The sequence below is a fragment of the Oculina patagonica genome, chromosome 3, assembly GCF_052425735.1.
Source record: "Oculina patagonica isolate OP01 chromosome 3, crgOcupat, whole genome shotgun sequence".
NCBI classification, from domain to species: domain Eukaryota; kingdom Metazoa; phylum Cnidaria; class Anthozoa; order Scleractinia; family Oculinidae; genus Oculina; species Oculina patagonica.
In genome coordinates this window covers 10,087,804-10,231,982 of record NC_135760.1, presented here as the reverse complement: position 1 = coordinate 10,231,982, position 144,179 = coordinate 10,087,804, and the positions used below count along the sequence as shown (strand labels likewise).

The 144,179-nt window shown below is 38.2% G+C and overlaps 7 protein-coding genes and 2 long non-coding RNA genes across 15 annotated transcripts; 4 read left to right on the top strand and 5 right to left on the bottom strand.

Annotated features, from left to right (window-relative positions):
• Positions 1 to 6,665: 6,665 nt before the first annotated feature.
• LOC144645902 (uncharacterized) lies at positions 6,666 to 8,694 on the bottom strand. Its single transcript, XR_013569344.1, has 3 exons — positions 8,640 to 8,694; positions 8,299 to 8,459; positions 6,666 to 6,843 (listed from the first exon to the last, which is right to left on the bottom strand). It is a non-coding gene; the product is annotated as an uncharacterized LOC144645902 (long non-coding RNA).
• A 1,856-nt stretch (positions 8,695 to 10,550) lies between these two features.
• On the top strand, positions 10,551 to 13,939 carry LOC144645632 (uncharacterized). The gene is made up of 2 exons (XR_013569315.1): positions 10,551 to 10,691; positions 13,611 to 13,939. It is a non-coding gene; the product is annotated as an uncharacterized LOC144645632 (long non-coding RNA).
• Positions 13,940 to 42,454: 28,515 nt separating this feature from the next.
• On the bottom strand, positions 42,455 to 47,229 carry LOC144645830 (uncharacterized). The gene is made up of 2 exons (XM_078505369.1): positions 46,765 to 47,229; positions 42,455 to 43,133 (listed from the first exon to the last, which is right to left on the bottom strand). Exons 1-2 carry the CDS (start codon positions 47,058 to 47,060, stop codon positions 42,464 to 42,466), a joined length of 966 nt encoding a protein of 321 aa, XP_078361495.1. The 5' UTR covers positions 47,061 to 47,229; the 3' UTR covers positions 42,455 to 42,463.
• Positions 47,230 to 49,217: 1,988 nt separating this feature from the next.
• LOC144646428 (acid-sensing ion channel 1-like) lies at positions 49,218 to 88,863 on the top strand. Of its 2 annotated transcripts, none has more exons than XM_078506017.1 (8): positions 49,218 to 49,353; positions 50,705 to 51,304; positions 59,158 to 59,412; positions 84,189 to 84,342; positions 85,415 to 85,480; positions 86,024 to 86,210; positions 87,081 to 87,172; positions 88,251 to 88,863. In XM_078506017.1, exons 2-8 carry the CDS (start codon positions 50,741 to 50,743, stop codon positions 88,394 to 88,396), a joined length of 1,464 nt encoding a protein of 487 aa, XP_078362143.1. In that variant the 5' UTR covers positions 49,218 to 49,353; positions 50,705 to 50,740; the 3' UTR covers positions 88,397 to 88,863. The 2 variants fall into 2 exon arrangements, with proteins under 2 accessions (XP_078362143.1, XP_078362142.1); XM_078506016.1 differs by lacking the exons at positions 49,218 to 49,353; positions 50,705 to 51,304; positions 59,158 to 59,412 and adding exons at positions 78,089 to 78,191; positions 79,569 to 80,168; positions 82,996 to 83,250.
• Positions 55,714 to 56,650, bottom strand: LOC144645829 (uncharacterized). The gene has a single exon (XM_078505368.1). It carries the CDS (start codon positions 56,590 to 56,592, stop codon positions 55,714 to 55,716), a length of 879 nt encoding a protein of 292 aa, XP_078361494.1. The 5' UTR covers positions 56,593 to 56,650.
• On the top strand, positions 61,895 to 68,319 carry LOC144646464 (acid-sensing ion channel 3-like). Its single transcript, XM_078506063.1, has 5 exons — positions 61,895 to 61,924; positions 64,728 to 64,793; positions 65,599 to 65,785; positions 66,677 to 66,768; positions 67,351 to 68,319. The coding sequence occupies exons 1-5, from the start codon at positions 61,912 to 61,914 to the stop codon at positions 67,479 to 67,481; spliced, it is 489 nt and encodes a 162-aa protein (XP_078362189.1). The 5' UTR covers positions 61,895 to 61,911; the 3' UTR covers positions 67,482 to 68,319.
• On the bottom strand, positions 69,326 to 107,705 carry LOC144646446 (melanopsin-like). 5 transcript variants are annotated; one of them, XM_078506039.1, is made up of 5 exons: positions 99,447 to 99,569; positions 94,577 to 95,039; positions 73,870 to 73,915; positions 73,185 to 73,340; positions 69,326 to 71,496 (listed from the first exon to the last, which is right to left on the bottom strand). In XM_078506039.1, exons 2-5 carry the CDS (start codon positions 94,986 to 94,988, stop codon positions 71,088 to 71,090), a joined length of 1,023 nt encoding a protein of 340 aa, XP_078362165.1. In that variant the 5' UTR covers positions 94,989 to 95,039; positions 99,447 to 99,569; the 3' UTR covers positions 69,326 to 71,087. The 5 variants fall into 5 exon arrangements, with proteins under 5 accessions (XP_078362165.1, XP_078362167.1, XP_078362168.1 ...); XM_078506041.1 differs by lacking the exons at positions 69,326 to 71,496; positions 73,185 to 73,340; positions 73,870 to 73,915; positions 99,447 to 99,569 and adding exons at positions 91,638 to 92,046; positions 93,451 to 93,652; positions 107,605 to 107,705 and having other exon boundaries at positions 94,577 to 95,042; XM_078506042.1 differs by lacking the exons at positions 69,326 to 71,496; positions 73,185 to 73,340; positions 73,870 to 73,915; positions 99,447 to 99,569 and adding exons at positions 91,638 to 92,046; positions 93,451 to 93,652; positions 100,727 to 100,907.
• A 2,088-nt stretch (positions 107,706 to 109,793) lies between these two features.
• On the top strand, positions 109,794 to 123,552 carry LOC144646434 (uncharacterized). Of its 2 annotated transcripts, XM_078506024.1 has the most exons (4): positions 109,794 to 109,836; positions 115,180 to 115,387; positions 120,630 to 121,294; positions 122,433 to 123,552. In XM_078506024.1, exons 3-4 carry the CDS (start codon positions 120,660 to 120,662, stop codon positions 123,043 to 123,045), a joined length of 1,248 nt encoding a protein of 415 aa, XP_078362150.1. In that variant the 5' UTR covers positions 109,794 to 109,836; positions 115,180 to 115,387; positions 120,630 to 120,659; the 3' UTR covers positions 123,046 to 123,552. The 2 variants fall into 2 exon arrangements, with proteins under 2 accessions (XP_078362150.1, XP_078362149.1); XM_078506023.1 differs by lacking the exon at positions 109,794 to 109,836 and having other exon boundaries at positions 114,749 to 115,387.
• Positions 123,553 to 124,360: 808 nt separating this feature from the next.
• Positions 124,361 to 133,632, bottom strand: LOC144646450 (eukaryotic translation initiation factor 3 subunit I-like). Its single transcript, XM_078506045.1, has 8 exons — positions 133,520 to 133,632; positions 131,575 to 131,755; positions 130,804 to 131,007; positions 128,881 to 129,008; positions 127,076 to 127,186; positions 126,275 to 126,364; positions 125,092 to 125,258; positions 124,361 to 124,472 (listed from the first exon to the last, which is right to left on the bottom strand). Exons 1-8 carry the CDS (start codon positions 133,520 to 133,522, stop codon positions 124,391 to 124,393), a joined length of 966 nt encoding a protein of 321 aa, XP_078362171.1. The 5' UTR covers positions 133,523 to 133,632; the 3' UTR covers positions 124,361 to 124,390.
• Positions 133,633 to 144,179: the final 10,547 nt, after the last annotated feature.

Below are 144,179 nucleotides of genomic sequence, written 5' to 3'. Positions count from 1 at the left end.
TGAAGAGGCAGAGTTTTTTTTTCTGGTGAGATCCTTGTGGTAATTTCAGCAATCAATAAAACCCATGTCTATTCAGTAAAGAAAAAGCCCAAAATAATATGCTTTGTGTACGTTAATTTGCAATTTATTTTAAATTAGGATTGTAAGCAAAATAATCCGTGCGAAAATTCATGCCTTGAACACTTTGATAGTTTATAAGAACGTTTTCCTATTTTTGCCCACTCGGAAGCCACGGTTCTGGTGTTGTTATTTGCGAGGTGTTTCCTTAAGGCAAGGGTTTCAGGTGAATTTAAGTGAAATTTTAGGGGGTTTAAAGAAAAGGAAGGAGAAAGAAAATTGTATTTGAAACACCACCAAACAGTTAACCCCACACAAGAGCACTTCAGGTTGTTAGGGGACTGTTTTGGTGTCTATTTACTAATTTTAAATATAAACTTCAAATTCTAATTTTTAAATCACACTTGATCTTCAATATTTCTTATTTCTCCAAATTTTAATCCTCAAAATTCACCAAAAAATTCTCAAAACACCGCAAAACATAGATTTGTGAAATGAGCAAAGAGTTTTTAGATTTAATAAAAAACAAACGTTCACTGGCTAAAAAGATTAAAAACAATGAGCTTTCGGCTGTCGCTCTACAGCCTTCGACGGATAAAAAATTGAATACAAAATGGATAAAATATATACAAGCAAGGTGTGATAAAAAGAAAATAATGAAAAACAAAAGCGAAGTAAAAATGTGCTAATTAAGATGCTATTTTTTAAAAAGAATACAATATTGGCTTGGAATGGGCTTCGAGTTATTGTCAGCATGCTTAGAAGCAGAGGTGTGCCAAGCTTCCAAAGTTTTTCTAATACGAAAAGAGCCTTTGTCAATTACACTAGAGTTTTCAAAGTCTATGCGACGGTCGAATGACCACGCATGGAGGGGTGCACGCATGTTTCGCAATGTTTGAGCCATTCGCACAGGTTTTTACATTCCTGATATGTTTTTTTTTTTGCGGGTTTCAAAACAACGGCCGGTTTCAATTAGATTGCTTGAAACGCTAACTATTCGCACTAAACCCACATTAAACGGTGGAATAACGGTTTTCACGTGAACCCCCGCCTTAATGGAGCAATGGAGTTGCTGTTGCTGAGATCAGATGTTCAGTATAAAAAAATAATCTGCCCAAACAATATGAACTGGAGCATGATTTGGACACGAGAGAATTAAAATCATAAGGTATTTAAACGTCATGTTGCTTGAGAATAGTTATGTAGTATCTTTGTTTCTTTTGTTTTTTCTACCGGCATAGCTACGTTCGTTCCTTTTGCTTTAAATATTTTTGTAAATTTAGGCTTTGGTTTCGTTTCAAGTATTTCAAGTAGATTACATTAGTTTTTCGGTTTTCAACATTGGACGAAACAAGTTAGTTGGACACTTTTCGAAGTTTTCGTGGACATTATAATTTGACATGTAGTCGAAGTTTAATTTTTTGTTAAGAGTTGGTCGTGATTACACGGTTTATAATAGTAACTGGACTGGTGTAGTACATCAGGGGTATCGGGCGAGTATTCTCGGCCGGCGCGCAGCGCGGACCGGACGGCGGGGCGCGGGTCAATACTAATTAATCGTGTCAATAACAAAATTCGAGGTTAGGAAGTCTTTAGGAACCTTTTCTGTAAGAAAAAGTCAAAGGTAAATTCAATTGGTTGCACGCAAAGGTAGAAAACAGCAAGAAAAAAAACATTCAAATGCGCGTAATTGACGCGTGGATGGCGTAGGTGTCCAATTACAGGTATCCAATTTGAAGTTGCTCAAATCGGGATACCTGTAATTGGACACCCACGTGATCGCGCGCCGATTACGCGACAAATAGGCGCGCGCAGAACCAATCAAAATCGAGAATTTTGTTATAGACACGATTACTCTCTGAATTGTACGGCACGAGGTCCAATTACTAATTAATCGTGTCAATAACAAAATTCGAAGTTAGGAAGTCTTTAGGAACCTTTTCTGTAAGAAAAAGTCAAAGGCTTCCTAAATTCAATTGGTTGCACACAAAGGTAGAAAACAGCAAGAAAAAAAAACATTCAAATGCGCGTAATTGACGCGCGGATGGCGTAGGTGTCCAATTACAGGTATCCAATTTGAAGTTGCTCAAATTGGATACCTGTAATTGGACACCCACGTGATCGCGCGCCGATTACGCGACAAATAGGCGCGCGCAGAACCAATCAAAATCGAGAATTTTGTTATAGACACGATTAATCGAGTGTATCAATCAGACGACGTGTGGCCAATAAATGTTTCTAGTGAACATGATTCAGTATAAAGTCATAATCCATCAGAACAGGGTCTCCTGTTTTTAATCGAATTATTATTCAAATTCGATTTTCTGTTTAGTCTTGAAATATCTTCTAATAATAACGTATTCCCTATTGATCAGTCATTTGTTTTGCACTAAGTGGGTGGATATTTCGCCCGCCTTTTGTCCGGTGAGGAAATCTACAGAAACTCGTTACATACACTGTGAAACCTTCCGGTCTTCTTCAGCTCTTAAATACTTCCCTTGGAGATCATTTGTGATGTCACTTCGTTCCAATGCCGGAACAAACGAAGAAAATTACAGGAAGCTAGCAATTGACATTGATGTGTGGAAAGCATGTAAACAAATTAAAGTGCGAAGGTCAATGGCCCTGAATTTGAACATTAAACATTTGGCTTTATAGCTGGCATGTGAAAGTTATTTTTAGAAAAACTTTCAATATTCCTGAAAACATCTTAAAGATCGCTGGACCTGAATTGAAAATTATCAAAAGACTTTTAGAGACAGAGAGTGTCACTTATCGCGCGGTGTAAAAAAATGTAAAATGGATATATTATTAAAATATATTTTCAAGGAAATTTTATGAATGAACTAACAACAAAGGATATAGAAATCATTAAGCCAGTTGCATTTTTGCTACGTTGATATCACCGTCTTCAAAAGGAAATCTTGCCGTCTAACAGTGATATCTAACCGTAATTAGTAGAAACTCAGCTGTGTTCTATTGGAAATCCGCGTCTGATTGGTTCTCCCACTTTTTCTATTCGCCGATAGAAAACAGTCGCGCGCGCGTAGCTCTTTAAGCGGTAAATTTTCTTGATTTTTGTCTTCAAGTGCAAAATATTAAAGGTTTTGGACTGCAATCCTTTAGAGTTTCTACTAAAATTAGACTATCGCCCTCGTTTTCTATGAGCGATAGTCAACTCGGCTGCGCCTCGTTGACTATTTGCTCATAGAAAACTCGGCCGGCTCGTTGTCTAATTGTTAAATAGTGTAAAGCTATTAAGATACTCCAGGAACAACAACCTCGTTCCCAGGGAAAAAGTCCTGGGAACGAGGTTGCATGGTTGCACGAGCCTGAAGCCGCCGGCTTCACTGCGGTCGAAACGTCTCAGACAGCTTTTTTTTCTAATTCGGCGAATTTCATTGATATTTAAGTGTTAATATGAGCAAGGATAGATAAAATAGTTGCTGTATGTAACGTTTTTTGTTCAAATTGAAGTGTTATTACGAGCAAGGATAGATAAAAATAGTTGCTGAGTGAAAGCATAATCCCATTCCCTCAGGTAAACCAGTGTTATTACTTTTTAATTGTTTCGCATCCGAACCAAAGGTGCTTTGACAAATGGCGCCGACAAGTCCGCATATCGCTATTTTCAAACACGTAGAACTTTTTTAGTAAAGCTCCAAAAAACTTAGTAAACCCTTAGGATACCGGTTATGTATCGAACTTTGAACTGTGAAAATTAAAACCTTTTATTATATGTCTACAATAGTACGCGCGCTCTGATTGGCTGCTGAGCGGGCATTATTTTCTTGTAATGACCGGGCATTATGAAACTTTTTCTCGGCTCGACGGTTTTTTGAGTTGTGAGTAAAAGCTACTAGCCAGGGGGCAAAAACAACAAAAAATGCCGACAAAATATAACTATCTTTTCAATAACTGAAAGAAAAATATAAGCATACCGATTCTTCTTTAGTATGAGCGACGAAGAGAGCCACAGAGAGCGAGAGCGAGTTTTACTTCCAGTGTTTTTTCCCTTGATTATACTCTTTTTTGAATAGTGCTTAAAGGCCATATAATAAATAACTTATTAACCTCGTCCGTTCGGCCATTATAGGGGAATCTCAGACCTTGACCTTGATACATCACGGCCTCGGTCTGAGATTCCCCTGTAATGACCTCACTCTCGGTTAATAAGTAGTATATCTTTGAAGTACTTTTCTTATTTTTTGCACATTTCTGTCGTTTGACCGCGGTGGACCCTTTACCATGTCAACTTCACTCTAAGAGATCATTTGACCGTTTATTTGCCGAAACTTTAAGCTAGTGTGTTAACAACGAATTAATGTTTTTTTTTTAATAAACTTTCAATATTACTGATAAATCTGAAGTCATGTTCAGTTCGTTGTATTGGAAAAACAAGATAATGATTGATGGATCTGTTCATTTAACCGAAAACCGAAACAGTTAGAGAAACGACCGTGAGCGATAATTTGCGTCGCAGTTTCACTTTCGTAGCTGGGTACCTTATCAAAATATCATCTCAAGGAAGATTTATGAGCGAACTAGCCATCACAGATAGATAAATCATTTCTAACTAGCTTACAAATGCATGGCAGGGTCTTTGGCGCGTTAATAGGAAAACATTTGCAGCGAAAACAAAATTAAACAAATCTTCCTTTCGCGCGCAAGCCGGGCTATAGGGCTTCTTTCCGATTTGTACGGAGAAACCAGTTGTTCAGAAAATAATCAAATGAAACGGCGCTTCCGGCTAAAAATTTTTCTTAAAAAAAATACTCTAAGGGATTGCCGTTTGTGTGAAAATAACGGAGAAAAGTTTTGGACAAGTAGAACAGTATACAGTAGAACCCCGGTAACTCGAACTCGGATAACTCGAACAATCCCGCTAACTCGAACGAACTTCCATTTCCCTTGGATTTGACCCCCTCTTTTTAGTCATTTTTACTCGGTTAACTCGAACTCGGATAACTCGAAAACCCCGGTAACTCGAACTAAATTTCGTTTCCCTTGGACAAAATTTGGGTCAAATTTACCCCGATAACTCGAATTCCGGTTTCTGCAACTTGTTACGGTTGCCCATTGATTAGAGTAGCGAACAGATCACGTATTTGACAGCCATTTTAAACTCTTATCATAAGAGTGTATGGTTTTGTTAGAGTTTCTGACAAAACAGGTTAAATTTACACTGTACCGTATACTGAAGTGCTGAAAAATCAGTTAACTATCAATTATTAACTTGGCAAATTAAATATGCAATCGACCCCGATAACTCGAAACCCCGCTAACTCGAACTGTTTTTCGTTTCCCTTTAGAGTTCGAGTTACCGGGGTTCTACTGTATTTTGTAACAAACACAATGGTACGGGAAGAGTGTGTACCACTTGAAAATGTTCTAGCGACAAGGGCCATTCAATTTTTTTTCCCACCGGAACAGCCGCGTATTTCATCGAGGAGTAATTGTGCGAAAAAACAAAATGGTTCAGTGATATTCTGAGCATTTCGATAAAAGCGATAAATCGTATTGGAACAGAAACCTGCCATAATGGGGCCCCCATCGTCCTTCTTATTACGAACACATTTTCCCAGTCCCTTGCCACTTCGTTATATCGAGGCTTTAATGTCTACTGTTTGTACACCTAATTGAATAAACGTTAATCCTGTGAAAAGCGTAAACTATGAACGATAAGACCGAATCTGAGTCTGGGTAGACAGCATTGGTAAGCTTAGTAATAGTCCATTGATTTATATTGAAGATATTTTCTTTTCTTTAAGAGCTTTAAGAGCATGATAAATGTAACCTGTCTTAGGGCCTGTTTATATGGAAGAGAGTTGTCCCTGGTAGGAGGGTTACCCTCCATACCGAGCCACCCCGGGCGAGAGAGCTTTCCATACGTTTCTTTATAAATAGCTGCGAACTGTTTATATGAGAAATTGCAAAGTTGGCTCGGGGGGCAGGGTGACCCTGGGTGGAGGGTCACTCGCTTTGATGGTAGGGTGACCCTGGGGAGCGAGCCAACTTTTTTCCATATAAACAGTTTGGTTATTTTTGCCTCGCCTACCAGGGACAAGTTGACACATACGGAGCATGCGCAAATGCTAGAATCGGCCAAAACAACATCGAAGTCGGCGGAAAATTTGTCTAAAATGGTCTTCGTCGATGTTTCAGCGTTCCTGATTTTAAAAAAGGCAGCCTTAATAGATATTTCAAAATAACTCTCGCCAGTCTTTTGAACCGAGAGGGCCAAGTTTGGCTCGGTCAACAGGGACAACTTTCTCATATAAACGCTCGGTAAAAGATAGCTCGGAGGAAAGGATTACCCTCCTACCAGGGACAACTCTCCTCCATATAAACAGGCCCTTATTATAATGTAACCTGCGATCAGGCGTTAAAAAAGAACGCCTGATTGCAGGTTAATTATAATGTTCATTTTGTCACAGACGACGATGACTTTTTCCGATTTCCCAGTAAACATTTGGGTCGCATCGTTTATGGTTTATGCTTTTCATGAGCAACGTTTCTTCAATCAGGTGTATATATATATATCAATAAAATTATGTGTCATGTAGCATCGTTTTATTTCTCTTTTGGATACAAGTAGTTTGGGCGTTGTTTTGAAAAAAAAGTGTCTGTGTCCTTTTACTGTTATTCCCAAGGTTGTAGAAGTTCTCTGACAGGCTTCAATCTTCTACGAGTCGCTTGATTTTTCACCTCTTGTCGATTCATCGTGACGGCATGTTGATGATTCATCCTGGGATATTCACTTGAAACCATTTTTCTTGCGTACCTCTTAAAGACAAAAAATCCTGTGTGATGAGAGCTATCGAGCAGTACTTATATGCGGTACCCTTTAGCTTAATTGTTGTGCTCTACAAGATATATAACTTTAACTTTTATGTACGCGGAACAAGCCTAAAGTGAGACTATTCAAGTGAAAGCTATTGAGCAGTACTTTCAAGCGGTACTGTTTGTTGTGCTCTACAAGATATTAATATAACTTTAACTTTAATGAACGCAGGCGCGGTGGCCTAATGGTTAGCGCGCTCGACTCCGAGTCGAACGGCCCGGGTTTAAGGCCTGGCCGGTGCGCTGCGTTGTGTTCTTTGGCAAAACGCTTTACTCTCACAGTGCCTCTCTCCACCTCTCTCCACGCAGGTGTACCGGCGAATTTATTCCTGGGGATAACCCTGCGATGGACTAGCATCCCATCCAGGGGGGAGTAGCAATACTCCTAGTCGCTTAATGCTACGGCAACCGGGATAAGCTCCGGCTGTATGGGCCACTTGGCTCGGACACAGACTTTACTTTACTTTTTTGTACGCAGAAAAACCCTGAAGTGTGACCATTCAAATGAAAGCTAGCTACTTTCATGCGGTACCCTCTGTTGTGCTCTACAATATATTACCGTAATGATTCGATTTAGCGCCCGGGGCGCTTATTTACTTTTGGCACCTCAAGGGAGGGCGCTTATTCGGGACAGGGCGCTTATTTAATTTTTCGAAAAACAACCAAATGTTCAAAACAAAACTTTAATAAATATTAGCAAATTGTTAAAAGTTCAGCTACTTTTAAAAGAATTGTTCATTTAAGCAGTAAATATATACATGCACAGTACGGTAAATGTTCATGCGTTTATCTATTCGACGTCGATGACTTCAGGGGCATTTATCCGCAATAGGGGGCGCGTATTGGAATAGGGGCGCTTATTTACAAAAACACATTCGAAGGGGGGCGCTTAGCTGGAAGGGGGCGCTTATTGGAAGGAGGGCGCTAAATCGAATCATTACGGTAATATAACTTTAACTTTTATGGACGCAGATAACGCTAAAATGTGACCATTCGAATGAAAGCTATCGAGCAGTACTTTCATGCAGTACTCTTTGTTGTGCTCTACAAGATAGTATAACTTTAACTTTTATATAGTAAATGGTTTCAACCCAGGAGTATCAGTAGGTCGTATAGTGTGATCGTCCGGGCGAGAGTAGTTCTGAGAAGAACTAACTTTTATGTATGCAAAAAACCCCTTATGTGTGACCATTCAAATGAAAGCTATCGAGCAGTACTTTCATGCGGTACTGTTTGTTGTGTTCTACAATATAACTCTAGGGTATTGAGCCGTACTGTCACGTGATGTTGTGTTTTAAATGTATTTTTACTTTCTCAAACATCAACATTTCCAACCGATTTAAATTACATATCACTTAGAATTCTGTAATTTAATTACTTAAAATCTATTCAACTTACATTGTATAAAGAGCGTCCAATGCCTGTGTTAAAAGATAGTTGTCCTTCAGTCTTGCGGACATTAACCAAGATGCATACCAGCGTTGCTAGAAGAATGAGCGGGAAGATTCTTCTCATGCTGTGTTTTTGGGGTCCTTGTCGAAGAACTGTACAGATATGAACTGTGAGACTTATCATGCATGCTTTATAAGGATATCTTGAAGACGTATCCTTAATTAACACCTATCCAAGTTATATCCCGAGCATGCAACATGTAGGCGGGTGATAAATCATAATGGAAGTAGATAAACACAATATTTGACGCCCAAACTAACAGAAACAATCAGTAAACTACGGCCTACCTCTTTAGATTTGACTCGCCAAGTTAAGAGGGTAGCTAAAACTTTAAAGATAGACTACACAACCTTAGCAACAATATATTTTCTTTAGGCAAAAAGGAAACACTTTCACAAGTAAACAATAAATATTTCATATTTAACACTATTCATAAGGTTTGCCATCCACTTTTCTTGAAACAATGTCCTCAATGACGAAAATACAAAAATAAGATTCTCGGATCTAACTGGTTCTTGGAACGCCAACGCTTATTGGAGAATGAATAAAGACGTTTTTCCACGCCCTTTTAGACACGGTGTAAATTTGGTGTTAAAAGAGTGTTTGTATTAAACCAGAGGTTGAATAGCTGAATACACCTTTAAAAACTAAATGTATTTGAAAACAACAACAACAACAACAAAACAAAACATTTTACTGAGCAAATTTGAGTTTTCAGTGTTAGTATTTTCATGTACTGGTTTGTTTTTAGTACGGTTTATGGGCAGTGCAGTCTAGCATTGGCTTCGAAATTGCTTTAACTTTATTTTTTAATTTATTTATATTATAACTGAAGTTTACATATGTAGCCTGAAACAGCCCTTTATGAAAACGTTTCCAACAGCGTGTATTTGAAGTATCCATAATTTTAAATGACATTTAGAAAAATAAACGACCCGAAGAAGGAATGCAAAAACTTCCTTTTTTTCTGAAATGCAGAGCAATAATGTATATGTTTCCTATACTCTAATGTTCACATAGAAAACATTCCTCGTTATGCATTTTTTTGCACATATACAGCTTTCGAAAACATTCTCAGAGCACCTTTTGCAGTTTTCTAAATCCCACTGTTAAACTGCACTTACGAAGTACAGCGATGTAAAGTATATAATTTAACGGAGTTATTTCCGTTTTCTATAATTAATGTATTAAAGTTCGATATAGCTCTCGTAAATTCATATTAATCGCGTCTCAATAAAACACATACGGACTTAGTACCCTCCCCTACGTCCACAATCTAGTTATATACTGTCTGTTGTAGATCATAAAACTGACTTGCAAAATTTGCTTTTTTAATTTTGTTAAGGATTTTCTTTCTTTTGTAAAAAAAAAACTGTAATTTTTTGTTGTGTGGGCTGGACAAAGAGGTTAAAAAAAGTAAAAAAAGGAAATTAATTACTTAAGTATTCTAAAAATACTGATTACGAAGAAAAAACATAACACATCATTAGCACTCATTTATAAAGGTCGAGAGCTTTCCAAGCACATCAATAAATAAATATCTTCACACTAGCTTTGTTTCTGTTCTTTCAAATGCTTCTATTTACAGTATCGCTTAATTGCTCTTATTAATTTTTTAGGCGATTTAAAGTAGCTTTTATATTCACAAAGTAATTATTCGAGGCTCAAATTAGTTTTTCGCTTGTTCAGATTCGAATATACGTCCACTACAGAACAATTTTCGGCCTTATGATTTAAATAAGTTTGTAATCTTTTCTAGCCTTTTCGTTAGGATTTCGTGTTTTAGTTAAGTATGCGATTTCTTTGCTACATTTAAACTCCATCTGGCCATTAAGAAACTACAAAAAGAAAAACATAACAATTACCTAAAACCGCAAAAGTTGAAGTGTTGTTTGAATAATTACGGAGGGCTAAAAACGACAACAAGTTAAAACAATGGCAAAGAATATGAAATCGAAATACAAAAAACGAGAGGTAAAATAGTTTTCTTTCAATCCATTTGAAAACTATTTCTTTGATCAGTTTTTCCAATTTACAGCATAAACCTCACAGGTGACGGCCCCTTTCGTTCAACATGTGCAAAGCTTTCACTATGGTGTCGATAAGAGGCCAATAAACTTACTTCACGTCCTCGTTGACAAAAGTACCCCCTGAGTATTAAAAGACCACAATATAAGGCCCAACCTCACAACCTTGCTAGAGAGGAAGTCCTGACAATGAAAACGATGAAGAGTCTGTTTGTAGCAGTGTGCGTTCTTGTACTTCTGTATCTTGGCAAAAGTCAGGGCCAGTTATCATATTCGTACCGGGCCGGACGCAATCAAATATCGGACGCCGCGGTAAGGAAATACGTAAAGTTAAAACCCGCATATAAGAACCTAGTGATTTAAGAACCTACAGGCTGAAATTTGGCATTTAAATACCCAAAAATATAAAAACCTGTTCAAAGAAAAAAAAGGTTCTCTTACAAACAAATCACTCCAATTTTGATAGTCAAAATTCAGGATTTTAATTGTGTGAGAAACTTCTGACAAATAGTTATTGTGGATTATGTTTTCTTGGATAATTTACATTTTTTTGGATTTTCACTATAAATATTTTTCCATAAAGCTAAAGTGCAATAACGACGATTTAACATCTAAATATCTTATAAAATAAAATATAGAAATGTATTGATGTCACTGTTTAGCAAACAAGGCAAACATTTTTTGTTGTTGTAAATACAAGTGCTAAACCATTATGTTTTAGTAGTGCAATATTTCTACCAATCGTTACACACTACGACATTCTCTAAAAAAAAAATAAGAACCGATAAAGAACCTTATAGGCCTGAATTGTGAAAAAACTACCCTAAAATATAAGAAGCTGTTCAGCTTGACCTCGAAAATTCTAGGTTCTTATATGCGGGTTTTTACTGTAAATGCGCTTGTTAACCTTACTAAAAAAACTTAGCAATTAATGATAAGTGAATGGTTTCGATGATTTTTCGCAACTTGATAAAACTCTAGAAAACCGCCACGAATTGCTAGTAAATACATGGGTAAAATATTTATCTTTATTCAATGGCATATTATATACTTCATATTTTTGCAAAACAAAATTTGTTATTTTAACTTTTAACCTATTAAAACTACCTTTGGTTGAAAAAGAAATGTCCATGTAATTTTTCTGTTTTTGCTAAAAATAAGAGTGAACAGTTATTTGGTCATTCAACAGATTAAGTTTCATTTTGGGCACTTGACCTTTTATTCTTTAGATACAATATGCATAGATTCAATAGATACACGTATCTAAGTATATGTATTACGGTATACACCTATTTCTTCAAACTACACGCAAACATACATGTATGAAATAAGCTTTGGAACAAACTTAAATGCCCGTATCATATTTTGTGTATTTATATATGCGTGTTACCCGTTCGTTTGGCGTATGAAGTTTTTCGAAACATACTCGCAAGCAGGTCGCAAGTCAACTTTCTCTGTCTTGCTGTGTTTATTGTCCATGATTAAAATGAACCCCATAGACATCTTACATAAATTGTTTTCTCATTTAGAAAGATAACTGTTTGATTGACCTTGGACTCAGAGAGAAATTGCAATCGCAAGTAACTGTCTTTGAAACATTTTTACTACTAATTTGCAGTCTTCGAGAATTTTAAAAAGTACATAAATGACGCTATATATCTGCAGGGCAAATTATAGAATGCTCACAGCCCTCCATTTTCTGTTTTTTTTTTTTTGAACACATTGGATTAAATGTAAAGTTTAACGCTGGAAAGTTCAATGTAAAATACTAAACGTTTCGGCAGTGCTGCCTTCATCAGTAGTTGTAGTAAAAAAATGTCGTTGCTGACGCTCACGTATGCGAAAATAAACGATGGAAATTCAAATTAACACAATTCGGGAACACGCGCGTGCGATGGAAGCGCGCGCGGGCAAAGCTCGCATACGAGTTACTTATATTGTTAACTAGTAATACGTGACTCGCAGGGCCTCGCGAAGCTCTGGGTTGGGGAGGGAGGGGGGGGGGTGTTATAAATAAGGAGTGATAACCGGTTTTAACCGATGATTTGTTATTGTTGCCTAGTAACGGACATGGCCACGACACCCTCGTTCCCAGGGTCTACTCCGCTTTGAAAATGGCGGCTCTTTCTGGTTCGTAAAGAGGTATAAAGCGTTTGGAAGCGCAGGCTATTTTCAAAATCATCGACAAATTATTGGATATTCGCATTTTGGACATTTATTTCAGGGCATTAAAAAAAAAGAGGAACGAACGGCAGGAGGATAAATTCAGTTTCGTACATGTTACTGAACAAACAACACGCCCGCGCGCCCCTGATGGCCATGAAAGGTTTATAGCCTGAACAGGCGTTGAGGGACTATTATGTCGAAAAACGATAAAAATGAAAGGCTCAGGATTCGAACCCACAAAAAAAAAAGAAAAAAAAAAGAAAAAAAAAACCTTAGCCGGATTCGAACCCACGCCCTCAGTCCCGAAGATCTGATTTGAAGTTCGACGCTCACACCATTAGGCCACCAGCGCGCGGCCGTGTGACGTCATTTCCGCCAGACACCAAGCTCACAAATATATATGACCGTAAACTCCACACGAGATTTCATCCCGCCTGAGCCCTTTGAGGGACAAAATTATACACCCCGCTACGCTCGGCCTTCAGCCTCGCTTCGCGAGGAATTATATTGTATTGCTTCGAGGTAGATGAATTATGTAATTGTGCTGCAAAATAAATAAAAAACGTGTCTAATATATGTTGCATTAAATTGGTTTCCAGGGGTAAATACGTTTCCAGCCCAGTTTAATCTGTTTCAACCTGAAGATAACAACCTATTGGACTTCCTTTAAATGAATTCAAGTTTTTTTTATGTCATTGTAAAAGTGTTATATTCAGGTTGAACCAGATTAATATAGGTCGGAAATGGATTTAACCTGAAAACCAATTCACTCCTGCAACATATATGCATTAAAAATATGTCCTTTTTTCAAAAAATATAATAATCAACGAAGGTTCGCCGGTATTGCCTTCCAAGCCAGATTAGATCGTATATTTTGTAAACAGCTAATTGTATTAATATGATCCATGTTTATGAAATTTTAAAGGCAAAGGGGAATATAATCATTAGCGAAGAAAACACCAGAAAAAAGAAAAGAAAAAGAAAATCCCCTGCGCAGGTGACAAGACAGGCTGAAAAGCTCCTTTACAGTACACTTTGTTAACGTTTTTCTTATTCATCTTTCAGGAGACCCTCTCGTCGCCTTTAAAGGTAATACTGCACAATAAGAGGTTCATTAAAGCTTCCAGGAGTAAGCTACGACCAGCAGATTACAACGTGGTTGATAAAGACGCATGGCAAGATGACCCGAACTCCCATCAATACTCTAAAGAACGTCACATGTACTGAAATCAAAACTGACGCATGCGCACATGGAGACAGTCACACCTTAAATAACGAAATGGAATCGGACACGGAACATGCACGCTTATGATAAATGGAAACTTTTGTCTTGTTCCTTAACGTAGCATTTATGACATGCATTGATATTCAGATGGAATGTTATTTCTTTTTATTGCACGAGTCATGCATAGAGTTTAAATAAAGATTAATGACTCAATCATTGAAAGGTTCCACTAATGATTATCAGCTAAACCGTAATATTATTGCTCCACGGTATAATAATATGCGCTTAATTTTTGGTCCCAAGGGAAACAGTTTATTTTCTTTCCTGGGAATCTCAATAGTTTCCAAGGTGGAGCCGAGGGAAACATTGAGTTTCGAGGGAAACCAAATTAACTGCTTTTCCGAGTAGGGATCAGTCATTAAGTGATTTGTTATAGAGCGGTTTTCACTTGAGTGTCGAAAGTAAATTGCGTTTGCTTTGGTTTTGCATTACTACGCTTAGTGATTGGTTTAAAACTTTCGCGCCACTTTCTCAGCCAATCAGGAATAAAACCAAAACCAATCGTGACTCGCTCGCGCACGTTTTCCGGCGCTTCGTGCCGGCTACATGTATTTGCTTCGAGTTTTGATTGGTTCACTGGATTGTCTGTATCCTTTGTGATTGGCCAGAGTAATTAATTTGGTTTTGGTTTTACGACACTCAAGTGAAAACCGCTCTATACAGTACAACGATGACTTTGAGAAAAATGGCGGTCGTCGGTCTCCATTCGCGGGTAACAGTGCAATAATAAAAAAAAATAAAATAAAAAAAATAAATGGTGTTTAAAGTGGTCATGCACTTAGCTTCATATCTCTACGAGATAGCTAGTTTACAGGCATGCCACTGAAACAGAGGAAGCAAATATTTGTAAATGAACATAACAAGGTTAAAAATCCCAACTGGCAGGAGGCAGACCAGTTGGCTATATACAAAGCGTGGTCGAAGATTTGAATTTGGGACAACCGAGAAACAAATCCAGCTAGTGGCCAGGGCAGGTCTTGAACCGGAGACCTCCGGATTACAACACCAGCGCCCCAAACCACTCGACCACGCTTGCCTCCGATTACAACACCAGCGCCCCAAACCACTCGGCCACGCTTACCCTCTGACTTCATAGATTTTGCAATGTTTCCTGCTCAGAGAATTTTGGCGGGAAACAGTTTTATTTTTAGATGTCATGTGACATCGAATTAGCAAATAAGAGCGCGCGCAGTTTGGATGGTCATGACTGAAGAAGAAACAATTTTTTAAAGACGCCCCTAGCTCTGTGACGTTACCCCTTTAAACTGAAGAAAAATTCAAAAAATAGTTTTTTAAGCTACAAATAAGTCAGAGAAATAATAAAACCGTTAATAAGTTTGGAGGGGGACTTATTATGAACAGAAAGAAGATTCACTAGCCGTTATATACTTTCTTTAACGCCAGAAGAAAAAATAGACGGATTAGTGAAAAGCCATCAAAGTTGTCGAGAATAATTGGGCTACGCAAAAAAATACTAAATATGGTGAAATTATCAACACGATCTTTCAAAAACTACCCTCAGAATCTTAAGAACCGGCAAGGGATATGTATCGTATTTCGAGGTGACAAATGAGATCACCTGCGGGAAATGTTTTTTAATTAGAAGAATTAAAAAAAATTGATAGCCTGCCAGCAGGCAAACGTTTGGGAAACACACGCGCGAGTGGCATGCCGCGAGAACGACGCGCGGGGAGCCTGGTAGCTCCTGGTCATAATTGTTCACCTTAAAGAGAATTTTTATGCTATCGAAGCACGCCAGACAAATGACCTACCGGAAGAGATGTTCTGTCAACAACGATAAGTTCCCGGGTTATCGCTTGAGGACATGCCTTAATTGACTCTCAATTATCGTGGAGTCTATTCTAAAGTTGAACGCCTCATCGTTAACCGGCAGCAAAAAGGTGGCTGTTCTCGCGCGGAAATAACAGTAGAAAGAAAAATTTTGAGTGCCCTTTCGATTCCCACAGACTGTACTGATCATGACCCATCTGTACACCTCGACCGCGGTCAAACGACAGAAATATGCAAAAAATAAGAAAAGTACTGCAAAGATAAGGTTTTAGTTTTCACAGTTCAAAGTTCGATACATAACCGGTATCCTAATAGCTTACTAAGTTTTTCGGAGCTTTACTAAAAAAGTTCTACGTGTTTGAAAATAGCGTTATGCGGATTTGTCGGCGCCATTTTGTCAAAGCACTTTGGTTCGGATGCGAAACATTTACAAAGTAAAAACACTCGTTTACCTGAGGAAATGGGAATATGCTTACACTCATCAACTATTTTTATCTATCCTTGCTCGTACTAACACTTCAATATGAACAAAAAACTTCGAAATAGAAAGAAAAGCTGCCTGAGACGTTTGACCGCGGTGAACTGTACACCACATGTGCCATGATCAGCCGATCCCAGTCTCTATCGGTCACAGACTTTGCAGGAGAAGCCCACATGCATAACGAAAAAGACCGACATGGTCGATGTGTTGTATTCACTGACTAAACAGCTCTTGGAGCGTTAACTTTAATTTGGAAAACATTCTTGTCTTTACAAATGGAATGGGCTTTTGTGATGTTTTTGAACAGCATGTATCACTAAAGTATGACTCCGTTGAACTCTGAGCACTGTGCACCGATGTTTTATGGCATAGCCTTTCAAATAACAACATATCCGTCGACACTTTGTTATAATCAGTATTATTCTGTCTCGCCAGGAATCATAAAAGACCCATATGTCCATTTAAAGATTATAATAATTATTACGCCTGGTTCAGTTCCCCACTCTTAAAAAAGTTGTAAATAGGACATGTAGAAATTCGTTCGTAGTTTTATATAGTTAAATTATACATTTATTTATTTATTTCTTCGATGCTATTTGTACTGCTATCTAATATACCATTTCCTCTGTTTTAAAACGAGTCTACGTGTAAAACCACATATGAAAATGAGTTTCACATACACTTCAATTTTCATGCAAATCAAACTCATTTTCATTTTAATGGTTTCGCACGTGAACTTGTTTTGAAACAGAGGCAAAGGGTAACTCAGAAATGGCCTATTTGACTCAATTTTTATCAACTTTATGTTTAACATCTAGGCGTCGGTACATGCTGTACATGTAGACAGTCATCATCCATATTTAGTGGACTAATAATTATCACAAATGACGCTCTGTCTTGGGTATCTCGTGTCGTTTGTCTCTATTTCAAAATTGCTTGTGTCGCTGTTGGAGGTTCATTTTTTCACGAGTTAATTTTTCCCATTTTTTGGAGTCTATCCTGGCAGAGCCTCACAAACATCGTCACACTTCGCTTCGCCTTGTAACTAATGGACTCGAATTATTGCTTAAGGCAGCCTTCCACATCCTTCCGATCTGCTGAAAATTCCAAGCAAAAATAAACGGATCTAACGCAAACTTGATAAATAAAATAGCATCAGTAACCTTTTGAGCAATAGCTAAATTCGTTTGATATTCAAGAGAGGCGTTTGTTGTTTTCAACGCAATGTGCATAACGACAATTGAAGGAAGTGTGCAAACGAAAAGGACGACTGTAAGTGACAAGTTCATTCTTATGAACTGACGCTCAACACATTCCACAGAATAAGGAATTGGTAGAAAGTTAATCGAACCCTCCGAATCACCTTTGACAACCTTATTTCGGCGGAAAAGGACAGCTTTCCTTTTGCGCATGTGTTTACGAAGGCAAACCAGCATTGAAATGTACGATAACATTAGAAGAAATGGAACGAAGGTCGCGTGCAAGTAAATGTCAATTTCTAGAAGGACACGCTTGGATATCCGCGAAAATTGAAGGATCGAGAAACTTGTGGTGTAAAGAAATATTCCTGTTATCAACACAGTCACGCGAAGTTTGGTCATGAATTGTTTGTACAAGTGTGGACGCACAACTGCCAGAAATTGACTCCATGATAGGAACAGAATGATAAGGAAAGAAGCGTTCATAACAAGTCTTGGTAAAAACTGGATCAGTTCCATCACTTCTTCGCGGCATGTGTTCAAGTCGTTATTTAGGTAACAGATGGAGAATGCTGGCTCGACAACTAGGCCGGTCATGAAGTCCGCAACACCAAGACCAATAATAAAGTACATTGTTGGAGATTTTAGTGGTCGTTTTCGTTTGTTCCAAAGCGTCGTTAAAAGGGCGATGTTCGCAAAAACTGTTACCACTGCCAATACTGCAAGGAATACGCCAGAGGCAAGTCGTACAATAAGAAACGCGGACCAAGCATTACCTGTTCTGTTTGCGTAATCCGTCATATTCACTCAAAAAAAGAATTCTTCTTTTTGACAAATCTCGCGACAAATTCTTATTGGATTCGTGCACTTTGCGCTTTAAGCCACAGATCTCTACCGGGATAGACGCAGTTTTACTACGCATAAACAATAAAATACTAAATGAAATTTAATATTCAAAACACTAAAGCACTTAGGAAGTAATCAATACTCTGACCACAGAAAAATTCATTTTACAGGAGTTATTACAAATGACGCCGAGGTTGCCTTAGTAAACACTGCTGATTCGTTGCCATGACAACGGTGGAAAGTCCAAAGACAAGATATTGATGGATGACCCTGGAGTAACCACAAAAATTGATTGGTACACCGTGCTTCAATATTTCTAATAACCATTTTTATTGCGTTATGTGGCTTGTTTTGCATTATACGTTTTGTACTGAGGAACAAAATAGCAAATTAAAAGAAGATAATTGTTATACACGTTATCTGCTTATGTCATTGACTCGTCTTAAAAGTCAAGTTTAAAAGCTTATCCTATAATAATGCCTTAATAAAATGGTGACGTTAACATGCCCCCATTTTCTTCTTTTTTACAGAATGAGGGCTATTTGGACAATCTAAGTTTTCTCAAATGGGAGCCTGCGGGAAAAAAAAAAAGTTGTTAAAGTCAGAATGGTTTTTACCTAGACTGCAAATATCCGTGGTTTTGCAGTGCGGGACTGGGAAGCAACCTACCTCACAAGTACACTTGAGGATTATTATAAAAATCAAAAAACAATGCAAAAAGCAAACAAAACAAAGACAAACAGACACACTAATGTCTGAGTAAGCGACAGTACTACTGAATAGATTAGTTATTTTTCTTTTTTTTCCACAGGGTCAAATTTTTTTTTGCCCCGTGGGAACCCTCCCAAATTTCCTTTAAAAGGGTGAATATCCTAGGGGATTTGGTGTATCGGCAGTATTGCCTACTACCGGCACTCAAATACATGACAAACCCGAGTAAAGGCGGTAATTATCATTCCACATTTGTTTCACTTCTAAATCCATGACACAAGCCTGTCTTTTTTAATTTCTGCCTGGTTTGGGATCTAGAATTGACGGAACGCACAATTTCTCAAAACTGAGTGACCCGACTGCGCCAAATAAAACTAACCAAGGTCGCGGAGATATATTGACTACATCCCATTTTTAGGAAAAAGATGAGAAATAAAAGACTACTGTTGAAAAAAGTTTCAACTAGAATATTTTTAAATATGAACAATGACTGAGACATTAGTGTAAAAACAAAAAAAGATTTAGTGTCTCAATGTCAGTTTTATTACCTCCAACTTGTCATAGTATAAAGCAAAAATTAATCTCTTCGATCCTTTTAGCTAAAAAACGGACATAGGCATTGTTTTTCTGTGAATAAGTAAGCCATTATTTTGAAAGCAATTATGAATCTGACATCCTGAATGAATAGTTGCTATTGGTCGTTAATGGCTAAGCGTCGACAACTGCATATAAACAAAACAAAAATAAATATAATTTCTACATCAGAACTGAGCAAGCTTGCTCAATAATAGTTTTATTATTCTTGCAACAGAGAAACGGCTGCTTTAATTTATATAGCCACGAACATTCCTGGAAAAAAGGTGAGCGGAATAGATGAGAACCTCTGGACTGCTCGTTTGACCAATTAAACTGCGCGATTTCATTTATCTGGACTTTACGCGTGGCATATTTGAACAGGTAATATCAGCATTTTACATTCATTACAATTTATCTAATGTTTTTCATGTGAAAATCGACGGGGCGCCTTTTCCTAACATTTATTCAGCTAAAGATTACTTTAGTTACAGATGAAGCCCTGTCATGGGCTATTTGTACATGTTGGCCTTTTTTTTCTGCATCCTAGTACGAACACAACAGCAAACTGCGATAGAGAAGAAACAGCAGGACACTTAAAAAATGTGAGGTAATATGAAGTTTGTGTGGTATTTGGTCGCCATTATTTGATTGCTTGAACTGGTCGTCGGTTGCGACTGCTTATTTAATGTGCTTTTCTTTCACTAAAAGAGTTTTTGCTTCGTAGCTCTCAAAATAACTATTAATAAGTGTTCAATATTTTTCTTGGAGTGCATTGAAGGCTGTACAAAAAAAAAAAAAACGTTTTGGGAAACCCCTTCATCAGTGTGAATTTGATGTCTAAGGAACGTTTCCCAGAAACGTTTGTTTTTATACGGCCTTCAATGCACTCCAAGAACACTATTGAACACTTATTGATAAATATTTCTTTCACTGAAGCCTATAATTTATTTCTCAATTTGTTTTTGCTTAAGAACATATTTATCTCGAACAAAGTGTTTTCTTCGCGAAGTGAGGGCAAGGGGAGAGGAGGGAGAAGAACTTCCGAAAAAATGATCATTAAATGAAATGAAGCGAAATGGAACACGCTTGTGTAATGAATCGGCGAATACCTACAGCTTCGACGAGTATCTCTATCAATTTGTCGAACAGATAGTACTCGATCCCTAGAATTATTGAAATTATAAGGAGACCTATAAAATGGTCTTTTTGAATTAATCGCCTTAATGAATTTAGATCGCCTTCTTTCTTCTCATTAAATATATATTAAAAATTTGCTTATTGTTGACGGCTTGTTCTGAAAAACCCAGCAGGTAGATAAATATTACTATCAGTAGTTTTTGCTGAGGTGAATAACAAATAAGTGGCTCCGGGTGAACTTTGAATGATAATAAAAAAAGCACGCATTGCTAGCTTTTATTTGCTTTGTAAATTTAAATCAACACAGCTGTACAGGCAGAAAAATAATTAATAACGGGCATTGTATTAAATATGCGATACTCCAATGTGAGAAAAAGAAGTTAAATCATTTTTTGGAGCTGCTAAGGTAGTCGATATGTTGCCAATTTGTATTGAAATGTTAGTTGAACTACGGGTTGTTGGCTTAGGGTGCTTTTTCCTTTCAAAAATACAATTCTAAACGCAACCGCGAGTAAAAATACAAGAGTCCTTCCGATCTTGGTCCGACACATTGGCGTGATCACTGACACGAACTCATTGATTTTGTCTTTTCAATTTACTTTGTTTTGCAGATTAGTAGACCTTTAGTTATATACGTGCACTTGATGCATTATTGAAATTTGAAGTTACTGCGAAATTAGAATATTTTATTTGCTGTAATTATTCACCAAGTTGGAGTGTTTTGTCACCTAGTCAGTACAATTGGTCGGAAAACAGCAGTCATTTCGCGCAGCTGGTATCGATGGTCCAGCAACTAATAATGAATTTACCGTTTTTCCTCTCATAGTTCCTACACAAATGACAATATTTTAAACAGGAGATAATGACAATCGAAGATTTCAAAGTTGAAACAAGTGGAGAAGAAATACAAACAGCAAATGCAAACGAAAGGCGAATTGTTCCTTCGTCAGAGGTCCTTGATGAGTTTGCTTCTTACACAACCCTACATGGATTTCATTTTCTTCTCGGGTCATTTAATCTGTTTCGGCGTATAATATGGGCCATATTGTTAATGATAGGGCTGGGAATCCTGATTCTGTAATGTCTGAATGGAATCGGACACGGAACATGCACGCTTATGATAAATGGAAACTTTTGTCTTGTTCCTTAACGTAGCATTTATGACATGCATTGATATTCAGATGGAATGTTATTTCTTTTTATTGCACGAATCATGCATAGAGTTTAAATAAAGATTAATGACTCAATCATTGAAAGGTTTCACTAATGATTATCAGCTAAACCGTAATTATTACTCCACGGTATAATAATATGCGCTTAATTTTTGGTCCCAAGGGAAACAGTTTATTTTCTTTCCCGGGAATCTCAATAGTTTCCAAGGTGGAGCCGAGGGAAACATCGAGTTTCGAGGGAAACCAAATTAACTGCTTTCCCGAGTAGGGATCAGTCATTAAGTGATTTGTTATAGAGCGGTTTTCACTTGAGTGTCGAAAGTAAATTGCGATTGCTTTGGTTTTGCATTACAACGCTTAGTGATTGGTTTAAAACTTCCGCGCTACTTTCTCAGCCAATCAGGAATAAAACCAAAACCAATCGTGACTCGCTCGCGCACGTTTTCCCGCGCTTCGTGCCGGCTACATGTATTTGCTTCGAGTTTTGATTGGTTCACTGGATTGTCTGTGTCCTTTGTGATTGGCCAGAGTAATTACTTTGGTTTTGCTTTCACGACACTCAAGTGAAAACCGCTCTATATAGTACAACGATGACTTTGAGAAAAACGGCGGTCGTCGGTCACCATTCGCGGGTAACAGTGCAATGTTACCCTCTGACTTCATAGATTTTGCAATGTTTCCTGCTCAGAGACATTTGGCGGGAAACAGTTTTATTTTTAGATGTCATGTGACATCGAATTAGCAAATAAGAGCGCGCGCAGTTTGGATGGTCATGACTGAAAAAGAAACAATTTTTTAAAGACGCCCCTCTTAGCAACAAAATCGAACAAAAGCTTAAAGTACAAGAGAAAAAACCACCTATTGTAAACCAGCAGTGTGTTGTATATTGATTTCAATGCGACTTGTGTGATGCAAGTTATGTAGGATATACACTGAGGCATTTACATCAGCGCGTGGACGAGCACAAGAACAAAACATCATCTATTGGCAAGCATTATAGAGACAAACACTGTATTGTCCCAAAAGACCTTGACAAACAGTTTCATGTCATCAAGAAGTGCAAGAATAAGTTTGATTGTTTAGTGCATGAAATGCTAGTAATCAGAGAATTGTCACCATCTCTAAATGTCCAATCAGACTCAATCCGAGCCAAACTATTTGCGTGACATTGCATATTTTATTATGTAAATCTTAAGCGAACTTTTTTCTGACAGTTTATTCTTTTCATTTTTGAACTTGAAAATGGTGTCATGACGACTCCGAAACGTCGTTCGTTATTATCGTTTATTTTTACTTGCCTCTGTGACGTTGCCCCTTTAAACTGAAGAAAAATTCAAAAAATAGTTTTCTAAGCTACAAAAACGTCAGAGAAGTAATAAAACCGTTAATAAGGGTGGAGGAGGACTTATTATGAACAGAAAGAAGAATCGCTAGCCGTTATATACTTTCTTTAACGCCAGAAGAAAAAAAAAAGGCGGATTAGTGATGAGCCATCAAAGTTGTCGAGAATAATTGGGCTACGCAAAAAATACTAAATATGGTGAAATAGGCCATTTTCGATATATTAATATTCTAACTTGGCTCCGAGGCTTGGGGGAATAAAACAAAAGAAATGATTTATTCATCCCTGAACCTCGATGTGATATCTTTTGTTTTATTCCCCCAAGCCTCGGAGCCAAGTTAGAATTTTAATATATCGGAAATGGCCTATTATCAACACGATCTTTCAAAAACTGTCCTCAGAATCTTAAGAACCGGCAAGGGATATGTATCGTATTTCGAGGTGGCAAATGAGATCACCTGCGGGAAATGTTTTTTTAATAAGAAGAATTTAAAAAATTGATAGCCTGCCAGCAGGCAAACGTTTGGGAAACACACGCGCGAGTAGCGCGCGAGTGACATGCCGCGAGAACGACGCGCGGGGAGCCTGGTAGCTCCTGGTCATAATTTTTCACTTCAAAGAGAATTTTTATGCTATCGAAGCACGCCAGACAAATGACCTACCGGAAGAGATGTTCTGTCAACAACGATAAGTTCCCGGGTTATCGCTTGAGGACATGCCTTAAGGAGGCTCGATGTAGTATTTTTAGCCGAAGGGTGGTTGTTTTGAAAATTAAAATTATCTAGGAAGCCAATGTTCGATTTTTGCCAAAATACACCATAATGATCAAATATGACCAAATTTTAATTTTTTACTCGTCACTTTGTCACAAAGGTTACCATAGCAACTATTGACGTTTTCTTTTGTTCTCAAACAAGCTTGGTTTTCTCGAAATCTAGATTTACTACCTGTGCTCAAAATTTTAGGAAAATCTGTAAGAGCGTTTTAGAGTAAATCAAGAATGAAGTTTTTGGTATTTTCTTATAATTTCTTACAATCGGCAGTCGATATATTTTAACAAATTAAAGCAAAAAGTCTTTCGCTTTTAGTTAATGGTCTTTCATGGTGTAAGTATTTATATTTCAGTGAGAGAAACTGTGCTCAAATAATACGAAACAATTTAAAGGCGCCTATTTTATATTAAAACGGTGTTTTTCTGAAAATTTCATTCTTGATTTACTTGAAAACGCTCTTGCAGATTTTTCTAAAATTTCGTCAACAGTTAGTCAATCTACTAAACTTTAACATATCAAAAAATAAACACCAAGTGTCAGTCTAGATTTCGAGAAAATCAAGCTTGTTTGAGAACAAAAGAAAACGTCAATCGTTGCTATGGTAACCGTTGTGACTAAGTGACGGGTAAAAAATTAAAATTTGGTCACATTTGATCATTATGGTGTATTTTGGCAAAAATCGAACATTGGCCTCCTAGGTAATTTTAATTTTCAAAACAACCACCCTTAGTCTAAAAAACCTACATCGAGCCTCCTTAATTGACTCTCAATTATCGTGGAGTCTATTCTAAAGTTGAACGTCTCATCGCTAACCGACAGCGATGAAAGGTGGCTGTTCTCGCGCGGAAATAACAGTAGAAAGAAAAATTTTGAGTGCACTTTCGATTCCCACAGACTGTACTGATCATGACCCATCTGTACACCTCGACCGCGGTCAAACGACAGAAATATGAAAAAAAATAAGAAAAGTACTGCAAAGATAAGGTTTTAGTTTTCACTGTTCAAATTTCGATACATAACCGGTATCCTAATAGCTTACTAAGTTTTTTGGAGCTTTACTAAAAAAGTTCTACGTGTTTGAAAATAGCGTTATGCGGATTTGTCGGCGCCATTTTGTCAAAGCACTTTGGTTCGGATGCGAAACATTTACAAAGTAAAAACACTCGTTTACCTGAGGAAATGGGAATATGCTTACACTCATCAACTATTTTTATCTATCCTTGCTCGTACTAACACTTCAATATGAACAAAAAATTTCGAAATAGAAAGAAAAGCTGCCTGAGACGTTTGACCGCGGTAAACTGTACATTACATGTGCCATGATCAGCCGATCCCAGTCTCTATCGGTCACAGACTTTGCAGGAGAAGCCCACATGCATAACGAAAAAGACAACATGGTCGATGTGTTGTATTCACTGACTAAACAGCTCTTGGAGCGTTAACTTTGGAAAACATTCTTGTCTTTACAAATGGAATGGGCTTTTGTGATGTTTTTGAACAGCATATATAACTAAAGTATGACTCCGTTGAACTCTGAGCACTGTGCACCGCTGTTTTATGGCATAGCCTTTCAAATAACAACATATCCGTCGACACTTTGTTATAATCAGTATTATTCTGTCTCGCCAGGAATCATAAAAGACCCATATGTCCATTTAAAGATTATAATAATTATTACGCCTGGTTCAGTTCCCCACTCTTAAAAAAGTTGTAAATAGGACATGTAGAAATTCGTTCGTAGTTTTATATAGTTAAATTATACATTTATTTATTTATTTCTTCGATGCTATTTGTACTGCTATCTAATATACCATTTCCGAGTTACCCTTTGCCTCTGTTTTAAAACGAGTCTACGTGTAAAACCACATATGAAAATGAGTTTCACATACACTTCAATTTTCATGCAAATCAAACTCATTTTCATTTTAATGGTTTCGCACGTGAACTTGTTTTGAAACAGAGGCAAAGGGTAACTCAGAAATGGCCTATTTGACTCAATTTTTATCAACTTTATGTTTAACATCTAGGCGTCGGTACATTCTGTACATGTAGACAGTCATCATCCATATTTAGTGGACTAATAATTATCACAAATGACGCTCTGTCTTGGGTATCTCGTGTCGCTTGTCTCTATTTCAAAATTGCTTGTGTCGCTGTTGGAGGTTCATTTTTTCACGAGTTAATTATTCCCATTTTTTGGAGTCTATCCTGGCAGAGCCTCACAAACATCGTCACACTTCGCTTCGCCTTGTAACTAATGGACTCGAATTATTGCTTAAGGCAGCCCTCCATATCCTTCCGATCTGCTGAAAATTCCAAGCAAAAATAAACGGATCTAACGCAAACTTGATAAATAAAATATCATCAGTAACCTTTTGTGCAATAGCTAAATTCGTTTGATATTCATGAGAGGCGTTTGTTGTTTTTAACGCAATGTGCATAACGACAATTGAAGGAAGTGTGCAAACGAAAAGGACGACTGTAAGTGACAAGTTCATTCTTATGAACTGACGCTCAACACATTCTACAGAATAAGGAATTGGTAGAAAGTTAATCGAACCCTCCGAATCACCTATGACAACCTTATTTCGGCAGAAGAAGACAGCTTTCCTTTTGTGCATGTGTCTACGAAGGCAAACCAGCATTGAAATGTACGATAACATTAGAAGAAATGGAACGAAGGTCGCGTGCAGGTAAATGTCAATTTCTAGAAGGACACGCTTGGATATCCGCGAAAATTGAAGAATCGAGAAACTTGTGGTGTAAAGAAATATTCCTGTTATCAACACAGTCACGCGAAGTTTGGTCATGAATTGTTTGTACAAGTGTGGACGCACAACTGCCAGAAATTGACTCCATGATAGAAACAGAATGATAAGGAAAGAAGCATTCATAACAAGTCTTGGTAAAAACTGGATCAGTTCCATCACTTCTGCACGACATGTGTTCAAGTCGTTATTCAGGTAACAGATGGAGAATGCTGGCTCGACAACTAGGCCGGTCATGAAGTCTGCAACACGAAGACCAATAATAAAGTACATTGTTGGAGATTTTAGTGGCCGTTTTCGTTTGTTCCATAGCGTCGTTAAAAGGGCGATGCTTGCAAAAACTGTGACCACTGCCAATAGTGCAAGAAATACGCCAGAGGCAAGACGTACAATGAGAAACTCTGACCAAGAATTGCCTGTTCTGTTTGTGTAATCCGCCATGCCCACTCAAACAGTGAAGTCTTCTTTTTGACAAATCGCGCGACAAATTCGGATTCGTGCACTTTGTGCTTAAAGCCACAGATCTCTGCCGGGATAATCGCAGTTTTACTATGCGTAAACAGTTAAATTCTAGATGAAATTTAATATTCACAACACTAAAGCACTTGGGAAGTAATCAATACCCTGACCACAGTAAAATTCATTTTACAGGAGTTATTTGAAATGACGCCGAGGTTGCCTTAGTAAACACTGCTGATTTGTGGCCATGACAACGGCGGAAAGAACAAAGACAAGATATTGATGGATGACCCTGGAGTAACCGCAAAAATATAGGTGCATTGATTGGTATACCGTGCTTCAATATTTCTAATAACCATTTTTATTGCTTTGCGTGGTTTGTTTTGCATTACGCGTTTTGTTAGAACAAAATAGCAAATTAAGAGGAGATAATTGTTAGATTAGTTATCTGCTTATGTCATTGACCTGTCTTAAAAGTCAAGTTTAAAAGCTTATCCTATTATAATGCCTTAACAAAAAAGTGACGTTAACATATCCCATCTTTCTTCTTTTTTTTTCAGAATGAGGGCTATTTGGTCAAACTAAGGTTCTCAAAAGGGAGCCTGTGGGAAAAAAAAGTCAACTGTCAACTGTTTAAGTCGGAATGGTTTTTACCTAGACTGCAAAAATTCGTGGTTTTGCAGTGAGGGACTGGGAAGCAAACTACCCCTCACACTTGAGGATTATTAAAAAAAATCAAAAAACATAAAGCAAACAAAAAAAAAAAAAGACAAACAGACACACTAATTTTTTTGTTCCATTTTTATTATTCCGAGTCTTTTTTTAATTTGAACTTTATTAGTATTTCACATGAATTGTTAACAGGTCTGACCAGTCTGACAAACCTGACAAACCCGAGGAAAGCTGGCAATTATCCTTCGACATTTGTGTCATGAACCTGTCTTTCAGTTTTCAGTTATTGGGTTGGGATGAAGAATTAACAGGACGCACGATTTTTTCAAAAAATGATCCGACTGCGCCAAATAAAACTAGCCAAGGTCGCGACTATATATTGACCACATCCCATTTTTAGGGAAAAGATGTCATATATCAAACACGAGAAACAATGTTTTATCGGGATATGCAAACACCGAGAAGAGAATTGAAAATGCGACGCGTAGCGGAGTATTTTGACGAATTTCGAGGTGTTTGGATAGCAAATGAAACACTGTCTCGAGTGTTTGATATATCTTCTCAATCGAAACAAAAATTAAGGAGTAAACGGAGAAATAAAATCGTAAAAATCTATGCTAATTAAGACCGGGTATTCAAACCTCCCTCACGGTTGTGATTTTCTTTGTTTTAGCTTGATAAATTATTAATGAGTTTGAGAAAAGACTTCAGATACGTTTCAACTAGAATGCTTTTAATTATGAACAGTGACTGAGACATTAGTGCTGAAAGAAAAAAAAAGTGTTTCAATGTCAGTTTTATTGCCTCCAACTTGTCATAGTATAACGCAAATAGTAATCACTTCAATCCTTTTAGCTAAAAAACGGACAGAGCCATTGTTTTCCTGTAAATCAGTAAGCCATCATTTTGAAAGCAATTATGAACCTGACATCCTGAATGTGTAGTTGCTATTGGTCGGTAATGGCTAAGCGTCGATAACTACATATAAAAAAAACAGAAATAAATATAATTTCTACATCAGGACCGGGCAAGCTTGGTCAATAATAGTTTTATTATTCTTCCAACAAAGAAAACTGCTGCTTTATATAGCCACGAAAGCTATATGAACCTGACATCCTGAATGAATAGTTGCTATTGGTTGGTAATGGCTAAGCGTCGATAACTACATACAAACAAAACAGAAATAAATATAATTTCTACATCAGGACCGAGCAAGCTTGGTCAATAATAGATTTATTATTCTTCCAACAAAGAAAACTGCTGCTTTATATAGCCACGAACAGTCCTGGCAAAAAGCTGAGCGGAATAGATGAGAACCTCTGGACTGCTCTTTTGACCAATTAAACTGCGCAATTTCATTTATCTGGACTTTACGCATGGCATATTTGAACAGGTAATATCAGCATTTACATTCATTACCATTTATCTGTTGTTTCCCTTGTGAAAAGCGACGGGAGGCCTGTTCAGCCAAAGATTACTTTAGCTACAGATGAAGCCCTGCCATGGGCTATTTGTACATGTTGGCTTTTTTTCTGCATCTTAGTACGAACGCAACAGCAAACTGCGATAGAGAAGAAACAGCAGAACGCTTTAAAAACGTGAGGTAATATAAAGTCTGTGTCGTACTTGGTCGCCATGATTTGATTGCTTGAACTGGTCGTCGGTTGCGACTGCTTATTTAATGTGCTTTTTTCACTAATTAAAAATAGTTTTTGCTGCGTAGCTCTCAAAATAACTATTAATAAGTGTTCAATATTTTTCTCGGAGTGCATTGAAGGCTGTACAAAAAACAAAAAAACAAAAAACGTTTCGGGGAAACCGCTTCATCAGTGTGTCGAAGTGTGAATTTGATGTCTAAGGGAAACGTTTGTTTTTATACGGCCTTCAATGCACTCCAAGAACACTACTGAACACTTATTGATAAATATTTCTTTCACTGAAGCCTATAATTTCATTCTCAATTTGTTTTTGCTTAAGAAATATTTCTCTCCAACATAGTGTTTTCTTCGCGAAGTGGGGGGAGGGGGAAGAACTCCTGGAAAAATGATCATGAAATGAAATGAAGCAAAAAGGAACTCGCTTGTATAATGAATCGGCGAATACCTACAGCTTCGACGAGTATCTCTATCAGTTTGTCGAATAGATAGTCCTCGATCCCTAGAATTATTGAAATTATAAGGAGACCTATAAAATGGTCTTTTTGAATTAATCGATTAATGAATTTAGATCGCCTACTTTCTTCTCATTAAATATATATTAAAAATTTGCTTTTTGTTGACAGCTTGTTCTGAAAAACCCAGCAGGTAGATAAATATTACTATCAGTAGTTTTTGCTGAGGTGAATAACAAATTAGTGGCTCCCAGTGAACTTTGAATGATAATAAAAAAGCACGCATTGCTAGCTTTTATTTGCTGTGTAAATTTAAAAACACACAGCTGTACAGACATAAAAATAATTAATAAGGGACCGGTCATTATTTATGTAGAGGGGGGGAGGGAAAAATATGTTGGAAAGGTCAAAATTTCTGTAAGGCCCCCCCCTCCAGGCCATGTAAGTAGCAAGTGACCCCCCCTTCTTTATTCAATATTTACGTTATGACCCCCCCCCCTCACCTCATATCTTCTTTATATGCCTTAAGTAATTATTAAATGCATGTTACATACAATCTTAATTGCACACTTGTTCTGATGCACAAAGGCTGGATCAACACTTAGTCAGCCAAGGCTTCTTTGCTATGGATACTCTTCCAGCAATAGGGCAAATTTTGGACGAGTTATGTGTATAGTAAACATACCTCAATTATTAACTCCTCAACTTTGGAAAAGTGATAGTTTTTACAAATTATGCTCTCATGGTGAACACAAATGTAATAACCATGCAAAATATAATCTTTTCCAATGATTTTCCTAAAGTGTAAAAGAACTACTTTCTTGTTGTTATATCATGTTTTATTACTTCTTGGGCTATTGCAGTGATAATCCTTTTGTAAAAAGAAATAATTTCAGTCAAACCAGATATTAAAGCAGATAGGTCTGGATTCTTTTAATATTTAACTAAAATTTGAGATAACAATGGAGTTTAGAGTGCAAACAGTATTTCTGTAAAATACAAATCACTATAAAAGTTGTACATAATTAGTGGAGTTTAAACAAAAGAAAACAATAGAAATAGCATAAAATTGTACAATTTAGCGTCACTGTTTCACTTATAGTGTTTGCACTCTTCTATTTAACTGTTTTACCCACCTCAAACTGCTGATCCCCCCCTAAACTTCTTTATAAAAAAATTTAGCCCCCCCCCTCTTGCCGCTCTGAAATAGCCTTGACCCCCCCCCCCTTCTTTTTTCCCTCCCCCCCCTCTACATAAATAATGACTGGTCCCTAACGGGCATTGTATTAAATATGCGATACTCCAATGTGAGAAAAAGTAGTTAAATCAATTTTTGGAGCTGCTAACGTAGTCGATATGTTGCCAATTTGTATTGAAATGTTAATTGAACTACGGGTTGTTGGCTGAGGGTGCTTTTCCCTATCAAAAATACAATTCTAAACGCAACGTGTAAAAATACAAGAGTCCTTCCGATCTAGGTCAGACACATTGGCGTTTTCACTGACACGAACTCATTGATTTTGTCTTTTCAATTTACTTTGTTTTGCGGATTAGTAGACCTTTAGTTATATACGTGCACTTGATGCATTATTGAAATTTGAAGTTACTACGAAATTAGAATATTTTATTTGCTGTAATTATTCACCAAGTTGGAGTGTTGTGTCACCTAGTCCGTACAATTGGTTAAAAAACAGCAGTCGTTTCGAGGCAGTTGGAATCGATAGACCAGCAACTAATAATGAATTTACCGTTTTTCCTCTCATAGCTCCTACACAACTGACAATATTTTAAACAGGAGATAATGACAATCGAAGATTTCAAAGTGGAAACAAGTGGAGAAGAAATACAAACAGCAAATGCAAACGAAAGGCGAATTGTTCCTTCGTCAGAGGTCCTTGATGAGTTTGCTTCTTACACGACCCTACATGGATTTCATTTTCTTCTCGGGTCATTTAACCTCTTTCGTCGTATAATATGGGCCCTATTGTTAATGATAGGGCTGGGAGTTTTGATCCTGCAATGTCTGAATGGTTTCACGAAGCTCGCCAACAAAGACTCAATAACAGTAAAGGAGCAACAACGAAACCAAATTAACTGCTTTTCCGAGTAGGGATCAGTCATTAAGTGATTTGTTATAGAGCGGTTTCCACTTGAGTGTCGAAAGTAAATTGCGTTTGCTTTGGTTTTGCATTACTACGCTTAGTGATTGGTTTAAAACTTTCGCGTCACTTTCTCAGCCAATCAGGAATAAAACCAAAACCAATCGTGACTCGCTCGCGCACGTTTTCCCGCGCTTCGTGCCGGCTACATGTATTTGCTTCGAGTTTTGATTGGTTCACTGGATTGTCTGTGTCCTTTGTGATTGGCCAGAGTAATTACTTTGGTTTTGGTTTTACGACACTCAAGTGAAAACCGCTCTATAGTACAATGATGACTTAGAGAAAAACGGCGGTCGTCGGTCACCATTCGCGGGTAACAGTGCAATGTTACCCTCTGACGTCAGAGATTTTGCAATGTTTCCTGCTCAGAGACTTTTGGCGGGAAACAGTTTTATTTTTAGATGTCATGTGACATCGAATTAGCAAATAAGAGCGCGCGCAGTTTGGATGGTCATGACTGAAGAAGAAACAATTTTTTATAGACGCCCCTCTTAGCAACAAAATCGAACAAAAGCTTAAAGTACAAGAGAAAAAACCACTCCCTATTGTAAACCAGCAGTGTGTTGTATATAGATTTCAATGCGACTTGTGTGATGCAAGTTATGTAGGATATACACTGAGGCATTTACATCAGCGCGTGGACGAGCACAAGAACAAAACATCATCTATTGGCAAGCATTATAGAGACAAACACTGTATTGTCCCAAAAGACCTTGACAAACAGTTTCATGTCATCAAGAAGTGCAAGAATAAGTTTGATTGTTTAGTGCATGAAATGCTAGTAATCAGAGAATTGTCACCATCTCTAAATGTCCAATCAGACTCAATCCGAGCCAAACTATTTGCGTGACATTGCATATTTTATTATGTCCCGGCCTGTCCAATCGATGAAAATCGATCATCGGAAACCAATCGATATAATCAATATAATCGATAAAAATCAATCGATTAATATCAATTGGTTCCATTAATCGATGAAAATCGATACTCACAATTCACGTCCTCTTAATTGTATCGATTTTTATCGATTTTATTGATTATTATCGGTTATAATAAATCAATGAACCATTTATCAATTCTTGCAACATTTGTAAGGCGATACGTTACGCATCCTTTTACTAAGTTAGTCAAATCGAAGTTCTGCGAGTCAAACAAAGCACGAAATGATCGTACTAATAATAGAGGCTATTGTGAAGGGCTACCACGAGTGCCCATTCTGATGGAATTTAAATCGCCCTTTCATGATTAAACAAAATAAAAGAGCTAGCAACGCCCAAGAGTGTTGTAATTTTGATAGAGTTCCCGGTAGAGTTGGATACAAGTAAAAGCTCCTGCGAACCTTTGATAGTTAAGCCCGGAGTGAAGTCAGTCTATACGTGGAAAAGGGGGAAATGGCCGGGTTTCTTCTTAATTGAAGAAAACGGTAATTTCAGAAAACGTTGTTTAACGAATCCGTGCCACTTTTAATCAAGTGTTTCGTAATTTTTACACATTTAGAGGAAAGGCAGCAATTGCACAACAGATCACTTTTTGTGAAGAGGAAAATATACAATAGGTTAGACTTAATTGCCAATGCCTAGCGCAAACGTATCTGAAATACCGTATTTACTCGAATAAGCGCCGCCCCCGATTAAGCGCCGCTCTCGAATAAGCGCCGCAATTGGGACAAAAAAGTTAATAAGCGCCGCCCCCGAATAAGCGCCGCAGCCCCGATGCGGCGCTTATTCGAGGGATTCCGTTTAACTAAAAACAGCACTACAAATCAATTCTTAAACAAACTGGGACATTTCTTTCCATCAAAAGCGATGTTTTGCAGTTTAATGTGTTTGTTTTTCCGCTTGCCCATAAGTTTTCTATCCAACATTTTTACAATATGTAGTTCTCTGGTAGTTCTGTATATGTTGTGAAGGTCGCGAACTTTGCCAGGACAGCTAGCACCACTTTTCTCTTCAGCAAGAGACGAATACTGACAATCAAAAGACGCTATTTTCAATTACTGTAAAATATAACATTCCTTGTGGCGTCCAAATTTTAAATAAGCGCCGCCCTCAAATAAGCTCCGCCCTCGAATAAGCGCCGTACTTGAAGCGCGAAAAATTAAATAAGCGCCGCGGCGCTTATTCGAGTAAATATGGTAATTATTAAACGATTGCAACTGACAATCGATATAACCGATAAAAATCGATGACAATTGATGAAAATCGATGAAAATCGATACTCACAACTCTTTGGCTCATCGATTTTCATCGATTTCCGATATCAATCGATTAATTGCTATCGATTATTATCGATTACAATCGATTTTATCGATTATCGAATTTCATCGATTGGGCACGCCGGGATTATGTTAATCTTAAGCGAACTTTTTTCTGACAGTTTATTCTTTTCATTTTTGAACTTGAAAATGGTGTCATGACGCATGTGCATGTGTCTACGAAGGCAAACCAGCATTGAAATGTACGATAACATTAGAAGAAACGGAACGAAGGTCGCGTGCAAGTAAATGTCAATTTCTAGAAAAAAAAAATCAACTGTTAAAAAAAAAATCAACTGTTAAAGTCAGAATGGTTTTAACCTAGACTGCAAAAATCCGTGGTTTTGCAGTGAGGGACTGGGAAGCAAACTACCCCTCGCACTTGAGGATTATTATAAAAATCAAAAAACCTTAAAGCAAACAAAAAAAAGACAAACAGACACACTAATGTCTGAGTAAGCCACAGTACTACTGAATAGATTAGTTATTTTTATTTTTTTGCGCCATTATTTATTATTCCGAGTCTTTTTTTATATTTGAACTCTATTAGTATTTCACATGAATTGTTAACTGGTCTGAAATGTCTGACAAACCTGACAAACCTGAGTAAAGCCAGTAATTATCATTCGACATTTTTGTCACTTCTAAATCCATGTCATAAGCCTGTATTTTTTATATAATTATTGGGTTGGGATCTAGAATTAATCAAAACTATAACAAAATTCTCGATCGGTGATTGGTTATCAGCAGCCCGATTTGAGCACTAATAGGACAGCGTACGCGTCATGCTTGTAATTGGACAGTGTAATAGGACAGTTTACGCGTCATGCCTGTGTAATTGGACAGTACGCGTCATTTTGCGCGCGCTGTTGTTGTGCATTTTGTTGAGTAAACTGTTATGTTTTTCAGTTTTTATAAAAACGTTAAACCATTTGACTAAAGGTTAGTTTGTTTCTCAAATTTTGTCATAGTTTTGATTAATTGGTAACAGGACTTCGTGTCGTCCAATTCTGGCTGTAATCATACTCGTAATTAAACAAATCGGACTCCCGCTTCGCGGTCGTCCGATTTTGTTAATCACTCGTATGATTACAGACCGAATTGGACTCCACTCAGTCCTATTACCATTATTAACAGAACGCACGATTTCTCAAAAAGTGACCCGACTGCGCCAAATAAAACTAACCAAGGTCGCGGTCAGATATATTGACTACATCCCATTTTTAGGGAAAAGATGTCATATATCAACACGAGAAACAATGTTTTATCGGGATATCCAAACACCGAGAAGAGAATTGAAAATACGACGCGTAGCGGAGTATTTTGACGAATTTCGAGGTGTTTGGATAGCAAATGAAACACTGTCTCGAGTGTTTTATATATCTTCTCAATCGAAACAAAAACTAAGGAGTAAACGGAGAAATAAAATCGTAAAAATCTATGCTAATTAAGACCGGGTATTCAAACCTCCCTCACGGTTGTGATTTTCTTTGTTTTAACTTGATGAATTATTATTTAACGAGTTTGAGAAAAGACTTCAGATAAGTTTCAACTAGAATGCTTTTAATTATGAACAATGGCTGAGACATCCGTGCTGAAAGAAAAAAGATTAAGTGTTTCAATGTCAGTTTTATTACCTCCAACTTGTCATAGTTTAAAGCAAAAAGTAATCACTCCGATCCTTTTAGCTAAAAAACGGACATAGCCATTGTTTTCCTGTAAATAAGTTAGCCATCATTTTGAAATCAATTATAAATCTGACATCCTGAATGAATAGTTGCTATTGGTCGGTACTGTATTGGCAAAACAAAAATAAATACAATTTCTACATCAGAACTGAGCAAAGAAAACTGTTGCTTTATATAGCCACGAACAGTCCTGGTAAAAAGGCGAGTGAAATAGATGAGAACCTCTGGACTGCTCTTTTGACCAATTAAATTGCGCGATTTCATTTATCTGGACTTTACGCATGGCATATTTGAACAGGTAATATCAGCATTTACATTCATTACCATTGATCTAATGTTTTCCATGTGAAAATCGACGGGGCGCCTTTGCCTAACATTTATTCAGCTAAAGATTACTTTAGCTACAGATGAAGCCCTGCCACGGGCTATTTGTACATGTTGGCCTTTTTTTCTGCATCCTAGTACGAACGCAACAGCAAACTGCGATATAGAAGAAACAGCAGGACGCTTTAAAAACGTGAGGTAATATGAAGTTTGTGTCGTATTTGTCGTCATGATTTGATTGCTTGAACTGGTCGTCGGTTGCGACTGCTTATTTAATGTGCTTTTCTTTCACTAAAAGAGTTTTTGCTTCGTAGCGCTCAAAATAACTACCTTATTCTCACTAAATTTCGCGAGTACTTAATTTCGCGAAAAAGCAAGAGCCATATTTCGCGAGTACTTAATTTCGCGATTTTGAGAGGAAGATACAATTGGAGTGTATTAAATTTCGCGATTTTTATCTATTCTTCGTTATGAAGCTTTGACCTCGAAACTGTAACAACATAATTAATTTGAAAGTCATCGTGAAAACAGCAAACAAAACAATATACACATAACAAAACATAAGGTATTTAACAGTCTAAATCCCTAATAGGTTCATCTACGACTGCAAGAGCAAGATTTTGAGGAACTTGGCGGCAGAGAACAGTCCGAACAGTGCGACTGATAGAGTGGGAGATAACTAATGGATAAAATTAAATATAAACAAAAAACTCCTAAACATGAAGCTCAGACATGTTAGAATAACTATGATAAGACACATCAAGTTTCATTATTTTTTTTTTATATTTTCAGTAGGATATTAAATTTCGCGATTTTAAAGTTCGCGTGTCCTATATTTCGCGAGTATTAAATTTCGCGATTTTTTCAAAATCGTGAAAATCGCGAAATTTAGTACTCGCGAAATTAAGTGAGAATAAGGTATTAATAAGTGTTCAATATTTTTCTTGCAGTGCATTGAAGGTTGTACAAAAAAAAAAAAACGTTTTGGGAAACCCTTTCATCAGTGTGAATTTGATGTCTAAAGGCTGGTTCTCATATGATCGCCCCGATCGTCGCTGTCGCTTCTGTCGTTTGCAAAGTCTGAGGTGATTGGTGGAAGTAAACCTTTTGAAGCGACAGAAGCGACAGCGACGATCGGGACGATCGTATGAGAACCAGGCTTAAGGAACGTTTCCCAGAAACGTTTGTTTTTATACGGCCTTCAATGCACTACAAGAACACTATTGAACACTTATTGATAAATATTTTTTTCACTGAAGCCTATAATTTCATTCTCATTTTGTTTTTGCTTAAGAACATATTTATCTCGAACATAGTGTTTTCTTCGCGAAGTGGGGGCAAGGGAAGAGTAGGGAGAAGAACTCCCGAAAAAATGATCATTAAATGAAATGAAGCAAAATGGAACACGCTTGTGTAATGAATCGGCGAATACCTACAGCTTCGACGAGTATCTCTATCAATTTGTCGAATAGATAGTCCTCGATCCCTAGAATTATTGAAATTATAAGGAGACCTATAAAATGGTCTTTTTGAATTAATCGCCTTAATGAATTTAGATCGCCTACTTTCTTCTCATCAAATATATATTAAAAATTTGCTTATTGTTGACGGCTTGCTCTGAAAAACCCAGCAGGTAGATAAATATTACTATCAGTAGTTTTTGCTGAGGTGAATAACAAATAAGTGGCTCCGGGTGAACTTTGAATGATAATAAAAAAAGCACGCATTGCTAGCTTTTATTTGCTTTGTAAATTTAAATCAACACAGCTGTACAGGCAGAAAAATAATTAATAACGGGCATTGTATTAAATATGCGATACTCCAATGTGAGAAAAAGAAGTTAAATCATTTTTTGGAGCTGCTAAGGTAGTCGATATGTTGCCAATTTGTATTGAAATGTTAGTTGAACTACGGGTTGTTGGCTTAGGGTGCTTTTTCCTTTCAAAAATACAATTCTAAACGCAACCGCGAGTAAAAATACAAGAGTCCTTCCGATCTTGGTCCGACACATTGGCGTGATCACTGACACGAACTCATTGATTTTGTCTTTTCAATTTACTTTGTTTTGCAGATTAGTAGACCTTTAGTTAAATACGTGCACTTGATGCATTATTGAAATTTGAAGTTACTGCGAAATTAGAATATTTTATTTGCTGTAATTATTCACCAAGTTGGAGTGTTTTGTCACCTAGTCAGTACAATTGGTCGGAAAACAGCAGTCATTTCGCGCAGCTGGTATCGATGGTCCAGCAACTAATAATGAATTTACCGTTTTTCCTCTCATAGTTCCTACACAAATGACAATATTTTAAACAGGAGATAATGACAATCGAAGATTTCAAAGTTGAAACAAGTGGAGAAGAAATACAAACAGCAAATGCAAACGAAAGGCGAATTGTTCCTTCGTCAGAGGTCCTTGATGAGTTTGCTTCTTACACAACCCTACATGGATTTCATTTTCTTCTCGGGTCATTTAATCTGTTTCGGCGTATAATATGGGCCATATTGTTAATGATAGGGCTGGGAATCCTGATTCTGTAATGTCTGAATGGAATCGGACACGGAACATGCACACTTATGATAAATGGAAACTTTTGTCTTGTTCCTTAACGTAGCATTTATGACATGCATTGATATTCAGATGGAATGTTATTTCTTTTTATTGCACGAATCATGCATAGAGTTTAAATAAAGATTAATGACTCAATCATTGAAAGGTTTCACTAATGATTATCAGCTAAACCGTAATTATTACTCCACGGTATAATAATATGCGCTTAATTTTTGGTCCCAAGGGAAACAGTTTATTTTCTTTCCCGGGAATCTCAATAGTTTCCAAGGTGGAGCCGAGGGAAACATCGAGTTTCGAGGGAAACCAAATTAACTGCTTTCCCGAGTAGGGATCAGTCATTAAGTGATTTGTTATAGAGCGGTTTTCACTTGAGTGTCGAAAGTAAATTGCGATTGCTTTGGTTTTGCATTACAACGCTTAGTGATTGGTTTAAAACTTCCGCGCTACTTTCTCAGCCAATCAGGAATAAAACCAAAACCAATCGTGACTCGCTCGCGCACGTTTTCCCGCGCTTCGTGCCGGCTACATGTATTTGCTTCGAGTTTTGATTGGTTCACTGGATTGTCTGTGTCCTTTGTGATTGGCCAGAGTAATTACTTTGGTTTTGCTTTCACGACACTCAAGTGAAAACCGCTCTATATAGTACAACGATGACTTTGAGAAAAACGGCGGTCGTCGGTCACCATTCGCGGGTAACAGTGCAATGTTACCCTCTGACTTCATAGATTTTGCAATGTTTCCTGCTCAGAGACATTTGGCGGGAAACAGTTTTATTTTTAGATGTCATGTGACATCGAATTAGCAAATAAGAGCGCGCGCAGTTTGGATGGTCATGACTGAAAAAGAAACAATTTTTTAAAGACGCCCCTCTTAGCAACAAAATCGAACAAAAGCTTAAAGTACAAGAGAAAAAACCACCTATTGTAAACCAGCAGTGTGTTGTATATTGATTTCAATGCGACTTGTGTGATGCAAGTTATGTAGGATATACACTGAGGCATTTACATCAGCGCGTGGACGAGCACAAGAACAAAACATCATCTATTGGCAAGCATTATAGAGACAAACACTGTATTGTCCCAAAAGACCTTGACAAACAGTTTCATGTCATCAAGAAGTGCAAGAATAAGTTTGATTGTTTAGTGCATGAAATGCTAGTAATCAGAGAATTGTCACCATCTCTAAATGTCCAATCAGACTCAATCCGAGCCAAACTATTTGCGTGACATTGCATATTTTATTATGTAAATCTTAAGCGAACTTTTTTCTGACAGTTTATTCTTTTCATTTTTGAACTTGAAAATGGTGTCATGACGACTCCGAAACGTCGTTCGTTATTATCGTTTATTTTTACTTGCCTCTGTGACGTTGCCCCTTTAAACTGAAGAAAAATTCAAAAAATAGTTTTCTAAGCTACAAAAACGTCAGAGAAGTAATAAAACCGTTAATAAGGGTGGAGGAGGACTTATTATGAACAGAAAGAAGAATCGCTAGCCGTTATATACTTTCTTTAACGCCAGAAGAAAAAAAAAGACGGATTAGTGATGAGCCATCAAAGTTGTCGAGAATAATTGGGCTACGCAAAAAATACTAAATATGGTGAAATAGGCCATTTTCGATATATTAATATTCTAACTTGGCTCCGAGGCTTGGGGGAATAAAACAAAAGAAATGATTTATTCATCCCTGAACCTCGATGTGATATCTTTTGTTTTATTCCCCCAAGCCTCGGAGCCAAGTTAGAATTTTAATATATCGGAAATGGCCTATTATCAACACGATCTTTCAAAAACTGTCCTCAGAATCTTAAGAACCGGCAAGGGATATGTATCGTATTTCGAGGTGGCAAATGAGATCACCTGCGGGAAATGTTTTTTTAATAAGAAGAATTTAAAAAATTGATAGCCTGCCAGCAGGCAAACGTTTGGGAAACACACGCGCGAGTAGCGCGCGAGTGACATGCCGCGAGAACGACGCGCGGGGAGCCTGGTAGCTCCTGGTCATAATTGTTCACCTTAAAGAGAATTTTTATGCTATCGAAGCACGCCAGACAAATGACCTACCGGAAGAGATGTTCTGTCAACAACGATAAGTTCCCGGGTTATCGCTTGAGGACATGCCTTAATTGACTCTCAATTATCGTGGAGTCTATTCTAAAGTTGAACGCCTCATCGTTAACCGGCAGCAAAAAGGTGGCTGTTCTCGCGCGGAAATAACAGTAGAAAGAAAAATTTTGAGTGCCCTTTCGATTCCCACAGACTGTACTGATCATGACCCATCTGTACACCTCGACCGCGGTCAAACGACAGAAATATGCAAAAAATAAGAAAAGTACTGCAAAGATAAGGTTTTAGTTTTCACAGTTCAAAGTTCGATACATAACCGGTATCCTAATAGCTTACTAAGTTTTTCGGAGCTTTACTAAAAAAGTTCTACGTGTTTGAAAATAGCGTTATGCGGATTTGTCGGCGCCATTTTGTCAAAGCACTTTGGTTCGGATGCGAAACATTTACAAAGTAAAAACACTCGTTTACCTGAGGAAATGGGAATATGCTTACACTCATCAACTATTTTTATCTATCCTTGCTCGTACTAACACTTCAATATGAACAAAAAATTTCGAAATAGAAAGAAAAGCTGCCTGAGACGTTTGACCGCGGTAAACTGTACACTACATGTGCCATGATCAGCCGATCCCAGTCTCTATCGGTCACAGACTTTGCAGGAGAAGCCCACATGCATAACGAAAAAGACAACATGGTCGATGTGTTGTATTCACTGACTAAACAGCTCTTGGAGCGTTAACTTTGGAAAACATTCTTGTCTTTACAAATGGAATGGGCTTTTGTGATGTTTTTGAACAGCATATATAACTAAAGTATGACTCCGTTGAACTCTGAGCACTGTGCACCGCTGTTTTATGGCATAGCCTTTCAAATAACAACATATCCGTCGACACTTTGTTATAATCAGTATTATTCTGTCTCGCCAGGAATCATAAAAGACCCATATGTCCATTTAAAGATTATAATAATTATTACGCCTGGTTCAGTTCCCCACTCTTAAAAAAGTTGTAAATAGGACATGTAGAAATTCGTTCGTAGTTTTATATAGTTAAATTATACATTTATTTATTTATTTCTTCGATGCTATTTGTACTGCTATCTAATATACCATTTCCGAGTTACCCTTTGCCTCTGTTTTAAAACGAGTCTACGTGTAAAACCACATATGAAAATGAGTTTCACATACACTTCAATTTTCATGCAAATCAAACTCATTTTCATTTTAATGGTTTCGCACGTGAACTTGTTTTGAAACAGAGGCAAAGGGTAACTCAGAAATGGCCTATTTGACTCAATTTTTATCAACTTTATGTTTAACATCTAGGCGTCGGTACATGCTGTTAGCCAGTAGACAGTCATCATCCATATTTAGTGGACTAATAATTATCACAAATGACGCTCTGTCTTGGGTATCTCGCCAGTTCGCTTGTCTCTATTTCAAAATTGCTTGTGTCGCTGTTGGAGGTTCATTTTTTCACGAGTTAATTATTCCCATTTTTTGGAGTCTATCCTGGCAGAGCCTCACAAACATCGTCACACTTCGCTTCGCCTTGTAACTAATGGACTCGAATTATTGCTTAAGGCAGCCCTCCATATCCTTCCGATCTGCTGAAAATTCCAAGCAAAAATAAACGGATCTAACGCAAACTTGATAAATAAAATATCATCAGTAACCTTTTGTGCAATAGCTAAATTCGTTTGATATTCATGAGAGGCGTTTGTTGTTTTTAACGCAATGTGCATAACGACAATTGAAGGAAGTGTGCAAACGAAAAGGACGACTGTAAGTGACAAGTTCATTCGTATGAACTGACGCTCAACACATTCTACAGAATAAGGAATTGGTAGAAAGTTAATCGAACCCTCCGAATCACCTTTGACAACCTTATTTCGGCGGAAGAAGACAGCTTTCCTTTTGTGCATGTGTCTACGAAGGCAAACCAGCATTGAAATGTACGATAACATTAGAAGAAATGGAACGAAGGTCGCGTGCAGGTAAATGTCAATTTCTAGAAGGACACGCTTGGATATCCGCGAAAATTGAAGAATCGAGAAACTTGTGGTGTAAAGAAATATTCCTGTTATCAACACAGTCACGCGAAGTTTGGTCATGAATTGTTTGTACAAGTGTGGACGCACAACTGCCAGAAATTGATTCCATGATAGAAACAGAATGATAAGGAAAGAAGCATTCATAACAAGTCTTGGTAATCAAAAGCCCTCTGGGCTTAGTGTCTCGTGTCACTTTTTAGAGTTTATTTAAAAAAGAGATCGATTTTCACGTCTATTTATTGCTTGTAAAGTTGATCAGTTATATAACTCCAATAACAGCAGAAAAAGATGACAGACATTGCACTGTATTGCACTTTGGTTCACTAAGCATACATTCAACTGTATACTTATACTATGACTTCCATGTGCTTTCTTCACGCTATATGAGATATCGCTTTGGGTGTTTATTCGTGAACGCTTAGCCTGTTAAGTGATAATGACATGCGAGTGGTGATGATTTTGTTAATTCTTATAACCTCTTCTCCTGATTTAGTATTGATATTGTGAGGAGAAATTTGGTTTTGGTCACTCTTGAGCCGGTTTTAATGTTTTTGTAACGCCAAAGCTACAACGCAGCGGCTGAAGAACGTGTAAATTACAGTCATTTTCTTCGCTATTTAAATCTACTGAATGAAATATTCTGCTAGGTTCTGCTTAATAGAAAACATTCGATCTTGCTTGACACGTGATTCCGCGCGAACGTACGCAATAAACTATGTAGTAGTGTTTAACTCGCACAAATCTCACTTTTAAAGAGAGACTTTAACTTCTACACAGAGCTTACTATGCTGTACCATAACTGGTCATAACTTTAAAATGGTTGGGTATTCAATCGACTAACGATTCAAACGATTCAAACCTTTTGTTCAAACGACATGTGTTATGTGTGCAAGATTAACTTTGACATTCAATCCCGACCAACTAATTGCTTAGATTACAATCCCTCTTTAACCCCGATACAATCTGTTGCCGGGGCTAAATTTAAAAAAAGTTGTCTACACAAAGATAAGAACAATGCTTACCGATCGAACAACTGATATTTACATCGTCCTCTCTTTCAGCAACATTTTTACCATTAGCCGATACTAGTTACGTTGATATAAAAGCTATATCTGCTATATTCCACGACTGTAATCTCTATAAATACAGTTGTTACAGTAAATATCCTGTTGAAACATCCACCATTTTCCTACGCTTGGTAAACAGAAATGATTTTCAACTACTTTCCAAAACTCTCAAGATAAAATAATAGATATCAAATGAAAGCACGCTATTCTTTAAATTGGCAACGTGAAGCTGTTATTCTGATACATCTCACAATTGCACAAATTAAAACTTTACAAGCGACCACAAGGCAAGACACTCCAAAGAGATTTTAGAGCTTCATGTTAAAAACTGCTTTTCTCGCTCAATTTAAGTTGCGGTATACTAGCGTTATATGCACAACAACGACAACGAAAAATTTACAGGCAGGTCCATCTAATGACATCTTGTTGATTATTAGACACTTCTGCTTTTCAGATCCGTTCTAAAACTCATCAATATAATTTCTCTCTTTCGGTTAGTACATTGTATTATGCGTTTGTAATAACCTGGTGTATTTCATTCTTCTTCTACGCGTTTTCTGCTTGAGTTACAATTAATTTCATTGATTTTCAGTACAATCTTGTCGGCAAAGGTTAGAATGTTATTTTAAGAACGTAAAACTTGTCTGTATTTTTCTTGATAACTGCTGGCTGCAGCTCAAATATATCCAAAATTGAAAAGCGTACAGCTAATTTAAAGAAAAAAATGCGTCACATCTACGTGTATTCCTCTTAAGAGCTTCATTCATGCACTGAAAAGGCTGTTGTTGTTGTCTATAAAAGTTGTGTCCATTGTAGCGTGGAATTCACAGCAGGATATATGAAGCTACATGTAGTGCCTCTTGACTCAGGTCAATCTTCGGGTCAAAAAAATAAAAAAGCAATGTATGTTTTGCGCTTTAGATTGACATTTCTGCTCTTCAATCCTAAGAAAACTCATCAAATATAATTTCCCTCTTTCGGTCATACATTGAGTTCTACCTTTACCTCAGAGCCGAGTGTAAACGAGGCTTTGCAAATCGAAAGTGTAAATGTTTCTCTCGATGAATCAGGCGCCTGAAAAAGGAAAGGCAAAAAAGTACGACTCCAGACTGGCAGAGTTCTTTTATTGAAATGTGGGAAAAAGTATGGAACAGCACAACGCTAGTTTTGAACATGGATAGTAAAAGTTTTTACTATCCATGATTTGAACAAACAAACGCCACAGTTGACATTTTTAGGGCCTGTTTACATGGAGGTGGGGGACCCCGGGTAGGTGAGGTAACCCGCCCAGCCGTGGTCGAAAATTAGCTCGCGTTTACATGCAATCTTATCACCCCGGGGTCCCGGGGTGACCTTTTCACATAAACAAATACATTTCATTGAAGTCGCATATCGCATTTCGTTTTGTTCAATCTTTAATATTTACCGGTTGTATTTCTCTCATCTTTTGCTTTCGACTGATTACTAGTTGATTAGGCAAAGTATAAGTAGTCGAAGCAGTTGTCGAAGTCATTGTTGTTTATAGTCGAAGCGCGAGACTCGATAGGGCTTACGCTTGATGCTTCACTTTCGCTTTAATATTTTAAATTCTTAAAGCATCTTTCGCACTGTTGTTCGACATCGGGCAGATGAAGCTATAGGAAAAGTTCGCCGGGTTTGTAGCTGTAACTGAAGCCGAAGGCAACCATATCTTGTGTAGTTTGCATTTGCCGCACTTTCAGATTAACCATGAGTCGACCCCGGGTAGCCAAGTTACCCCACCTTGAAACGTTTACATGGCAAAAAGCGACCCCGGGTAGGCGGGTTACCCGGCACAGCAGACCGGGCAACCCGGGTAGGCGGGTTACCCCACCTATCATGTAAACGCGATCGAGAAAAAATGAGAGTTTATATGGACAGGCGGGTTACCCCACCTAGGCGGGTTACCTCACCTACCTGGGGTCCCCCACCTCCATGTAAACAGGCCCTTAAAGATTTGGCATCAAAATAATTGTCTTTATCTAATCGTTTATCTTCTGTTATTAAATTGTTGTTATTCATGCCACAAAGGTCACCCCTTTCAATACAAAGTTGTGCAAAAGTCACGTAGCAATCATAGTCTTTTAAAAAATGCTCGTTTTTTGTTCAACCTTTTTCAACGCAATTCTCCAACGAACTTTCAACATGCCAAATGCTCGTTCCACTACAGATCGTAGCGCACCGAACTTTAGGTTTTAAACTTTCGCTGCTCCTGAGTCAGGCGTCCTCTGTCCGGGTAGGGTTTCACTAGCCAGTTCGTTAGCGGATAGGCACTGTTGCCAGCTAAAAGGGGCCTTATTTCTGTTCCATTTTTATTGCCTGTTAGACCACTTAAAATTTGCTCGTTTGCTGCAAGTTCAGAAAAAAACGTCATCTCTTTTTTATAGCGTGCCTGTATTTTTACATAATAAGCCCTTTACAATAAATACTCCTAACTTACTGTTTGATAAACCAGCGCTTTAGTTGCGACCTTTGTAAAGAAACAATTATTCTTTGATAACATTTGTTTTGTGATCGGATGCCGCCGGAATTTCATAACATGGCGGGAAAATTCCGCGGCCTCACAAAGCAAATGTTGACATGGCGGGAAAAATATTGACATGGCGGGAAAAATATTGACATGGCGGGAAAATATCCCCCTGTACAATTATCTCGTGTCGTCATGACAACGTCGTCATGACGACACGAGACAAAAACTGGATCAGTTCCATCACTTCTGCACGACATGTGTTCAAGTCGTTATTCAGGTAACAGATGGAGAATGCTGGCTCGACAACTAGGCCGGTCATGAAGTCTGCAACACCAAGACCAATAATAAAGTACATTGTTGGAGATTTTAGTGGCCGTTTTCGTTTGTTCCATAGCGTCGTTAAAAGGGCGATGCTTGCAAAAACTGTGACCACTGCCAATAGTGCAAGAAATACGCCAGAGGCAAGACGTACAATGAGAAACTCTGACCAAGAATTGCCTGTTCTGTTTGTGTAATCCGCCATGCCCACTCAAACAGTGAAGTCTTCTTTTTGACAAATCTCGCGACAAATTCGGATTCGTGCACTTTGTGCTTAAAGCCACAGATCTCTGCCGGGATAATCGCAGTTTTACTATGCGTAAACAGTTAAATTCTAGATGAAATTTAATATTCACAACACTAAAGCACTTGGGAAGTAATCAATACCCTGACCACAGTAAAATTCATTTTACAGGAGTTATTTGAAATGACGCCGAGGTTGCCTTAGTAAACACTGCTGATTTGTGGCCATGACAACGGCGGAAAGAACAAAGACAAGATATTGATGGATGACCCTGGAGTAACCGCAAAAATATAGGTGCATTGATTGGTATACCGTGCTTCAATATTTCTAATAACCATTTTTATTGCTTTGCGTGGTTTGTTTTGCATTACGCGTTTTGTTAGAACAAAATAGCAAATTAAGAGGAGATAATTGTTAGATTAGTTATCTGCTTATGTCATTGACCTGTCTTAAAAGTCAAGTTTAAAAGCTTATCCTATTATAATGCCTTAACAAAAAAGTGACGTTAACATATCCCATCTTTCTTCTTTTTTTTCAGAATGAGGGCTATTTGGTCAAACTAAGGTTCTCAAAAGGGAGCCTGTGGGAAAAAAAAAGTCAACTGTCAACTGTTTAAGTCGGAATGGTTTTTACCTAGACTGCAAAAATCCGTGGTTTTGCAGTGAGGGACTGGGAAGCAAACTACCCCTCACACTTGAGGATTATTAAAAAAAATCAAAAAACATAAAGCAAACAAAAAAAAAAAAAGGCAAACAGACACACTAATTTTTTTGTTCCATTTTTATTATTCCGAGTCTTTTTTTAATTTGAACTTTATTAGTATTTCACATGAATTGTTAACAGGTCTGACCAGTCTGACAAACCTGACAAACCCGAGGAAAGCTGGCAATTATCCTTCGACATTTGTGTCATGAACCTGTCTTTCAGTTTTCAGTTATTGGGTTGGGATGAAGAATTAACAGGACGCACGATTTTTTCAAAAAATGATCCGACTGCGCCAAATAAAACTAGCCAAGGTCGCGACTATATATTGACCACATCCCATTTTTAGGGAAAAGATGTCATATATCAAACACGAGAAACAATGTTTTATCGGGATATGCAAACATCGAGAAGAGAATTGAAAATGCGACGCGTAGCGGAGTATTTTGACGAATTTCGAGGTGTTTGGATAGCAAATGAAACACTGTCTCGAGTGTTTGATATATCTTCTCAATCGAAACAAAAATTAAGGAGTAAACGGAGAAATAAAATCGTAAAAATCTATGCTAATTAAGACCGGGTATTCAAACCTCCCTCACGGTTGTGATTTTCTTTGTTTTAGCTTGATAAATTATTAATGAGTTTGAGAAAAGACTTCAGATACGTTTCAACTAGAATACTTTTAATTATGAACAGTGACTGAGACATTAGTGCTGAAAGAAAAAAAAAGTGTTTCAATGTCAGTTTTATTGCCTCCAACTTGTCATAGTATAACGCAAATAGTAATCACTTCAATCCTTTTAGCTAAAAAACGGACAGAGCCATTGTTTTCCTGTAAATCAGTAAGCCATCATTTTGAAAGCAATTATGAACCTGACATCCTGAATGTGTAGTTGCTATTGGTCGGTAATGGCTAAGCGTCGATAACTACATATAAACAAAACAGAAATAAATATAATTTCTACATCAGGACCGGGCAAGCTTGGTCAATAATAGTTTTATTATTCTTCCAACAAAGAAAACTGCTGCTTTATATAGCCACGAAAGCTATATGAACCTGACATCCTGAATGAATAGTTGCTATTGGTTGGTAATGGCTAAGCGTCGATAACTACATACAAACAAAACAGAAATAAATATAATTTCTACATCAGGACCGAGCAAGCTTGGTCAATAATAGATTTATTATTCTTCCAACAAAGAAAACTGCTGCTTTATATAGCCACGAACAGTCCTGGCAAAAAGGTGAGCGGAATAGATGAGAACCTCTGGACTGCTCTTTTGACCAATTAAACTGCGCAATTTCATTTATCTGGACTTTACGCATGGCATATTTGAACAGGTAATATCAGCATTTACATTCATTACCATTTATCTGTTGTTTCCCTTGTGAAAATCGACGGGAGGCCTGTTCAGCCAAAGATTACTTTAGCTACAGATGAAGCCCTGCCATGGGCTATTTGTACATGTTGGCTTTTTTTCTGCATCTTAGTACGAACGCAACAGCAAACTGCGATAGAGAAGAAACAGCAGAACGCTTTAAAAACGTGAGGTAATATAAAGTCTGTGTCGTACTTGGTCGCCATGATTTGATTGCTTGAACTGGTCGTCGGTTGCGACTGCTTATTTAATGTGCTTTTTTCACTAATTAAAAATAGTTTTTGCTGCGTAGCTCTCAAAATAACTATTAATAAGTGTTCAATATTTTTCTCGGAGTGCATTGAAGGCTGTACAAAAAACAAAAAAACAAAAAACGTTTCGGGGAAACCGCTTCATCAGTGTGTCGAAGTGTGAATTTGATGTCTAAGGGAAACGTTTGTTTTTATACGGCTTTCAATGCACTCCAAGAACACTACTGAACACTTATTGATAAATATTTCTTTCACTGAAGCCTATAATTTCATTCTCAATTTGTTTTTGCTTAAGAAATATTTCTCTCCAACATAGTGTTTTCTTCGCGAAGTGGGGGGAGGGGGAAGAACTCCTGGAAAAATGATCATGAAATGAAATGAAGCAAAAAGGAACTCGCTTGTATAATGAATCGGCGAATACCTACAGCTTCGACGAGTATCTCTATCAGTTTGTCGAATAGATAGTCCTCGATCCCTAGAATTATTGAAATTATAAGGAGACCTATAAAATGGTCTTTTTGAATTAATCGATTAATGAATTTAGATCGCCTACTTTCTTCTCATTAAATATATATTAAAAATTTGCTTTTTGTTGACAGCTTGTTCTGAAAAACCCAGCAGGAAGATAAAATAAAATTATCAGTAGTTTTTGCTGAGGTGAATAACAAATTAGTGGCTCCCGGTGAACTTTGAATGATAATAAAAAAGCACGCATTGCTAGCTTTTATTTGCTGTGTAAATTTAAAAACACACAGCTGTACAGACATAAAAATAATTAATAACGGGCATTGTATTAAATATGCGATACTCCAATGTGAGAAAAAGTAGTTAAATCAATTTTTGGAGCTGCTAACGTAGTCGATATGTTGCCAATTTGTATTGAAATGTTAATTGAACTACGGGTTGTTGGCTGATGGTGCTTTTTCCTTTCAAAAATACCATTCTAAACGCAACGTGTAAAAATACAAGAGTCCTTCCGATCTAGGTCAGACACATTGGCGTTTTCACTGACACGAACTCATTGATTTTGTCTTTTCAATTTACTTTGTTTTGCGGATTAGTAGACCTTTAGTTATATACGTGCACTTGATGCATTATTGAAATTTGAAGTTACTGCGAAATTAGAATATTTTATTTGCTGTAATTATTCACCAAGTTGGAGTGTTGTGTCACCTAGTCCGTACAATTGGTTAAAAAACAGCAGTCGTTTCGAGGCAGTTGGAATCGATAGACCAGCAACTAATAATGAATTTACCGTTTTTCCTCTCATAGCTCCTACACAACTGACAATATTTTAAACAGGAGATAATGACAATCGAAGAATTCAAAGTGGAAACAAGTGGAGAAGAAATACAAACAGCAAATGCAAACGAAAGGCGAATTGTTCCTTCGTCAGAGGTCCTTGATGAGTTTGCTTCTTACACAACCCTACATGGATTTCATTTTCTTCTCGGGTCATTTAATCTGTTTCGGCGTATAATATGGGCCATATTGTTAATGATAGGGCTGGGAGTTTTGATCCTGCAATGTCTGAATGGTTTCACGAAGCTCGCCGACAAAGACTCAATAACAGTAAAGGAGCAACAACGAAATTTAAACAACACGATTTTATTCCCAGCAGTGACAATCTGCAATCAGAACATGTTGCGAAAAGATAAGATACTAGGAACTGAGGCTCAGAAGTTTCTGGACGACATAGAGTCTTTCATGTTTGGCGAGGGCTTGAGAGATAACGCGACTCAAAATTTTACACTGGATCTTGATCGTGTGGTAACAGAGGCTGGCCACAACATATCGGAAATGTTGTCATTATGCTATTGGCATGGACGTTTATGTGGCCCAAAGGATTTCTTCATGTTTATTGCTCCACAAGTAAGGGATGGCTATAAAAATATATATATATATATTTTTTTTTTTATTGAAGAAAATTTAGTAGACTTTACAATATTAATTATTAAAGAAGAAGACGAAAAGAAAGAAAAATACAATATTGATAATACAAAGAAAAATTTACACAATTTCACTACATATAAGTACAAGTACAAAGTTGGTTTACAACATAATGTTCTAAATACAATTTTTAGTGGAAACAAGAGGAAAAAAGGAGGAAAGTAGGAAAAAAAAGGGCGGGTGGCACATTCTAAGTGGAAACATTTTGAGGCGGAAGAGCGCTTAATGTTGCCCATTTGGATCTAAATTTCGACAAGGTGTTGTTTTTAAAAGCGATTTTGCTTTCACAAAGGATTTTGTCTTTGAGAACGAGATAAAAAATTTTAAAGCTTGGGGGGCTATTATCCAACCAAGCTTGAAAGATGTGATATTTTCCGATGATTAGAACATGGTTAAAGGCGTAGAACTTAGTACAGTCTGTTTTATAGCCGTACAGAATATCTGTCACGTTTAAAGAAACATTCTCCGATCGTTTCTCGTTCCACCAAATAACAATTTCACGCCAAAAATTTTGCGTAATGGGGCATTCATACAAAAGATGAGCTAAAGTTTCGTCGGGAAAATTGCAGCGCTCGCAGCGAGGTGACGTTTTCAGTCCCATTTTAAAAAGACGTTTGTTTGTGGGAAGGATGCCATGAATGATTTATATTGAAAACATCTAAGTTTGTTTTCTACCGTGACTCTAAAAGGCAATTGGTAGATAGCTTTCGGGGATAAGTTTTTTCCGATTAGTTCTAGTTCTATATTTGGGGGTTTAAGAACTTTCAAAACAAAATGTTCGCGAGCGATTTTGGCAGTGACATTAGAGGGTGTTAGGTCATCTCTGACAGTCTTATTGGAGGGTATTTGCTGGGCATTGAAAAGGGAGTTTTTCCAACTACTAGGGATTGCAGAGAGGAGGCCGAAATATTTTAAGAAATTCACTTTTAGACCATATTTCTTTTGAAATTCGGCTCTGGAGAAGAACCTACCATCTTCCAGAAGGTCGCGTATTTTAACCACACCCTTTTGATACCATGTCAGAAAAAAGATCGGTTTTCCATCTATTCTAATAAATCGGTTGTTCCAAATGATTTCATTCCGGTATTCATCAGCAGATGAGGGGTCTGTAGAGTGTATCTCCTGCCAAGCAGAGAGTATTTCTTTGTAGAAGGAGGGTAATTCTGAAGGCAGATTTAAGTCATGTATATCAAAGTTACATTCAAAAAGGAACGTGCCACCGAGGTGGGTTGTGGCCAAGGAAAAGGCAGCGCACCATTTACTATCTCCAGCTTCACATAATCGCTTTGCCCACGCAGCCTTAAGAGATTTGTCCATCATAACAAAGTCAACCGTGTTAAGACCACCTTTTTCAAGAGGACCAATAAGAGTGTGCCGTTTAATTTTATCCGGCTTCATTTTCCATACGAACCTGAAGCAAATATCGTTGACTTGTTTACATATGTTGGATGAGACTGAGAGAACAGACGTGTTGTAGACTAGTTTAGAGATGGCGAGAGTCTTGACAATGCATATCCTTCCTATAAGAGTTACATTTCTCGCTGACCACCTGTTTAAAGTCTTTTTCAGTGATACAATTTTTTCTTCGAAATTGATTCTGCAGCTAACAGCCGGGTCGTAGGCGAAAGCAACACCGAGAGCAATTACGTATTTCTCTGGCCACGAGATATTAAAGGGGGATCGCTTGCCCTTGTTTTGTTTAAGGCTGCCAAGCCACATTCCTTCTGTTTTAGAAATGTTCATCTTAAGACCTGAACACTCTCCAAATTCACTTAGGAGGTTAAATAAGTGGTCCGCAGAAGAGTCGTTAAGTATGAAGGCAGTGATGTCATCAGCATACAGACTTAGTTTTATTTCAGTGTCATTAAGTTTCAGGCCACATATGTTATTATTCTGCCTGATGGATTGGGCCAGCGTTTCAACAGCCAAGACAAATAGCAGCCCTGATAAGGGACACCCTTGCCTGACTCCTCTATGAAGAGAAAAGAAATTTGAAGCAAAACCATTATTAAGTACGCAGCTGGAGATGTTAGAATAAAAGACATGAATCCAGTTCTGGAACATTGGCCCAAAGTTCATAGCGTCAATAGCCTCGAATAAGAACTTCCATTTGAGGGAATCGAAAGCTTTTTCGAAATCTATAAATAAAAGCATGCCGGGCAAATTTCGTTTCTCGTACACATCGATAACATCGGAGATTAAGCGGATATTCTCTCCAATAAAGCGATTTTTAACGTATCCAGTTTGATCGCTATTTATTAAAGTCGGAAGAACTTTCTCTAGTCGATTTGCAATGCATTTGGTTGCAATTTTGTAATCTGTATTTAACAAGGAAATTGGTCGCCAGTTTTTCAGAGGAAGATTATCTTTGTTTTTCTTTGGTATAAGCGAGATCACGCCTCTTCTTTGTGAGATTGACATTTCGCCTTTTTGGTAGGCATCATTAAAGCAGTCAATTAAAGGGCCCACAACATCGTTCCAGAAACATAAATAAAATTCTGCTGTGAGGCCGTCAGAACCGGGAGTTTTGTTTTTTGCAAAAGTTTTGAGAATAGACAGACATTCATCGGCAGTAATAAGACCTTCGCAGATGCTTTGTTGTTCGGCATTTAGTTTGGGTACCATTTCAGGGTTTAGAAAGCGTTTGCTGGGTTCATTAAATGTGCCAACTTCAGGCAATTGTGAAGTGTACAGCGTTTTGTAAAAATGTTCCATTTCCAATAGAATTTTGTTTGGTTCCACTAGGTACTCATTTTTATCTGTTTTCAATTTAGCAATGTGTTTCCTATTGTGAGAGCGCTTTTCCAAATTGACGAAGTACTTGTTATTCCTTTCACCGTGCTCGTACCACCTTACTCTGCTCCTAACTATAGCACCTTTTGTTTTGCGCTCAGATAAGTTTTTCAGTTCCAATTTAACGCTTCTCGCTTCAGTTGTTAAATTCATATCGTTGGGGTTTTTACCGAGGAAAACATTCAGTTCGTTTAATTTTCGAAGTAGATCCATTTCTTTGGTCTTTCTGTTTTTGCTAAGGCGTTTTGCAAATCGTATACAGAAATCCCTTATTTCCATTTTAACCATTTCCCAATAAAGTCTTTTGTCGTCAATGTAACTGTGCTTTTCTTTTGCGTGAATTAGAAAGAATTTCAGGTTTAAGACAAATTCTTCATTTTCAAGGAGGGAATTGTTGAATTTCCAAAATCCTGGACCAGGTTTTTTCTGTGAATTTTCGTACTGAATTTCGACATAGATTGGAGAATGATCGGAATCATGATATGCTTTAACCTCCGTTTTGCATGTGCGCGGCACTAGGTGTTTAGACACAAGCCAGTAATCTAGGCGGCATTGTATTTTGCCAGAACTGTTGCTCCACGTGAAACGCTGGGAGGAGGGATGATGAAATCGCCAAATGTCAACGAGACCCAAAGTGTTGCGAAGGTCGTTTATACTATCAATAACGCTTCTTCGGTTGTTTGTATCTTTTCCTCCCGTCTTATCAACACTTTCAAGCGGGCAGTTGAAGTCGCCACCAAGGATGATATTGTCATTAGAGTAGGGTCGCAATTTGTTAGACAATTCATTGAAAAAAGTTTTTTGGAGACTGAGATCATTTGGAGCGTAAATGTTGACAAAACAAAATTCTTCATCTTGTAGCGAAGCTCGAACGAGAAGAAACCTCCCTTTTTTGTCTCGGATAATGTCAGGGTTTTCAATTTTGAGAGTCGGTTTGATTAACACCATCACGCCTCTGCTGTGTTTTGAACCATGGGAGTAGAAAACGTCACCACCCCATTCCGCGCGCCATATGTTTTCAATTTTGTCGTCGCTATAAGTTTCTTGTAAGGAAATTACGTCATATCTACCGTTATGGAGCCAACGAAATAAATTCCTTCGTTTGATCGACTTATTTATACCTCTGATGTTCAGAGAAATACATTTAAGATTCATGTTTACTTAAAAACATAAATTACTGGGCAACAAATGCGCACCGCTCAAAAAGGATATTTCCCAAGAGATGTGCCCGACTACAGCTATTTAAAAACAAAAATAAATTAACATTAAACACACAATAGAAACTAAATGAGCCGACAAGCGGCTTATTGTATAGAAGGGATACTAGAGAATGGCTAAAACTCATGAAGATAATTAAAGGTGTCCCCTCTACGCCTCCCCGCGACCAAATTATTTATTCTGGTTTCGTTCAACGTGATGGAAAAAAAAAATTATGTGCAAGGGCGAAGCCTTATTAAATAAAAGTATCTGGAAAATACATGATTTTAGGCAATACATTAAAACTAGCTGTAAACATAGATAATAAAGAAGTAATTAACCTAGAAATTATCTAAGTCTTCTAAGCTATAGATTCTTTCCGGGGGATCATCAACAGAAATTTTGAAAAAGACTTTACTATCAACTGTCCGCACACTGTGCCAATGGTTCAACTTTTTGGCTTTCCAGACTTTGTTGAAAAGTTCGCGGCGTCTTCTGGTGAGGTTCTCATTGATGTATACGACGTCTGCTCCAGGGAAAACATGGTTTAAGCTTTGATTCTTCAACTGCTTGCGAGCGCTGTATAGTGCTTTCTTTGCTTCGTACGATTTAAATCTGGCAATGATTGGCCTGGGTTTGTTTGATTTCTTGTTTGCGGATAACCGGTGGCAGATGTCAATATCATTGTTTCGAATAGGGACATTAAGCACATTTCCGAGCTTAATAATTTGTTCGGCCAGGTTTTCTTGTGAGCTCTCTGGGATTCCATGAAACTCTAGATTGTGTTTTCTCGAGTACTGTTCGACGTCGTCAATCTTGTTGATAGCGGTGGCAAGGTCTTCGGCCATTGTCTCATTGTCTTCTTCGACTTCTTTGAGATTAGCTTTTAGAGACTTGACTTCTTTCTTTAAGGTTTTGTTTTCTTTTACAAGCTTTTCTACTTCAGCTATATGAAAGCTAAGTGATTCATGCAAGTCGGCGTATTGCTTTCGCAAAGTCTGATTGTCTTCTAACAGTTTGTTGGTATTGTCTTGTATTTGAGTAAGAATCTCGCGCATATCCGCCATTTCGCTGCTGTCAGAAGTTGAATGCATAATTCTTACCGATTTGGCAGGCGGAGTTTTGGAATCAGGGGAGCTGCTGCTGCTGCATCTTTCCTGCCGTTTGCCCCGTAAATAAAAGGTGATAAGGCCTTCCTTGCTTTTATCTTCTTCGGTCATCGGGAAGATAAAGAAACGGACTACGGAAAAGTCCGTCCGGCCGCCATGCTGCCGTATGCAAATTGTCAAGGGATGGCTATATTTTGTTAAGCTTTTCTAATTCATATGCATGCCTCTGTGATACTAACCACTAGATTAGGAGATCCACTTTTCATGCTACACGCGAACAGCCACTAAGCACTTAATGACTGTCTCCAAGGGAAACAATGAGTTTTGTTTTTCCGAGACCCTGACCTCAATGTTTCCCGAGGCTAAGCCGATGGGAACATTGAGGGTCGAAGGGAAACAAAACTCGCTGTTTCCTTGGGGACAGTCACTAAGTCAGTGTTTTGTTATATCCCCAAATAATATACCTTTTGGTTGAAAACGACATGAATCTATTCATTGAAATTGTTAACAATGCGCGGCGCATTAAGCTTTGGAATTCGCATTGAGAAATATATATCCTTCTTTGTTAAATACAAATATGAATAGAAGTTAAGCTTTTGTCCTTCGAATTAATTTGCGTTCATACCGTAGTTTCGAGCCGCACGTTCTGATCATGTGCAAGTCTAAAGATGGATTTACACTGACGCGTAATTTTTTACGTGCGTTTACGTGCGTGAAAAAATTAGAGACAATGTATGAACGACTTGCGTACACGTTTACGCAAGTCGCTCATACATTGTCTCTAATTTTTTTCACGCACGTAAACGCACGTAATACAAAATTGCGACAGTGGAAATCCACCTTAAGGGTTCAAGTTGTTGTCGCCCAAGGGAGTTACCGTAGTGAGTTTTTATCGCCCTAGGGAGTTACGGCTAATACGAGAAAAGTTGTCGGAAAAAAGCACGAAATTGCACGCGACAGGACCGAAAGCTGGTCTGGGTATTCACTTGAATTTTACACATTGGCCTAGAGGAAAGGTACAAGTTTTTATTGCACTTGAAGATTTTGTTTTTCATCTCAGAGGGCCTTTTTCTGTAGCTTTACTTTTACTGACGCATGTCTTTTAGTTTAGAAAATCCTTTTTGAACACAGAGTAGCCAAAAGTACCTTGTTTCCACGTGTCTGAAGGGAAGAAAACGTGCAAATTCACGTTTGTCATGTCGCCATCTTATTAGTATTTTCCACGTGCAGTAGCTCTCTACTTCTACCCATACTACCTTTCGGTCTTGTCGCGTGCACTTTTGTGCTTTTTTTTTTTACAACCTTTCTCGAATAGCTGTATACAGGTTTGACGCGTGTCACATGATACATTCTCGTCCAATAGAAAACTGCATTTCAGTTGTGGGTTTAACAGAAGGCGTTTATTCAACTGTTAGTTTTCCCTTGCTGTTCAGTTTTCACTCAGTGGGGGCTCCCACATAAAAAAAAGTAGGGACAGTAATGGACATTTATATAATTGTTTTTTAAAATTCCAGTTACTGTTTTGCTTTAAATTTACACCGCTTAGAGCTGAAAATGAATTCAAGTCAGGTCTATAAAACAGGAATATGGTAACTTTACATGTAAGAGGTTTCTTAAACATTTCCAACGATTATCTCAGTCTTTTTTACATGGGAATTCCCCATTTGTCTTCATTTACCTAATATTAGTAAGATTAAACATCAAATACTCCAAAAACGTTGGCGAGTACAATATCACCCATACTAAAAGGGAAAGCAAAAGATTACTTTACTTCTTTTTACAACGATAGATTAAAAAGGTCAAATGCGCTTTGTGTTTGCCTTGATCCGAAGTCAAGTTTCACTCTTCAAAATTGTTCTCAATTTTTTAAACACCTTTGATTCAACCAACGAAAATTCCGAAATCTCGAACCGGTTCTTGTTGAATGGAAGGAGCCTCTGGTTCATTTACGGTTTATCTGACTTCCTCAAAATGCCTCACGTTTACCAGCCCTTAAGAGGAATTTTACGTTTCATACCGTCGCAACCGACAAAATGAATGTTCAACGAGTCATCAAGGACCTTTACAGTTTACAGGACGAGATTGAGAACGAGTACAAGCGTTTAAACTACAATCCCAGACATAATCTTGGGACACTTGCTGTTTTTCCTCTGGAAACATGAAAATATCTAGTACTTCAACCTCTCCCCCTTTCCAATGTTGTGTACGATACGATACTTCATTTATACTCAAAAACTTAGCATGAAAAAAAAAAAGAAACCCTTGCCTCTCATTGCTGTCCATTTTTCAACATTGTAAAAGGAGGAAGGGAATCTTCATTCCATTGCATTCGTAGCGAATTGTCACGATATTGTTGTTAAATGAGGTGTCCAAAGTACTTTTGTCTGGGATTGTACTGTTATGCTTCGATTATCACGTTTTACTTCTCGTACCGGCAGTCTCCTATTCAATTAGCCAGCACCATAAAGGATAAAGAGATCTGGGAACGTAACTGAGTTAAAATCCGAAAGTCGTAGTCGTCCTCAATCTCGTACTCGTACTATCTAAAGGTTTAGATAATGGCGCACAATGGTCAAAAAATGCACAACTGAACTAACAATCAACTCGCGGATTTGTCATAGACGACGGAAAGTTTCTACAAAATTTATTAACATTCTAATAATTTTCTGCTTTCAGCGTGGTCTCTGCTACACGTTTAACTCTGGTAGGCCAGGTCACCCATTACTTTACCAGGCCTCCGCAGAAAAGAGCCAGGGACTTCTTCTACAACTTAATGCAGAGCCCGAACAGTATTATGGGCCGTTGAATATATTTGAGGGGACTGGCTTTCGTGTACTTGTTCATGATCAAAATCAATGGCCCGACATGGAGAATTATGGGATAGAGGTGTCACCGGGGTTTAGCAGCACTATTCGAGTACTACGTCATAAGGTATGGAGTCTTAATATAAAAACTCTCCTCATGTGTGTCACCATAATGTGTCTCAGACTTTGTTCTATTCAACCTTACTAAAAATTTTGAGTTCTTTTTTATATATGTGAAGACTGACTTAAACATTATAAGAAATGACTTACAGGAGCTACTGAGCTATGTCACGGATCTAAGGGTGCAATTTGAAAAATTCTTGCTCATAGCTTAGAATTTAACTCAATTTTCTCCATTTAGTAGCCACCCATTTTTTCGTTTATTGTTATCTCTTTTTTTACTTGTTTTTTTTTTTTGCTTTAGAAGACCATTGTATTGAGATTCTTTTGACTTTGGAAGTAATTGTGTAAGTCGCAAAAAGACTTTGTGTGTTAGTCGTATCACGATTGGGCCACAAAAAAGCAATTGGCTCGAAAATACCGATTCCCAATGCGAGGCTAGGTGCAAAATCGTTTTGAAGCACAAAAAACTGAAAACGTCAAAGGTAAATTAGGGTACCCCATTGGGGAGCAGGGATGTCGCAATGGTGATAGCGCTCGCCTCCCACCAAATAAATGAATGCTGCCCGGGTTCGCTTCCCGAACCCGGTGTCATATGTAGGTTTAGTTTTTTGTTGGTTCTTAGCTTGTCCTTGCTCCGAGGGTTTTTTCCGGGTTCTCCGGTTTTCCTCCCTCCTGAAAAACCAACATTTCCAAATTCCAATTCAACCTGGATAGGAGACCCGCATGAAAATCGGCTAGAGCTTATGTGGCTTCCTCTCTAAACATAGTAATTGCCCCCGCAGGGTTTTGGCCCAGAGGCCAAAATCCGAGGAGGCATCATTGGAATCCGCGCGAATATATAGTATATACTGGGAAAAAAACTCGATTTGATCAATTTTTGCCCGCAAATAGTCTCGGGAGTTGTAAAATGCCGACAAGCTGAAAGCCCGCAAGTAGGTATCGGGAGTTGTAAAATGCCGACATACGGTGATTGGTCAATGATGACGCGAGTAAACGATGATTGGGTGATGATGACAGCCCAAAGCATGAGCACGTGCACAGATGACAACAAGTAAACAAACGAAGCTTGTAAAGGTTGATTGCAGTTGGGCAGAATTTTGAAAAAGATAATTTGAGGTTTGATTCGAGGCCTATTCATTTCACAATGTCTAAAAGCCGAAAGCAATGCAATTGTTGAAAAGACTTCGCGATAATTAACTAAGTAACTCGCAGAGAAGTAAGAAAATCCACATTTTTTACATCTGAGTGGCCGAAGACGAAATATGTCTAGGAACACGTACGAACATATCAAGCCATATCTTCAAATTTGTCTGCGATTTACGATCGATAAGCAAGCCTTAGTCCAAAACCGCGATTTACCAAGCGCAAACTACTTGAACGGAGAAAAGCCTTGATCAGTCTATCTCCGGACGAGATTTACAAGAAATTTAAAAAAAAGATCTCGAGATAATTGTTTAAGACTCGCGGCAGGCGAAACCGGAAACCAGAAGCGAGCGACTTTTAGAAAGTCAAGCGTTTTCAATGTCAAGGGTGAGAAATTCTTTCGGTATCCTTTCCTTTTAAAAAGTTGATCGTTGTCATGAAGCGTGATTTACGATAAGAAAGCCTTTGTCCAACTGACCGTGATTTACCAGGCACAAACTACTTGAATGGAGAAAACTTCAAAAGTCTTGATCGGTCCACTTCCTGACGAAATTTTAACTTTACAAGATGATATGCGGCATCAAGAAAAGAAATTCAAAAGAGATCTCGAGATGCATTGTGATTATTTAAAACTCGCGGCAGGCGTTTGCTTTGACAGAGGTAAGAAATTCTTTCGACATCCTTTTCTTTCTTAAGATTGATCATTCTCATGTCATTCTTCATGCTCGGGCTCTCAGCCCATATATTTATAAAACAATTGGGCCGGCTCAAATGGTAATTTTAAAACGTTTTGCTGTTTCTAAAGTTTATCCTCGCTGAGATCAAGACTTTACCACAGTGAAGTGAGTTCGATTCGAGCCCGCAAAGCGGCCCATTCAAAGCGACGAAGTCGCGAAAACGAGCCACGCAAGTCGCGATAGGTCGACCGTCCCGGCGTGTTAAATTAATAAAGACGACTGACTTTTTCTAAAGTCTAGCTTGAGTCTAACTGAGATCCCCCACCACAGCAAAACATGACAAAATGATGTCAAGATGCTGTTGCGTTCTTGTAATTAAATGATTTACTGTATCATAATTAATAATCATCCAAAATAGAAAATTAATTTCCAATCAAATGTCTGAATTGTAGAAAAGGATGAAGAGCAAAGAAAAACCGATAAACATCGTCGAAACTTCGGGGGCAACCTAGTGTCAGCTATTTCTAGTTTATTTTATTTAATACGCTTTGTTTCAATTGAACACAGGTTCTTCGTCTTGCTCTCCGTACATCACAGTGCGAGAGAGCTGGCAGCTCCCCTCTCGTCAGCGCTGTTCTGGGTGCTGGACTGGCTTGTTGCGATGTCACTGTCAAACATTGGGCATGGTTCAGTTAGGTGGATACAAGCCGTCAAATAAAAAAAAAGAGATTTGTTTCCTAGGATTATGTTATTGCCCCCGCAGGGTTTTGGCCCAGAGGCCAAAACCCGAGGAGGCATCATTGTAATCCGCGCGAATATATAGTATATACTGGGAAAAATCTCGATTTGATCAATTTTTGCCCGCAAATAGTCTCGGGAGTTGTAAAATGCCGACAAGCTGAAAGCCCGCAAGTAGGTATCGAGAGTTGTAAAATGCCGACATACGGTGATTGGTCAATGATGACGCAAGTAAACGATGATTGGGTGATGATGACAGCCCAAAGCATGAGCACGTGCACAGATGACAACAAGTAAACAAACGAAGCTTGTAAAGGTTGATTGCAGTTGGGCAGAATTTTGAAAAAGATAATTTGAGGTTTTTTTCGAGGCCTATTCATTTCACAATGTCTAAAAGCCGAAAGCAATGCAATTGTTGAAAAGACTTCGCGATAATTAACTAAGTAACTCGCAGAGAAGTAAGAAAATCCACATTTTTTACATCTGAGTGGCCGAAGACGAAATATGTCTAGGAACACGTACGAACATATCAAGCCATATCTTCAAATTTGTCTGCGATTTACGATCGATAAGCAAGCCTTAGTCCAAAACCGCGATTTACCAAGCGCAAACTACTTGAACGGAGAAAAGCCTTGATCAGTCTATCTCCGGACGAGATTTACAAGAAATTAAAAAAAAGATCTCGAGATAATTGTTTAAGACTCGCGGCAGGCGAAACCGGAAACCAGAAGCGAGCGACTTTTAGAAAGTCAAGCGTTTTCATTGTCAAGGGTGAGAAATTCTTTCGGTATCCTTTCCTTTTAAAAAGTTGATCGTTGTCATGAAGCGTGATTTACGATAAGAAAGCCTTTGTCCAACTGACCGTGATTTACCAGGCACAAACTACTTGAATGGAGAAAACTTCAAAAGTCTTGATCGGTCCACTTCCTGACGAAATTTTAACTTTACAAGATGATATGCGGCATCAAGAAAAGAAATTCAAAAGAGATCTCGAGATGCATTGTGATTATTTAAAACTCGCGGCAGGCGTTTGCTTTGACAGAGGTAAGAAATTCTTTCGACATCCTTTTCTTTCTTAAGATTGATCATTCTCATGTCATTCTTCATGCTCGGGCTCTCAGCCCATATATTTATAAAACAATTGGGCCGGCTCAAATGGTAATTTTAAAACGTTTTGCTGTTTCTAAAGTTTATCCTCGCTGAGATCAAGACTTTACCACAGTGAAGTGAGTTCGATTCGAGCCCGCAAAGCGGCCCATTCAAAGCGACGAAGTCGCGAAAACGAGCCACGCAAGTCGCGATAGGTCGACCGTCCTGGCGTGTTAAATTAATAAAGACGACTGACTTTTTCTAAAGTCTAGCTTGAGTCTAGCTGAGATCCCACAACACAGCAAAACATGACAAAATGATGTCAAGATGCTGTTGCGTTCTTGTAATTAAATGATTTACCGTATCATAATTAATAATCATCCAAAATAGAAAATTAATTTCCAATCAAATGTCTGAATTGTAGAAAAGGATGAAGAGCAAAGAAAAACCGATAAACATCGTCGAAACTTCGGGGGCAACCTAGTGTCAGCTATTTCTAGTTTATGTATTTGAGTCCCATATAACAGTCCCAGCTTCTGGTAAAAGTGAGCTTGTGTTAGAGTGTCAGTAAAAACCGCATTCGACTGGACAAATCAAAAGAAAAAAGCGTTCAGCTATCCATGGTCATCCATTGGATAGGGAGTTATCAGGTGAATACCGTCTTTAAACACTAAACTTTGTAACATGTAATGACTGTTATTATTCATTCAAAATATTTCTGTTTCTGATTGGCTTTCGATCCCCGGTTAATTCCAACTAACCGGCTAGCGCCGACCAAATTTGGAAGAAATTCCAATTATTGGACGATTGTCGTCATTAAAATGACGTCAATCGTCCAATATCAAAAATTAATGGATCGCAAGCTCGTTTTCAAGTATGATTAACAGATCGCAACCTCGTTCCCAAGAACCGCTGACGTCACGCGACTGAACGGCTTTGCTGCCGAGCAAGTTGAAAGCTCGAAAATGGCCGCTAGATTTGAGCATTACGAAGAGGTAAAATTTTAAAGTTATTAGAAGACAAGGAAAGTCAAAACACGGAAAAAGCAACGAAGGGGAGTCGATCGATTTTGAAAGCGTATCTTCAAGAGGAAAAGATCCCTGATCCAGCCACAGCGGAGGACTTGGAGCGGTTTTACGAAAATTCTACGTCGAAGTAAGCAAGAACGATGGAAACCTGTACTCGAAAACATCGCTTTGTGTCATCAGATTTAGCTTCAATAGACACTTCAAGCAAGTGCTAAATATCGACATTATAAAGGACAAGAAATTTAATGAAGGTTACCGAGTTTTTTTAGTTTAAATCAAATTTAAAGCGAACGTTGTTGTGTATTTGTGTACTTTGCCTACTGTCAAAACCCTATTAAATTCATTTTGTGCATTTGGAGCTCTGGAAATATTTTGAATGAATAATAAAACAATTATTGAATTCGGCTTTCGTATGATATGAAGAATTATACAGATCTCGGAGGGTGTTATCCGCCGAAGCCGAAGGCTGAGGCGGATAACACCTTCCTCGATCTGTATAATTCTTCATATCATACGAAAGCCGAATTCAATAATTGCTAATAATCTGTAAGAGTCTGAAGGGAAACCTCCATGTTCATGATTATTTTAGGGGTGACTTACTACATGTAATATTTCATCAGATTTCGTTATGTTTTATTTTTTAGACGAAAGTAAAAACGTGAGGTTTTGTGGACCAAGGGAAATTGTGAATTGTGTAACGCCGGCGGACGGTAAGTTGCAGAGCAGTTTTGTTATACTCGTACTAATCCTACTACATTCACGGTCCAGGTTAAATGAATCGTGCAATAATCTAATTGATTAAATGAGTGGTCTAAACCGTTTGAATTTTCGCGAGCTAGCCATTTTTAGAAGCCTTTTTTGGGCTAGCTATTTTTAGTTGCCTTTTTCTAAGATAGAAAAATAATAAAATAAATAAATAATATTGACCAAGCTTATTCGGTCTATGCACTGCGAGGTTGATCGTGCTATTTAAAAAACGTAAATGGTCAAATTGAAGGGCTATGTGAGCATAAGCCCTCTAACTTCCTACGCGAACAAAAAAATATTTTCCTTGGTGGGATTTAAACCCATGACTCTTGTAATTAATCGTTTGATGCTTTCTTGATCATGACACGATGCTAGATGAAAGCAGGTTGCAAGAATCGTGCGGTTAGTGAACGTGGAAATATACCGACAAGCTATAAATTAACAATTATTCCACGAGCGTGCGTTGAATATGAGATGGTAGATAGCCAAGAGGCGCGTAGAGCCGAGCTGGCTATAACTGATCTCATATCCAACAAGCGCGAGTGAAAAAATAATTACTTTATTAAAAACATCCGGCCCAAAGAATTGCAATATTTGAACTCCCCATGGCCAGCTGTTTTCGTTAACGTGTATCGGCTACCATATTTGTGGTCAGTGGTATTTGAGCTCATATACCGTTGCCTGTTAACCAATCAAAACGCAGGAATTGAAATATATCATTGCTAGTTTTTATTAATAATGATGATGATACGTTGAATATTTCTCTAGGCGAGTTCCAGGCCAGCTTGGATTGTGACTGTCCGGTGAAATGCGAGACTGTTGACTTTGACGTGCAGTTATCAAGTTCCAGTTATCCTTCAAGGCACTTGCTGCCAATTTTGCTCAAACGAACAAATGAATCCTCTGTTGTGAATGCTAGCGAGGAGCTGATCAGCCAGATGGAGACAGAACTCAGGTGCGTTATGTTTCCGTGGGGGAACACTCCCGTCAGTTTAGGATAGGTGTGTGCTGCAGAGGTTCTTAGTAAACATGCCCTGACCCTTTTTAGTATTGCAATATTGCACTAGTATCTACCCTGACCACATCTAACCCTATTTAGTACTGCACTGCGCATCCTTAAGCCTGGTTCTCATATGATCGCCCCGATCGTTTCTATCGCGATCGAAGCGATTGAAAGTGATCGGGCCAGGGGTTCTCATATGATCGCCCCTATCGCCTGGTAAGAGTGAAGACTTTCGAAAAACAATCATTTTAGACCTCAATTTAATACACTGAAAGAGCAAAACTCGTGGCCTTCTATCTTCTCAGTTATTGCAGTTTTACGGCGAAGAAGGAAAAGAGAAGCTAGAAGGATAGAACACGGGCGATCCAAGCGATCGTGATCGCCACAAACGCCGCAGACGTTAGCGATCGTCTGTGTAATGTTCTCATAGAATTGGCAATTCTATGAGGCAATTCGAGTGGAAATTTGCCACGATCGCAAGAACTTGTCACTTCAACTTGTTGAAGTGACAGAGGCGATAGTACCGATCGGGGCGATTATGTGAGAACCAGCCTTTACTGCCCCTAATGTCACGCGTGATAAGCACGCGAGCATTTAATTTCTATGTTTAACTAAAACAAACAAACAAATAAACAAACAAACAAACAAACAAACACAAAAATCGTTCGGGGCGTGCCAGTACTTTTCCATGTATTAGGAAATATGTTTACAATATATATCTTATGGTGAATCATCTTTTATATTTCTCAGATACATGTTACAAATGTATGGGTTGGTATATTACGATAGATGATCAAGGGAACTTAATTGCTGTAATTTTGTTGAACGTTGTCTTCAATTTAGGAGGCGTTTACTTCAGCTGAACGTTTTTTATCAAAGCCTTATCACAGAAGTAACAAAGGAGAAGCCTGCATATGATATTCATGATTTTGGATGTAAGGAGATAACTTTTGTGGTTGTTGTTGCCGTTGTTGTAGTAGTTGTTGTTATAAATACTGTAGCTATTTATAGTACTACATTTGTAACACTGAATGTCAACAGGCCATTTTAAGTTGCCTTTTGCTTCTGTTTCATAACGAGCCCTGAGGCAAAACCTTGGCTGAGATGGAAATTGGTTTTACTTACGTGTTAACTTTCGTTTCAATGAAACTATCTTTTTTTTTCTTGTTCTCATAATGACTTTGCACCCGGCCACATCTCGAGAAAGTGCGATGAAGCGAATTGCTTTAATAAGTCACTTTTATGAGAAGTACAAAATTGCCTTAAAAGAGGAAAACCTTAAAATAACAGATCGTTTAATAAGATAGACAAGCAGTAAAGAAGTAAGAGAAGTAACAATAAACGGAACTGAAAAAGTTTGGGTCGATTTGGCAAGATTGCAAAGACGGTTACAAAAAAACAAACTATTCAAACTATTCAATTGTCGGGGTGGAGTTGGGGTGAGGGTGAGGTGGGGATAGGCCCGAAGATAATTTGAAGTTGCTATTACTAACATCGTCTCCTTTCATTTCCCACAGCTGACGTTGGAGGTAATATGAGTCTTTTACTGGGCTGCAGTATTCTAACAGTGTTTGAATTTGTGGATCTTTTTATATTGCTGTGCTTTCGAAGTTGCAAACGAAGCCGAAATGTCCGAATTTCGCAATAGTCGGAAGTTGATATACTGTTAAGTTCCAAACGTAGCGGTCCCCCTTACTTTTTGATTTAGCACTGTTTCCTATTGATACTTCCGGAGGCCGCGTGGCAACTTTCTGGCGACTAAAACGCGTACCATGCGGCGCACCTATCCATCGAATAAACATGTTTTGAATAGAAATAGCTTTTTAAGTGATGACGTCATCGTCGCTTAATGGCATCACTCGGCGAGCGGACCAGGTTCCGTTGCGCGCAATCGACCGATCAATAGAACCGAAAAGGACTAGGAACCAACTACGGGAATAAATGTTACAAGAATCAAAGTTCAACTCAACAAGAAATCACCGCGTAGAACACAAAACAAAATACTTTCAGGCCGTTAGAAGGGACTTATACAAAGTATAAACAAAGAAACAAATTATATTTGATGAGTTATTGTAGATTTAGTGAACAGAAATTTCAACATTCTTTTAATACAAAAGGCCTGTGTAAACAAAAGACCTTGTTCGCTCGCGAGAAGTATCGAATATCGTATATCGGATGTCATGCTACAAGAAAACGCAACATTTGTTGAACAATTATTTAACATAGAAGTTGTCAGCTACTTTTATTTAAATTAATTTTTTGAAAAATTTCCTGAAAATTATTTAAGACCCCCTTGTGAAACGTCGTCGCCTCAGAATTTATATTACTTCAGAATACTAGAGTAATATATTGTTACGTAGTCAAAAGCGGAAACGGAAACTAGTTCACTAGATCGTGACGTTGTGCGCTTCTGATTACGACTCCAACACCGACTCCGTCGCTTGTGAAAACCAGCCTTAATTTAACACAACACATGTTTGATAGAAGAAACGATTATTTAATAAATACTGGATTACACCAAGGGCATTGTACATCAAACAAGTATTCAATCTGTATTATATACATATACAATAACTTTCACTAGATATCAACTTTTAAAGTTGATTAAGTTTATGATGGATCATATCGAGAAGCAAATGCATTTTGAGAACAAATTGTGCTCAAACTTGCAGATAAAATTTAGTTATAATTCCATGAAATATTCAGAATTATGTATCTGCTTATTTTACAAGCTGCTTTTAATAATAATGCTGTAGGGAAAAACTGTATAATTTACGTAGTTTGTGTCAGACACAACTTCTACATTGTATACAAGTACTATGTCATTTAATTAACCGGGTAAATTATAACACGACTTTTGTACGCATTGTCAGTTGACCATACTTAATTAACACTGGGGTATCACGTGGATACCTAATTTACATGCAATCCTACATATCTTACTGACCAAACTTATAAAAGGGTCTCACTACTAAAACTTGCAAGGTCTGATCTTTAACTCCACCACAACCGACAGTCTTTGCTATTTAACTTGTGAGAGCTGGATGTAGTTTCACAAACAGCTAAAAATTGGTCAAACTTTTAAGTTTGAGCTGAAAACTAACTAATAGCTGAGATTGCGACTTGCAAAATTTACTGATAGCTGAGAAATGGGACAAAATCTTAAGTGAAATCTGAGAAGTTGCCGTAAAGTTAACTGATGACTAAGATTGCAGCCCCTCCTACCCACCCAGACACTCACGCTACTTCTCTTTACAGACAAATGGCTCTAATTTTTGTTTGACTGAAATAACCTTTTACATCTCCTCTTCTACCTCATGAATTATATCTTTTGCTTATCTTATGCATTATCAATGGTAGGTATTGTTTATAAAGCTGCCAATCTGCCTCTACCTGGCAGTGACCGACCCTGAAAACGTAGACTTCCTTGATTATTGTGTACATATATATAATAATTTTTGTAACAGTGTACAATAGTAAACAAATGCAAATAAAGCTCACTATCAAAAACTTACAACAGACAAAAAATTTCAACTGAAAACTGGTTAAAATTAATATTGATTATACGAGGTTGCACAAAGTATCGTGGACCGCAAGACACTGACAAATCGCCATATTTTGCGGTAAACAAGTTTAATAAGTGTTTTACCATTCGATCGCCGAGTTTGCTTTTCACAATTAGTAGAAATTCCAAATCGCTCTCGACAACGTACTCTGAAAAAAATGGCCGAAACTTTAACTTACAACAGACTAAGGAATAGTCCATTCTGATCTAAAGTAAAGACACAAACAGGGAAATTAGCCAAATTGTAATAGACAGCATTTTTCTTTACCTCACCAAACAAAGTTACCACTTTAAGGAGCTTTTTTAACTTGCAACATACACACGGAAAGGTACAAAAACCTGGCTAGGGACCCAATCAAATCACCCAATTAGGTCCCCCAGTTTCGGACCTATTTTCGTTACCACCCTTATGATTAAAAGTGAAAATATAAAAACGAAAGAAATTCATCGTAGCAAGCTAAAATGCAACTGAACAAAAATTAGCTATACAAGAATTCTAGTTTAAACGTGACTTGGATTAAGAAAGCTTTTACAAATTGCCGAAACCCCTTAACCCACAAAAAAACACGTTATTTACCCGCCATTTTGAAATCTCTTCCTGACCAAAATACTGGACACTAGAGGAAACCTTATCATTATTATTACTCAACGAGGGTACTTGTAATTAAATTCCAGCAAACCTGGTTTCCAAGATTTTAAGTCGCTTTTTGCCTATAAAATGAAAAAAATTGACCATTGCCGATTATTGTAAACATCAAAAACCATATTTCTGAAATCATCACTCGTCGTGGATCCACCGCGGGTTCTCTATTATAAATCTCATAACATGCATGCGCAGGCATCCTCTACCTTCTGGGCAGCATGCATGTAGTGGAAACCAAAAGTGGAAAAGTACCCATGTAGTCCCTGTGTTACTACTACTAGGCCTATTTTGGAGATCTTCAAAGTTCTCGGTTAGCTATAAAGGGAATGTGGATAACTTAAAGTTGAAAGCTTTGAACTGAACAGATAGAATGATTTTCAAAGGAGTGTCGAATAGCCAAAACCAAAGTAGAGGGTCTCAATGGGGTGGTGGCTTTTACGGTTAACGGTTAAAATTTTGGCTTTTTTAAAGGCTAACGGTTAATTTATTTCCATAACGGTTAACAGAAGTTAAAATTTTATTTTCATTGTTTTAAAAAGTTTAAAATTAATTTCCATTACTGAAAAACATATTTTAAGTCTCAGAGCCATTCTGGGACGATAAAGTGAACTCGTTTGGTCTATTTATAATTACTGAACGATATTTTACGGTTAACATATTTTACGGCTAACTGTTAAAATTTTCCAATTTTTACGCCTAACGGCTAAATTTTTGGCCGTTTTACGGCTAACGGTTAACCCCATTAAGACCCTCAAAGCAATCACTCTGGCCAATCACAGGACAATCCAGTGAACCAATCAAAACTCGAAGCAAATACATGTATCCGGCACGAAACGCGGAAAAACGTGTGTGAGCGAGTCATGATTGGTTTTGGATTTACTTCTCATTGGTGGTGAAAGTGGTGCGTGTTTTTTTTTAAAACCAATCTCTAAGCGTTGTAATGCAAAACCAAAGTAAATGCGAATAATTTCGACACTCAAGTGAAAATCGCTCTATTAAATGTAATGACTGAGTCATTAGCATCCTTCCCCGGCTTCCCAATCATCTCACAAGTCTCGGTGACGAACGCTGTTTCGGGCTTGTATCTCGATGGCGCCTGTAGTAGTGCCCTCCCCTTCCAGATCTGAGTTCCCCGTCGTGGTGACGCCTATGCGGTTCCAGCTGAACACTTGCAGCAAGGTGACTCTGAACTTTGAGTTGAGCAGTACGTACAGAATCGGGTTGTAAATCACAGATGCTTTAGCCAACATCTCCGATACCAGGGCCGAGGATGGGGAGACACTTTCGTGACCGACAATTGTGCCCGCGAGGCTGACAGCGGCATACGGCGACCAGCTAATGAAGAATGCCAGGGTCATGCACACCACGATGCGGATCGTTCTCTGTCGGGAGCGTACCTGACGTCCTAGAGCGATGTCGTTTGCGCCTGGCTGCAATGAAGTATTTTGAATATACCTGACCAAAAAAAATAAAAACAGGAGCTTATCACTCAGATTGTCCATCTCCCATACTAAGCCTTGAATTCAATCTTTTCCCGTATATTCTCATTTAAAGAAACTGATCTCTAGCTGTCTCCAGACAATTTTTGCCCCCTTCACCAACTTCGAACGCCCAATCAAAATACAGTTAGGACGACGCTTTGTTATTACACAGGGACCAAGCAAAACGTTCAAGAAAAAAAAAATAGCGGAAAGTGCTATCCTAAAATTAAAAAATATACAGGAGAAGGTACGCTCACGAAAGTAACATGAATTGTGATGGGCTCTTGCAATGAATTGTGTATAAGCTCTGACTAAATTAAAGGGACACTTTCACGGGGATTTTTCTGCTTTTCAGTAAAACGTGCTTAAATTGGCAACGTTCTCTTGCTCGTACACGAAATGCATCTAGAACATCACGGTATCACGGTGAAGATATAAAGAAAATTTTAAGAAAAACGACAATTTTTTTAAGTTTCAAAGACATGTTTCGACAGAGCATCTGTCATCTTCAGTTGAATGGTTTACAAAGCACAGTGAGTTGAATAATAAGTAGACAGATGACAGATGCTCTGTCGAAACATGTCTTTGAAACTTAAAAAAATTGTCGTTTTTCTTAAAATCTTTACGTGTCTGCTGTTCTCAAGACATAAAGAAAATTGTGTTGAAGGAAAATGGGAGCCGTTGTAAGTATTTTTTGCTTTTTTCCAGGCTACAAGGGCAGAACTAAGGCCTTATGTGCCCAAGGGCACGAAGAGGATTGAGTGAGTTGACAAGGGCAGAACTTGAAAAAATCAGCCTGGCTTTTTCAAGCTGAAATCAAAAGTTGCTGATGGCAACACATAAATATCACTTGTTTATAGCTTCCGTAAACTGGCATAGTAACCTTGAACAAAACTGGGCCACTTTTCGTAGACTTCTAACGTCTTAAGGCTCAATAATGTTCGAAGTAATAATAATAACAATAATAATAACAACTTTATTATCGTGTCAAATCTGTAGTAGCTGAGGGGAAAAGTCCCATCTACTAATTGTGGACACCTAACCTGCCTAACTAAAAGCGTATAATTAATATATATAAAATAAAAAATATTTATATACATTTAAAAAACCTAAGTACAAATATATTAAAATTCTGTTTCTTTAACTATATTAAAATATAAAAATTAAAATTATGTTAAAAGTAAAAATTATGTCATGTAATGTTGGCTGTCAGTCATTCTTGGCATAGTTTGCATCCCCGACAGTCACTGATATTAGCAGCCAACGCAGTGAGGTCCCGACCACGTATAACGCATTTAAATTGCTTCAAAGAGGGTAAATTTCTTAGTCTAGGTGTGAGAGCATTCAAAAGTTTGGGCCCTAGGTATCGAAGAGAGTGTTTGCCAAATTTTACCGAAGAGAATCGGGGTTGAACAAATTCACGGTTTCTAAAATTATATAAGCCACTGTCTAATTGAAAAAGATTACTGAGTCTCTCGGGCAGCAATTTATGCTTAAGTTTATACATAAAGATGGCAATGTCCTGTAATCGCCTGTTGTACAACGATGGTATGTCTGTTTTTGTAAAGTAAGTAAAGCTGGTTACAGTGTCCATTTAACCATTCCGTTTATTAAAAAAATACAAGTGTTTATTCGTTTAAGTAGAAACGTAACTAACTGTACCTGTATATTCCGGAGTAGCTGAGAATAATAAGCAGCAAAGGAATGAAGAAGCCAAACGCCATTAGGTATATGATGTAAGACATACTCGAAATGTCCTGGGAATACCAGTCCGGGTGGCAGCTGATTCTCGACGGAATGAGGATGAATCTGTTCCACCTGGGCCTTTCTCGATTATGCTAGCATTTTTTTCGGTTTTTTTTGCGAAAACGAGAATTTTTTTTCGTTTTTTCTTGAAAAAGAATTGCTAGCATTTTTTGTCATTTTTCATGACTGTGATCTAGATTTCAGCACTCAGAAGGATAAATAATCCTAAAGTTTCACAGTTTTGATTACTTAATTTGATTGTTTTCTGTCTGTTTCGACTGTTTGTACGTTGTGTTACTTGTGTACTTGTGTTGTGTTACTTACGTGTGTGTTTTTTTAATTTTTTTTAAAAATAATATATTTTTTTATTTCTTGTTTTTATAATCAAACAATTATTAAGTATCACCTGTTGTTAATATGAGCATATAATGTAAGAGTTCGTACGTTTTGTTTGAAATAAAACAAAGCATTCTTTGGAATTCAAGTGGCATTTTTTAAAGAAATCAGGCATTATTTTAGCATTTTTTTGGCTTTATGCGAGAATTTCTAGTAGCATTAAATGCCAGTTTTACTAGCATAATCGAGAAAGGCCTAGTTCCACCCCATGGCTGGAGGGAGTGTCAGTACAAGCGCATACAGCCAGATTCCTAAAAACAACGGCAACGTCAATTGCGTCTTTTAAGACGAATGATGAAAATGAGCATACGCTTTTTTCATTTTATTTACCTTATTGTTACTTAAGTTCGCGGTAACTTAATTTCGCGAAAATGGAACGAGCATATTTCGCGGGACTAAATTTTCGCGATTTGGCCAAAAATACGAAATTAACATTAAAAAAATACAATAAAAAACGTTTAAAATACATTTTCGCGGGTCTTAAATTTCACGATTTTTTAAAAATCGCGAAAATTAAGTCCCCGCCAAAAAAGGAACAATAAAACTTTTATTAAACAGCAAGCAAGAATTAGCTGCGTGCTTATAGCCAATCAAAATCAAGCTGGTGACACCAATGTATAATAACAACAATTATAAGTTCCTGGGTTATCGCTAGAGTACATACCTTAATTGACTTTCGATTATCGTGGAGTCTATTCTAAAGTTGAACGCCTGATCGATAACCGGACGGGAATAACAGTAGAAAGATAAATTTTGAGTGCACTTTCGATTCCCTCAGACTGTACTGATCATGAGCCATCAGTACACCACACGAGTCATGATCAGCGGATCCCAGTCTCTCCCGGTCACGGACTTTGCAGGAGAAGCCCACATGCATAACGAAAAAGACAACATGGTCGATGTGTCATATTCACTGACTATTCACTGACAGCTCTTGGAGCGTTAAATTTGGAAAACATTCTGATGGAATGGAATGGGCTTTTGTGATGTTTTCGAACAGCATGTATTAGTAAAGTATGACTCCGTTGAACTCTGAGCACTGTGCACCGCTGTTTTATGGTATAGCCTTTCAAATAACAATATATCCATCGACACTTGGCTATATTCAATATTATTTTGTCTCGCCAGGAAACATAATGGACCCATAAGTTCATTTAAAGATTATAACTAATTATAACTTCTAATTATAACTGATTATAACTTCAGTTCGCAACTCTTAAGAAAGTTGTAAATTGGACATGTAGACATTCCTTTGTAGTGCTATATAATTTAGTTATACATTTATTTATTTTCTTCGCAGGTATTTGTACTGCTATCCAATTAGACTCAGTTTTTATCATTTTTATGGTTTATATTCAGGAGTTGATACCTGCTGTTAGCCAGTAGACAGTCATCATCCATATTTAGTGTAGTGCAGTTTTGGTATCACAAATGACGCTCTTTCTTGGGTATCTCGTGTCACTTGTCTCTATATATATTTCAAAATTGCTTATGTCACTGTTGGAGATCGCCTCAGGGAATTCAAGCTAAATTAAAAGTCTTTGTCAAAACTTGAGATAATTTAGATTCACGGGTCAATCCTTTCCACTGAATAAGTTCTATAGTCAATAAACGGAGTCTACCTGGCCTGGCAGGGCCTCACAAAGATCGTCACATTTCGCTTCGCCTTGTAACTAATGGACTCGAATTATTGCTTAAGGCAGCCTTCCATATCCTTCCGATCTGTTGAAAATTCCAAGCAAAAATAAACGGATCTAACGCAAACTTGATAAATAAAATATCATCGGCAACCTTTTGTGCAATGGCTAAATTCGTTTGATATTCAAGAGAGGCATCTGTTGTTTGCAACGCAATATGCATTACGACGATTGAAGGAAGTGTGCAAATGAAAAGCACGATTGTAAGTGACAAGTTCATTCTTATGAACTGACGCTCAACACATTCTACAGAATAAGGAATTGGTAGAAAGTTAATCGAACCCTCCGAATCACCTTTGACAACCTTATTTCGGCGGAAAAGGACAGCTTTCCTTTTGCGCATGTGTCTACGAAGGCAAACCAACATAGAAATGTACGATAACATTAGAAGAAATGGAACGAAGGTCGCGTGCAAGTAAACGTCAATTTCTAGAAGGACTCGCTTGGAAATCCGCGAAAATTGAAGAATCGAGAAACTTGTGGTGTAAAGAAATATTCCTGTTATCAACACAGTCACGCGAAGTTTGGTCATGAATTGTTTGTAAAAGTGTGGACGCACAACTGCCAGAAATTGACTCCATGATAGAAACAGAATGATAAGGAAAGAAGCATTCATAACAAGTCTTGGTAGAAACTGGATCAGTTCCATTACCTCTGCACGACATGTGTTCAAGTCGTTATTTAGGTAACAGATGGAGAATGCTGGCTCGACAACTAGGCCGGTCGTAAAGTCCGCAATTCCAAGACCAATAATAAAGTACATTGTTGGAGACTTCAGTGGTCGTTTTCGTTTGTTCCAAAGCGTCGTTAAAAGGGCGATGCTTGCAAAAACTGTGACCACCGCCAAAATTGCAAGGAATACGCCAGAGGCAAGACGCACAATGAGAAACGCCGACCAAGAATTACCTGTTCTGCTTGTGTAATCCGTCATGCTCACTCAAAAAAATGAAGTCTTGTTTTTGACAAATCTCTCGACAAATTCTTATGGGATTCGTGCACTTTGTGCTTAGAGCCACAGATCGTTACAGGGATAAACGTAAACGCAGTTTTACTACGCATAAACAATAAAATACTTGATGAAATTTAATATTCAAAACACTAAAGCACTTGGGAAGTAATCAATACTCTGACCACAGAAAAATTCATTTTACAGGAGTTATTACAAATGGCGCCGAGGTTACCTCAGTAAACACTGCTAAATTGTTGCCATGACAACAGCGGAAAGACCAAAGACAAGTTATTGATGGATGACCTTAGTATAACCACAAAACTGATATAATTGTCAGTATTGAGTTGTATACCGTGCTTCAATATTTCTAATAACCATTTTTATTGCTTTTGTGCGGCTTGTTTTGCATTATACGTTTGTAGGAACAAAATAGAGAATTAAAAGGAGATAATTGTTAGATGAGTTATCTGCTCATGTCTTTGACCTGTCTTAAAAATCAAGTTTAAAAGCTTATCCTGTTATAAGGCTTTAATAAAATGGTGACGTTAACACGCTCCATCTTTCTTCTTTTTTTACAGAATGAGGGCTATTTGGTCAATCTAAGTTTTCTCAAATGGGAGCCTGCTGGAAAAAATAAACTGTTAAAATTAAGTCGGAATGGTTTTTACCCTTTTTACCTAAGCTGCAAAAATCCGTGGTTTTGCAGTGGTGGATTGGGAGCAACCTACCCCTGGCATTTGAGGATTATTGTAAAAATCAAACAAAAAGCAAAAAAAAAAAAAAAAAGACAAACAGACACACTAATGTCTGAGCAAGCGACAGTACTACTGAATAGATTAGTATTTTTTATTTTTTTGCTCCACTATTTATTATTCCGAGTCATTTTATATTTGAACTAAATTATAGTATTTCACATGAATTGTTAACAGGCCTGACAAGTCTGACAAACCTGACAAACCCGAGTAAAGCCGGTAATTATCATTCGACATTTGTGTCAATTCTAAATCTATGTCATGAACCTGTCCTTTTTATTATTATTGGTTGGAATCTAGAATTAACAGAACGCACGATTTCTCGACTGACCCGAAAGCGCCAAATAAAACTACCCAAGGTCGCGGTTATATATTGACTACATCTCATTTTTAGGAAAAAGATGAGAAATAAAAGACTACTGTTGAAAAAAGTTTCAACTAGTATATTTTTAATTATGAACAATGACTGAGACATTAGTGCTGAAAGAAAAAAGATTAAGTGTCTCATTGTCAGTTTTATTACCTCCAACTTGTCATAGTATAAAGCAAAAAGTAATCACTTCGATCCTTTTAGCTAAAAAACGGACGGAGCCATTGTTTTCCTGTAAATAAGTAAGCCATCATTTTAAAAGCAATTATAAATCTGACATCCTGAATGTATAGTTACTATTGGTTGGTAATGGCTGAGCGTCGATAACTACATATAAACGAAACAAAAATAAATATAATTTAGTTTATAGTTTTATTATTCTTCCAACAAAGAAATCTGTTGCTTTATATAGCCACGAACAGTCCTGGTGAAAAGGTGAGCGGAATAATAGATGAGAACCGCTGGACTGCTCTTTTGACCAGTTAAACTGCGCGATTCATTTATCTGGACTGTACGCATGGCATATTTGAAGAGGGAATATCAGCATTTTACATTCATTACCATTTATCTAATGTTTTTCATGTGAAAATCGACGGGGCGCCTTTGCCTAACATTTATTCAGCTAAAGATTACTTTAGCTACAGATGAAGCTCTGTATGGACTATTTGTACATGTTGGCCTTTTTTTTCTGCATCCTAGTACGAACGCAACAGCAAACTGCGATATAGAAGAAACAGCAGGGCGCTTTAAAAACCTGAGGTAATATAAAGTCTGTGTCGTATTTGGTCGCCATGATTTCATTGCTTGAACTGGTCGTCGGTTGCGACTGCTTATTTAATGTGCTTTTCATTCACTAAAAGAGTTTTTGCTCCGTAGCTCTCAAAATAACTATCAATAAGTGTTCAATATTTTTCTTGGAGTGCATTGAAGGCTGTACAAAAAAAAAAACGTTTCGGGGAAATCCCTTCATCAGTATGAATTTGATGTCTAAGGAAAGTTTCCCCGAAACGATTGTTTTTATACGACCTTCAATGCACTCCAAGAACACTATTGAACACTTATTGATAAATATTTCTTTCGCTGAAGCCTATAATTTCATTTTCAATTTGTTTTTAAGAACATATTTCTCTCCAACATAGTGTTTTCTTCGCGAAGTGGGGGGGGGGGGGGGGGGCGGGAGGGGGGATGGAGGGGAAAGAACTCCCGGAAAAATGATCATGAAATGAAATGAAGCGAAATGGAACACGCTTGTATAATGAATCAACCAACCCCTAAAGCTTCGAAGAGCATCTCTCTCAGTTTGTCAAATAGAGAGTCCTCCCCGGAATTTAGAAATTATAAAGAGACTTCACAAAATGGTCTTTTTGAATTAATCGATTAATGAATTACAATCGCCTACTTTCTCCTCATGAAATATATATTAGAAATTTGCTTTTTGTTGACGGCTTGTTCTGAAAAACCCAGCAGGGCGATAAATAGAAACTATCAGTAGTTTTTGCTGAGGTGAATAACAAATTAGTGGCTCCGGGTGAACTTTGAATAATAATAATAAAAAGCACGCATTGCTAGCTTTTATTTGCTGTGTAAATTTAAATCCACACAGCTGTACAGACAGAAAAATAATTAATAACGGGCTTTGTATTAAATATGCGATACTCCAATGTAAGAAAAAGTAGTTAAATCAATTTTTGGAGCTGCTAAGGTAGTCGATATGTTGCCAATTTGTATTGAAATGTTAATTGAACTACGGGTTGTTGACTGAGGATGCTTTTTCCTTTCAAAAATACAATTCTAAACGCAAACGAGCAAAAATACAAGAGACCTTTCGATCTTGGTCCAATCCACTGGCGTTTTCACTGACACAAACTCATTGATTTTGTCTTTTCAATTTACTTTGTTTTGCGGATTAGTACACCTTTAGTTATATACGCGCACTTGATGCGTTATTGAAATTTGAAGTTACTGCGAAATTAGAATATTTTATTTGCTGTAATTATTCACCAAGTTGGAGTGCTGTGTCACCTAGTCAGTACAATTGGTCGGAAACAGTCGGAAAACAGCAGTCCTTTCGACGCAGCTGGTAGGCGATGGATTAGCACTGAACTAATAATGAATTTACCGTTTTTACTCTCATAGCTCCTACACAACTGACAATATTTCAAACAGGAGATAATGACAATCGAACAATTCAAAGTTGAAACAAGTGGAGACGAAATACAAATAGCACATGCAAACGAAGGGCGAATTGTTCCTTCGTCAGAGGTCCTTGATGAGTTTGCTTCGTACACGACCCTACATGGATTTCATTTTATTCTCGGGTCATTTAATCTCTTTCGGCGTATAATATGGGCCGTATTGTTAATGATAGGGCTGGGAATCCTGATTCTGCAATGTCTGAATGGTTTCACGAAGCTTGCCGACAAAGACTCAATAACAGTAAAGGAGCAACAACGAAATTTAAACAACACGATTTTATTCCCAGCAGTGACAATCTGCAATCAGAACATGTTGCGTAAAGATAAGATTCTGGGAACTGAGGCTCAGAAGTTTCTGGACGACATAGAGTCTTTCATGTTTGACGAGGGCTTGCGAGATAATGCGACTCAAAATTTTACACTGGATCTTGATCGCGTGGTAACAGAGGCTGGCCACAACATATCGGAAATGTTGTCATCATGCTATTGGCATGGACGTTTATGTGGACCAAAGGATTTCTTCATGTTTATTTCTCCACAAGTAAGGGATGGCTATATTTTGTTCAGTTTTTCTAATCCACATGCATGCCTCTGTGAGACTTATCATTAGATCACGGGATCGAGGATACCTAAACTTCGAGCCAGGATCCGAGCCAGGATTCGAGCCAGGATCCGAGCCAGGATTCGAGCTAGGATCCGAGCTAGGATCTGAGCAAGGATAATTAAGAATGGGACTAACTATAAGGCGCTCCGGTTAGCCTGAGTGGCACTCCGGTTAGCCTAAATAGCGTTCGGTTAGCCTGAGTGGCACTCCGGTTAGCCTAAATAGCGTTCGGTTAGCCTGAGTGGCACTCCGGTTAGCCTAAATAGCGTTCGGTTAGCCTGAGTGGCACTCCGGTTAGCCTAAATAGCGTTCGGTTAGCCTAACTAGCACTCTGGTTAGCCTAAATAGCGTTCGGTTAGCCTAACTAGCACTCTGGTTAGCCTAACTAGCACTTATTAACGGTTAGCCTACTTTAGCTTGGGGTGCTTGCGGTTAGCTTTTATAATTGGGTTAGGATTTCAATCTGAAAAAAGGGTAGATCCTAGCTCTGATTCTAGCTCAGATCCTGGCTCGAATCCTGGCACGGATCCTGGCTCGAATCCTGGCTCGGATCCTGGCTCGGATCCTGGCTCGAATCCTGGCTCGAATCCTGGCTTTATCATGAGTTTATCTTCACGGGATCTACTTTTCATGCTATAAGCGAACAGTCACCAAGCACTTAATGACTGTCCCCAAGGGAAACAGTCAGTTTAATTTTGTTTTCCCGAGACCCTGACCTCAATGTTTCCCGAGGCTAAGTAGAGGGGGAACATTGAGTGTCTCGGGAAAACAAAACTCACTGTTTTCGTTGGGGGCAGTTATTAAGTGTTTTGTTATATCCCCCAACTGAAAACCAGGGGGAATAAAGTCGGCACTTTTCTTTGACGGCATAGCGGTGCCTGGAAACGGTGCAAGTCTGTGTCAATCAAGGCGTTGCTAAGAAAGATGTTTTGTTTTTCTCAGAAAGAACAACCAAAAAATGGTAAAACCATTTCAGACTCATTGGAGTTATTTTAATTGGTATAATTTGCAAGCCTTAATTATGATTGCAAGACTGGTCACTGTTATCACTGTTTGTTGTTTTTATGTCCGGCAAACTCCGGCAAAGAAACAAACAAAATGCAAATAGCTATTGTGTTTTGTGCAAGGTCAAGATCAAAACATGCAAACTAAACAAAGAATTTTGTCAAGCTTTTCACAACAAAGGAAGTTTCTTCCTCCCCCCCTGCTGAAAGTAACGCTGTCTGTCAGTTATCACTTAACCCTATTCAGACCGGGCTTTTTTGGACCTTCTCAGACCGGGGGGGGGGGGCTTCGGAAGCCCCCCTATCTAACTTCCAGAATATTTAAGCAATCACAATGAAACTTATAGGATGTATTGTATGTCCGAAAATCTTTCTTTTGGTATATGTCACGTGAGATTATGACGTCACATCACGTGACAATTACATCATGATGTCAAAACAGCCGCCATCTTGGATCCGCCATCTTGGATTTCAAAATTTTTCCAGAATGCCAGAAAACCACCCCAAATTATTGCAAAGTACTCAAAATCAATAAATATGTGCTTTAAACCCGTAAAAATGTAAAAATAATTCCATTTAAGTTGATTTTTATTGACAGAAACACGCAAAATTACAAATTTGGGAAAACATGCCTGTCAAAATGCCGTTGCCATGGTGATGTCAAGTTCATGACGCATCATCCAACCCTACCAAATTGTTGCCAGATAATTTTTAGGAAAACTCAGAAAGTTTGGGAGCGTTTGATTTAATCTTAAAAAAGTTATAAAAGTTCAAAGTCAGCGCGGGCCTCAAAAGCCCCCCCCCCCCCGGTCTGAATAGGGTTAACGTCCCTCAGGCTGAAAACATACCGTCGCAACCGCCTGAATGTTCAAAACGAGTCATCAGGGACCTTTACAAGTAGTATCTTAATTGTAGGAATTAGATGTAAATACAAAGAGTGTTGGAAAATGTAGTATAATTTAATGTAAATAGACCAGAATCGTTTTTATACTTATATTATATTTTAATTTAAACAGTGTCCCCGATTAGTAAGCTTAAGGCCAGCTAGAAGACAAAACACTTAAATAAAGTTCTTCTTCTTCTTCTTCTTCTTCTTCTTCTTCTTATTATTATTATTCTTCATTATTATTATTATTATTATTATTATTATTATTATTACAGGACGAGATTGAGAACGAGTACAAGCGTTCAAACTACAATCCCAGAAATAATTCTTGGGACATTTGCTGTTTTCCCCAGTTTTGAAACATGAAAATATCTAGTACTTCAACCTCTCTCCCTTTTCAATGTTCTGTACGATACGATACTTCATTTATATTCGAAAACATAGCATGAAAAAAAAAAAGAAAGCCATCATGCCTCTCATTGCTGCCCATCTTGCAACATTGTAAAGGGAGGAAGAGGATCTCCATTTCATTGCATTCGTAGTGAATTGTCACGTTTTTTGTTGTTAAATGGGATTGTACTGTTATGCTTCGATTATCACGTTTTACTTCTCGTACCGACAGTCTCCTATTCAATTAGCCGGCACCATAAAGGATTAAAGGATCTGGGAACGTAACTGAGTCAAAATCCGAAAGTCGTAGTAATCCTCGATCTCGTACTTGTAAAGGTTTATATCATCATTAGGCCTGGGTCCCCGGTAAATGCGCCTGATAGCCAAAGACTGCACAATTAACATTCAAACTCACGGATTTTCAACAGGCGATGGAAAAGTATTTCAAAATTTTCAAACATTCTAATAATTTTTTTTCTTTCAGCGCGGTCTCTGCTACACGTTTAACTCTGGCAGGCCAGGTCACCCATTACTTTACCAGGCCTCCGCGGGAAGGAGCCAGGGACTTCTTCTACAACTTAATGCGGAGCCCGAACAGTATTATGGGCCGTTCAATATACTTGAGGGAACTGGCTTTCGTGTACTTGTTCATGATCAAAATGAATGGCCCGACATGGAGAATTATGGGATAGACGTGTCACCGGGATTTAGCAGCACTATTCGAGTACAACGTCATAAGGTATGAGGTCTTAATATGAAAACGCTCTTCATGTGTGTCACCATAATGTATCTCAGACTTGGCTATATTCAACCTTACTAAACGTTTTGAGTTCTTTCTATGTAACTTACTTGACTTATTGCCAAAGCCCTAAGTGGGCATAAAAAAGTCTGTGTCCGAGCCATGAGACTCATACAGCCGGAGCTTATCCCGGTTTCCGTAGCATTAAGCGACTAGGAGTAGCTCTCCCCCCTGGATGGGATGCTAGTCCATCGCAGGGTTACCCCCCACAGTAAATTCACCGGTACCCATTTGTACACCTAAGTGGGGAGAAGCACTGTGAGAGTAAAGTGTCTTGCCCAAGAACACAACGCAGCGCCCCGGCCAGGCCTAGAACCCGGGCCGTTCGACTCGGAGTCGGCGCGCTAACCATTAGGCCACCGCGCCTCACACAACAAGTGGGCGGCATAGGGCCGGATAACTAAACATTGCAAGAAATGACTTACAAGAACTATGTCACGGATCTGAGGGTGCAATTTGGAAAAATTCTTGCTCATCGCTTAGAATTTATCTCAATCTTTTCCATTTTGTAGCCGAAGGTAAATTAGGGTATCTCAATAGGTGAGCAGGGATGGCGCAGTGGTGAGAGGGCTCGCCTCCCACCAAATAAATGAATTCGAGTTTGATTCTCGAACCCTTTGGGTTGAGTTTGTTTTTGGTTCTTGTTCTTGCTCCAAGGGTTTTTCACCGGGTCCTCCGGTTTTCCTCCCTCCTGAAAAACCAACATTTTTAATTCCAATTCGACCTTGATAGGGGACCTGCATGTGGCCTTTTCCAGGCTCAACTATTGAGAGCCTGGAACAGGCTAACCCACATGAAATTCAGCTAGAGCTGATGTGACTTCCCTCTAAACATAGTAATTTATTTTATTTAATACGCTTTGTTTAAATTGAATACAGATTATTCGTCTTCAATCCCCGTACAAATCACAGTGCGGCGAAAGAAAGCTGGCGAGTTCCGACACCTACTCGTACAGCGCATGTTTCATGGAGTGCTGGACTAGAGCTATGATTGACAGATGTCACTGCAAAACCTTGGGCATGGTTCAGTTAGGTGAGATGATGAGCTGTCAGTTAAAAAAAAAGATGAGTTTCCTAGGATTAAGTTCAATTATGTTTTTTGAGTCCCATATAACAGTCCCAGCTTCTGGTAAAAGTGAGCTAGTGTTAGAGTACGAGTAAATACCGCTTTCGACTGGACAGTTCAGCTATCCATTAGCTCTTGAAAGCCCGGTGTTCTCAAGTGGATATCGTCATCAATCCTTAACTTTGAAAGACCTTCGTTAGTTGCTACTTAACTGCATGGACATGCCTACCTTGCTCCCCAGAGCGTGCCATTTTCATATGCATTCTGCGTCTGTAAAACGGTGTTTGACAAGTTAAGTTATTGGTTTAAAAGAATTGGTTTTGGATGGCTAATTACAAGCCACTTCTTAATGGACTGTTAATACGTAGCTGCAGAGCCTCGTCCACCTGGGAAGTTAACAGAGCGGATACATGCGAGAAAACTTTTCAAGGGAGTGTTCTGACAGCATCTCAAGCGATGGTTTTAATATTTCCTCGCAAAGTAATAGCTGACTTCATCGGAAGCAGTAATTTTCGCGGGAAAGGCTTAGCTAAAATAACTTTACTTATGAAAACGCCGTTACACAAATATATGGAAGTTGCACGCCCCAGGTAATGGGCTCCTGCCTTGATTTAGTAAAAGGCGTCTTTTGAATTTTGACACAACACTATAGTTCTGAGCCATATTTTGGCGAGGAGCGTTGAATGAGAGCTAGTTTTAACTCGAGGTGGACGTTCATTACTTTAATTTATGTCTTTTCGAACCAGGAAGACTGCATTTGCAGCATTTTGTTAAAATTATGAATTCTACCAATTTAATTAAGGAAAAAGGAAGGAAAAAAAGGAAAGTCACAATATCAAACAGGGACACATATCATTGAAAGAAAGCTGAACAATTCTCCATTTCCTCAAAAAAAAAATTAAATCCCATACATTCTTTAACAGCCCAAGGTAGATGTAATTTGTAAGTTTCCGCAGGGAAACCTACATGTTCATGATTATTTTAGGGGTGACGTACTACAAAGTCATGCAATATTTCATCAGATTTCGTTTTTTTTCAGACGAATCTAAAAACGTGAGGTTTTGTGGACCAAGGGAAATTGTGAATTGTGTATCGCCGGCGGACGGTAAGTTGCAGAGCATTTTTGTTATACTCCTACTAGTCCTACTACACCCCTGGTCCAGGTTAAATGAATCGCGCAATAACCTGATTGATAAAATGAGTGGTCCAGATTTTTTTTGTCTAAACGTTTGAATTTTCGCGCGTTAGAAACTTTAAAAAGTCTTTTTTTGCGCTAGCCTCTTTTAGTGGCCTTTTTTCTAAGTTAGAAAAATAAAAAAAATAAAAAAATTAAATAACATTTACCAATTGCAAGCTTATTCGGTCTAGGCATTGCGAGGTTGATCTTGCTATTTAAAAAGAGTATATTGTCAAATTGAAGTGTTATTAGTGAGCATTAGCCCTCAAACTTCCTACGCGAACAAAAAAGTTATTTTTCTCGGTGGGATTTAAACCCATGACTCTTCAATTAATCGTCTCAGTGTTGCTTTTCTTGACTATGGCACGATGCTAGATGCTAGATGAAAGCAGGTTGCGATAATCATGCGCGGTAAGTGAACATGGCAACGTCAACAAGTAAATGATGATACTTTGTTGAATATTTCTCTAGGCGAGTTCCAGGCCAGTTTGGATTGTGACTGTCCGGTAAAATGCGAGACTGTTCACTTTGACGTGCAGTTGTCAAGTTCAAGTTATCCTTCAAGGCACTTGCTGCCAATTTTGCTCAAACGAACAAATGAATCCTCTGTTTTAAATGCTACCGAGGAGCTTATCAGCCAGATAGAGACTGAACTCAGGTGCGTTATGTTTCCGGGGAGGAGCATTCCCGTCAGTTTAGGATAGCTGTGTGCCGCAAGGTACTTGGTAAACCCTGACCCTATTTAGTATTGCAATCTTGCACTAGTATTTACCCTGACTACATCTAACCCTGTTTAGTATTGCACAGCGCATCCTTAAGCCTGGTTCTCATATGACCGCCCCGATTGTTTCTATCGCGTCGATCGTTTGCAAATACTGAGGCGAATGTAGGCGATCGAAGCGATTGAAAGCGATCGAGGGTTCTCATATGATCGTTCCGATCGCCTGGTATGAGCGAAGACCTTCGAAAAACAATCATTTAAGCCCTAAATCTAATACAATGGCAGCCTTCAATGAAAGAGCAAAACTCGTGGCCTCCTATCTTCTCAGTTTAAAACTGCAGTTTTACAGCGAAGAAGTGAAAGAGAAGCTAGAAGGATAGAACACGGGCGATCCAAGCGATAGTAATCGCCCCAATCGCCGCAGACGTTAGCGATCTTCTGTGCTATGTATTTATGTAATCGCCCCGTTAGCAAGAAAACTTGTTGAAGCGACAGAGGCGATAGAAACGATCGGGGCGATTATATGAGAACCAGCCTTTACTGCGCCTCATTTCACACGTGATAAGCACGCGAGCATTTTATTTCTGTGTTTAACTGAAACAAAAAACAAATAAACAAAAATTGTCGGGACGTGCCAGTATTCTATTATTATATTAGAAATTATGTTTACAATATACATGTTATGGTGAATCATCTTTTATATTTCTCAGCTATAAGTAATTAAAAATGCATGGGTTTGTATTTAACGATAGATGATCAAAGGAATTTAATTGCTGTGATTTTGTTTGAATGTTGTTTTCAATTTAGGAGGCGTTTACTTCAGCTGAACGTTTTTTATCAAAGCCTCATCACAGAAGTCACAAAGGAGAAGCCTGCATATGATATTCACGATTTTGGATGTAAGGAAAAAACGTTTGTGGTTGTTGTTGCCGTTGTTGTAGTAGTTGCTGTTATAAATAGCTATTTATAGTACTACATTTGTCACACTGAGTATACAGCTTTTTCAGTTAACGTTGTCCGGATCAAAGCTAAAAGACAAGACTAAAAGGCAGTATGGGTAAAAGAAGAGAGCAACTGCGCGTGCTGAATACCAAAATATATAGTGACATGACAAACGTGGATTTGCACGTTTTCTTTCTCTTCAGACATGTAAAACAACGTGCTTTTAGCCACACTCAATTTTAGAAGGATTTTCAAAATCAGAGCTAAGCGACAGTGAAAGTAAAGCTACAGAAAGGCCTCCTGAGAAGAAAAACACGTGGGAAATACAAATTTGTGCATTTAATGAAGCTTATATGCAAATTTGTAGTGAATACCAGAACGCCATACGGTATTGCCTTTTAGCTTTAAGCTTGACCCGACAACGTTTATTGAAATAGCTGTATAACACTGAATGTTGTAATATTGTAAGTATTTTTCTTTTATGTTATTTTCTAAATGAATGGAGAAAAAACACTCAATATCAAAAGGTCATTTTAAGTTGCCTTTTGCTTTTGTTTCATAACGAGCCCTGAGGCAAAACCTTGGCTGAGAATTAAATTGGTTTTACTCACGCGTTAATTTTCGTTTCAATAAAACTATCTTTTTTTTTTTTTCGTAATGACTTTGTATCTGGCCACATCTCGAGAAAGTGCGATGAAGCTATAAATTGCTCTACTCATCTTTATGAGAAGTACAAAATCGCGCTTTTAGTCGAGGAAAACCTTAAAATAATAGATCGTTTAAGAAGATAGACAAGCAGTAAAGAATTGTAAAAGTTTGGGTCGATTTGGCAAGATTGCATTGATGGATATAAACAAACAAACTATTCAAGATATATATATATATATATATATATATATGTCAAACGTAACATGACTTCTTTTCGGGTGTGTGTGTGTCTGGGGGGGGGGGGGGGGGGGTGGGCTTTGGTGAGATAGAACCGAAGATAATTTGCAGTTGCTATTACTAACATCGTCTCCTTTCATTTCCCCACAGCTGACGTTGGAGGTAATATGGGTCTTTTCCTGGGCTGCAGTATTCTAACAGTGTTTGAATTTGTGGATCTTTTTATATTGCTGTGCTTACGAAGTTGCAAACGAAGCCGAAAAGTCCGAATTTCGAAAATTGAAATCGAAAGTTGATATACTAAAAAAACAAATAGTTAATTTCCGAACGTAGCGGTCCTCCTTACTTTTTGATTTAGCAGCCTTTCCTATCGATATTTCCGGTGCACCTATCCATCGAATAAACATGTTTTGAATAAGCGATGACGTCATCGTCGCTCAATGGCATCAGGCGAGCGGACCAGGTTCTTTTGCGCGCAATCGACTGATCAATAGAACCGAATAGGACTGGGAACTAACTACGGGAACAAATGATACATGAAAAAGAATCAAGTTTAACTCAACAAGAAATCGCCGCGTAGAACACAAAACAAAATACTCTCGGGCGGTTAGAAGGGACTTATACAAAGTATAAATGGTGAGACAAATTATATTTGATGAGTTATATTAGATTCAGTGAACAGAAATCTCAACATTCTTTTAATACAAAGGTCCTGCGTAAACAAAAGACCTTGTTCGCTCGCGAGAAGTATCGTATATCGTATACCGTAAAATTCCGGTTATAAGCCCCTCCGCTTATAAGCCCCCCCGGTTATAGGCCCATCATCCTGGAAACAAAAACAATACATCCGATTATAAGCACCCCGGATATAAGCCCCCCTCTACCGGACGACAGTACTGAATAGGGCTAAATGTTGCTTTATTGTGCATTTTTAACTCAAAAACGTATTTCCATCAACACTCGCGTGGCTCGTTTCGAAACGTTTTTTTTCATTCCGCTTATAGGCCCTCCCGGATATAAGCCCCTCCGCTTATAAGCCCACCCAAAACCCCTTACGGTATAGGATGTCACACTACAAGAAAACGCAACATTTGTTGAACAATCATTCAACACAGAAGTTGTCAGCTACTTTTTTTTACATAAATTTTTTGACAAATTTCCTGAAAATTTTTAAAGATCCCCTTGTGATGCGTCATCGCTTTAGAATTTAAATTTATATTACTTCAGAATAGAGTAATATATTGGTACGGAGTCAAAAGCGGAATCGGAAACTAGTTCACTAGATCGTGACGTTGTGCGCTTCTGATCACGACTCCAACACCGACTCCGTCGCTTGTGAAAACAAGCCTTAATTTAACACAACACATGTTTGATAGAAGAAACGATCATTTAATAAATACTGGATTACACCAAGGGCATTGTACGTCAAACTAGTATTTAATCTGTATTATATAAATATACAATAACTTTCACTAGATATCATGATCAACTTTTAAAGTTAATTAAGTTTATGATGGATCAAATCGAAAAGCAAATGCATTTTGAGAACAAATTGTGCTCAAACTTGCAGACAAAATTTAGTTATAATTCCATGAAATATTCAGAATTATGTATCTGCTTATTTTACAAGCTGCTTTTAATAATAGTGCTGTGGCGAAAACTGTATAGTTTACGTAGTTTGTGTCAGACACAACTTTTACATTGTATACAATTACTATGTCATTTAATTAACTGGTTAAATTATAACACGACGTTTGTACGTATTGCGTGCCTATGTTTGTCGTTTTTGTCAGTTGACCATACTTTATTAACACTGGGGTATCACGTGGATAATTAATTTAGATGCAATCCTACATATCTTACTGACCAAACTTACAAAAGGGTCTCACTTTTGTAAGTTAAGTCTGATCTTTAACTCCACCACAACCGACAGTCTTTGCTATTAAACTTGTAAGAGCTAGGATCTGGATGTAGTTTCACAAACAGCTATAAATTGGTCAAACTTTTAACTTTGAACTGAAAACTAACTGATAGCTGAGATTGCGACTTACAAAATTTACTGATAGCTGAGAAATGGTACGAAATCTTAACTGAAATCTGAGAAGTTGCCGGGGGGGGGGGGGGGTGGCCACACCTAAAGTTAACTGATGACTAAGATTGCAGCCCCTCCTACATTCAGACACTCAGACTACCTCTCTTCACTGAAAAATAGCTCTAATTTTTGTTTGACTGAAATGACCTTTTACATCTCCTTTTCTACCTCATGAATTATATCTTTTGCTGTAGGTATTGTTTATAAAGATGCCAATCTGCCTCTACCTGGCAGTAATTGACCCCGAAAACGTAGACTTCCAATTGATTATTGTGTACATAATTATAGTAATTGAATTTTAAAATTTATGTTCTTATCTTATTGTAAACAATGTACAATACGAAAAAAAGAAATGCAAATAAATCTCACTATCAAAAACTTACAACTGACACTGAAAACTCCAACTGAAAACTGGCTAAAATTAACATTGATTATACGAGGTTGCACAAAGTATCGTGGACTGCAAGACACTGGCAAATCGCCATATTTTGCGGCCGGTTAACAAGTTTAATAATTGTTTTACCATTCGACCTCCGAGTTTGCTTTTCACAATTAGTAGACATGCCAAATCGCTCTCGACAACGTACTCTGGAAAAAAGAACTGCCAGTTTTTATTTGTAGAGGTGGACATAACGTATGAGCAGAATATTATCTGCACCAAAATCACCGTCAGACGGTAGTAAGCATTAGCCATTACCCCCAAAAACAGCAGAACATTATTTTTAGACAGTGATTTGCAGATCACGTGGTGGGCTCTTGCCCAATGGAAAGGAAGGACAACATGCATAGAATGATAATCCAATTTACTGACAGCAGACAAGTATTCCAAATCACCACGTTTCACTGACAGCATGCAAATGTAAAGACAACTTGTTTTTTTGCCATACCATCTAAACATGCAAATAAAAAACGGCTAAAATTCTGACCGATTACACTGGCAAATCACCATATTTTGCGGCCGGTTAACAAGGAGATGTCGATAATTTAAAGTTGAAAGCTTTGAACTGAATAGATGTATCTTAAATTGAGGCAACAAGTTCATCAGAATTTTTTCTATTACGTGCTACCCTCTCTAAATAAAGTTATTATCTTAACTTATCTTATAGATAGAGCGATTTTCGATGGAGTGCCGTATAACCAAAACCAAAGTAATCACTCTGGCCAATCACAAAGGACCCAGGCAATCCAGTGAGCCAATTAAAACTAAAAGCAAATCCATGTAGCCTGCATGAAACGCGGAAAAACGTGTGTGAGCGAGTCAAAATTGGTTTTGGTAATACTTCTCATTGGTGGAGAAAGTGGCGAGTTTTTTTTTTAAACCAATCACAAAGCGATTTAATGCAAAACCAAAGTAAATACGAATAACTTTCGACACTCAAGTGAAAATTGCTCTATTAAATGTAATGACTGAGTCATTAGCATCCTGTCCCGGCTTCCTAATCATCTCACAAGTCTCGATGACGAACGCTGTTTCGGGCTTGTATCTCGATGGCGCCTGTTGTAGTGCCCTCCCCTTCCAGATCTGAGTTCCCCGTCGTGGTGACGCCTATGCGATTCCAGCTGAACACTTGCAGCAAGGTGACTCTGAACTTTGAGTTGAGCAGTACGTAGAGGATCGGGTTGTAAATCACAGATGCTTTAGCCAACATCTCCGAAACCAGGGCCGAGGATGGGGAGACACTTTCGTGACCGACAATTGTGCCCGCGAGGCTCACAGCGGCATACGGCGACCAGCTAATGAAGAATGCCAGGGTCATGCACACCACGATGCGGATCGTTCTCTGTCGGGAGCGCACCTGACGTCCCAGAGCAATGTCGTTTGCGCCTGGCTGTAATGAAGTATTTTGAATATACCTGAACAAAATAAAACAGGAGCTTATCACTCAGATCGTCCATCTTCTACACCAAGCTTTGAAGTAAATCTTTTCCCGTATATTCTAATTTGTAGAAACTAATCTCTAGCTGTCTCCAGACATTTTTCGCCCCCCTCCTCCAACTTCGAACGCCCAATCAAAATATGTACAGTTAGAACAATGCAGTGTTATTACTTACGGACCAAGTAAAACGTTCAAGAAAAAAAAAATAGCGGAAAGTGTTTTTTGTAGCCTGCGAACAGGCTTTCTTTCGTGGAAAACACTATTCTTAAATTAAAAAAAATATACGGGAGAAGGAACGCTCACGAAAGTAACATGAATTGTGATGGGCTCTTGCAATTAGGGCTTTCCACAAGTTGCTCGAGATTTCCCAAAAAGTTGCTCAAAAGTTGCTCCAAAAATCCAAAAAAGTTGCTTCTGATAATAAAAGTTGCTCGAAAGTTGCTCCTAAAAATCCAAAACGCTGCTTTTAATTAAGAGAATTTCTCTAAATATATGCTAAGTTCCCTTTGAGGGTAAGATTTCTAAGCAGGGTTATGCATTTTTACAGCAAAAAAAGTATCTAAATAACATATTCAGGGGAAAATTTGTTAAATAACAAGGATTTCTTTAACTGAGAAAAATCGTGAAGATATCAATGACGTCATGTTTGCTGAATGAAAATGAGCCGATAGTTGAAACGTCTTCAGATGTTCCTCAAAAATCTTCGGCACACTTCGTAAATCTTCGGAAACGTTCGTATTGCCTTTGAACAACACTCGGTTGATCTTCGTTGATCTTCGGTCTGAAAATTGCTCAAAATCCAACAAGTTGCTCGTGAGGAAAAAAGTTGCTCGAAGGGGAAAAAGTTGCTCGAAATATGAAAAGTTGCCAAAAAGTTGCCGAGCAACTTGTGGAAAGCCTTACTTGCAATAAATTGTATGATCAAATAAAAGGGACACTGTCACGTGGATTTTTCTGCTTTTCCTTAAAAAGTGCTTAAATTGGCAAAGTTCTCTTGCTCGTACACAAAATGCATCTAGAATATCAAGTTGAAGATATAAAGGGAATTGTGTTTAAGGAAAATGGGAGCCGTTGTAAGTTTTTTAAGCTGTTTTCCAGACCACAAGGGATGAACTTAAAAAAAAAATCAGCGTGGATTGACTTTTTCAGGTTGAGATCAAAAGTTCCTGATGTCATCACATAAATATCACTTGTTTATAGCTTCAGTAAACTGGCATAGTAACCTTGATCAAAACTGGACCACTATTCGTAGATTTCTATACGTCTTTAGGCTCTTAAGTGAAGCTCATGACGGTGCCCCTCTAACCGTACCATTCCGTTCAGTAAAAAAAAACAAACATACAAGTGCATAGTGGTTAAGTAGAAACGTTACTAAGTGTACCTGTATATTCCGGAGTAGCTGAGAATAATAAGCAGCAAAGGGATGAAGAAGCCAAATGCGATTAGGTATATGATGTAAGACATACTCGAAATGTCCTGGGAATACCAGTCCGGGTGGCAGCTGATTCTCGACGGAATGGGGATAAATCTGTTCCACCCCATGGCTGGAGGAAGTGTCAGTGCAAGCGCATACAGCCAGATTCCTAAAAACAACGGAAACGTCAATGGCGTCTTTAAAAATGAATGAATGAAAATGAGCATACGCTTTTTTCATTTTTTTTAATTTTATTTACCTTATTCTTACTTATTTTCGCGGTAACTTAATTTCGCGAAAATGGAACGAGCATATTTCGCGGGACTAAATTTTCGCGATTTGACCAAAGATACGGTAATTAGCATTAAAAAATACAATAGAAAACGTTTAAAATAAATTTTCGCGGGTCTTAAATTTCATGATTTTTTAAAAATCGAGAAAATCGCGAAAATTTAGTCCCGCGAAAATAAGTAACAATAAGGCATTTATTCCATTTCACAGTTTAGAATGATTAAGCACAATGCAAAACAAATAAAAAAAGAGAAATGGAAAAGGGCAAAATATAGAAAGCTAATCTGATGCCCTTGATTTAATAACAATAAAAGTTTAGGATAAAAAAAGTAAACTTGACATAGGAGAGGAAGAGGTATGGTTGCAGCTTACCTTAATGCTGTAAAATAACGGCTTTTCAGTTCATCAGATTTCTTCATTTTAGCTATATTTTAAGGGGCTATGCCACGCAATTTTAGGCAATTTCGGCACTGACCAACTGGTCAAAGAATTAACTGAAATATCACAATAAGGCTTAAAAGTGTAGAATAACTCAAAAGAAACACAGAAAGGCCAAAAAGGGGCAACTATAGGCAAAATACGAGAAGATTTAAAAACGGATTGCGTTCGGGTAAACTCGAAAGTGTCATTTACAATGCTTAAAAATCATTCTTTTTGTTATGTGGCCGTGATGTTGCCAATAAAAGACTTTTGCTCTGCCAATTTAAAATTTAGAGCTCCTAATAAACGATAGAATTACCTAAAATACCGTGACCTAGCCCCTTTAATAAGATAACTTGATATGCAAACAGAGTTTCCATACCCGAAAGAAGCAAAACCTCTGTTTTACCAGTCATCCTGCTCTGCTGCGCAATCTCATTTCTCGAGATACCAATGTACGTAACGATTGCCATGGCAGTCAAGGTTCCAATGGAGGCCAGCCCCGTCACTGTGTTAATAAAAGCGAGCCAACTGCAAAGAGTGGGAGCTTCACCAGTGTTGGCAAAGTCTGCGGTGTTGTAGTTCACCGCCACGGTGTAGCCAAAGAGACATACCAATAGGTCCGCCACGCAGAGGTTTATCATCAATGGTGTCATGCTCTTTCCGCGGTGTTGAGGATGAAGAAGAACGATGACAGTCAGAAAGTTGCCGATGAGACCAAGGGTGAGAATGATAAACATGGAGGCACCGTAATAGGAGTAAGATCTGTCTCCAAGGTGATCTCCGACTGCCATGACTTCTTGTCTTTGTTTGAAGTTTTCAGAGGCTTAGATCCAACCAAAGTTCTGCTTGGAAAAAAGCAATCTGGAATTATTTATATCGTATTTTAAACGAGCTACGTCACGGGAGAGAAATTAAACCACGGCCATAAATATAAATATCGATTTTTTGAAGACGCGCGGAAACAACTTGAAAAGTTTAGCCTCAATTTTTCAAGTTGTAATCCATTTCCATTTCAGCCATCCACAGCCAAAGACGCTTGTTAACAAGTTGAGTGCTCTAACATAGCAATTGTTAATTATAATGGACCATTATTTTTAGCGTAATAATTATTAATATACAATCTTCGTTCACTGTCCAAAATCCACGCGCGCAATTGGTTAAAATAGATCACGTGATTTTGCTTTACCTGTCGTCAGCAAACTCCGACAGTGCAGTATTGACAATAATGCACAAAAATCGTGCATTATTGAAAATGTCTTCAGCTTCAAGGCTTGTAGAAGTGGAAGAAAAATATATTCTTCAAATTATCAACGATCCAATACCAAACAAAATCGAAGAGGATAACAACTTGAAGCTCTTTTATGTTCAAAGGTAAACTGCAGCTCAATAAATAGATTTTTGCGTGCGATTGAATTGCTTGTAGTTGCTTGATTGTGAAAGCCATCGACTCGCTTTGAACAAGCTTCTCGCTGACTGTTTCACTGCTGTTTTTATGAACGACCACAGCTGATGAACAACTTTACGAACCATTCTAAGCTTTATTTCTGTACGGGTTATTTGTGAATTTCATATTATTGATGTTATCCCGTGTAATTATGTACTACTTGACTTCTTTAAACATAAAGCTTATTGTTTGAAGTTCGTTAAGTCGATGATTGCTTGCAGTGTACTCAGATTGTAATCAGATACTCAGTACTCAGATTGTATATCCGTTCGTGTTTTGTTGACAAATACACGCACTTGCTGGCCTCACAATGGACTCGAAATTTTCAATACTGCACTCGGCTACGCCTCGTGCAGTATTGAACATTTCTCGTTCATTGTGCGGCCAGCGCGTGCGTGTATTTGTCAACAAAACACTCACAACAGTCTCTAACCCTTAAATAGTCGTGCTACAAGATTGAGCAAAATAACGCGAATAGGCAGTGGCGCGTGAATCAATTATTTGCAAAAGAACAAATCAGATGATGTTTTTCGATAGCATTTAGTGAAAATTTCGTTTCTTTTTTTTTGCATTCTCCTGGCTTTTCATGCAAAAGACATGTCAAATCGCTCTCCGACAACTCTGGGAAACGAGCTACCATTTTTTCACAGAAGTGGTCTCAACTACGCATGAGCAGAATGTCATTTGCAGCAAAATCCTTGTGCACGAGAATAGCATTATATCTGCGGATCACGCGGTAGGCTCTCGACCAATGAAAAAGAAGGAAAAATTGATCAAGCAAAAATGAATGTTGAACACTGATCATCATCATCATCATCATCATCATCATCATCATCATCATCATCATCATCATCGTCATCATCATCAAACCTGGTTACCGTATTTTTCCATTGGCGCTTTCAAACGCAATTCAATCAATTCAGTCAATTCAACTAAGAAATAACGAGAATAACTGATGGCAAAAATTGTTTTGTGGAATGATGGATACGTGAATTGGACAGTAAAAAATAAATTGGTTTAATAAGGTACTCATTGTATGGCGTAAAGAACACTGTTTTTCTGTCGGGATACAACGGGCAATCCCGAGTGAGCAATACAGTCCCGTCTTGCCCTCTCGGGCAGCAAATCTCAGACATCTCAGAGCATGATTTTGTTCATCCAGCCCACTCACGGAGTATCAGAATTCAATCTTTTAAGTTTTCTTGGATTTCAACTACGTCATTAAATGACTGAAAAATGTCGGCTGTATTGCCTGTTATGACTGTGCACTGCGGAAAGGACAATTTCAGGTGGCCCTGAGTTTGCCCCAATTATATCATGCGAAAGCGAACGTTTAAAACCATGACAACAACATCAACCAAACCAATAAAATCTTACATTCCCCCCTTGGGGGTGGAGGTTGGGGGAGCTTAATAGAGATGGGATGTCAGTTTCAAATCATATATCAGTTAGGGGTACATACAAAAAAAAAAAAAAAAAAAATAAAGAGGATTTTTTTTATATATTTTAGTGCTCTCTGAAAACACAGTTTTACGAAATGGCAATTAAATAAGGTAATGCAGTAAACGTGTTCGAAATAAAGGCACATGAGCGAGTCCATTTAGTTGGATTTAAAACAATTATGCAAAGACAAAAACACCATTTTCGCAACATTCGAGGTCTTACACAAATTTTCGCCCTCGGCTTATTTAAGCCGTTCTCAACATGTTCTTATTTTTTCCACCTTTCTCTTGCTCAATCTAACTTGAAAAGGGTGCTTATAAAGCCGGAATAAATGTGTTAAATTGTGGTACACAACTTGGGTTTCATACAAGATGGCATTACTTCGAAGATAACGCACGGCTTTTCGTTTTCATAGGAATAATGCGATAACACTTCTGGAGGCGAATTTATTAATTTTTGTCGCACACGGACGGAAAAGCGTACAGGAAAACGTAAACTCCTGCTGTGAACCAAAGTGGCTAAGATTATTAATGCCCTACGGTTAGAAATAAATAGAACATTTTACACCTACACGCAAAGAATTGGTCGATACTAGATGATGGCCCATTGCGCTAATAAATTGGCTTTCATTTTAGAGTTATGGCAGGATATGGTTTGATTTCAGGTGATAAAATGGCAATAAAAAATTCCCACGTTTGTACACTCACGAACTCATATAGCTCACTTCCAAGGCAGGCGATCGCATCAATTAAGGACCTCTATGTTCACGGCAGTTTAGTTGGGGCGTTTTAAAAGTCTTTACTCAGAATCAGTACTGCTTTATATCCATTTGGAGCGGATAAGCCCGTAAAATACATTTTCAATACAATATCTCTACACCCGGTTTGCATTAACCTTATGGATCGGAACAGAGGAGTTCCATGCTGCAGTTTGCATTGCGAATTTTTTTTTTTGACGTGAAAATAAACGCATTTGTGTTGATTTTGAAAGCTTTATAATTTAATGACCAATGACCAAACACGCAAATATCTGCAACAAAGCGGGGTGATAACTGTAACAAAAATCCAGGAGCCTTGGAGATAGAGAGCCATTGATTGACTTAAATTGAACAAAAATGCTGTTCGCAAACTGCCTGTATATATACACACATACCTTGTAAAATCGGATGAGCCCAAAGTTCAAAGTTAATGTTCGCACCAAAGCAGTCAGGCTTTATAATCTAACGTTACTATTTAGCTAGTTGTTTAAATACTGTTGTCTTAATGTTTTGGATGTTGAACTCCCGTATTATGTCTTCATTTTTGCTTGGAATGGAGCTACAGGCTATTTTTCTCTAACCGTTCTTTCTGAACAAAACTCCTTAAGCGCATTCACAACCTGAATATACGTAAGCCTTTCCTTTTTTGTAACTTTCACATTTTCTAGTATTGTTAAAATTGTACGTCAACTAAGTCTCTGTGCTTAGGAACACACACTGAAAGGACCAAATAGATCTTCCTTGTTGTTTTTTTTTGTTTACTGCTTGTGGTTAATTTATGTTCGCAGGTGCACTTCTCTCATCAAATAGCAGTGTTATTTTTATAAAGTTGAAACAGTAGAGTTCAAAATTCGCTTTTATCTCATAATGTACCATCCCAGTAAATATATGAAGTATTTTCTTGTTTTGATTCGGTTTCATTTCGAACTAAAAAAGCCGCGACGAGACGTAGCGAGGAGTTTATCAGAAATCTTATCCGGCAAGCTGTTGTTGGCCGGCCTACGTGTTTCGTATCACGGTGGATGTTTTGTGCCCGTGGCACTTCTGTCGTAACCAGCAAAAGGTATTCTGGTCGCTCAGTAACAGACGGATTTATGTCTTTTTTTAAGACGGCACAGGCTTCCATTCCTGCGAACGCGTCTGAGGATAAAGTACTTTGCCGATATTAAGATCTTTCTAATCATTTAAGGTGGTCTGCGCGCGAAACTATTTATTAATACACGTTGGTTACATTTTTGAGCAGCGCTTTTTGGCGCGGAAATTCATCGATTTCTTTGACTTTTGGCATCCTACATTGAGAGTTTAGAAATTTGTAAACAGTTTTTTTTTCAATCAGAGTAAAAATATTTGCTTAGTTTAACAACGGTATGATTTTAAACGGATGAATGGATTTTTGCGAACAAATTCAGCACTGATTTCTTTGACTTTTGGCATCCTACATTGACAATTTTGGAATTTGTAAAAAGTTTTTTTTTCAATCGGAGTAAAAACCTTTGCTTGGTTTAACAATGGTATGATTTTTAACCGATGAATGGAAATTTTTCGGTTAAGGGAACCCTAATTATATTCATGTAGCTTTGAAGATCCAAATAATATTTAACTTACCATTAAAGTACATAGGCGCGCGTTATTTTATGGTGGCTTCTCTCTGGTCAATTCCGAGTTATTGCTTTTACGTACAGTTATTACGAACTACACGCTCTGAGGGATTTGAAACACTAAAAAAAGGGAAGATAGCAAGCGTTATGTATCAAGCGTCCACAGACAACAAATTATCTGTTCATATGCGTTGTAGTCTGAGATATGATTTGCTAGTTTCTAAACTCTGAAATGATTTAAAGACCGGATGAAACTGGTGGGAGGAATCTGTTTATTCGTTTGATACTACGTCAGGAATGGCAGTTAAAACTGCACAAAAATCATTCGAAAAGACATTTACAGCATCGTAAAACTCTTCCGATGTTTCTCACGTCTCTATGACAACGACAGATAAAAAAGTCTACAGATGGAGTTTTTGCGGGCGAAAACAAAACGTAAAACGGTTTCTATTTGCTTTTGTTGATACCGTATCTAGGATGAAAAAAAGACCTGAATTGTTTAAACTCCGGAAAATGACAAACTTTGGCAAAACAATTCGCATAACACGACTGTCGTTTGAAGAATAATTGCGGAAACATCAATGTTGATGTACGTATTTTTGTAACATCAGGCGGGTGTTAATTTCCACGTGCCGTCTGAAGGCGGTGCCCACGCGTGCATTCCTTTCACGTGTGGCAAAGTGAAAGAAAACGTTTCAAAGATAGCAGGCCGGCCTCAGATAGCCAGAAAACGACCTTTCCGTTTGCCTTTGTACAAGTTGAACACATGTTACATAATATAAAATTATATGAGATAGACTAGTTTAAAAGCTGACGAAACGCAGAATAAAAAAAACAGTGCTTTTCGTCCGTGATTCAGTACGTGTATTTTCTTTGTAAGTTCAAGGGCAAGTTGAATATTTGTTATATAATATACTGAGTTATATAAGAGGAAAGAAAGAAAGACTTACAGCGAAAATGTTTCATAAGGCAACATGAAACTTTTCATGTTGGAAGCCGAAGCTAATAGATTGTGAGGGGGATATTGAAAAAATAAAACGTTCCTTCTGCTCGCGGTCCAGGGATCTAATTTTCTTATCTGGCACTGAGATCAAGATTTATTTTAGTTTTACCCGCTTATTTATTTGTATTTATTTTAGTTTAAGCAGGTTTGGACTTTTCTTCTCTTATATAAATCAGAGCATTGTTGGTCGCTAAACTGCTTACAATAGTTTATACAAATGCGCGCCAAATAAAGAGGCAATAAAATGGACAGAGAATCGTGCATTGAATTAGTTGTGTACAAACCTTAACTTGCTTGAAGGAAATGATAGTTCTTTAATTAATTTCGTGGCGTTGCCTGAAGATGTCAATCCAGCGTAGTTCAGCATCGTTTTTCCCTCACTTGAAAGTGTGAAACATTCAAGGGTAAATGGGTTAAAACATTTCGTTGGAAGTTTTGAGCTAGCCCTTAGATCTTAACATTTGAGTCAAAAGCATTAGCTTCATCGCATATGTAACAACTTTGGGATCAATTTAGGTTTCTGGGAAACTGCTCACCTACCCCTCCCCAAACCTAACATTAACCCTTACTTATCGCTTTGGGCAAAATGTTAGGTTTAGGGAGGGGTAGGTGAGCAGTTTCCCAGAAACCTAAATTGATCCCAACTTTGTTTTTAAGGTCTTACACTGGATCCACCGCGCGCAAACGCTCAAGCTATGGAAAATCTTAACTTCTGGTCACCCTCGCCAATTTCCTTCATTTCAAAATGATTGCAACTGAATCAAACTCTGGGGTCACGCAGAATTTTCGAGAAAAATCGAACATGATTATAGCAATTTGCGGTAGGAAACGAAAGCGAATGAATGAGAAATCAGTTAGACTTTTGAACCACAAAGTTTGTTATATTTCCAACACTATTTCTGTTAGTAATATGTATATATGTATGTCATTTTCCCAATAAATTTATTTAAAATTCGTTTTCAGCGTGATGTTGAGATTTATCGTCTGATTTTATTTTTTCTCTTGGCTAGTTGCCCGAATTCTAAGCAATTTGGCCGAATCTCCTCCCCCGCCTCGTACGCCTATGTACAAATGAAGGAAGGTTAGTGGAAATAATGACATTTGATCAGGATTTTCCTAATTCCTGGCTTCAATTTCGATTCATCAGTTGTCTCGAACTCTGAGCGTGATCCAGCTGCAGCGATTCAAATCACTTTGTTTTAATTTCTATGGAAAATGAGATTCTTTACTGGCACTCCGAGACCTAGAAATGATCTTCATCAGCGCGTCCAAAATGCTTTAGACTTTTGAATCAGAGCCTTGTATTTCTTTAAAATGGCCAAATAACCGGTGTTCAACAGCTCACAACGTATCGAAGCACTGGAGATAACGAAATTTGATCAAGATTTTCCTACATAACGTGGTTTAGAAGGCTTCCTGCTAAATGCGCCGAGATAAATATTCTGTGTAACGTTCTACATAACAACGCCAATACTGAGGTTTGTGTAGATTATACCAGCATTTTTTTTTCAGGTATAGGTTTAGACTAGTTTAAGTGTGAAGTCATGTTTACCATATCTGACAAGTGTAAAAAAAGCATCCTCAGGGAGCCAGAAAATTTAGAAAGCGCGAATACGATTTCATTCCCCCTGGAGTTTTGACAGACCGTTTAACCCTATTCAGACCGGGCTTTATTTGGTCTTTTCAGACCGGGGGGGGGGGAGCGGATTCCGCCCCCCCCCCTCCGTAACTTCCAGAATATTTAAGCAATCACAATGAAACTTGCAGGATATATAGTATGTCCCAAAATCTATCTTTTGGTATATATCACGTGGGATGATGACGTCACATCACGTGACAATTACATCATAATGTCAAAACAGCCGCCATCTTGGATCCGCCATCTTGGATTTCGAAATTACAGTCGAAGCTCTCGTAAGCGGACACCCTCGGGACGCGAAAAAGTGTCCGTAACTGGAGCTGGCCGCTTACAAGAATGGTTCTCGTAAGCGGCCACTAGAGGTGTAATGGATAAATGGCCGCTTACAGGAGCTTGCCGTAAGTGGAAGTGGTGTTTCGAAATGTAACCGGACGTGGATGACGGCAAAACAAACACTGAAATATGTTACTGTAATTACTGTAAAATCATTGTGACGAACGGCGATGTAAAGTTGATTGGTAAGAACAAGATACAGAGGTTGTTTATAGGATCTTCTTTGGGGTGTCCGCTTACGGGAGCTCAAAAACAAAGAAAAAGTCAACTCGTTATCTCTGAAAGTGTCCGCGGCCGCTTACGGGAATGTCCGCTTACGAGAATGTAAAAATACAGAGTTTGTATGGGAGTTAAAAACGGTGTTTCAAACCAGGCGGCCGTAAGTAGAGCTGTCCGCTTACGAGAGTGTCCGTTAAGAGAGCTTCGACTGTATTTACAAAACGTCAGAAAACCGCCCAAAATTACTGGAAAATACTCAAAACCAATAAAAATGTGCTTAAAACCCGTAAACAGGTGAAAATAATTGCTTTAAAGTTATTTTTCATTAATAGAAACACGAAAATTACAAATTTGGGAGAACATGCCTGTCAAAATGCCGTTGCCATGGTGACGTCAAGTTCCTGACACAACAACCTACCCTACCAAATTATTCCCAGATAAATTTTAGATAAAGTCGCAAAGTTTGGCAGCGTTTGGTTGAATATTAAAAAAGTTATAAGCGTTCAAAGTCGGCGCGGGCACTTTCCGCCCCCCCCCCCCCGGTCTGGATAGGGTTAAAACGACTTTTCAATTTTATTTGGTAATTTTAGAGTAGTAACTAAGCATTGTAGTATAAAATTTTAACTTTTAAACTGTTTTTCTTTTTACCTTGTTAGTTTTTGTGAAACGCCTACGTTTTTCTGGGTTGCTGTTTGAATAAGGACTATAATTATTTAACCGTTTTTATAAGGATATGAAGGGTTGCTGTTTGAATAAGGACTATAATTATTTAACCGTTTTTATAAGGATATGAATATTGAAACATAAAACAATTTTTCTCTAGAAAAATTGAATCTCACCATTCAAACGCTTGTAAGCTTCTTTTTAAGCTCGGTCTGGTTAACTAAGTGTACTCAAGAACCTACAAAAGACTAAAGAGAGACCAGGTCTTGCTCCCTATAAGGTATATACGAAATGTTGAAATTGTGCTTCCAAAACATTTTAGGCATCTTTTTTTAGTAGAACCAACGTTTTATTGAAGAAATTGCAGAATTAGGTAAAAGCACTTAAGTGAGGGAAATTAACGCATTATCTTAAAAAGCCTTAAAATTTAAAGTGCAATTAGGTACGAAGTTTAATGTGTCTATTTTAGTAGAGCTTATTTCCCACTGATGTCTCGACAATTTGAAGATATAAGTGCGGCATGTGTTTTTCAGTTACACGTGTTTTTCGCATATGCACGTGTTCGACCATTGCTCTGAGTGCAAAAGTCCTTCGTCCGGGCCGGGGGCTGTGTAAATCTTTCACTTGGGCTGCAAAAATCGTTATCACTCACGCTACGGAACAGGTCACTTGGGCTGTGAAATGTTCTGTTTCGGGTGGGTATTTTTCGACGCTTCTTTATAATGTAGTCAGCACGATTTGTTAATTTCTATCATACGTTGAAGGGTGGGGCCATTATTAGATCGTTATATTTTCATTCTCTTCGGGCTCTTCAAAATACGAGGAAATAATTAAGCTGTTAAGATTTTTAAACTTTGCTGCTCGCGTGACTATTCGAAGAAAACAACTGCCCGACTAGTCTTTCAACAACAAGTTTGAAGTCAATAACGACAAAATTCGAGTGTAATGCCGAAATTTCACGATGGACTTGCTTAGAACATGAAGCCTTGTTCATTCAAAGGGTCTGCTTTAGTGTCAGAGAGATGAACAAAACCTCATACTGTATGTTATTATTAATTTCAGCAGATACACCTTTCTAGACTAAAGTAACTAATCAAATGATAAGAATAAATTAGAAAAGGAGAGGATGATTTGCATGCTAAGTATGTGATAAATCCATGCTAAATTAGAACTAAAGGTTAAAATTTGGCTTTGAACGAGCCACGCCTAAATGCAGCTTTGTGGTGGCTGTTTTTCTTAAATGTTTAAGGCATTTCCATACGTCTGCAGCTGCAAAATTTAGAGTAGTCCGATGACCCTATCTTCTAATGAATATTATGCTTAGATCTAGTATAATTATAATTATGAAAACTGCTGTTGAAACGAACAGTGAAACGAGTGCATAAAAAGATCATTTTTTTTAACCAGACTTGTATTAAGTAAGAATAGCGCAACTCTGAGCCCTTCGCCGTTGATGATAAATCAAAGAGGTCTATGACCTACTCGTGAATGAGTTAGATATATTTGAATCGTTTCTTTGAACAGTATACTATCGATGGAAAATATTCATTATAGCGGGGATTATTAATAATAATTAACTTTATTAAAAGAGGGTGAACACATGACAGGTCGCTTAGGTATAACAATTACTTTTTTCATAACTTTAATTGCTTAGTAAACCGATGGCTCAGTGGTTCAGTTCTGCGTCCTAGAGCGTGTTACCCGGGATCAACTCTCATACCCTGGAGTTAAAAATTCTTTTTTTCTTCTTATTTTTTTCCCACGGATATTATATACATATCTGTCTTGTATAGAGTTTCGTTACTCTTTTACTGATTATCCTTTAATAAATTGTGTCGTGCTCTAACCTTCCCAGTCTTTTAATAATCGTTTCCGAATGTTCGCGATTATTAAAGAAAAGGCAATATTTCATCGTTTGGGAAACGATTGTTTCTCATTTACAGGGGTGAAGTATTTTCTACACTTATTTCTTTGAACAGATACCTTTGTAAAGCTGTATTTTTATTCACAGCCGAGGGAAAAGAAATTAAGAAAGCGCCCGTGAGCATACCTACTTTGCATAATGTTTACAACACATGGATGAAAAAAGGAAGGATGGAAGGATGGACGGATGGCTCAACCTCCCCACTATACTCGTTCATTATGCATTCACGAGTAAAAAGGCTTCCCATGGAGCGTCGCAAATGTGTCGCTTACAGAAGCGTGCGGGGAAAGATCTTAAATAAGTCGCGAAGCCTTATTATGTAGAACTTGTAGCTCGGCCGCAAGTTGTCACGCGGCTTGAATTGAACCGGCGGTCGCGTATCACTAAGTTAGCAAAGAAGAGCTGTTAGTTTTATAATCTGATCATGTACAGCGATACTTTCGGATGTGTCAGTCTGTTACGCGAAAAGCACAGGACAAGATGAAATTCTCTTGATGAAACATAACGTTAGGTAACATTAGGTATAAGATTATTCTTCAATTTACCGCCAGCCACGCTATAGTGTTATCACTTGAAGAGCCTTTTAATAGTTTTTAAGGCGTTCCCTTCGCAAAAGAAAAACATCGCTCTTTTGAATTTGAATAGGATATCTTTCATGTATTTTCCGTGCCATCTGCCCAGCTTCAGCAATAACTGTGCAATTCTCCGAGTTAATAACAAAAGAAACAAAACTTACTTCAAACCTCTTGTCTTGCTTTTCAGGAAGGGATTTCAGCCTGAAAATAATTTTCCCGCGCGATGTGAAATTCCTCCTGCTCGAGATTGTAGATAAATTTTATTTTTTAAACTGAAGTATGTAATTTGTGATGTTTTTGAGTTGTTTATCGCGTAAACACTGATTCTGTTATTTGCAATAACAAGTAAGAAATTAAATGCTGACTGAGTGCTTACGGGTACTGGCGATGTCGTAAACAAACTTATAAAACCTTCTTAGCAAATATAGAATTTTTTTCGGTGTTAAATTACTGAAACATCTTTTAACTTTTTGCAGATTTAACGAAAAACTGAATAAAACCTACAATTTTTTTGTGTTTCGCTTTATTCAAAACAAATCAAAGCTAGAACGTTTACGTTGTTTCACTTGTAAACACAGATACTTCTGACGTCGATTCATAACAACAATTTCCAAATAGCCTCCAGATATAGGGGCATAATGCCGACTTATTAAAACTCCCTGCTTAGAAATGTTTTCGCCGCTGCCAGAGTCACTAATAACAGTAAAAGTTGATAGTCTCTTCTTAAACTTTCAGGAGCGAGGACACTTTATTTGGTACTATATATATATATGTGGTTCGTTGCGTTCTTGTAATGTTTAATTTTGAAAAATGAGGAATTAGTCATTTAACGATCAGATCATAAATATAGATACTACAAACACTTATTGATTTCAGCTTAATCGCAGTTATTCGGTCCCTTACTGAGAATTGAAGATATGAATTCGCTTTTTAATCGATAACTTCAATCTTATCCATCATTTTGACACCTTTCCTGCACTTTTCTAGCATTTGCTTTTGTGTGTGTGTGTGTGTGTGTTTCTTTTCCGTTTTAAATTGTTATTTAAAGATTTTATTAGATTTTGCGCCAGTTTGGAAACAACATATTTTTTAAAAAAATTGCTCTAGCCTAATATACACACTGCTTTTTTGCAACAATACAAACACACTGAAATCTTAACTGATTAGATTTTGCGCCAGTTTGGAAATAACAGATTTTTAAAAAAAATGCTCTAGCCCAATATACATACTGCTTTTTGCAACAATACAAACACACTGAAATCTTAACTGATTAGATTTTGCGCCAGTTTGGAAATAACAGATTTTTTTAAAAAATTGCCCTAGCCTAATATACACATTGCTTTTTCGTAACACTACAAACACACTGAAATCTTTACTACTGCAACGCTTGCGATGTCGTTCAGATTTAAAAAAAAATGGAAAAATCGCTCTAGCCTAATATACACATTGCGTTTTTTGCAACGCTACAAACACACCGAAATCTTAGCTGCAACGTTTTCGATGTCGTTCCGTTCCACTCGTAATGAAAATTTTGAAATAGCTTCAGGAATAAAACGTTATTAATACCTAAATATATCCTCTCTTACAAGTATATATATGTTTTTAAGTGTAATCTTCCGCCACTGTTGCTGATGTACTTTAGAGCTGACGTTATCTCAGGTAAGTAGATTAAAAATACATTAGGTTTTTCTTTTTCTTTTGGTATAGCAGTTGAAAAATTAGTAACGACAATGCAGAAAAAACTGCCAGAGATCAGACATGATTTAGTCTTGGATTTTTTAACAAAAACATGGAAAGTAAGATGTTTACCTGTAGACGCAAATCAGGCGAGCCCTTCATTCGCAATGCGATTTTCCAATAGCCTTCAGCAAGATTTCTTGCCCTCGGAAATGTTCGACTTATTGAGTTTTTATGCTACTCTCGTCCAATGGAACTACTACTCGTCCAAGAGAACTGTATCGAGCAATCTTCGTGGTTGAGCGAGCGGTCCAGATTTTTATTAGCAGTTCCGCCCCTGTGCCATTTTGACTGCGGATCATTAAAAAAACACGCATAAAGCTAAATCCTTTCTGTAACATAAGATTACGAATGGTAGGGATATGATACGTAAAAACTACAGTCGGAGAATAGACGGCGTTGCGTTGCACATTTTATCAACGCGAATGATTGTCCGTATCTCCCGCCGGGGGGGGGGGGGGAGTTCCCCCGAAAATTTGGGTGGGGAGTGTGCGGCGCGCTTCGTTTGAATCCCTAAAATATATGATTTTTCCTGTACTAGCTAATTATGCTTTGGTTTGCGCTTTAATTTCCCGAAGTGAATTAAATTCCACTTCTTAAGAGATGAATCACTAGAAAAGCACTAATAAAAATAGTTCCTTCCTAAAATTACATCTAATTGCTGACTAGAATGTACTAAACGGTCAACGTCTATACCTTGTTTCAAGCAAAAACGCCGCGTAACCATACCCCCCGAACATACCTTTGTAGCTTAAATAAGGGAACACCCCTAGATCTATATCATCAAGAAAGTCGAGATGGCAAGACTATCCCTTAACCCGTCTTCCACAAGTGCTAAGATATTTTTTTAAATGTAACATTGCATTTCTCAAAATATTACTTGCAAAACAAACAACGCAATATGAAAGCGCTGCTCCAAAACAAAAGTTAGAACACCTTGTACAGGATCAATAGCTTTCATTTGAATGTTCACACACTAGGGTTTCATCCACAGGCTTTAAAGTTAGAACCACCTTGTACAACATTATAAACAGTACCACAAAAACTTAAAGTTTCGACTCTATTATGAAAGAAATGCTCAATGGCTTTCACTTTTCAATGGTCACACACACAACAAGGCACGCATTTGTGTTTATTAGTAGATAGTTTAAAATCATGGAAGTTGATAAGGCTATTTTTGATCAAATTTTAATTAAATGTCGTTTTTTAAATATCACATGCAAATCCGTAACAAATTCGTACCTTTTGAAAATTATTCCCTACTGGGTTCAAAACATTTCATCAAATGGCGTAGCGATAGGTATAGTTTTTTAAAATTACTTTATACTGCCTCTTTGAAAACAAAGTTTGTAATACGTATCGACTGCAGCTTGACTGTTTCATTCCACGTTTGCGTGAAAATCTTTTCCATTTTAATAACTCTTTCCAGACCGCAGGGAGGCGCGCAAATTGAAGTCTTCAATTATCCATATATCTACAGTAATCAAAGGAATACAAAGAAAAACGCTATTAAGCCCTCGGGGTCTCATTCGCTTTTCAAGACCTTTTGAGGGCCGGGGTTCCTAATAGAAAACGAGACTTATTAGAAACGGGAAAATTTTTTCAAACCAGTGTTTCAGTAAGTGTAATGATAATGTTTTAGTGCTGTTTAGTGACCCCAAAAAGGGCAACCAAAGAGGAAAATTTGGTGGATCAATAACTATAAAATGGAAAGCTACATTGATTTTTGTTTAATAATGATCTACCATTTTGGGAAGGGTGGAAGGGGGAAGGTTTATAGAGAGGGATACTTGTTAAAATAAGATGAACTTCCGTAGGGGCTTATTATAGAGGGGGGGGGGGGGGGGCTTAAAAGAGAGAAGAGCTTAGTGTGAAAAGCATGCAAGAAAACATTTAGAAGCAAGCAAGGTTTAAAAAGAACTCAGTCGAAAACTCTTACATCCAACAAGGTATATAGTAAACGTTCAAAGTATTTATTTAACAGATGAGTCATGACACTTGACCACTTTACGGAATGTTTTTTTTGTAGGGAAACAGGACACAGCTAGACACAGAATACACAGGTCGGTAAACTTTTGCAAGGCGCAAGATTATTTTTCAAATAACGAAAAGCGCGAAAACGTTAAGTTTACAACAAATTCTAAGAGTTCATGAATATTCAATTATACCTTGATTTGGGTGATTTATAACCGATCTGACTGTAAATCAATAACAATGCAATAATTTTCTGCTATTTAAAATTCGTTTAATATTTGTAGGGTTGTTCTACTGTAGTTGAGAAAACTAAAAGCTGGGCACGGTCAGGTAAGGACTCTTAAAATTAAATGTTGTTCATGTATGTTGTGTATTATCGTTTTAGACTTACAATAGCATTAAAAATCGGCGAAAAAAGATCTCTTTACATGCCAGTTGTAAACTCGACTGCGTAAAACAACACTCGATTCGGGACAGGCTGTGGAGAAATAGCACCAAGGTCTCTGCTGGAGCGCAAACATTGGATATAAGACTGCAGGCATAAATGAATTTCAAAAGAACTCGAAGAAAACCATTGGCTGCAGTGAAATATTATCAGATAAGTGAAAAAGACACAGATTAGTGAAAAGCGTGATTATTCCCGCTTTATTGCGTGCATACGTGTAAAGCGAACTCAAAAAGACTGCCGCGCCGACATATTTTTGAACTACCAGTTATTGAAAATATGTTTTCTATGTGCGTTCCTAGGAAGCGCGCGCCATTTGCAAACAAGCGTTTTTGTGGAATTTATCTTCTCTTCACAGAAATTCATGCAAATATATAGAAAACTGAAAGCGCAAGAAAGATTCTTATCAATACAGCTACATCCCTCTGGTTTCTGAAAACGTTTCAATACAGTAGATAAAAAACGCGATTTTTTCCTTTCCGTTTTCTAAGCATGACAACAATTTTGCTCAAGAAAAAACTTCATTGTAGCCTCATTTGGCGACATATATTTTGGTTTTCTTTTTTAGAAGAATAATTAAGGGGAAATAAAATACGATTGCGTTTAAATTTCAGTCATCAAAGGAAACGGATTTTACTGTGAGCGACACTTATTCCGCCCATCTCTGGCAAACGACATCCTTTCTCTTTCCAAATGGGTTTTTTCTTTTTCATTCAAAGTGCTTATGGTTCCAAACTTCCTTTTTTACCAGATGTTTAGGTGAAAAAACATCCTGAAAAAATAGTGTCAAAGTTTTAAGCCGGTTTGTTGACATAATTTGTAGAATTGTACATTATGTTTGTGCACGGATTCGTCCGATAATCTACCGTGCATCTGGAAGTTCATGATTAAGGTCCCCCCTATATTCAAAACGCGGTTTATATATTTATTCATCCATTCTAAAATCAATTTATAACTGTTTCATAGGCAGGGTTCCATTCCTAGGTGGCTTTTTTTTTTTGTAAATTAAAAAATCCAGTTACGTTTCAAGCAAGACCCTCTCTCCTCCCTGTACGAGATTGGTGTTAAACTGATAAACGGAAGGATCAGCACTAGGTTTTGAAAAGCCGTACTTGGCCTAAATCTTGTACTCCAATCCAAAGGTTGCTAATTACGCAAACACGATAGCGACGACGTCGATTAAATAATAACGGATTTGTGTTTTACTTCAGAATCTCGAAATTATTTTAATTTATTAAGTGTGCGTTCCAATCATGATCTGAACCAACCTCCTGCTGAATATGAAAACGAAGTGTTGAAGCCAAATTCAGTAAAAAAAACCCGAAAAATTCGCTATTGTGGTCGCGTTCTCCAGACTATATACGTCGAATTTGGCCATTTTTTGTCGTTGCTTTGCAGAAGGCTTTGAAATGTGCAAAGACCTTCTCCATTAAGTTCGAATCGCACCTGAAGTTTGTGTACCATGTGTTTCGCAGCTGCTAAGTATGTTGATTTCCCTAGGGCTACAATCATTGACAAAACCTTGGCGCAGTTGCTGTTTTTCTTACTTGAAACATGAAAATGTTAAGTAATTTCCCCTCTCCCCCTTTGCAATGTTGCGTAGCATGCAAAATAATAATGCCTTCAATTGCTGCCTACTTTTGCTCACAAACTAAAACGCACTGCACGAGGAGTTTGGGCACATCGTGTTAACCAACACTTAAACGGGGGGAAGAGGGTTGGTGTGTCAACGACTTTTGTCAATAATTCTAGGTACAGCGTCTTTCACACGAAAGCAGGATTCAGAAAATATATTGTACGCTAGGTTTATCCACCTGCTTGCTAGCATGACCCTTTTCAGCAGTATTAACCACCCACCATGTAAACAAGCCCTGAAACTAAAAAAAACAGGCCTACCTTAATTATTTTTTGTTGCTTAACTGAGAACAAAACACTTGACAGAATGAGTAAATTGGATGCCCAAATTCCAAATTATACTATTTGTTCAGAAGTCTCATCTCGTCTCCTATCGAATGAAGTCTTTCTTTCAAATATATATAATTTAGGTTGGCTGCTGAAAACTAATCAAACTTGATAAATTCAGTGTATCTACAAATTTCTATGGGCTTCAAAATTGACACTGATTATTTTTAAACAGATAGCCTAGAGTTTTGTGACATGCATCTGCCAGCTTTTTTGTTTTATCATGACTCGACACACTCTAGCTAGCTTTGTTCCTTGATCCCCAGCTGAACCCTAGCTGTGAAATCTTCACGTAACTTAGACCAACTTTTAATTCAGCTCTTAACTAGGGCTTATAAGGAAAGGAATGAGCGCCCATCCTGTAAACCATCCACGTCTGCTTTTCATAAAGGCACATCTTTTGAGTCATATGATGTTGAGCTACTGTTATACTAAAGCAGACGTTTCCAGATTTTTCATATTTAGGGTATTTGCAGGCAGATGAAACAAGATGGCAAAACCTTAGTCTAAAAATTTTGGCCTGTAAACCATGTTTAGTTTCACCGCCTCCGCCCCATAAAAACTCCAACGCATTTGAATATAATTCCCATAGAATTATCTTTTGAATGGTCTTACATAATGATACGACTTCTTATATATTTTTAAACCCTATACCGCAAAGATTCTTTTGTATTGTAAATCGTTTTTATATATTCCAGAGTTCTGGTGTTTTGACATTTAGGGGCTGTAGAACTTATTTTGTGTCTTTTCAAACTGACTCACATAGCCAAAGCTAATCCCGGGTTCTAGCTGCTAGCATGAAGTAACTAGAATGCTTGTACTATACTGCACTATACTATCCTTAAGCGTTTTGTGTGGTTGCCCTAATAATTCGCGGGTATCGATTTATACACCTGGGTGAGAGAGGCACTATGAGAATTAAGTGTTCTGCCCAAGAACACAACACAGTGACCCGGCCAGGGCTCCAACCCTCACTGCTCGATTCGTATCTCCTACTGTGTTACGTAATGTTCCTTATATTTTATTAGATGCAGTCTTTTCTAAAGGTATACAAAATCAAAAACTTTGTGGAACAGATGTTTCTTCCAATAACAAGCTCCCCGGAAAACAGCCTCTTCCCTAAAATAATCTCAGGGCCAAAATTCGTAATGCTAGCGTGTTGTTTTCGTAATATTAGCGTGTTGTGTCGTGCAGCCGTCCACGCGAGGAAATATGAGACAGCTGAACGCAGGCCTGCAGTATGCAATGGATCACGAAATGTTTCCCAGATTCGTGATAAATGGTATGCTTGATGCCGGATCTATGTCGCCGTATGCGAAAGCAGGCAAATTGAATCCCAAAAAAATAAACACGCATACGTCAAGAATCCCGGAAACATTTGTTCTGCGCTACCAAAGATAATTTTTAAAAACATATTTTCGTGCAAAGCACTTCTCATATATTACCGCTGTTGATTCTCAGTACATATAAAATATATGTATTGATCAAGTTTGTTCCGTACTGATGTAGGAATATTACCCGAGTTTAAGTCCACATGTCAACAAATAAACGAACAAGACAATATTTCTACGTGTCTTAGACAGGAAACGCAACCTCAGTGAAAATGATTTTGATTCGCACTCGAGGGGTCCAGATGAACGCGGAATGCGTGAAATGCGCGGGCGGTTCAGAAAACGTGCGGTTGAGCAACCGATCAAATAGCAAAACTGAAGTCACCTGGACCACGTGCAAAGCTGGATAAAAAAAAAACTTTCCTTTAAAAGTAAGAAAACTAATGGAGTCTTTGTTGCACAGGTCAAAATAGGCAAATGTGTCTTGTTTTTCAGCTCCCTAGTTATTTCGAAACTTCCTGTTAAACTCAATCGAGGTAGTCACCTTTAGGCAAGATTGTGCAAGGAATAATACGAAAAAATATTTTCTCCTACTCGCTTTCTTCATGTCTTTACTCATCTTTAAGCTTACAAAGTGAAAAATGCGTGACCGATTTTGCCACCTTCCTATACAGTCGCTTCGTTTATATAATTAGGTCAAGCTGAAATGTCCAGATCATTTTTTCAAAACTAAAAAAACCTGAAGTAATGAATTGTTCTTAAAAATTTTAGCGACAATAACCGAGGTGAGAATTTACTAAAACAATTATTCTATTGGCACGCGTTGGATATGAAAAGATTACACGCTCGATCGTCGCGATGCGCTCGTTGATTATTTTATCACCACATATCCAACGCGCGTTCGTGGAATAATTCTTATATAAACACGTTCCTGCTAGTACGCCGTCGTTATTAAAGTCAAAAGGAGCAAGAGTTTACGCATTGTCTACTGTTTTTGCGGCTGACCATGGCAAGACTTATGAAAAAATTAAATGTGTTGAAAGTTTAATGAACATGAACTCAGAGCCGATGAAGTTCACTGAGGTAAGGGACAAAAAAACTGTCAAAAGCTACACGGATGAACAGAAAGAGCTTGATCTTCGTACATAATTGTATGTAAACAAACCATCCGTTCACTCTCCACATGAAGAAACTCTGACACATGTAGCCGGAATTTGTGAGCCAATCGGAATTCTAGACCGAGGTCGAGAATAGCGAAGCGTGCGAGTGACGTCATGACTCGGACAAGACTCAGACAACAAAACAGAATGGCAGACGATTTTCCTAAAACACCTTCTGAAACAGTCGATGTTCTAAAAACACTTTTTGAAACGAGAACTCCTCCTTCCATTTCTCTCGAACACACCAATGTTGCCTGTGCTTCGTTGGGGTATAATCATTTGCATTCTATTTTTAAACCTCGCGCGCTTCGCTATTTAATTAAACGTGATACAATACACAATACAATACAATACTTTATTTAAAGTGGGAAACATGCTTAGCTTAGAATAGCTAGTTTACAGATGTTCCACTAAAATAACAGATAAAAGAAAACTAAAATAGAATCTATAAGAATGTAAAAATATATAATCTAAAATCTAAAATGTTTAAATGCACTACCTAAAAATATTATTGTGTCTACTATGTTAAAAATGCTATATATAAAAAACAATTTACATCTACTCGGCTAAAAAGTTTAAAAGTTTACAGTGCGTATCCTTCGGACAAATTCATTTTTACCAACAGTGGCCCTGATTTCAGTGATGGCTGGAAATGGCTAGCTCCACGGCCGAAACTGTTATTATGTATCTCTAAGACCGTTGAGTAAACCTCAAACACTAAGAGATCTCACGGTAATGCATTATTTTAAATTGCATATCATTTACTGCGTTTCAGAAGCGCTCAAACCGTCGGCTGAAAATCATTACCATAATGGCTCAATCAAATCCGGCAGATGGTCTGGAATAAATGTGTTTACTAACATATATAACATCCAAACTGAAAGCAACGTAAACAGATCATTTCGTGTGAATCCTTCACTGAGAACTACCAAGTAGCTACAACGCGACACCAGACTTGCTAGCGTCGCTGCGTTAACCGAAAGGTAAGTAAAATATTTGTCTTTAAATTTTTTGAGGGTTCGAGCATATCCTCGACTATTAAAGGGGTATTAAAATACTAGTTCCTTTATTTAGTTGTTGATGCATTTCGTAACCTTTCGTAAAGTACTACAGCGCGCGCTGTGCGAACTGCATGCTGTTTTGCCGCTATCTACATTTAATCGAATTCGCAAGCTCACGCGATCGACATAAAAAATAATTCTTAATATTCCCATGACTTTCGAATTAACCACTTTAGTACAAATTTACCGTGGTGTATATCTGCGAATCTATGAATTGCTAACGCTTTCCCGTCATGTTTACAAACCGTCGTATTCCTGCACGTTTTCACGGCAGGTGGGCATGTAAACTTAGCGCATTACTCGCTAAGTATAAAGAAAACGAGCAGTTGCTTTTTTGTTAGTCCGTCGAGCGAATCGAAAAAAGTCGCGAGTGGAAAAATTGGGGATCCCTTAGCTTTCGCACGGTTATTTTTTTTTATTCACCCTTTTTCTTTTCTTTACACTCATGCGGTAAGTTGTGAAAAAATAGTTATCGTAACATTTGTTATCTATATTCGTATCCCGAATTGTTTTTATAATAGGAATAAAACCTCATTTTCGCTGTCTTTATTCGATAAAAATCCTGCCTGTGGAACACTTGGTTCCACGTGCCATCTCGCGCCGGAAACTGGATGTCTTCTCAAAGCACCGACATCATAAAGGACCGATTTTCAGAGCGATATTTGCTCACGGCTTTGATTATATCTTGTATTAATGACAAGCAGATATGTCTATTGTGCCAAGTTTAAAGCGAGAATGATCGAAATTTTAACCTGTCAAACGATCAGTGCCTTCAACGGAAGCTTTTTAGAAACACGTGCAGAGGTTTTTGAGTGCACTCTCGCCCGCACACGACACACCTAATGCTGTTAATTGACGTTTTATAAAAGTAAAGTAAAGTAACGTAGAGTGGAGGGGAGTGGAGTGGGGTGGAGGAGAGTGGAGTAGAGTAGAGTAGAGTAGAGTAGAGTAGAGTAAAGCAGAGTAGAGTAGAGTAAATCAGTGCAGAGTAGAGTAGAGTAGAGTAGAGCAGAGCAGAGCAGAGCAGAGTAGAGTAGAGTAGAGTAGAGTAGAGTAGAGTAGAGTAGAGTAGAGTAGAGTAGAGTAGAGTAGAGTAGAGTAGAGTAGAGTAGAGTAGAGTAGAGTAGAGTAGAGTAGAGTAGAGTAGAGTAGAGTAGAGTAGAGAAGAGTAGAGTAGAGTAGAGTAGAGTAGAGTAGAGAAGAGTAGAGTAGAGTAGAGTAGAGTAGAGTAGAGTAAAGCGGTAGAGTAGAGTAGAGAAGAGTAGAGTAGAGTAGAGTAGAGTAGAGTAAAGCGGTACAATAGGTAGAGTAGAGTAGAGTAGAGTAGAGTAGAGTAGAGTAGAGTAGAGTAGAGTAGAGTGGAGTAGAGTAGAGTAGAGTAGAGTAGAGTAGAGTAGAGTAGAGTAGAGTAGAGTGGAGTAGAGTAGAGTAGAGTAGAGTAGAGTAGAGTAGAGTAGAGTAAAGTAGGGTAGAGTAAAGTAAAGTAGAGTAGAGTAGAGTAGAGTAGAGTAGAGTAGAGTAGAGTAGAGTAGAGTAGAGTAGAGTAGAGTAGAGTAGAGTAGAGTAGAGAAGAGTAGAGTAGAGTAGAGTAGAGTAGAGTAAAGCGGTACAATAGAGTAGAGTAGAGTAGAGTAGAGTAGAGTAGAGTAGAGTAGAGTAGAGTAGAGTAGAGTAAAGCGGTACAATAGAGTAGAGTAGAGTAGAGTAGAGTAGAGTAGAGTAGAGTAGAGTAGAGTGGAGTAGAGTAGAGTAGAGTAGAGCAGGGGCGGATCCAGGGGGGGGTGGATTGGGTGGCTAGCCACCCCCCTTGATCCACCAGAAAAATGAAAATAAACATAATAAAATAGAAAACAAGGACAATGTCCATCCACCTTTCATTGTCAGGCGGCCGTTCAGAGTTAAGGACGGCCATTTTTCAAAAATAGGAGATTTTCGACAGCCTGTGTTACGTATGGAACTTAGTTTTTGTAAAGAAATTACTTCTTGGGATCTAAATGACAAAACTATAGCTTTATTACAACCAAATTTTTCTCCCAGGCGTTATGATGTAAAGTAACAAACAAACGATCGAGATTAACTTTGAAAACTGTTCAGCCCGACAGTCACTATTGGATAAGAACCTGTGAAAAACCTGTGAAAAAGCATGTGACACAGAAACACCCTCTGAAAAAACCTGTGAATTTTGCAAGGGCTAAATTTTGTCCAAAAATCACAAAATTTTGTACCTGTGAAAAAACCTGTGAATTTTATGACCTGTGAAAAAACCTGTGAAAAAATATGTGAACAAAATCTGAAAAAAATTCACTTTTAAAACCTGTGAATAGACCTGTGAATTAACCTCTGAAGAAATAACATTAAAAAACTCTCAACAAACATGTGGAAAAACTTGTGAAAATTAATAATCAATTAATTTAACTATCAAACGGATGGCGATATGGCCGGGTTTTTGAAATACTAGTATTTCAAAAACCCATATCGCCATCCGTTTCAATCTTCGTCACTATTGGCCATCCTACCTCCTTTTGCATTTGCTGTGTCATTAAAATCTTCCTTCACTGTTTCAAGAGATTATTTTTATGTTTCGCCGAATTTGATGCCCATTTCCCATACCTAAATTTGGCTAAAATTCGTGACACAGTCCCTTCAATGTAACAAAACTTGTGTATAATTTTAAAAAATTAGATCCCTTTTAGCTTTCAAGAGTTGTTTTAGCCTTGCTGGATGATTTTCTTCTCCATTTACATCTTTAAGCGAATTTTCTTACCGTTTTTTTCGCATCGAAGCGATTTCACAAGCAAGCAAAGTCGCGAAAGTTGTCCCCAGGCCAATTTGCCAAGGACTAAAAATTTCCACGTACGTGGGTGAGCAAAAAAAAACGCATATCTGCTCTTTCCTGTAAGTTCGTGGCCTGTCAACTTTAAATTTCAACCACTGTTCATTTCATTAGAACTAGAGTTTTTCTCCGAAATATAATTCAAGGTAAGTTGAGGAAAGAATATTTTGCCAAATTACCAAGGAAAAACAGCGCTTTAATAACTTAGTTGAAAGCTGTTTAAAGCTGCTCAGAATCGCGGAAATCACGTTTAAGAGGCTTCAACTTTTCAAAATTTTCTGAGGGGGGCATGCCCCCAGACCCCCCTAGGGGGATGGAGCCTACGACTCCATGAAATATGGGCTTTTCAAAAAACTGCCCAAAAGCCTGAAACCCCCTCTCCCTCCTCCATACAAAACTGGGGCTTGAACAATATAGTAAACAAAAATATTGGTAAACAGCCACCCCCCTTTGAAAAATCCTGGATCCGCCCCTGTAGAGTAGAGTAAAGTAGGGTAGAGTAGAGTCGAGTAGAGTAGAGTAGAGTAGAGTAGAGTAGAGTAAAGTAGAGTAGAGTAGAGTAGAGTAGAGTAGGGTAGGGTTGGATAGGGAAGGGTAGGGTAGGGTAGGGTAGAGAAGAGTAGAGTAGAGTAATAATAATAATAATAAATTGCTTTATTTGCATGACCGTTACCGTTTACAGTGTTGCAAAAGCATATCTAAACTAAAAGTAACAAAACGATCCTATTATATCATACTAAAACTTGATTAAGTTACATCGCTTTCACCTGATAATAACAATGCATCACGTAAATTCATACATGAAGAAATAAACTTCATAACTAGCTTATTAACATGATAATCATTAGAGTTCATAAGAAGTTTAATGTTTTCTGAGGTTGTTTTCCTTTCAAAGTCAGGTACTATCTCATTGATTCGTTTTAAGAATGTCCGCCTTTGGGAAGAGTATTTGCTACAATCTAATAAGAAATGTGTTTCGTTTTCTACTTGATTTGACTTGCACAATGGACATAATCTATTTGCTCTGGGTATATGGTCAGTCTGATATCTACCCAGTTCAATCATAAGTTTGTGATTACTTAATTTAAATTTCACAAGATTTTTTCTTTCATTAAAATATCTTAACTGTTGTAAATAATCAGATGCAACGTATTCATTTTTAAAAACTTTAAAAAATTCTAATTTCCTTGAGTGTTCTAGGCTATGTCGCCAGAAAGATATATATTTCTCTTTCATATTGGTTGTGTATCGTTTAATTCTATAATTATCTAAAGATTCCGGGTCGAAATTGGGGAGATGGTAGTGTTCTATTAAATTCAAAAAATTGGAATAAAATCCGGAGTTGTTGATAGAGTGTAAGTTCTTTGACATAAGAAAAGATTGTTTGACAATTGAGTCGTTGTCTTTCTTGTTTAGATAGACAAAGTATTTCATAATTCTCTGGTTAATTGGGATAATTAAAGGTAGTCTTCCAAGTTCCGCTCTACAAGCTATGTTCGAGGCCTTATTGTTTACTTCTAAGTACCGTTTACAAAATTTGAGATGAATTTTTTCTATTGGGGAACTATCCCAAGTTTTAAAATTCTGTTTCATGTACATCCCCCATATCTCACTGTTGTAGCTTAAGATAGGAAATATCATTGTGTCAAAAATTTGGGATGCAGTATTAGGTCTAAGTCTATTAAGGGTTGAGTGTTTTTGTATACTAAGAGTAGAGTAGAGTAGAGTAGAGTAGAGTAGAGTAGAGTAGAGTAGAGTAGAGTAGAGTAGAGTAGAGTAGAGTAGAGTAGAGTAGAGTAGAGTAGAGTAGAGTAGAGTAGAGTAGAGTAGAGTAAAGTAAAGTAGGGTAGAGTAGAGTAGAGTAGAGTAGAGTAGAGTAGAGTAGAGTAGAGTAGAGTAGAGTAGAGTAGAGTAGAGTAGAGTAGAGTAGAGTAGAGTAGAGTAGAGTGGAGTGGAGTGGAGTGGAGTGGAGTGGAGTGGAGTGGAGTGGAGTGGAGTGGAGTGGAGTGGAGTGGAGTGGAGTGGAGTGGAGTGGAGTAGAGTCGAGTAGAGTAGAGTAGAGTAGAGTAGAGTAGAGTAGAGTAGAGTAGAGTAGAGTAGAGTAGAGTAGAGTAGAGTAGAGTAGAGTAGAGTAGAGTAGAGTAGAGTAGAGTAGAGTAAGGTAAAGCGAAGTGAAGTGAAGCGAAGTGAAGTGGAGTGAAGCGAAGTAAAGGATTTATTTTCAGAGGATAATACTTCACATGCCCAGTTAACTTAAGTTATTGATAACTTTGCACGTAACTTTGAACGTACTTTGTATGTTTATACCTGGCTTATTTCTCCACCTCACAGGCCGCCAGTGGACTTTAAGATCCAGGTAGAATGAAAAACTCAACCATCTCCGAAGGTGAAGAGGCTGACTCGAGCCCATTATTAATACTCTCAGTCAACATATCTATGGCTGCAGTCGTGTTGGCATTCTTGTCCCACATTTCCGCCATATTGATCTTATTCCGGAGTGCCCTGCGAAAAAAGATCATGTCCCCATTCAAGATCAACCTTAGTGTGATCTGTCTTCTGGTTTCGGCTGGAGACTACGCCGTCACGTTAGGAACAGACTTCAAAAGAGAAACGGAGAATAATACAAAGACTATATTCCTTTGCAACTGGGTGGCTTTCGTCGGCCTCCTCTCCAAAGCCGCTTACTCGTCGACTTTGTGCGCAATGAACATTTTGTCAAACATTGCAGCAGATCGATGTTCGCGTGGAGTATGTCAACAGATAACAAGAACCTCTAGAACAATTATCTTCTCAGCATCGTGGTTTTACTCCGTTGTGTTAAGCGGAATATTACTTTTTGACAACAGTCTGTCTGCACTTTCTGCGTCGCAGCTGACTTGTCAGTTAAACTGGTCTTCTCAGGAGAAACTCCATTTTATCTACAATGCTATCGTTGTCATGATGACGATGCTGCTACCAATGGTGATATGCTTCGCGATTCAATGGCACTGTGCAAGGTCAGTTAAGCCTATGGGCTGACTCTCCTGTGTTAGCTAATACAGGGCGTAGCCAGGTTTTCTGAAGAGGGGGGTTCCAAATGTCGTCGCCAGGCATGCTCCCTAGGAAAATGTTTGTAGTTTAGGACTTCAGAAATGACATTTCCTTGATTTAGAGCACGATTTTCGAATAATTCCACTGCCAAACATAGCTAGACAAACTTAACAGACTGGCTATGTAAATTAGGACGACGATTAGTTCCAGAAGAACTGTAAGGCCGTCCCCCCGACCAACCCAAATCTTTAGGGTTTCCAAAGAAAAAGTTGCTATAGAAATATCAAAGACTTGCTATTCCAGCATTCTCTTGCATTCTTTTTCTTCAAGAGCTAAGATCTCATTCAGCGGAGTTCAGAAAGGGAGTTCTGAAACCCCTGGAATCCTCCCCTGGCTACGCCCCTTAGCTATATATCTATGCTCCGCCCTGAAGGAATGATTTTAGAGACCACGTTTTGGCTAGAAATTGGTTCTGCAGATGGGCAAAGTTTTGCCTCCATCTTTAAAACTGGTCTCCAGTTAGATATGATAGAAATGGTTTTAAGAAAAAAAAAACGAACACGTTTCATAACTTATATATGCCTTTTACTGAACAGGCGTTTTATTTTTAGACGAAAAAGAAAGAGGTGGGGCAAAAAATATCGTTCGATATGCAAAATAGCGGAATCTACGAAGTAGATACAGGTCTATAGAAAGTGACAAATAACGTTTTAAAAGAGTTGAACAGGCAGAAACATACAACCCCAGGCAAAACGAGTTGGGAAGGTTGTAAAAAACATGCCCGATTAGTGAGAGTTTCGAATTCAATTTAGCAATCGCCATTCCTGTACTGCTGTAGGATCTCCCCGTTCCCCCTATCAATGTTGGTCCCTCATTTTACAACCTTGTGTGTGTAAGGTCGCTTTTCGCTCAACATTGAGTAGGGGAGGGGAGGGGAAGAACAAAAGGGCAAAACTTCCCAAGATTTTTGTCAGGGGTTGTAGCTCTGACGGGGGGAGGGGGATAGACACGACAAGTCCCAACGGGATGCTAGAGCACTTTGTACTCGCCTTTCATTTGTGTTCTAGCAATTTGTACTGTTTAATTTCTTTTCATATTATGCAGAATCTGGAAGAACTCCCGTTATATACAAAACGTGACTCGTAGACGGGGACTTCAGTATCGCAGGAAGTTGAATCGTATGGTCATCGCCTTGACGATGGTTTTCTTTATCTTTGAGCTGCCATTTCAGGTCGGCAGCATCGTTGCTATGATAACGGGGTATTACAGTTATACACACAGAGTGGCGTTCGTGTTGGAAATACTCGCACAGGCCAACATACTTCTCGCCCCGTGGATCTACTTATTTCTGAATGCAAGTTACAGGATTGCGTTTAAGCGGACGCTGACAGGTTCGTCCGGGCAGACGACTACAGGTTCCAGAGGGAACGCCCCCGGAAAACATCACCGACAAGGAAGAGCCGCTGCCACTAACCGTAACCCTGAGCGGGCAAAGCGAGTGAAGTTCGCCAATAATAAAGTCGACCCGGCGTTACCAGGACTAGTCAGCCCCACAACGAAACGAACAAATGGCGAGAAGCAGATGAGCGGCTCGACGTCTTTAACGAGTAAAACAATGGAGGGTAGCTCTCGGAGCGAGACGCACGCAGGCAGCTCAACAGATGGCACGAGGGATAGCAATGAACGAACTAGTGAATATTCGACAGATCATTCGTAATTTTACTCGCATGTCACTTTTCCAAGATTTCATCATCATCATCATTTTATTATTTGCCACTTAAGAATTACTTAATACAATTTTAAAAGTAAAGTAGGGCGAGGAGACCTCCAGGAAACCACCAGGCTTATATGAAGGCCAACTCGGTTATCAATATAGTTTAAAATTAAGCTGTGAATGTGCGGCTTGGCCATTCAGTATCATTTCATTAAAAATTCAATCATCTTTTTCCTTTAAGCAGGAAAGCTTTTTGAAGCAGTGATGGATATTAGGAGAGAAATCCAAATTTTAGGACCTTATTAGAGTATTGCAATCTGCTTAAGATAAGTACGAAAGTGATGTAGTCGATAACAACTGGCTATTCTAGTGTCATATCTAAGTAACTTGACTACTTGTTTAAAACAGAGAAAAAATAATCTCAAGGACTGACAGGGGTTGGCTACTCTTCAAACGCTGTTTGGGAGGTACTGTGCAGCCATAAAGTTCGTCCCAAAAATTATGCGCGTTATCCCCAACTTTGTAAAATTATCTGCTGTCTGCAATCTTTTGCAATGTATTAATGTACATATTAATGTATCATCTCTTGTTACCTGGAAAATGTTTTACCTCCCGATTCCTTGCATTTTGTCAAGCTCCCAACAAAAATTTGCTGTTCTCCCGAAACAGACTTGTCAGCCCTCGTGGTTAGTATACCTTTACATTGTAAAAATCCAGGATATCTTTCAAGGACTGTTTTTATTTCTTTTTTCACCAATTTCCCCCTACAAGTGTATTCTGCACAAAGTTATAATTACCAGTCAAACACATGATCTTTATCAACAATGTTATTTACACGGTAATTCTCATACCGGGTTTTGCGGTACATTTCTGAACTGGTAGTTTTGAAATCTCATTTAAAATTTCTAACTTTTCAAGGACTTTCTACGAATGCTTAAAAAAACAAGAAGACTTTCCAACGCAAATTTTAAAAATTTGGCAGTTTGATTGTTTAAATGTTAAAAGCATTTATAGCAATAAAATAGGAGCTGTAAAAACACGATAAGATTTTTACATTATTGGTTTGTTAGCTAATGGAAAACTGTTAATTGAATAGGCCATTTCCGAGTTACCCTTTGCCTCTGTTTTCAAACGAATCTACGTGCGAAACCATTCAAATGAAACTGAGTTTGATTTGCATGAAAATGGACCTGACTGCGCGAAACTTATTTTCATATAAATGGTTTCGCACGTAGACTCGTTTTGAAACAGAGGCAAAAGGTAACTCGGAAATAACCTTTTCATCCCACGCCCGAGGTCACATAATAGAACAACAGGGAACAGTGATAAATGGCATAATTTATTTCGGCTAATATTCAAATTCCACTTCAAAATATGAAGGATCAAACACGTGAACTCGCACATAACCATCTTCGCCGCCACTGCTGTAACTGCAAAGAGAAAAAACAAACAAAAACAAAACAGTTCAATAACGTGAAACAACAAAGCAACGTAAATTGAAGATTAAAACAGATTGCGATGTGGGTTTTTGAAAACTGTTAGGCTGAACAGTTGTCAAGGTAATCCCATTTGTTTGTAGCTTTTAATTATAACGCCTGGGAAACGTATTTGCTTTGTAATGAAGCTGTAGTATTGTCATTTACATCCATTGAAGTAATTACTTCTTCGCTTAAATTATTAAGTTTCATAGCGATTATTTGGCAAAATTTTTATAAAGTACAACGTACACTTAACCGTCTCCTCTATGACTTAACACAGCCGTGACACAGTCCCCTCTTTTTATGAAGTAACATACAATTACATTTTATAACACAATGGGTGGTGGTTTTCACTAATCGTCAGGAGGTTATCGAAAACATTTGCTGACCATCCAATTTTGTTCGAAAATATTTGGAAGCCCTTGGGTAATCTTTGGAAATGTTTGTAACTAATAGTGAAGGTTCTTCGGTAATTTTTGGAGTAACTTCGTCTTCGCCCAACCAACAATTGATTGAAACAATATTCATTTGAGGTCATTGTTTTGTTATATCGTGTCATTTTATGGCTTACCTTTTTCCATCTGGATGAAAGGCGGTGCTGTTAATGGGCCCAAAGTGACCTTTTACTCGTCCAATTTCTTCTTCAAATATAGTGTGGAAGAATCTAGCGTCAAACTTGCCGATTCTTGTGGAAGTGGTTGTAACATCCATGGCCTCCTGACCACCGCCTAGCACCACCTGCATTACGCAAAGATAATCACACATTTAGAGCGGTTTTCACTTGAGTGTCGAAAGTTGTTTGCGTTTGCTTTGGTTTTGCGTTCACTACGCTTAGTGATTGGTTTAAAAATTTCGCGCCACTTTCTCGGCCAATCAGGAGTAAAACCAAAACCAATCATGACTCGCTCGCGCACGTTTTCCCGCGCTTTGTGCCAGCTACATGTATTTGCTACGAGTTTTGATTGGTTCACAAGATTGTCTGTGTCTTTTGTGATTGGCCAGAGTAATTACTTTGGTTTTGGTTTTACGACACTCAATTGAAAACTGCTCTAATCTAAACAGGTTTGCTTCAGAACTCTCACAAGGCGAGAGGCCTCCTTGCAGTCGGCGCCTAGTCCATGCTTTTCTGCAGGGGAAGCAAGAACGGAAACACAAGCGTACTCTAAAATCCGAATTAAAATTTTGTATTTCTTTCAATAATAGCTGGGGCGACTATTTTTCAATAGGGGGTGATTATTTGAGGGGGGCAACTGAAAATTCCTCATTATTGCAAGCTGGAAGTCGTGCCGTAAAGGTTCTGCTTTATTTATCATGAAAAACCTTATGGTTACTGGTATTTATTTTCGCGGGACTTAAAACCCGCGAAAATTAATTTTAAAAGTTTTCTATTGTATTTTTTTTATGTTAATTACGCATTTTTGGCCAAATCGCGAAAATTAAGTCCCGCCAAATATGCCCGTTCCATTTTCGCGAAATTAAGTTACCGCAAAAATAAGGAACAATAAGGTAATCACTTCAAGTACACTAAATACAGGCTTTCTAAGTGCTCTCAGTGTTTATAGTGTCAATATCCTGGGCACCAGAGCTTGAATCAGTCATTTGAATTGCAGTTGTAAATTTTTAACTTGACAGGAAGGGGGTGAAAGAAAAGTGCCAAGATCGAAAATTAAATTCTCCCTGCTAATTAATACACACTTCATCTTATGTTAGTTCTGTGAATCTGTCGGTACATCGAACAAGTGTCTTTGACTTACGTGTTCTCTGATGGGAGAGAGGGACGCTGAATTCACAGGTCTTTCTGTCTTGTAAGTATTCATGTGTCGCAGCGAGTCTGTGTCGAAAAGCTGTAGATGAAAGGAAGGATATGAGTTTCAAAAAGATACCTTCACTTCTCACAAGAAAAAGGCTGACCACTCATGAGCCAGTTATATAAGGACGAAAGTGAGCCAAGGAAGGAGAGCATGTAAGAATTTCTTTAAAGAACCCCTTCCGCTATAGCAGGAGCTGCTATACCCTCTGATTGACAAGTAATGTCAACACCTTCGAACAAGTGTCAGTCAGAAAGATAGGGATCGTGGACCATGTGCGTCATTTTAAGGAAGCTGAAATGTTCCTTCTTAGAAGGTTGTCTTTGAGATTTTCCTGATATTTAAGCGCTTAGAAAGGAGCAAGAAAAACCTGCTTTGTGAACCTAGGTTGCTTTTTCGCTTGCTTTAATCCCCCTCGTTCTTTCCTCGCTCGCGTTTTTTGCTCTCCCCCAACTACCAAAAGCCTGGCACAGGCTACAGTAAAGTGGCAAGTCACAATATTTTTAAAGAGTTTAAAAAGTTGTGTCCAAAAGAGTTCTTTATTCAATAATATCGCCAATAAGTGAAATAATAAATAGGAAGTTGCAGTTGTGCAAGGATGAAAACCAACAACAAACTCAACCCACATATGACAAGGTTTGGGACTCGAATTTGGGGGCCACATTGGTGGGAGGCAAGTGCTGTTACCACGGCACCATCCCTGCTCTTCTAACATGTTGCCTTCCTCCCTCTGCTCTCAACACTAACCTTGGCTGTGTGGTCTTTTGAAGCTGTTACAAACATGGTCTGGTCCTTGTACATCTGTATATCGTTAATTTGTTTAGTGTGCTCGTGAACTGTCAACAATTTGTTTCCAGTCTGGAAGGAAAAAACAAACAAAATGAAATAAACATCTCTACTGTAAGTTGTACATGCATGGCTGAGTGGTTTAGGGTCCTGTTCATGAAATCTGTAGGTTCCGGGTTCAACCCCTCCACCATGCTACAACATGAAGCTAGTTGGTTGTACCAAGTACAGATCCTTGATCATGCTTTGTAAAATTCATTAATTATTCATGAGGGTGCAAACCAATCTCAGCACAGTATTCAGATCACATGTACACAGCTGTAAACCTCAATACAAATCAAACAATAGAATTAACTTTTGATACAGACTCCTGCTCAGCTAATTAGTATTCATTAACTTTTGATAAAGATCTGTACTGATTCGCATAACAATACTTTGCATTCAATTTATTGTTTTCATTTCACAAGTAGAATAAAATATTTGCGTCCGATCTGTATCGGCTCGCCATTGTAACCGCCCATACAGATCTCCCGCTCATATTTTATCTACTACTTGTAAATGCCAGTTGGGATTTTTAACCATGTTAAGTTTATTTACAATAATTATTTGTTACTTTGTTTCGAGTGGCATGCCAGGAAGTGATCTACCTCAAGGGTAAGTACATGGACACTAAAAGTAAATTTACATGTTACATTGATGTGGTTGAAAATACTCCACTCTGAAGTCTGTGTAATCACGAAATTACAGTTAAACCTCTATAATGCGGACACCGAAGGGACAGAGCAATTTGTCCATGTTATAGGAGGCAAGCGTGGCCGAGTACTGGTTTAGAGTGCTTGTGAACTGTAATCTGGAGGTCGCCGGTTCAAGACCTGCCTTTGCTACTAGCTGGATTTGTTTCTCGGTCGTCCCGAGTTCAAATCCTCAACCATGCTTTGTATATAGCCAACTGGTCTGCCTCCTGCCAGTTGGGATTTTTAACCTTGTTATGTTTATTTAAAAAATATATTTGTTTCCTCTGTTTCAGTGGCATGCCTGTAAACTAGCTATCTCGTTGAGATATGAAGCTAAGTGCATGACCACTATAAACATATATTTATTTATTTTTTATTTTTATTTAGAGTGGTGTGCGTATTATAGAGGTCACCACTATGAAGTCAATTTTAACTTCATTGACAGCTTAAAGTATGTATGAACTAAAATGAGGCCCAAACTCGTTTTTTAACTGCATCTAAATTGATTAATATGCAGCATTGAGACACATTGTCTATCAGGAGAGTACTATACTGTACATACATGTAGCACATGATATCAGCTACATGTACTCAGTGTATAGGAATCAACAGATGATTAAAGCATTACGTTCACTTGTTGTTTTGGTAACCACAAACAGAAAATTGCATTAAGAACTCAAAAACCATCGCCTGATCACCAGTGTCTGTAATAAAGAGGTTAACTTTGTATGAATTTGCTCCCTGGGGCCGAGATTTAGTGTTTGTTGTCCGTATTAAAGGGTCTGTATTATAGAGGTTTTTCTGAAGAAAATATAAGAATTTTGTTGGGGGATTGTAATATGGAGGTGGCCGTATTAAAGAGGTGTCAGATTTAGTGTTTGTTGTCCGTATTAAAGAGTCTGTATTATAGAGGTTTTTCTGAAGAAAATATGAGAATTTTGTTGGGAGATTGTAATAGGGAGGTGGCCGTATTAGAGAGGTGTCAGTATGAAGAGATTCGACTGTATTGTTAAAAATTAATTTCAGTCTCACCTTTGTATCCCACTGGCAAAGATCTCCATTTTCGTGTCCTGTGATTATGTACTGGTCTAATGGACCCCAGAGGGCAGCTGTCACTTTAGGTCCTTCAATTGGTATGGTGAGAATAGGGTCCTTTGAACCTTTGAGAAAACAATGGGTGTTAGTTAAGTTATACATGTACAGTATGTTAGACTAACTTATCAATCAGATCAAATAGTCTTATCAATCAGATCAATTATCTAGCAAAGATAAGGTTCTGGTTAACCCTTTAAGCCCCGATAGTGCCATTTGGCACATAATGTCATAACTTGGTCAAGACATTTGTCCAAATAATTTGAATTTTTGCCACCAAAATTGCCTTGGAAAGATCTGCATTTGAAAAGCATAAAATTGCCCCCCCCCCCCCCCCTATTTGTGACTTGATTGACCACCCCTATAACTTTTGAAACTTTTTTCCTGATACCAGTATGTAAGATGCAGCAGAACTGAAATTAACCACAACAGTGAGAGCTGCACAATAAGCTACAGTTTAAGGGTATATACCCATTATATACGGAGATACACACATTTTTAAAACTTTTTATTTTTACGCTCTAAAGCCATTTCTTTCAAAGCCATAACTTTCTTATCATTTGTTGACATGTTTTATCGATGAACTATTCTGATCATTGCCTTTCAAATGGTGTATCATACATGGACAACCAGTTAATATTAATTTTATTGATTTAGGAAAAGAGACCAGTTGCCTTGGGACTTAAAGGGTTAAATACATGTGAAAGGTAAAGTAAATGTACATGCATAAGGCCAAGTGTCCCATAGGCTCCAGAGCTTATCTTGGTTTCTGTAGCATGAAGCATCTACAGTGTACAGTAGGAGTATTTCTACTCCTCCCTGGATAAGATGCTTGTCCATTGCAGAGTTACTACCAGCATTAAACTTGCCAGTACCCATTTATACACCTGGGTGGAGAGAGGCAATGTGACAGAGAGTAAAGCGTCTTGCCCAAGGACCCAACACAATGACTTGGGCATATTCATACCTTGTTGTTGCACCAGCAAAGTTAATATTAAACAATATACTGTACCAGAATAAACAAATGTTTTATTCAGTGGAAATCAATGACAATAATTTTTGTAAATTATAACACCTGTACAATCATGCACAACCAATCTTGTGAAGTCAAGTCAAGTCTGCATTTTTGAAAAGCAAAAGGGAATCAACTTATTCAACTTGGTGCCTTTCTGGACGGAAAAAAAGTGCTCCATGCAGCCAAAGCTTACTATACCCCAGGTTTTGTAGTGAGAAGTGACTACATGCAGTAGAAGAACTACCCCCCTCCCCCCAGTCCAACGCTGGCCATCCCCAGCAGAAGCTTTGTCAGTGGAGAGAGAGCCCCTGTAAGAGTAGCGTGTTGCACAAAAACATAACACAGCATGCAAACTTGTATACAACTAGTTGAGACAAAATTAACGCATTTCACACATTTTTCGCTAATGTCTTGACTTGCAAGCTGGTTTAAAAATATGCTATCCCCCTCTCCCTTCACTCAATGTTGTTTTATGGGGTTTGCAATTCACCAGGCTTTGCTTTCATGAACATGACAACATTGACACAGGGATGTAGCTAAGAGCTGGCTGCCAGCTGATTTCACTGGCAGAAAGAAAGCTTATGACTGGCTGAAATTTCACAAAAAACAAAACAATTGCAATGGGATGATTTTGAGGATATAAAAAACAGAAAATCCAGCTGGGCTTTTTAATGAGCCAGCTTTGCTACAGCACTGTCGACATTGTGGGGGGAGTGGAAGGGCAAAATTCATGAAAATCAGCCAAGTGTCACGACAGATTTCTCCAGGATTTTGGCATGGCAAGGAAAGCCATGGCACAGCACAGCAACGTGATTTTGCCTGAATCTCAAACAGGAAGTTTAACTAACCTTCCCTTATATCATACAACATAAGTACACAGTCGTGACCCATCTGTCTGTCCGTTGTCATCATGACTTTACTCCCACAATATGAGAAGCCACATGCCCTGACTGCAGTTTTTGTCTCGTATTTAGATAGTGTTGTGGCTGTTTCACAATCCCAGAATCTCAAGCTGTTATCTGCTGACCCTGAAATAAAATGCCGTGTTTCCCCTGGGGATAATAAGTGTTAAGTTAAGGAATTTTTCCAACTACATGTGTACATGTGTACTACCTTACTGAAATCTTACATTTTTATGTGCACTTTACTTTTTGTTTCCCTTATACACAGCTGATTTTTTAATACACTACACTTAAAAAATATCGAAAAACTACAAAAGTACATGTAGTTATTAAATAATCGAGTGGCATCATTGTGATCGGATAATTATTTAGTACAAACATGAAGATATCAGTTTCAATAATGACATTACACGCACAAAATGATAAGAAGAGTCCAAACGGTTTCTGTTGTGGATTTACACTGTAAGTCAAATATTAGGTATACATTAGCATTGGGAGATCTGATTTAAGAGGTACATGTACAATATCTGTGCAATCAAAGAGAAAGAGAGTTTTGTTTTCAATATTATCTGATTTGCAAATTAGACAATCTGTTCCTGCTTGGGATTTAATTACATAGATCACAATTGGTTTGTGATTACCTATTCATAATTTTATAAGGGCTCTCCTTTAATTACTTTCCTTGTATGATCACTATACTGTATTTGTTAAGGATACAATCAACGTCAATGCACCAAACAGCGCCACCGTGTCCATTATAAGTTCCAAGTCTTTCCCCATTTAACGAGTACCAAACATTTGGTTTTGTGTCTTTTGCAGAAGAAAACAGCAAGTCACCATCTCTGTTGTATTTGATCTGAGTGATTGACCGCTCATGGCCATGAAGCATAAGTGGTTTCTGTTTACAAACAATGCACAGGCAATAAGATGATTTTCATTGTCATACTTGTACATACATGTACTTAATTATTATTGTTATATAGCTAAATATTTTCCCAACAGCTCACGCTCTCATCGGTTACCATATTTACTAGAATAAGCGCCACAATGCTCATCATGTTTTTCGCGCCTCAAATGTGGCGCTTGTTTGAGGGCAGCGCTTATTTAAAATTTGGCCTCCAGAAAGAATCTAATCTTTTTCAGTAATTGAAAATAGCGTCTTTTGGCTTTCAGTATTCGTCTCTTGCTGAAGGGAGAAGTGACGCTACAGTAGGTGTCCTGGCAAAGTTTGTGACCTTCACAACATTTACAGAAGTATGTATTGTAAGAATGTTGGATAGAAAAACTAACAGGCAAGCGGTAAAACAATCACTTTGAACTGAAAAAACATTGCTTTTGCTGGAAAGAAACTTCCAAGTTTGTTTAAGAGTTGCTTTGTAGTGTTGCTTTTAATTTAATGAAATTCATCGAATAAGCGCAGCATCGATACTGCGGGTGCTTATTCCGGGGCGGCGCTTATTAACTATTTGGGTCCAACTGTGGCGCTCATTCGGGGGTGGCGCTTATTTGAGTAAATACGGTACTTCAAGGTCACATGACATCGAACAATGAAAACTGTTTCCTGCCAAAAGTCTTTGAGCGGGCAACATGCAAAATCTACAGTATGACATCAGAGGGTAACAGTGCAATGTTGCCCATGAATGTTGACCGCCGAATGCTGTTTTTCTACATCTTTGTTGTGCTATATAGCAAATCACTTAATGACTAGTCCCTTGGGAAACCAGTTAACCAGTTAGTCACAAGAAGAAAAGGCCTGTATGCTGACTTGTATATAGCAAATACAAGTTGGCATATGGTCTTTAGAACTGCATGACATCTGGGTGAGCTGTAGGCTCGGTAAAAATTCTAAGTGTCATCAAGTGAGTCGTTCGCACAGATTGTATACAGTATATGTATGCAGGGACTGCGCAAATTAGTCTGGCTTAATTAAAGAAACAACGCTCACTAGAATTGTTTAATTCTTCTAAAGAGGCCTTCCAAGGGGGTAGCCGTGTCGCAATGTTGTATGTTTCTGGGAACCCATGTCGCCTAGCCAACAGCTGTAAATGTGGCTGTCGTTTTTCCTGCTATTGTGTTGCTGTCGCACTGTGTCGTTGTAGCATTTCAGTGCCATAATGACGTCACTTGTCGCCGTTAAAATGTTATTGGGTCGCCAGAATTTAGGGTCATGTTGCTTGTTGCTTGTACCCCTTGGAAGGTCTCTCTAAAGGTACATACATACACTATTTTGGATTGGCAAAGATCAGTAACAACATAGAAATTCAATGAATAATTTTGACTCCTATATGGACAGCAAAAACAAGTCGCCGTACGAATAGCCACTGTGATATTTAGATAAGAATACAGTATTAAAGCTTACGTACAATTCAATATGTATAAAGTTAAACATACTAGAAGATTTCATATCAGAGTATCAAGGGTCAATCGATTGGAAATGAACGTTTTCAGTTCACACATAGCCAATACAAAGACCAAATACAAGCGTAGATTTTAGCAAATGACAAAAAGAATATTTATTAGGCTTAGTCTACGATAATTCTGTCGTGGAAATTGCCGAGGGAAAATTACATACATTGATTCAACATATCTGGGCCCCAGTCAAATCCCAGTTTAAACATAATAGGTTTATAGAATTTATAAAGATCGAAATATGATTACTCACCATCTTTTGGTTACTAAATCCTTAAACCAGCGAGAAAATAATGGTCAAACTTAAACACAAACTTCTCTGACTCAGAAAGTTCTAAAGCACGTTTATTACTCACAAGAGCCTTCAGATCAAAGTATCAGCGGCTGTGCAAGTCTACCCGGGCCTCCCCGGGCACATTGAACGCCTAGTTGATTTTGTTTCGTTCTATTTCAGCTTTTATTTCGCGGCATTTTGTTCATATTAATGTGAACGCAGGCTAAGGATCGATATATAGGACAGATAAAAGAGTTGCTGAGTTTAAATATCTGGTATTTTCTTTCCCTCGAAACGAGTATTTTTACATGTTAACTGCCCCACATTACTTTGAGAAGAGCGAGGGGGGGGGGGGGGGGGTGCTATTCAGTTTTGGGGAGTGAGGTGAATAGGGGTTCTGAAATCCGCCGATCCGTGCTATTTTAGGCTAAATCAGTCAATCCTTCGTTATTTTCGTTTAAATCCGAATACGCATTACTTGAAAACTTCGTGTGGTATAGTTTCACTGCAACGGATCGGACAGTAGATGTTGTTTCTTTATGCCAATTTTTCAAGAAGTTTCGTTTCATTAGTTCATTGCTTGTTTTGCGACAATTTCGCCAACCTGCAGGACCGACCAAAGTGATCCCAACTTCATTTTTTTATCCATGATCCGAGCTTCCTGACATAAAGAGTCACGACATAAAGAGTCACGGAATCCGGACCAAAATTCTCAGCCTATCCGCGATCCACATGTATATTTTCGAAATCCGCAAATCTGTTCAGTGTATCGCAAAAATCCACAATCCGTACGCAGACCTCTTAACCTCAAAGAACCGGAAATCTGGAGAACGAGGTCAAAAAACCGGGAGATTCGAGTAAAAACCGGGAGATTAATCAACTGACGGACAAAAATAACTAAAACCAGATGCTAATTAAGAGAAGAGTTTTTTCCTGTTTTAGCAACACAAAAATTAACGTTATTTTCACGGCTTGTGTCTTCTATTTAACAATTAGACTACGAGCCCGAGTTTTCTATGAGCGAATAGTCAACGAGGCGCAGCCGAGTTGTCTATCGTTCATAGAAAACGAGGGCGAGTAGTCTAATTGTTTTAGTAGAAACTCTAAAGGATTGCAGTCCAAAACCTACAATTTTGTGCACTTTGAAGACTAAAATCAAGAAAATTTACCGCTTAAAGAGCTACGCGCGCGCGACTGTTTTCTATCGGCGAATAGAAAACAGTGGGAGAACCAATCAGATTTGCGGATTTCCAATAGAACACAGCTGAGTTTCTACTAAATATGGTTATCGATTGTGTGTCTAGCGAACAAACTAATGAAATACCTTTGCCGGCTACGGATTTACACAGAATTGGTGCAAGACAATCGCCTTAGTAAGCCAAAAATGGCATTACACAAGAAATTGTATCCTTACAGCTTGTGACTCTGTTTATCGTGAGATTTTTCTGTCTTGTCGTGAGACCGTGAGATTGAACTAAAAATCGTGAGTCTCACGGCAAAATCGTGAGACTTGAGAGGTCTGCGTACGTGCGTTTTTTTAAGGCCAGTCCGTTGATCCACGAAGGATACTGGCGAAGTATGGAACTTTAAACAGTGAAAATTAGAACCTTACTTTTGAAGTTCTTTTCTTTTTATTTTTTTTTGTAAAGTTCTGTCGTTTGACCGCGGTCAATGTCAATTTCACGGTCATCATGACAGGGGATGAGAGAAGCAAGATATTTTTCCCATTATATAGAGGGGGGGGGGAGGGGGAGGGGGTCCGTTTGCGGTATTGCGGTATTGCGGTATTGGCTAATTTTTCAAGCGGTATTTCCGAAATTTTAAGCTTGAATATTCCGGTTATAAGACCTGGGCTCATACAACTTCGTAAGGAGTTTTAACAAAACACAAGTCAACACCGAGCGGCCGGGGAGGGGGGGGGGGGGAAATTACTACGGAACTTAAGCACCAGACGTTTTCTGCGCGGCGACGGCAACCGAAAGAAAATGTTCCTTTCGATTCACGTTTCCCGTCAACATCCTCAGCCGTTTGTTTTGGCATTGCCTGTAAAACGCGAGGTTTGTCTTGTGATTTTCGTGCTTATTGCGTTCGACGAAGGAGAGCGCAAGCCTAATTTTGTTTTTTCGTCCTGTGTCTTTTGAGTTGGTATGCCTGTGTACTGTTATGCGGAATGAATCGAGCCGTAATGCGCGCGCAGGTGTATGGACACCAGATTGGCCGCCCGATTGATTTTGCAGGGGCAAATCTCGGCCGGGAAACTGGTAGCCACAGATGGCCTCGATTTCATGCAAAACAAGATGGCGTCCCAAACGGAGCTTAGAAACATCATTTTGCTTGAAAAAAAGGTTAAAAACGTGTGTCCAGAATTGTAATTTTGCCAAAAATGTCAGGGAAAACATTAGAAGGTTATCATCCAAGGTAGCACAGTTGTCTTCAGCCACCGAACGTCAAAAAAAGAGTGGAAATCGAGTAAGTCGATGCGTAGTTTCGTACGGAGTTCTGAGTTCGTTCGAAGGTAAAAACCCAGCGTATTTTCCTGTAATTTAATATATGTTGCACAAAACTACAAATTGTTAGAGTTAAAATATAATGCATCCATAGTGGGTATAATACGGATCAAAATTCTTTTATCACTTCTTTGAATTTGTGATATATCGTTATTCCTAGAAACACTAGTGGTTTTGACGAGGAAATCGTTGTATAGTGAATGTAATATGCGTGTAGTGGATTCCTATGTGAATTATGTCTGTGAATTTTAAATCGAAGTGAAACTATTTCCAGAAGTTTGTGGAAGTTAAATCTAGTTTAGTGCCAAACGATAACAAGTCTAGTGAAATAAATAATAATTTTTTGTGTACACAATATTCATTCATTCTATGTTCTTTTGGCTCGTCACACAATCTTTCTCACACTTATCCTCCTCTCGTTTAGTGAGGTATAAGCATAGTAACTAACTTTGACATAAGGCATACTAATAGTAGGTCGGCCATGTCGGTTTCTTGCCACTACTTGCTTACCTTGGGTCTTTTTTTTTAACCTATAGGTCGAACGCACTCCCCTAATCTCTGATTACTACTAGTATACCACTTTGTAGTGATATTTTTGCGCGTATCCGATCACAGGCAGCCCAAGCTCATGTTTCGAGCGGTCGGTAGGTAATCGGGGTTGCTTAACACTAGACCGTTGAGAACATTATATATAAAGGCTTTGTATAGGATTTGTTATCACTGGCTCGATTTCGCCGTGTTCATGCTTAAAATTAATCAAATATAAAAAATAAACTAATACTTTTGCCATTTACTGTGTCCTTTTTTGGAGTAATGCGATCATATAAATTGCAATTTCTGTTGTTTTATTTTGCTTTTGAGATGTCAAGATATGTGTCGAGGTGGTCTTCAGCTTACCGCTCTAAAAACCTAAGAGGAAAATGGATGTGCACATAAGATCATGGTGATAGAATAAACGATCTTGTTTTCTAACAGAAAACTTGTCATCTGGCCGCCTGAGTTGAGAAAAAAAACCCGATTATAATACTTCTTTTGCACGAGTAAAAGCTTTCATGGCGGCCGGTGAAAACCGTCCCAAGCGGTTGTAGATATGTACCCACAGAGAGCACAATTTTTTTGTCTTTTTACCGTTAACAAAAAAAATAATTAGCATACTGAACCATCGAGCAGTGACAGTGAAATCCAGCGTGCGGCGTTTGATGACGTGAACCAATCAGATACCGTTTTTAGTCGAGCGGGTGCAATTTAAATTAGATATTCGGCTTCTACTTGAGAGTGAATATGGAATATTACTAACATTTTGAACACCAAAGTGCCAAAGCCTTTCGCGTGTCAGTTGACAGACCCAAGGAAAATAACTCTAAAGCTGTAGCTGCTCTTACTACAGAACCACAAGAAATGATATTGGCCAGTAAGTATTATGTAAGAAGCTTTTTTAGTTTCAGACAATGAATTGTTTTACTCTGAGAGAGCTGAACTCAACTTCAAACCAAAAACTTCCAATGCATTTGCGGGCCCAATTAGTTAAGTCGGTTTCTCGCTTTTTCATTTCAGAGGCTAGCGACCAAAGAATTTACTCACTGAAGGCAAAACGAAACGTGTTTCAAGCAAACTTCGTGAAAAAGTGATGGCGCTGAAATGTGGCCGTTCCGGTTTAAAGGCCGATATTCCTGCCAGGTACGTTTGTCTGTTTATCTTCAGTTCTTCGTTAGTTCATATTTCGCCCCTAGTTTTAATACGGGACGTGAACCATGTCCAGCTTTTTATAAACAATGATTAAAAGCGTAAACTGATAATTTAGGTGAAAGAAAGACGTGAGAGTTTATAAATTGGAATGGCTGGTCTGAAATCAAATGTCACCTTATTATATTTTACTTACCTAAAAGATATTTGAGGAATGCGTTCGTTAAACAACCCAACAAAATTGTGTGGATCTGCGGAAATATTCCCAAATACAAACGTTATATTTGATTCTTCAAAATTTCGGGTCGTGTGTAACTGAATAGTATAAACTGAAGAAACTGCAGGTGTAATAAAGTATAAGGTTATATACAGAACTATAAATATTTCATTTATAAATAAAGATTGAGTCGTATATGTTTTTTTTGCTGTGTCCTTTTCAGTTGTGTTCCTCCCGAACTCGTCAAGCAGTCAGTCCACTGTCCTAAGTTTGCACTCTATGCCATTTCAAACCCTCCAAACATTAACATATCATCGTCCAGTGGCCTCACCGTCGTCATGGCAACGAAAGGCACAAGTTCTTCTTGGTAGTGGTTAGTGTGGTTCTTTGTGGGTAGGGATGGGCGGGTAAATAGTTAGAGCTCTGGATGAACCTAACACTCGGCTAATGTTCGGTTCACATTCGGCCTACAGTCGGCTTATACGACTGTTTCGGCTTAGTTAGACAGTTTAGTTAGTGCTTGATGGGTTGCGTTTGGGCCTTCCCTTTTCCTTTCCTGGGTTTCACAATTCGGCTTCGAATATTTCATTCAGTCAATTATTCGGCACTAGGATCAAGTTTCGGCTTTTCTTCGGCACGCTTCGGCTTTATTTCGACACGACTTCGGTTACTTCGGTTTCTGCGCAATCTCCCGCTTAGTGCTTTTTGTAAAGTTTTTTTTTTTATCTAAGTACCTTTCAATGGCATCAATATCACTGTTATTGACTGGAACTTTACCCCAAGTAGTAGCAGTATTATCGCTGTTATTAACGGGGTCGTTTTCAGTCCAAGGTTCATCCAGTTAATTAAATAACTAATTAATCGATTAATTAATTAATTTAATGATAAAACGCAGGAAACTAGAGATTGACCGCTTAACACGGGAACGAAGACGGTTTTTTTCTCCTGTCACGTTAAGTTGTCAGTTTTCTAGTTGCAGGTAGCTAATTAGTGTAGGCTCGCACTTGCGAGTGTAGTTCATCGCTTTAAGTAGTTAGCAGGGAATCTGGGACAAAGCACACATCCTAGTTAATATCGCTTACAGATGTTAGCGTAGGCAGCCTCCAAAAGCGATGTACCGGACAATTCACCAACAAGATGCATCTTATGGGATCAGAAGAGCTTATCATCTATCTAGACAGTGAAAAGACTGAGAGCATAGCCCAAGAGTTACTTATAGTTACTTGAGAGGCTTCTCTCGCTTACAGGCGGTGTTAGCAACCGGACATATGTATGTCTCTTTGTTAGCGTTGCCTCGTGGGATGAGTCTCCTCAAGGAATCCGCTTGCATTGCACCTCGCAGGCGCAGGAAGCTTAGACCGTCTACAAATTGTAGACGTTGGTAGACTTCACTGAGCAACTGGAGCGTCACTTGGAGACTGGATCGACACAAGCTTACTCGATAAACAGTTGTTCAGACCTCTTAAGTTAAATGTTACTAAGGCCTGGAGAAAGGAGAGCCAAGATCGACTTCGCGCAGTAACAAGACAGTAATAGAGTAAATTAGTCAGGTAGACGTAACATCGACGAGCCAAGACAATCAGGACAAGTGAAACAAGGAGTTAACATTGGAAACGCACAGGGATAACGAGGACACTGCATCCCTTTCACTGCATCTGAATTGGTAGACAAGAAAGTATAGATAGCACAAAAATAGTTATAGAACAAGCATGAACCACACTGCTGAATATTGGTTTGATTTTGGGCGCTTGGATTCTCCACATAGTCTAGCTAGAACAAAAAGCGTGCTTGAAAATTGCAAAATATGTCTTCTAATTTACCGTGTTCACCTTTATTCACTCATGTGGTAAATGCTTCAGCAATTATTCATTCGGAGGTCGGTGAATAATTGTTTATTTATTTAAGACGTTCTTAGGTAATATGAAATCATATTTACAAAATGATAACATGAAGGTTGTTGTTGTTGTGCTGTTGTTGTCTTTGCCACACGCGTGACACGCGTGGAAAGCGTGTGCGGATGAATGCTGTCTGACTTTGGAAGTGCAACACGCGCTCTTCACCACAATGTTTGATTTGCTTAAGACTTGAACCTCAATTGTCTGTTTTTAGAAAAACAAAAACAAACTAAATTTACTCCTGAACGTACAAACAAAGGCGAAACAGACATTGTGGACTGTAGTGCGGGTTGCATTCCAGCGTTAACAGCATAGCTTCGCTTCGGTTCCGGCTCGGCAAACGCTTCGATTCGGTTGCTTTCGGAACGCTTCGAACTATGATCGGCCTTCGGCTTTAACCGGAAATCTACGACAAGGGCCTGGTATCGCGTTTCTCTCGATAGCAGGCCAATGCGAACCCCATATAAATGTCCGAGCAACCCTGCGTGTTCCACGAGAAGTGTCAAGTTTTACAGACACAGGAACATTCTTGGTTTCTCTGGGCACATTTTTTTTCAAATAGGAGCGCACCCCCTCATGGATTATTTTAGGTCCTGTGGAATAATGTACCTAGAAGTATTGTAGCATTATTCTTAAAACTGTAATAATAGTAGAGACTAATTTTTATGACGAATACATTTAGATAAATCCATGTAGAAGGTTTATACTTAAGATCTTGTTCTCCGTCGGGGCTCATTTTCGGGAGCAAAACTTACGACCGGCGTGAAACAAGAATTTGAGAATAAAAACTACGTTACCATTAACATTGTGTTTTGTCGTTATTTTCTGAGTTTTTTTTTTTGTCTGGATGAATAACTAACTCTAAAGCGTATATTTTTTGGGATGCACGCTGACCGCCGCTTCAAAGCTATGGGGGAAGAGGTTATCATGTTGCAAACTTTAACTTGTCCACTTTCGGGGACGTCTTCGTTATTGTAAAATCGTATCTACTTGATGTTTTCCAGTATTAAAAACGGTACGTTTTTGGCTTTTACAACGCTTTTAAAAATACATCCGAAAACTGCGCTGAGTGGCAAACACATGCGAAGTGCTAAATCGTCCATTTTCGGGGACATAACGGATTTCAGTTTCGTCTCCGGTCTAAGTATATTGTAAGAACTAAATATCTGCTTGTAATTCCTGGTGCGCCCAACTTTGAATAAAAATAAATGTTGCACAGAAAGCTTGTTTGGTCGTATTTTGTGTTGTTGTTTTTTTCTGAATACTGTAAATAAGTTTTCGCTTTTCATTTTCAGGGATTTTATTTCATCTATTTCTGACTGGTTCCTTTCTCCAAGCGTCCATTTTCGGGGACGCAGAACATTTTTTTTTTTGCTGCAGAATAAAATTTGATATATTTTATATTTCAAAAAAAAAGACTCTAGACTTAAGCCAATTACAAATATTGATATTTCAACAAGAACCTTTTAAACATCTCAGCTGGAAACGTATGGCGGTCCATTTTCGGGGACAACTTGATCGATTTTACTGAATTTCCTCAACTTCGCGTTTTAAGTACGCCAGTTTTCGGCGGCGTAAAACGTGTTTTATTGGTGGGTACAACGAATTCTAACAACTTACAAGTAAAGTTTTTCTTTTGGCGTTTCTTTTTAGCAAAGGTACAGCAAAGAAACGATGTCAGTTACGGTTAACACAAAGTAAAAGTCGGTTTAGCATACTTCAGCTCTAACTATCTGGACCTATCAGGTTCAAAAGAATATTGTAAAAACTGAATATCTTATATATATGTTGAATCAGCTTAAGAATAAAAAACGATTTACTTTTGTGTCACTTTGTCCTGAATACTGTAAATAGTGAATTAATAATAACTTATTTCTACACAACTGACTCGTTTTATTCCTCCTCTTTTTGACTGGCTCCCTCTCTTTCGAGATCGCTCTTTTAATATTTTTTGATGGCGGCGAAGACTGCAAAATATTTACCGCAGTAATGGCGAAACGTTACTGGTCTCAGTATTTTTTTCATAGCGTTTTTCCACTTTTTTGAGTGTTTAGGTCGTCCATTTTCGGGGATGACTCGGACGAGGTTGTCAACTAGCGTCCATTTTCGGGGACGTAGTAATTCGCTTTATTTGTATACAAAGAACTTTTTTGAATGTTTAAGTCGTCCATTTTCGGGGATGACTCGGACGAATTTGTCAACTTACTCGTCCTGGTGGATTTTAGCTACGGATATTTTCGTCGGCGTAAAAACAACAACGTGGCTCCGTACAATATATGTCCATTTTCGGGGACATACCATACCATGGCCATTTTTAGGTAAAACGGCAATGATTACCGTCAGTTAACACCAGGAGCTTTCTCCAGCAGATTGGATCTGAACGACATTAATTACTGAGGTACGTTACTGGCTGCACATTGTTATGTTTATAAAGCGTTAACTCACACTTTTTTATTCCTTTTTTCAGTTTGAAGTACACTAACAGGAAGATAAACCCAGGCTTCTGGCGACCATCTGCAACTGACTGTTCAACACTCGACACACTTTTCCTTTTCTCACAGGTGAAGGAGACTTGGTAAGTATTGCTCTGCAGATTTAAGTCACTGCTTTGCTTGCTTAAATGTTTTCCATTTCAAATCATTTGAGAGCGCCTTTGTTTGAAGGGTTTTTTTTTTTTTGTTCCGCGCCTTCTTTACATACAAAAGGAAAGTAGTCAGATACCCTAATCGACAGTAAACCGGCCTCTAGGCAAGGGAAAGTGAGCGACTTGAGTCGTGTTTTGATTGTTATTAACTCATCTCGAAGTTAAGTCTTTGCAGGTTTCTTTAGTGTTGCCTCAATGAATCCAGAATGAAATAAACGTAGCGGTTTGGCCACTGACAGCTACAAAGGATGGAGCTTTCCCCAGTGATGCTTGATTGTGAGTACTGTGTGCAATTTTCGCCGGCTTCTATACGGTTTGAATCTAGTTATTTACACTTTTTTAAATAACCAGAAGAGTAAAGGCGGAAAACATAGAACTATGGGATACTACTTTCTTTATGTACTATCAAATTCTTCGCAGAGAGTTTCAATTAAAAAAAGAAAAAAAAACAAAGATCAAATCAAGCTAGATAAAAAATATCAAAAAACTCGTGAGCCTGCATTTGGGAATGATGTTTTAATTGTTGTACCACAAAATCCTTAGAAGTAACATTACGAGGAATGCATATGATTGATCAAGGAGAATTGATGTTTTGTGTATGAAACTAAAAAAGGCAAAGCCTAAAAATGTAACATCCAACACAATTATTTCCATGGTTGTCATGTTTTGAATAAACAGCCAAATGTTTTGTTCAAGAGAAGTGTTTGCAATCGAGGAACATTTTTCATTCAAGAGTTTTCACAGTTAGTTTCAGTCGATGTATCTGTTAAGTATTTGAGATGTACATCTAACTGCAATAACGTTGTCATAAAAAAAGAAAAAAATGAAGTGACATTCTTGCAATTGGGGGGTATTTTTGTTATGTCTACTAATGCATCAACAAAGTTTTCTACAAAACCAGGTTACCACATCTGACATCCTGAGGTACGAAAACAACTCTCGGAAAATCAGCTTTTAACACAGTCACGCTACCAGTGTTTTGATTGGTGATGACCACATCAAAAACTAAGCAGTCCGGCTTGAGTCTATGACGACCTCGTATTTGTCCTTAGCCACATCAGATCTACACCGAGAGAGTTGGACTGGGAGCCATCGTGCATAGACATTGTACCTTGAAAACCCTCCTAGAAACACTGATATCAGGTTGGCCTTTTGTTGAAACCCACATGTCAGATTCATAGGAGCAAATGTGTTTATGCAGGGGCCCAAAAGGTAACAGTGAATCATTGGAGGAATCATTAATTATGGGCCGTAGATCCATTATCTGTCACGGGAGACCCTGAGGGTTCTTGTGCAGGGCCTTTGAGCTTTTTAAATGTGAGAAGAACATTCTTTAATCTTTCTCAGTCTAGCGTAATTAAGGTTTCAAGTACAGTAATCTTAATTCATGGAACAGCCTTTAATAATCTGATTATATCGTTAACACATGCATATTCATGTGGTCGAATATTTCTCCCCAGATATTCCAGTTTTTAAGCAATCTATAGTTTCCAAAAGCCCCAGTTCCAATCATCTTTTTCCCTTTCGGCCTTAGATTTCGTCTTGTCTCTCTTCCCGACTTATGTCCTGACTATATTATATATTCCTACTATTAATGGAATCTGCCCTAGACATTATCTCATAACTTGTGCAGTTGGGTAGTACACTTTATATCTTGCAGCTTCGTGCGTAATCTGCATCATTCCAATTATAC

Excerpts from the sequence above, each read along its gene's own strand:
- LOC144645829 (XM_078505368.1), bottom strand. The coding sequence starts at position 56,592 with ATGACCGAAGAAGATAAAAGCAAGGAAGGCCTTATCACCTTTTATTTA.
- LOC144646450 (XM_078506045.1), bottom strand. Across the intron at positions 129,009-130,803 it reads GTTGTATGATATAAGGGAAG|GTTCAAAGGACCCTATTCTC; the intron begins GTTAGTTAAACT and ends GTTTTCTCAAAG. Across the intron at positions 127,187-128,880 it reads TTTGCCAGTGGGATACAAAG|ACTGGAAACAAATTGTTGAC; the intron begins GTGAGACTGAAA and ends TTTTCCTTCCAG.
- LOC144646428 (XM_078506017.1), top strand. The coding sequence starts at position 50,741 with ATGACAATCGAAGAATTCAAAGTGGAAACAAGTGGAGAAGAAATACAA. Across the intron at positions 59,413-84,188 it reads TTCGAGTACTACGTCATAAG|ATTATTCGTCTTCAATCCCC; the intron begins GTATGGAGTCTT and ends AATTGAATACAG. Across the intron at positions 85,481-86,023 it reads TTGTGTATCGCCGGCGGACG|GCGAGTTCCAGGCCAGTTTG; the intron begins GTAAGTTGCAGA and ends ATATTTCTCTAG.
- LOC144645830 (XM_078505369.1), bottom strand. The coding sequence starts at position 47,060 with ATGGCGGATTACACAAACAGAACAGGCAATTCTTGGTCAGAGTTTCTC. Across the intron at positions 43,134-46,764 it reads GAAGTGATGGAACTGATCCA|ACTTGTTATGAATGCTTCTT; the intron begins GTTTTTGTCTCG and ends TTGATTACCAAG.
- LOC144646434 (XM_078506024.1), top strand. The coding sequence starts at position 120,660 with ATGAAAAACTCAACCATCTCCGAAGGTGAAGAGGCTGACTCGAGCCCA. Across the intron at positions 121,295-122,432 it reads ATTCAATGGCACTGTGCAAG|AATCTGGAAGAACTCCCGTT; the intron begins GTCAGTTAAGCC and ends CATATTATGCAG.
- LOC144646464 (XM_078506063.1), top strand. Across the intron at positions 64,794-65,598 it reads TTGTGTAACGCCGGCGGACG|GCGAGTTCCAGGCCAGCTTG; the intron begins GTAAGTTGCAGA and ends ATATTTCTCTAG. Across the intron at positions 65,786-66,676 it reads CAGATGGAGACAGAACTCAG|GAGGCGTTTACTTCAGCTGA; the intron begins GTGCGTTATGTT and ends TCTTCAATTTAG.
- LOC144646446 (XM_078506041.1), bottom strand. The coding sequence starts at position 94,988 with ATGGCAGTCGGAGATCACCTTGGAGACAGATCTTACTCCTATTACGGT. Across the intron at positions 93,653-94,576 it reads AGAGGTTTTGCTTCTTTCGG|GAATCTGGCTGTATGCGCTT; the intron begins GTATGGAAACTC and ends CGTTGTTTTTAG. Across the intron at positions 92,047-93,450 it reads AGCTACTCCGGAATATACAG|GTATATTCAAAATACTTCAT; the intron begins GTACACTTAGTA and ends TATTTTGTTCAG.